Source organism: Fundulus heteroclitus, chromosome 20, assembly GCF_011125445.2.
Source record: "Fundulus heteroclitus isolate FHET01 chromosome 20, MU-UCD_Fhet_4.1, whole genome shotgun sequence".
Lineage (NCBI taxonomy): Eukaryota > Metazoa > Chordata > Actinopteri > Cyprinodontiformes > Fundulidae > Fundulus > Fundulus heteroclitus.
The window spans coordinates 20,686,763-20,825,802 of NC_046380.1; the positions used below are offsets into that span (position 1 = coordinate 20,686,763).

Here is a 139,040-nt window from a genome sequence, read left to right on the forward strand (position 1 = left end):
GTTTGCACTCCAAGGTGTGTTCTGGGACTGTGTCAGTCGTTAACAAGTACAATAGTACAATATGCCAAAGAAGGAGCTAAATACGCAACATTTAGCCTCCAAGAAAAACAAACAATTGCAGCAGAATTAAAAGGCAAACTGCAATTGCAGCTGAATGTGCGTACAAAAGCTGCGGCCAAAAATGACGCAGCAGTGGAAGCAAGCTTTGTTGTGGCTGAAGAAATTGGCCGAGCTCTGAAATCTTTTTTAGGGGGTTCATTTGTGAAGCAGTGCATGCTAAAGGGGCGGGAGCAGGTGTGTCCAGGCAAAGCACAGACTTTTCAGAATGTCAGCTTGTCAAGAAACACCATCACGGACCGAGTTAAGCAAACAGCTGGAAATTTAGCACCACAGCTGGCCGAAGATAAGTGCAGCTGTCTAGCTTTTTCATTAGCTGTGGATGAAAGCCCACACAACGTGGATACAGCGCACCTATCCGTTTTTATCTGAGGCGTGAAGCCAGACCTCTCTGTCACCGAGGAATTCTTGGATGTAGTCGGCACTCTTGGGACCGCAATAAGCCGTGACATTTTTGATGCAGTGGAGAAGTCTGTAAGTAAAAATAAATTGCCCTGGGAAAGGTTGGTGGGACTAACTACAGATGGTGCACCTGTGATGTGTGGAGGAAAAACAGGCTTGGCTGGGCTAACGAAGCAAAAATTGCACAAAAGTAACTGTCAGATGGCACTGAACACGTATCATTGCATTATCCATCAGGAAGCTCAGCGTGAAAATGATCTGGAGCTGGATGATGTAACATTTAGCCTGTATAGAGGCATAAAAACAGTGAACTGTATTTATGTGTGTGGCCTGAATCACCGCCAGTTGTTCAGACCATGAATTTATGCCGGACCATACAGAAGTAAGCTGGCTGAGTAGGAGCAAAGTCCTTAAACGATTTTTTTGTACAAAGTTTTGGAGCAGGGATGCATCTAGGTTGCAGGATGGTACCTCTCAAGGACTGGACTTGGGCACCCCAAATATTCCGTTAATCAGGCCCATCAAGGGCAGACAATGTGCTGAAGTGGCCCTCAGTGAAACTGAGTTTGACACCCCTGCTCTAACACATCTCTGTGGATTTCTATTATTAGAATGAATCATTACAGAAGCTGAAGGGATTTATTAGGCATTTTACAGTCTGTTTACAGTCTGTATGCATTCAGACAGGAAGTTTTGAAAACAACAAAAACGTTTAAACAAGTATTTATCCTTTCGTTAGAAATAACGACCTTCTTTTTCATTTTCAAATGCAAACAGCAGTCTGTACCTTGGATGCCGTACCTGAGCATGGCCTGCATCTTCACCTACATTCTTAGCTTTGGGATGGGACCAGGTGAGCGGAGCAAAATTCTTTCATCAAAGATAGAGGACTAGATAAAATCTAAAGAAATAAAAACTTTGGCAGCTCATCCCCAAATATCCACTAATGCATTTTTTCTCCAAGTCGTAAAGTTAACATTCTGTGTTGGCATCTTCATACTCATTCATGCAACTTCCCCATATAATTCTGCTGTGTTATGTCGGCCCTGTAATATACCCAGTTGATGAAACAAGGATTATTATAATTTTATTTTTAGTATTCTTTTGTAATTTTTGTAGCCGTTTGCTGTGAAGAATCAGGATGACTGTGATTATACTGAGCTGTGATCTATTTCTACTCAAAACTCCTCTCTTTAAACCAGCTTTTACATTGCTCATCACATTTCTGTTACGGTTGTGGTTTTTATTTTGAAAAGTACTACAGAAAGATGTTTAGTTTGTAAGTAAGTATACAGTACTTACTTACTAAACTGTATTTTTTCTCCTACTCAGCTGGAGTAACAGTCATTCTTCCCACTGAGATCTTCAATCAGACGGCTCGACCAGCCGCCTACATGATTGCTGGCTCCATGATGTGGCTCAACCTCTTCATCGTTGGGATGATCTTCCCATTCCTGGTGGTCAGTCTGCACCTGTAGTTTATTTAGCTTTAAAATGAACTGATTCATGAGCAGGAAACTATGTAAAATATGTTAGGATTGATGCACTGACCAGAGGTCATTACTGCATGCTGCAAAGGAGGAGGCTGCACTTATGGCTGGGGAGTTCCTGCTCCTTTGACCAACGATCTCTCAGGACAAAATCCAAGCTGTAAAAATAATTTCACTGCGGTTAAAAACCTTTTCATTGCTCCCACCGTCACTGAGGCAAAATCTCGCAAAGCTTTAAATTTTAGCTCCGTGAGGCAAACTTTGGAGCAACCCACGTCTCCCCTCTCCACTTCTGTCTCTGAAACAAACAGGAGCAAATTTGTAAAAGGAAAGTAAATTAGATCTTTTAAAGATTGATGACAATGAATGGGCTTTTTTTAATAATGGTTGAGCTCAAACAATAAGAAAAAAAATTAAAATTAAAAATATAAAAATAAAAAAATCATAGAATGCGTTAATATGTTAGCTGCCAGATTAGGTGTGTAATTTCTTTTGTGAAGTCTATTTTGAGATTAGACTTTGTTAAATGTGAGTTTTATTTACAAATTGACCAAACTTGAGTCTAAAATTATTGGCAAAATTTTTTATTCAACAAGTGCCTGTGATTAGCAAAATAATTTAACATATCCCAGGTCGCCATGTTTTCTAATTCAGCATGAGATAATAACTTCGCTCCCTGAGACGTGTCTCTAGGAGCTCGACAGCCTTGCTCTGGGAGTTGGCAGATTCACATAATTACATTATCTGCAAGAAGCTAGCAGCTGCTGGGCAACCAAGAAGCAATTTATTTATAAAAATAAAAGCGTAACAGTGGGCCAAATATTAAACCCTGGGATATTACTTTTCAGTAATGACTCAATATTCTTTAGTTTCTAATGTAAAGAACTTAACCCTATGGATATCAGGCCCCACTCTGTGCAGAATAAACAACATATTTCATTTCACGTGTATTTTTAATAATATATTCTTATTTTTGCAGAGTGGACTGAGTGAGTACTGCCTTGTCCCTTTCGCTGTCGTCTGCCTGGCGTCGGCTCTCTACATCGGCCTGTTTCTGCCGGAGACGAAGGGAAAGTCTCTGTCGGTCATCACGAGTGAATTCCACAAGATGAACTTCAAAAGCCAAAATGACAAAAGCTTGGCGTTCCAGACTCAATACAAGCTGGGCGAAGTGTGTCTTTCCACTGCCTTATAGTAGATAAGACTTTTCGACTGTGGACTTAATTTTTATTACAGGTGAAAAACAAAGCTGTTGTTTCACCAGGATTACTTCATCAGGAGGATGTTTCTGCCTCATTATCAAAACTCCAAATGACACCAGGAATCGCGTCTCTTTATGTTAACAGAAACAAACTGACCAACGAGTCACTTGCTGAGATACAAATCTGACATTTTGTTTCAGGTTTACTCTTTTCTGTTTATAAGTAAGACCGGTATGAAGGCATTTTTCTAAGCTATGTCAATATGATCCATGATGTTGAAGTTCTATTGTACTTTATTGTACTATATTGTATATTGTACTGTAAATATGTATCAATTGTGTAGCTGTTACTGGTCTGAGTTGTGGGCAGTTGTGTCTTAAACACATTAACGCTTAAAAATGTGTTAATGTGTCTACAAAAAATTAATTATATCAAGAAATATAGGCAATCGGTAACTATAAACTGGTAGTTAGACAAAAACAGGAGACAGGCTGGCAAGAGGTAAATACTGTGCCTTCCAAAAGTATGGACAGCTGCTTGAATTTTTTTTTAAATTTTCTCACCATAAAATTAAAATTTAGCTTCAATTTAAGTTGTTAAAAAATCAAAAGGATGCTGGATTTTCAAATGAAATGCAAACAAAAATAGAAAAAGCGTGGAGTGTATTTGTATGTTAGCCTCTTTGCTTGTAATGCAAGCGAAATCCAGAGCAAATATTTGCCTTTGGACGTCCTAGAAATTGAGTCCGTCTGTGTATCATTTGATGCCAATATAAATTAAACTGTTGTGTGATGCTCTTGAAAAATGCTGCCGTACAAATAGCTTGAAGAAGATAAAGAAACACTGCAGGGAAGTCAGAGATAACGTTGTGGAGAACTTTAAAGCAGGTTTAAACAAACGTCATCCAAACATGGAAAGAGTATATGGCACAACTAAAAACTTAGCTAGACATGGCCGTCTACCTAAACAAGCAGAGCATTAATCAGAGAAGCAGCCAAGAGGCCCATGGTAATATTATTATTCATCATAAAACCATTTCTCACGTGGAAGAGTGGCCTAAAGAAAGCTATAAGAAGTCCAGCTTGCCAAAAGCAAGGTAGTGTCATGAACCAGAAACAGAGGACCCTGAATTCAGCCAGACAAGCAAAAGGTTGTAATAAAAAGGTGATTTATTAACAAAGCCAAAAAACCAAAAGAGGGCACCAAGCCAAAAAGCAAAGAGGCAGTGTCCAAAAAACTTAAACAGTCCACAGCCAACAACCTAAAATAAACTGGTCAGAAGTCAGGCTGGTCTATTAACAAAAGAGCAGAACAGGTCAAATAATCCAGGTAAAAACTAACAGAATCAGGTTGGGTACAGGCAGACAGGATCAGACTTACCCCAGGCAGGAAACACAAACACAATGATCGGGCAGAGTGCAAGGAACAGAGGCAGGCATAAGTAGGGGAGTGAGCAGGTGAAAGGAATCAAACTAATTACCAGACTAAGTGGAGCTGATCAGGGAAGTGGCTGGAGGTGGAACTGAACTGACTGAATAACTACCATGTGAAAACAGGTTAAACTAAAACAGTTCAAGAACCAATCTGAAACACAAAATAAATTACAAGACCCAACCTAAGATGGAACTCAAACCAAGACTGAAACAGGACACAAGCTAAAATAGAAAACAATAACCTAAAAACAGAAATTAAAACTAAGGCAGGAACTCAAACTATGACAGGTAGAGAACACAACAAACGTGTAGAAGAAGGTGCGGTGAAGTACTAACACTGAACATCAACTTTAACACCCCAGAGGTTAGAGGTGCCAAAAGATTTAAGACTGCCGCAGAGGTTCCCCTTCCAGCAGGAAAAGGAGCCTGAATATACAGCCAGGGTGTCAGTCGAATGGTTCAGAGAGAGCATATTAAGTTAGAGAGGGTAATGAAAGCTAAAAATGACAAACATGGTGTGAAGGCTTGATAAACCCTGTAAGAAAAATGTGTGCATACACTGTTGCTGTCTAATTCTGCTGAAGTAGGCATCTGATTCCTTGTTTCCCAATTTTGTTCAAAAAGGAAAAGACAAAACGTGAGCGTTAATGTTTGACGCTGTGTACAGATTTGATAAAACTCTGTTTGTGAACTGTGAAACTTTTCATCTTTATGGATGACAAAAAACGTGTCATTTTAACCACTGTATTCATCACCGGGACTGCACCAGATGTCGTCCTGCTTGGACACTGCTGCACCTTCAGAAAAACCTGAACTTATTCCACACTGACTGCAGATCCGTTACAACAATGTTTGCGATGTCTTTTATCCTTCTGGGGAAACACTTCTGAATACTGATTCAAAAAAAACGTTTCTTCTCATGATCTGAATTTATTGTTGCTCCTCTAGCCAAGACAGAAATTTGTCAACTTTCATTATGAGTTGAAGGTGTGTTATTGCTTAAGACTGGCCGATTCTTTGTGTTTTACAGACCGATAAAGAGGTGTTTTGCCAAGAGGAAGAGACTTCTTCGTCACAAACAGGACTCAGTGGGACATATTCAGGAGGAATATTTGAAAGATGGCAAATTTAAGCGTTATTAAAACCTTTAGCCCTGACCCTCAGTAGACCCATAAAGGAGTTGTTGCTCTTTTTGATTTTTGTCATAAATAGAAAAGAAACCTTTAGTTTTATCGGGGTAGGAATTTACAGACTCTTCATCACAGTTGTTCCCAGCAGCTGTTATCTAAACTGAAATGATTAACTATGAGGAAACATGTTTTTTTTTTTCACTTTTCAGAACAAACTCAGCTTCCAGAGTAACAATGTTTCACCATTTCTTATGGCTATCTTATAGCTGCTTAGTCAGGGTTTTCTACCTGTGTAGCAACAATTTATGTTAAAATAGCAAAATCTAGGAAAAAAAAAATACAAAGTTTGGGCTACAGTGCAGAGACGGAGGTTTTTATTTTGTCAGGTTTTATATGAATGAAATCTTCCTGTGTTTCGTCTGTTTTGTTTAATCCTGGGCAAATCATCTCGGAAACATCCTTTCCTTCTCTGTTGGGGATGCGGAGTGACAGACAAGAATATCAGCAGCAGGAGGAAAAGAGGAGGTGCAGCAGCGGCTCCCGCCCCAAATGCCCAGCCTGTGATTTACTATTTATTTTATATTGAAGAAGAGCTACCAGAGGCCTCTTCTTCCTCGTGGAAGAGCCCTGCTGCTGTTGGTCGAGTAAGACAACAGCCTCTAAACTTTAACCATGTTTCCAAAGGAAGAATAACGTTTTTATTTGAGTTTTGCTTAATGAATTACAATTATTTTAGCGACTGACTTCTTGTTTTAATATTGTAAATACTACTTTACTTGTTTTTACGTATGTTTCTTTTAGATTACCGTATTTCCATCTGCACCAGAAGAAAAATGAAAATGTTTTACATTCGTAAAGAAACTTATTTTATTACATAGAAATGTAATTCAGAAAACATAACCAAGACCTACAAGGAAGCACCGTCTTTGGGTAGATTTCAGTCGTCTTGGTATTTATTTAATTCGACCAATATAATTGCAACATTGCACAAATATACAAATGAGAAAACAAAGCTCAAAATTGACTGAAACTGATACTTTTAAATTAACTTATCTCAGTCACGTACTGTACATTAAATGAAAGTGTTTCATAAAGCCACTACACGGACTGTTATGTTTAGTATGTCATAATGTTTTTTTTAAGGAGAAGGAGTGGGGAGGTCAAAAACAAGCCACTGATGCAGCAAACATGTGGAAGAAGACTAACTCAGAGACTAACATTAAACTTTGTTGCCAGAATGCAAGCCTTGGAAGAGAGATGTAACTGAAAGCCCCCATCCCCACTTTGAAACATGACGGTGGCAGGATCACGGGGAGGTGTTGGCCTAGTGGTTAGAGCTGTGTGCTTGCGCTCTGAGAAGGTTGCAAGTACCCGGTTTGAGCCCCACTGCCTGCAATCTGGGTCCCTGAGCAAGACCCTCAACCCCCAATTGCTCCCCAGGTGCCACACAGTGGCAGCCCACTGTTTCCCAAGGGGATGGGTTAAGATGCAGAAGTGAATTTCTCCAATGTGAGATTAATAAAGTTCAATTATTATTATCATGCTGAGTGGAAGCGTTTCTTCAGCCGAGACGGATGCACTGGTCAAATTACATGGGGAGATGGATTGGGCTAAATAAAGGAGAATCCTGGAAGAAACCCTGTCAGAGGCCGCAAAGGACAGCAGACTCAGAAATACAAAGGAAGGATATAGATGCATGCAGTTAGGATGACCCAATCAAGATCTAAGTCCTGTTTAGAATTTGGTAAACTTGAAAACTTTATGTTCACAGTTGTCCGTGATTTACTCTGACTGAATTTGTCTATAGAGATGGGGGGGGGGGGGTACATTTCTGCGCAAAGCTGGTAAGGACAGATAATAATAATCATCTTATCTGAAATGTATTCTCTGCATTTCAACCCATCCCCTTGGGGAGCAGTGGGCTGCCACTGTGCAACCCCCAGTAATCAGGGGTTAAGGGTCTTGCTCAAGGAGCCAGAGTGGAAGTCTGTGGGAGTTGAACCTAGAACCTCCGGGACACAAGCACAATGCTTTAACCATCAGGCCACCACTGCCCCCGTTAAGCAAATACCTGCAGCTGGAACTGCAGCACAGGTATTTCTACAAAGTAAAGATGCAAGACATGAATAACTAACTATGCATGCTGAAATGTTAGGGAACCCTGTAGCCACTTCCTTCCTGTTGCAGTTTGTGGAAACAGGATTTTATTGAAGGGTCAATGAGTAAAGGCAGCTGTATTTTTGGATTTCTATTTTTCTAAATAAGTAAATTAAAACCATGTTCTCTTTTCCTTCCACTCCTGAAATGTGCTAGTCCGTCACACGAGGTTCCCAGAAATAATAAGTTGCTGATATGCTGCAGATGTGAGCACTAACATTAACACTGCATCACTTATCGCAACAAAGCAAAAGTTCTTCAGGACCCAAACTATGCAGCAGATTACCCTCTGACACAGAGATTACATCTGCCAGATCTTTTTCTCCTTTTCCGGTGTAAGCATTTGCGCTAATGCCAGCGTTGGTACTTTCAGCCTCCTCCCTTGGAGATAAAAATAATTTCTAACCTGCTGATTGAGGTTGCTGGCTGCAGCTGCAACAACCGCAGGAATCAACTGGATAGACCAGGTTTCCTCTAGGGCAGCGTCTGGTCATACATGTTGCTCGCGTCATAAAGTGACGATGTCGCTGTAATAGCAGGAATGGTCAACTAAAGTCTGTCGATGTGTAACTTTGTGTGGCCATCCTTCATATATGCTGGACCTCTCCTCGTTCTGCAGCCTGCATCCAGGAAGCCAGCACCACAACATGGAGCCTCCATCGTCAAAGAAGGTGGGTGGACGTGGCACTCGCAGCACCTTTAGAAAATGATCTGTGTTTTATATTTCTCTAAATGTACTCGGCATAGTACGGTACACTGCATGCAGAGTTAAGTTAAAACGTTGATTTTTGTTTGTTTGTTTGAGTTTGTCATTTTTAGAGACATTGCCTGGTTGGCTGTCTGCACTTCCAGTTATAATATGCAATAGTTCTCGTATTTTCTTTTATTTATTTATTTTTGCATTTCAGATTTCACTTAACTCATCTTAAAATTGAAGACCTTTGTTAGAAATAGATAACTTTGTTTTGTTAAAAAAAAAAAAGTTATGCATCCATGAATTTGCCACTACTTGCATTTATAGATGTTGAAAACATTTTGTTACTGTAAGCGTCCGATACTGTAACACTTTAAAACTTTCCAGAAAAAGAAGTTTGACCTTTTGAACCGTAGATTGTTCTGCAAGCACGTGAAGAGCAACAATGTATAAATGAGATATGGGTAACTTTAATGTCCTTTACTGACTGACTCTGGATCAGACATATGTGAAAAACAGGCAGAAAAATCTTCTTTTTTTTTTTGTTAAATTTAAAATATGTTCATCTAGATTTCTCATTTAATAATCCTCATTTTAAAAAAATGATCAAATTATAATATATCTTAATACATTATAACACAGGGAGTAACAAAAACAATGTTGTTTAATCAAAATTATTTTTTAATACAACTTATCATCGCTGAAGTAAAACAAAACTTTAACAGAAATATCTGTTTTATTTTAAGCCTTTGAATTTATTTATTTATTGCCATGTTCTAAATCCGGTGGTGATGCATTATATTTCACATGCAATAACATATATATATTTATATATATATATATATATATATATATATATATATATATATATATATATATATATATATATATATATAGAGAGAGAGAGAGAGAGAGAGAGAGAGAGAGAGAGAGAGAGATAGAATAGAATAGATAGATAGATAGATAGATAGATAGATAGATAGATAGATAGATAGATAGATAGATAGATAGATAGATAGATAGATAGATAGATAGATAGATAGATAGATAGATAGATAGATAGATAGATAGATAGATAGATAGATAGATAGATAGATAGATAGATAGATAGATAGATAGATAGATATGTGGTGATTTGCTGTACTTTTTTATGTTGTTATAACATAATATATAGCATTACAACACTTTTTCATGCCCGCTGCAGCACTGGAGGCTCTACCTGATGTCTGTGGTGTTGGGAATAGGAGGATCGTTTCAGTACGGGATCCAGGTTTCCTTCATCGCTTCTCCTGCAGTGGTGAGATCTGTTACACTCCTGGATAAAACGAACATGAATTGTGACGCATTTCGTGACACGTGGTTGTATTAAACCCTTATTTTGCCTATTCAGCCTAAGCATGTATCAGAACTGCATTAAATAACTTCCATTGTATTACCCTTACAACAATACCTGGTGATTTATCAACCAGGAAGAAAGGTCTTGATATAAATGTGCAGCTGGTTGTTGTTAAGAAGCAACAAACTACATCTCTTCTCGCCATCCCACCTTCAAACTTGCTAAAAAGCCAAATTAGGCAACAATCTCTCGATCAAGCATTTTAAATCAAAATATTGTATGTCATTTATTTGCTATTTTACACAAACTGTGCTGCAAATCCCCATTTTTAATAGGTCCCTGTGATTGAGGGGAAAAAAGCATCAAAGTGCTGCATGGGGGCAGTTTACAGATGTCGCTCTGTCGATCAGGACTTTCAAAGACGCCGTGTGGGAAAAAACATTTCCACTGTCAAACTTTTGCGCAGCACGTTCGTAGCTTCGTGAACTACACCTGGATGCTGAGGTACGGCAGCCCGGTGGACGAGTCGGCCAACCAGCTGATCTGGTCCTTCATCGTGGCCGTGTTGAGTCTGGGGGCCTGGGCCGGGGCCGTTCACAGCGGCAGCCTTCCTGTCACCTACGGCCGGTGAGACACCACTACCGGTGCGCCATACTGGAAGAACTGGAAACAAACCAGCTGAACGTTTCTTGTTTTCTAGAAAAAAGGCTCTCCTGATCAACAACGTCGTGGCCATGGCTGCTGCCCTGCTTATGGTTTTCAGTCGCACGGCAAATTCTTTCGAGATGATCCTGCTGGGGAGATTTCTGTATGGATACAACGTTGGTATGTCACCAGGACTCGTTTTGGGAGCAGTTTTCCGCCTGCTCCGGGTTTTTTTTTCACCTCCTCTGCTCGTCTCCTTCACCTCCACAGGTCTCGGCCTCAGCGTTCACCTCATGTATCTCGGGGAGAGTTCCCCAAAGGAGCTCAGAGGTTTCATGACGCTCACCAGCTCCATCTTCATCGGTTTGGGGAAGGTCACAGGCCAGATAATCGGCATTAAGTGAGCTCCCTTTCTCTGTCTCTCTGATCGCGTTACTTTACATGATACCTTTGATGATACCTCTGAGACAAACAGTGCCTCACAAAAATACTCATATCTCTTGAGTCATATTTTGTCATGTTATAAATTCAACATATTTTGATGGATAGACCAACACAAGCCCCACAGGCTTTGCAGATTAAGATCCTGAAATGTGTGCCTATTCCTCTTTGGAAAAGAGTTTTACCAGACTTGCAAAAGAGTATTTTTATGAATGTTTTCAGTTCTTGCCGAGGTTTCTCAATTAAGCTAAGGTCTGGGCTTTAACTAGGCCATTCTGACTCATAAGCTGTGATCTAAACTGCTCCTTTGTAGCTCTGGCTGTATGTGGGTTGAACCATCATCCCCGACTCCAGTAGCCTCTGGTTTCTTTTCCTGCACTGCCCTGTGTTAATTTCCACCCATCTGTCTTTCCAACAAGATCGACAAGCTTCCTTGTCTGTCCTGAAGATGAGCATCCCTGCTGGATGATGCTGCCACCACCATGTTTCACCATCAGGGTGGTGTTTCCAGGGTTATAAGCAGTGTTAGGTTACCCACCAGACAAAAAAGAGACTTTTTCCCCTTTTTGTAAAAAGCCAGATTGGTGGACCACACACTTAATAACTATCCTGGCCAGATTCTTCCTCAATTTGGGCCCCTTGCCTGCCTCCCTGACTAAAGTTCTCCTTTCCTGGCCTCAGTCCAGGTGGGCGGACATATCTTAGTATTTGTGCCATGCTTTTTTCCCAGTTTCAGAAGATGGGATTGGGCAGAGCTCAGTCAGATGTTTGAAGCTTGGAATATTATTTCATAACTTAAGTCGGCTTTAAACTTTACAACAGCTTTATCCCAGACCTTTATATCTCTTTTTTTTTTTTGGACTTCATGACACTGTTTGTTCATTATTCTTCTCTAACAAACTTTCATAGAGCAGCTGGATTAATACACACAGGTGTTACACAGGGAATCAGACTTCTCAGGGTGAATCGTTGAACTTTTTGGGGGAATTTGAGTAAAACAAGTCATTTCACATTTATAAAAAACATTTTTATTTGTATTCTCCCTTTTCTTCAGTTTCACAATTACGCATGACGGTGCGTTCAAAATCATAAATTGAAGTTTTGTTGCTGGAACGTGACTAAATGTGGGGAAGGTTCAACAGGCATGAGCGGTTTTGCTGCTTACTGCAAAACGACTAGCATCCCATATAAAAAAAAAAATTTAAAAAAAAAAGATAATTTAGAGTTTATTTCTGGTTCCAGTATGTAAACAGTGTGATTTCACTTCCGATGGATTTCTTGTCTTTTCAACTTGGCTCTGCTGAACACTTTGTTCAGGGAGATAATGGGATCAGAGGAAATGTGGCCGTATCTCTTGGCTATCAGCGGCGTCCCGGCAGCGCTGCAGTTTGTGACGCTTCTTTTCTTCCCCGAGACGCCTCGATACCTTTACATCGACAAAGGAGACGCGGACGGCAGCAGAAAAGGTTAGATGACCCCGCAGACTCTGGCTCGGTCTGCTGGTTTAGGGCAGAACCCTCAATGATTGAAACTAAACCTTTGAATTAATTTTGTAGTTCACCTAACTGTAAGCAGACTAGAGCATCAGGAGTATTATTAAGGCTGTGCTGGAATGCTATTTAGTTAAAGCCACGTAGAAACATAGGGCAGATAAGCAAGAGTGTGACAGAGGTATCACAATCAACTGTACTTAGTAATATTTGATTCATCAGAAGCACATAAGACATGTTTTTATAGTGTTGTATCTGTTTTCTTTGACGCAAATGTTAAAATGTACTAACTGTGCCGAATCTCACCTTCTCTTCTTTCGTCTCATTCTACACTGTGAAAAGGGAACTAAAAGTAAGTACACTTTTCTTGAAATTAGTGCATTTTTCCTTGATTTGAGCAGATAAATAAGATTATCTGCCAATGGACAACCTTAATTTTTACCCCAAAAATAAGATAATTAAATATACTGTACTTGAAATGAGATGACAGAGATCATCTGTTCCTATTTTTAATGTAAATATCTTATTCCATTGGCAGATCATTTAAACTTACTGCTCAAAACAATGACAAATACACTCATTTACTTACTTTTAGTTCCCTTTTTGCAGTGTAAAGTTTGTTTGCTCTCTGGTTAAACCTTGAAAGGGGCTGCACACAACTCTAATGCTCGGTAGCCTTGCCTCAAAGAGTAATTTCTGTGATTCCTGCGCGTATTTGTCATGCATGTAACAGCCCTGCAGTGGCTGTGGCAGGAGGACAACCTGAAGCTGGAGCTGGACGACATGCAGAAAGAGCGAGAGAGGGCGCTGGGAGAGAAGGCCAAAACAGTGAAGGATGTCCTCACCTCTCGCTGTGTGAGGTGGCAGCTGCTCACTCTCACCATCCCCTGCGCTGGCGTTCAGTTCTGCGGCATCAATGCGGTGTGTTGGAAACTGATGTGGGGTATTTTTTTTTTCCCCCGTATAGCTATTATCTGGTCTGACCTCCTTTCTTTTTTGTCGATCAGCTGTACTTCTACGCTTTTGACATCTTCCGTGAGTCTGGGGTACCAGAGAATCAGATGCACTATTTGGCTATCGGTATCGGAGCAACAGAACTTATCGCCATAACGCTCTGTGTAAGTTTCTGTAAAAAGCACCACGAGCAGGACTGTAGCTAAGAAGATGGTGGTAGAGAATTGAACGGCAGAAATGCTTAACATTTTATCTGTAAAAAGAATTTAAAATATATTTGTTTATGTTTTTTTCCCCCAATGCATAATATGGGTAAAAAAAAACATGGTTTCTAAATTAAATTAAACAGAAATTCACTTGGGTCTGATACCAGAGTGGTATGCACAGCCTAAAGGTAAAATTCACTGACTAATGTAAAACATTTTCACAATTCCAATACCTGGAAAGTTCCAAATTAATTTAATTTTATTTATATAGCTCCAATGGAGTGAATTTCTCCATTGTGAGATCAATAAAGACTATCTTATCTTATCTTAATTCCCAACACGTCATCTCATGGCACTTTACAAAGTCAAAATCAAGCAAATCAGACAGATTGATCAAAACGTTTCCTATCTATGGAAACCCAGCAGATTGCATCGAGTCTTTGTAACCAGCATTCACTCCTCCTGAAAGAGCATAGAGCCACAGTAGAGAGTCATCTGCATTGTTGATTGCTTTGCAGCAATTCCTCATATTGAGCATGCATGAAGTGACAGTGGAGAGGAAAATTCTCCTTTAACAGCGAGGAAAACCTCCAGCAGAACCAGAACCAGGCTCAGTGTGAACGGTCATCTGCCTCGACCGACTGGGGTTAGAGAAGACAGAGCAGAGACACAAAAATCACAGAAGCACACATTGATCCAGGACTGTTTTCTACATTATATGGTAATAACAGATGTTCTGTCTCCCCTGGATAATGTCACAGCTAACAGAACGCCAGACCAGGTGTACCTACTATGAAGAGAAAAAAATGACAGAGAACAAAAAGTTAAAAGCTGAAATTACAAACAAACAAATGCAAATCTCTGACAAAGGCGTAGCCACCTCTTCTTTCCAATGTTGCGGTCAGTCATGATAAATGCAAATTGGAGAACAGTAGGAGAATTCAGCAGAGTGAGAAAAATAGACCCTGATGTCCCCCAGCAATCTAAGCCTGTAGCAGCATAACTACAGCGATAGCTCAGGGTAACCTAACCCACTCTAACTATAAGCTTTGTCAAGTTAAGTTTGGGGGAAATTAATCGATAAGTTCAGTTGAGGTTCCTCGAATGTATCTGGAATGTTAAAAAAAAAACACCTTTCACGTTTTCGTAATGCGACTAGTAGGATTTATAAAACAACAAAGTCTGTTGTGTCCCAGTCCTTCCTGATAGACCGTGCAGGCAGAAAAAAGCTGATGGGGTATGGTTATCTGTTGATGGGCGTCACCATGTGCCTTCTCACTGTCATGTTGTCCATCAAGGTAAAAAAAACACTCACTAACAAATCACTGTCCTACACTGCCACTGTGAATGCACTCTTACATTCTGTGTCCTTCCTCAGGATCTGAGCCCTCAGATACCGTATGTGAACATCGCTTTAATCTTTTGCGTTATTTGCATTTATGGACTCGGGCCTTGTGAGTCGCCTTTGTTGTTCTCCTACAATCTACATTATAAAAATTTTAAAGGGGATTATTTTTAATAATGTGTCCAAATCCACGCCCAGCTGGAGTGTCTATGGCTCTCCCCGCTGACCTCTTCCTACAAGCCTGGCGTCCTTCGGCGTATGTGATCAGTGGCACCGTCAACTGGCTCGGCATGTTCCTGGTGGGAATGCTGTTTGGCTACGTTGTGGTAGGACGTCCACCCTGCGTCGTTTAGAGGTTACATATGAGCGTAAATGAAGGGTTTGGATCTTTCTTTTTTTTTAACACTATGTTTTTGTTGTGTGTCCACACAGGAGGGACTCGGGCAGTTCTGCTTTCTGATTTTTGTGGCTTACTCCATTTCCAGCGCTGCCTTCATGCTATATTTTGTCCCCGAGACCAAAGGGAAGACCATGGTGGAGATAATGGATGATTTTAACAAACTGAATTACAAGAACAGAGAGAGTGACATTGAAAGCACAGGCATTTCGACTAAATTGTAGCGCTCTGGTCCAATTTTACCTTTTGAACTTTGACTCTTAGAGGGAAAAAAGGTACACCTATTCTATTGTTGGATTTTTTTTTCAACCATGACAGAGTTTGTACAGAAGTATAGAAAGTAAAAAGAACATTTTGTACAAAAGAAGAGTTTAAATTGTTTTGTTCTTGCATTTTTGTAATCACTTGCTTTTAAAAGCATGTAAAATGTATACAGCTTTTTCCTTTTGCACAAGCTGCACACCTGAACTATAACAGGTATCTTAATTTCCGTATCTGAAATTAATGTAATTGACACTGAAAAACTGTTAAGGGAGGCTAGTCCAAATTGATGAAATGACACTGCAGCAACTCAAAATGGTCTTCAGTAGTTAGTATGACCCAGACGTTCTCCTATGCATGCCTGATAACGTCGGGGAAAGCTCCTTATGAGATGATACCCTGGGGTGCCTTCTCCCAGATCCTGACCAGAGCATCAATGAGCTCCTGATACAGTCTTAGGTCGAACCTGGAGGCATTTGATCGACCTAAACATGATGTTCCAGAGGTGCTTTATGTCAGGGATACCCCAGTGGCCTGCTGGAGGTCACTTTGTAGGGCTCTGGCAGAACTCATCCTGTTCCTCCTTGCACAAAGGAGTAGATACCGGTCTTACCGATGGATTTAGGACCTGTCCGGCTCGCCTAGAGTAACATTCTTGTCTCCTAGAATCTCCTCTTGAGAGCGTGACACGGCAAACCTTCTGGCGATATCACGTTTTGATCTTGGACTGCCTGTGCGACTTCTGTAGAGTCCAGGTGTCGCCTCATGGTACCAGTAGACACCGACTCTGGGCAAATGCAAAACTACTGAAAAGCAGCCAAAAATAAATAAATAAGAACATCTGTGACGTCCATCTGCAAAACCGTTTCTGTTTTTGGGGGTAATTTCATTGTTGCCTCTTTAGTGCCTGTTTTTATTTATTTTTTTATTAATACTAAAACAGCTAACCTGACTCTCGCCCAATGGATGTAATTCCATGAAGCTCCACACGTCCATCTGGAATCGCTGCCATTGAAAGGGATTTCAACACCACATAAAATAGACGAGCCAATCAGGATCACCAGGCGGGATTTTCGTAGATATGGCGCATCAGGGAAGCGACTGTTTGGGTTCAGACAACAATGGCGGCTCGCAGCGAGGAAGCAAGCGGTAACATTGATGCTGCTATTTCATCAGTGTTGCCAAATCTACCGAACATTAACTATTTAAAAGAACACCAGAGAACGTCTTTGAAGGCTTTTGTTAGTGGAGACGATGGTTTCGCCTTTCTCCCGACCGGGTTTGTCAAAAGCTTGATCTTCCCTAATGTCAGCATCATGGGTTGGTTTCAATGCGAGTGGTTGAAGTAGTGCATCAGTAAGGATGACGGACTAGTGGTTTATCCAATGATATGCAAGGATTTTTGATAAGGCCCCGCCTTCTGATATACATCTCCAATGGAGCAATCCCAGGTAGTTGTGTGGAGCTCTGCAGAACGAGATCCATCTGGTGAGAATCAGGTTAGAAAACAGCCGACATTGATCAACGACCCCCTCTACTACTGAACCGACCAGATCGATATTAAGAGAAGTTCATCTGACTTGATATACCGATTAAAAACTATTCCTTTAATCTTTTGCTTTTAGCAGTGCATTATGTAAAACGTGATTGTAGTAGTAGTAGTAAGCGGAAACAGCTGAAAGTCCCAGTTTTCTAGTTGATGTTGTATAACCTATGGAACCATGGTTTCTGCTCTGATCAGACGTAAGGTTTTGACCTCAGAGCTCAAGTACTTGGGTTAAACAGCAAGACAATGGTCCATTATGAACCGGCAGGCCCACCTTTGAATAGCTAAAACAAAAACCCTAATGAAGGTTTTGAAATGGCCTAGTCAAAGTCCAGGCAAATATACGATTGAGGTTGCTCTGGCTTTGACCTTAAACGGGCCGTTCAGGCTCAAAAGAGGATAAATTAAAGCAGTTCTGCGAAGAATTGTGATGCAAAAGACTTATTGACAGCAATTGCAGACGGCTTTTTTTTTTTTTTTTTGGAAAACGTCACCATTTATTCCGGTCATCTTTGTCTGATAAGAAGTTTTAATTCGCTGACACACATAAGTGTGACGACAAAGCAAAAGCAAAAGGATCCTGTGAACCCCCCACCCCCACCACATAATTTTGTGGAAACGTCTGGCCATAACTTTATCAACTGCCTATTAACTACAGAACAAACGTTTGGAGATTTTCAGCTGCAATTTATTTGATTCTCGTCTCTAAACCAAGAATTCAAGACGAGACTCAATAACAAGAGTACAAAAACAAATACCTATAGAAAAGTAAGCTCATAATGAAATATGTCCAAAGACGGCATAACAAAAAAAAGAAAAAAAAAAAAGAACAAAGTTCAAGTGTTTTTAAGAGCAATCCCGTCGAATACAATGATAAAAGACCATGGCAACATATTGTACATCTTGCGCTTTTTATACAAAAGTGTCAATGCAAGTCACTCTGTACAATTTTTACCCTTTAAAAAACAGAAAAAGGGCCGTTTTATTAATTTTTTTTTATTAATCCACTGCTGAGCACAATCAGTATTTGGAAGGCACTTTGCAACAGACAAAAAAAAGGAAGCAAAAAGCTAAACATTTAAGCCAAAACAATATTGTAATTCAGTTTCGGAAAACAATAAAAATATATTTTCCTTACAAAGTCTAAAAACAAAAAAAAGTTGTATTACTTCTTTACAGCCTCTTCCAGGTGTTTTTAAACCAGGGGTCGCCAACCTTTTTGAAACTGAGTGCTACCCAATTGGTACTGCATCATACGAAGAGCTACCTGTACTAACTAAAGAGTAAAGAGTCAGAGCTCACCTTGACTTCATGTGATATAAACTTGTTTTCAATGCTTTTAAATCAGTGTAAATACAGGTATGATTAAAAAGGAAGAGCAACTGAATAAAACAGCATTTAAAACGCTACTCACTTGAGGGTTTTGCTATTTTTTTAAACAGGCTTGAGGGCACCACATATGGTCCTTGAAGGGGGCTACCTTGTTGGTGACCCCTGGTTTAAACAGTAAATGTAACAAAACATTTAAAATGACAAAAAAAAAAAAAACAGTGCAGAGTGGATTAAGAAAAAACGACAAAAAAAAAAACGACAAAAAAGGAGAAAGCTTGGTCAGAGTCGAGCAGCTGGCAGTGTGAGCGCTACCACAGCGAAGTGATAGTTCAGTGTAACTATTATATCCGACTACTGCCACCAACCAGTGATCGACATTCAGTCCCCAGCTCAGCTCAGACGCCTGAACGCGCATCTTACCCTCCAGATGGCCATAACTTAACATCCCTCGCAACAACACATGAAACTAAAATCTTAATATGTACAAAACTTACCACTTACAAACACAGATCAAACAGGTTGGTTCATATATATATATATATTTATATATATTTATAATATGTGGGTGTGTGTGTGTGTGCATGGAAGATATATACACTTGTTACAATCACAATATAACCATAAATAATATAGGAATGTACTAAAGTTCACACAAATAATTAAGCAGGTACGCTCAGATCCACTCACCAGACACACACACACACACACACACACAGTCAGCCCTTCACTGTTAGACTGAGCCTGATTTGCATCGCGATACACATGTGAAACAGAAACAAACAGAACTGCAACAATAACTCTGATGTGTGAAGTGTAGCAGGTGCTTTGGCAACCGCGAGGATACACCGGAGCGACTCTCTGTGCTCAACCGAGGTTCGTTGGAATTCAGATCCAAATATCTACAGGAGAGACAAACCCAAGGGAGTCATGACTGCGACCTGTGAAGGAGCGGCGATGAGACAAACCAAAGAAACACGGTGGATACCAGGTGGTCGGTGCGTCCCGAGAGGAGCCAAATAACTTAAGACTTTTGAAGGTTTGCTGGCTTTTATTCCTGCTGAGCTTTGAACGGCAAGAGAAGCAAAACTCACCGCCTCACCAGGGTGGGGGGTGGGGGCTCAAAACGAAGCGACTGGCCGCTAATCTGCGCCATGTTTTGAAGTGAATCAAAACACACCCGAAAATATAGATTTTTGCATAATTCCCTCGTGTCAATCAAGACAAATAGAGAAGCATAATGTCTTCACAAAGTGTTTAAAGATTTTAGAATTCCGCTCAATTAAAGACATCAAATTTAAACATCCCATTAAATAAAAGAAACTGCCTATGTTTGTCAGCGTCGCAGCAGACAAAATCAATGTTAAGACTCTCAAACATGGAACGTCCAACCTAAGAAAGCAGCTGCTGACGTGATGAGGCCCGCAGTCGGAGGACACGTCCCGAACCGCCGGATGAGAGGAGTCCGGTCGATGAAAGGTGGGAAACCCGCTGGACCGTTTGCTCCGGCGGCCGTGAATCCCTCCCTCCCTCCACGAAGCGACCAGACACCGCTTTGCACAACACACATGTTCACATCTCTATTTACCATAAATTAAAGTGGAAAAAAACAACAACAAAAAAAACAATAGTTTTTGTTTTGATAGTAAATTAAAATACAAACTCAGGGTATGAATAAGTTATTTAAACATAATCTACATCTTTTAAGAATATATACTGAAAATATACCTGATCGTGATTCCCATTTCATGCATTTAACCCATTTAGGAAACTAACGAATAAAGATGTGGAAACGATCCTGATTATTTTTGTAAAACTTCCTGTCTTGCACGTCTCCGGTTTCCCCTTTCAGTCTCCTCCGCTGTTTGGGAGCGTTTTAGTGAAATTAAGACAACCGCTTAATGTAAAGCTCAGTGATTTCTGAGTAATGGTATCAAAAAGAGAAGGTACAAATAAATGTGAAATCATTGTCCGTTTACTGACCTCTAACCACGTTTGTCTCCATTTAAATGAAATAGCCAATCACTGACTTTTCAGCATGATTTCTTCTCTTTTAAAAAAAAAAAAAAAACAAATAAAAGAAATTAAATAAAAAAGGAGGCACTTTCTTAAGTGCTTCTTAATTGAGGGTTTTTAATATCAAAGTGCCAGAGACCTGGCAAAACAGTTACTGGCACCCCTGGTACAGATGAGTGAAAATCCTTTCAGTAAATTCATCTTTATCACAGCAGCTTCACTTCGGTTTTAGAATAAATAAAAAGAAAAAAAAAAAAATCAACATTTAAATTAAGTACATTTATTCAGCGGAGGAAAGAAAAATACCTGCTGTAATATAAAAGCAACCAAACCATTTTTCATTGGAACTAATGGAAGGTCATCTGAGTAATACTTTGACTCGTTCTTTAGACCTTTTGTTTCCTGAGGTACAAATACGAACGGGACTCCTAACGGCTCTGCAAAATGGGAAAGAAATGAGTACATCCCATTAAAGTTAGGCTGACGTGTTCGTCTTCTGAAGTCTGGAAAAGGCTAGAAACCTATACGCTAGCCCTTATCTGCAATCTGTGATATCAAAAGTGTTTACAGCAGCTGGAACCGTGACCAAGAAGTCTGGACCAAGGTTTGCCCACATCAAGCTTTGCTGGTTACTTTAACCTGCACTGTGTGATTTGCTCAGACGACACAAAGGTTGAGCCTTTGACCAACAAACACTCCAGGGGAGTCTGGGTTCAAATAAAGGTCTCCTCACCACAGGTGCCGCTATAAATCAGAGACCCACTCAGAAACCGGCTGGTACTGGAATCAGTTTTATGCTCGACGGGCCCTGCGCCGCGATCGTCGGAGGGTGGAAACTAAAAAATTTCGATCTTCGGTCCAATCAGTGAAGGCACCAAAAAATGTGAAAGCAACCGACAACGTTGCTCGGAAAAGTTCGTGAAAGGCCCGACCCAAAGCTACAGGGAATACACACACTGCTGCTGTTTAGTTAGTACCACTAACCATCTTAGATGGGCTAAACACTGATGCCTGAAACTAAATATTAGTTTAAAATGGGAACTTTTAGCACATCTATGTTCTGAAAAAAATAAAAATAAATAGTGAAATCCTGTTTAACCGCAGAGTTGTGCAACAGAAACCGCTTCCTCTCAGACAAGATGCTGCCATTATAAGCTAATATTACAAATATAAGCTAATATCACAAAACGGCTTCATAAGGCTCATATGTGGCAACATTAGATGATTTACAGCTAGTTTCTTACAGATATGAAGTTTTACAGAGCTGTTATGTAGTCTAAGGGTAGCTTGTAGAGAAACAAATAAACATTGTGATAAAGTTTACATCACATTTTTTTTAAATATGGGTAAAATAAATTAGCTATAATCTGCCTTGTAAAAAAGTAAATGAGATTTGCTGTAATTTATTTAGAGACGCGTCTGATCCATCACCCGGATGACTTTACTGCGTTTGTAGATTTTCAGTGACACAGACACTGAAAACAATACAAAAACAAAAAACATTGTTTTATTTTAGTACTAACGTTTTATTGTGACGACGCTTCGGTTTCAAATTTAGCCAGAAAGCTAAAATAACTGTTTGGTTGTCATTTAGGGTTCTGAATTTGGTCAAATCAGCAAATTGGTAAATAAATAAAATAAAGTTTGGTGCATCTCTAGTGTGAAGTGTTGACAGCACAGATATCAATAAATGTGCCTCTAGGAACATTGTTAAAAGCTATTATCTCTCTCTGCAGGACATTTCTTTTGCAAATCTGCTCAACTTAACGTTCTAATTTTGCAGTTTTTTCCCAGTGCCACTTCAATACCAGATGAATTTATTTTCAGGTTAGTTCTTGCATCTTTACCAGGGGTGATAATGAGCGAGTCGGGCGCTGCATGTCTCACGTTCTCAAATAGCATCAGCCTTGTTAGGTATGCTTCATCTTCACCATGAAACAGATTTAAAAAAAAAAAAAAAAAGAAGAACTGAAGCCAAATTTAAATTCCTGCCCAGAAGAAAAAAAAAAAACACTTAAATCTAGATGTAAGCCCTGCTTGTGCTCTGAGGTAAAGACATCTGTAATCGCTGGGATGGCCAAGGATCCGTTTTTTTTAAGCTCGCTAGAGCAGTTAAAGTGAGCAAGTTAACAACTACTCCTGACAAAGTAGAGTCAATAATTCGTCTCATGAGGAGAACATTTGTGCAGCTGAGAGAGCTCAGGAAAAAAAAAAAACCATTAGAGAAAGAAATGTAACATAACTTTCACAGACCAACATCAGTGGGGGATAAAAAAACAAACAAACAAACAAAAACGGGTCATTTCTTTACACGCAAACTTCGAAAGGCGAAAAAAAAAGTCGGACTTCGATGGCGGTTTCTGACGAACACGATGGACGCACAACAAGCGAAGAGACAGAAAGAGTAGTCTTGAGGCAAAGTTATTCCCAAACACAGGAGCGTCTTCTGTGGGCGACCCGGCTGTGTCCTACGAAGGAAGAGGCCAAACGGCAAAACACGTTACTTCCCTCCAAAGTCCATCCCACTCTGACCCGCCTCGGCGTCCACAAGAGACGAGGCGAAAGCAGACTGGACTATCTGGAAGCCGAACGACTCCAGGAGAGACATGTTTTGCTGGGGGGAGAAGGGGGAAGTCAGGGAGGGGGCCACCTCGCTTAAACCGGACCCCGAGACCCCGTGGGTCCTCTGGGCTTTGTGAACCCGGTGCTGGTGCTTGTTGAGGTAGGACTTGGTGCGAAACGCCTGGCCGCAGATCCCGCAGGCGAACTTCTTCTCGGGGTCGGCGTTGGCTTTAGAAGCCTCCGGAGAGCCGAGGATCCCGCCGGGAGCCCCGTTGCAGTCCAAGGAGGGCACCTCCAGCTTCGGGCCGTCGGACTTGATCGGAGACTTGAGCTCGTCAACGTTGGACAACTCCCGCAGCGAAGTGTCCAACTCCTCCGACTCCAGGTGGGGACACTTGCCGGCGTTTTCCTGTCCGTCTGCGGTTGAAGGCAGCGCAGGTTGGCGGAGGGAGGAGGAAACAGCGGGAATGGGAGACAAAGAGCGACACGGATTAGGAGACATGGGTAAAAAAAAAAAAAAAAAGCAGATTGTGTCAAATCCAACTTCAAGAAACAGATACAACAGTCGTTCCCCAAACACTAATACAACAGAAAACAGCAAAGAGGTTGCAGTTCAGCCCAGTTGCCCCAGAATCCAACAGGATTTAAGCTGCTCCATCCAACCAGGAAGTCATGCTCATTCCATGCACCCCCCACCCCTTCCTGCAAGACGGTATCGCAGTCCTTCTAGTGAATATTGTTTACATTTAATACACCAATTGGCTGCCATTAATCATAAAGCCGAGCCGTTTTCATAGATTTATTCCCTCTGTTATGAACCTTTCTCCGATGTATAAGTCTTTATCGTAACAGAAACCTCTCCTGCTTCTAAAACAGCTGGTGCTGCAAAGGAAAACAAAACCTACCGCTTTAGTCAAAGTAATAATGACACCTAGTGGTTAAAGTGGGAACAACACACAGACAGATACCCCCCCATTTATCCAACAGCACGTTGTTGTTACTGACAGGTGAATGATGTATTTTGTTCTACTTCTAGTCCGCTTCTCTTGCTGGGTTTCGTGTTAGCAGGCTGCAGCTCTTTTGCCAAGATAAAATACCAAATGCAGCAGCGCTCTGTTTTGGGAACTCTCGTATGATTGGCTCAGGAACCAGGAAGTAAACACGGCACGCTGAACTAAAGTCGTTCCGGACCGTACCTCTAGGTTTGATAGGAGGAAAACGTGACTCAGACATTGTTGATGGAGAGGACCGATAGTTTATAGGGAAGGTTACGTCCACCCCAGGTGACAAACGAGAACGATTTAGGTTGATTTTACAGTACGTATCTTACTTATAGCTCCTTTAATAAAATCAACAACTGCAGGCTTTGCATTGAAAATCTGTAACAGGTCAACAGGTCTTTCCTCGTCCACATTTTGCTACCTTACAACAAACTTCAGGGTACGTTGTTGGGATTTTATGAGACAGACCAGCACAAAGTAGCGCACGATTGGCAAGTGTAGGGAACACGATGCCTGCATTTGATTTATTTAGTTTTACTAAAACGTAAAAACCTGTTGTACTCAGTCCACTTTACTCTGACTCCCCTAAATAAAATCCGGTCCAACCAACTGCGATCAGAACACAATCTATTCGTGAACAGAGTCCGACGGTGAGGGATTTAATCAGCGGTTTGTTAGAGATCCTCATCATGAAGCTCAGAGAACAACAGCTCAGGGAGAAAGTTCTGGAGAAGTTTAGATTAGGATAAGGATTTAAAGCAATATCCCAAACTTTGGACGTCTCTAAGAAAAGCAGCTTTCTCCGCCACATGAGCCCAAAACAAATGTTAATCATCCTAAAAACCCAATCTCCACAGTGAATTATGGCGGTGGCAGCGTCACGCTGTGAGGATACATTTCTTCAGCACACACACGGAAGCTGTTCACATCTGATGGGAAGATGGGAAACCTGTTAGAAGCTGCAAAAAGTACGATCAGAGTTTATGAGGAAACGGCTGAGACCAGCGGCTGCAGGCTTCCTGCGAGTTTTGGATCCATCCTGGTTCAACACTCCTGCAGCAAACAGCGGTTTATTACCAAGTCGCTGCACAGCTTATTGTCATGCTGAGGAGGTGGGTCAACCGCTGGAATCGACTACTGGATGGACGCAACGCCTGCAGGACACAGGACTCAAAGCATAGTCGTGTGTTAGAACGGCCTAAATCCGACTGAGAACCTGAGGCACACAGACGCTCTTCAACCAACCTGACTGAGCTAAAATAAAAATCACGCGTTTAAAGTGGACATTGTATGCAAAATTCCCTTTTTGGCACCTTTTCGTACTTCCATTTGGGTCTCTACTGCTTTGTGAAACAGTCCAAGAGCTAAAAAAACAAACAAACAAACCTTAAAGCCGTAAATCTGACAGAGACATACCTGAAAAACTCTGCAGCCCTGATGTTGTGACCGGAGGTTCGCTTAAGAAACATCAATAATTTTTATTCAGGATTAAGCACCGTGTTGTGCTGGTCTATCACATAAAGTTACAATACGATGCACTGAAGTTTGTGATTCTAATTTAAGGGGGTAGAAATACTTTTGCTAGGCATCGGGGAATACATTGACAGCAGAAAACACGACAAACCGCTCCCGCACTTCATTTTTTACAAACTAATACAATTGTTTCGGCACCGTTTGGCAATGTAATCCACACTTCAACACTTCACCGTCGTCATCTGTTTTGACTAAAAATCCAAACTAATGAACAGAAACCCTCCCTACGGTCTGTGTGCGCTGCGTCTACGCTGCGGTATCGCCTGCAGAAGGGGCGCCGGTGAATCCAGGGCGGCCATATGGAGAACTCCCCAGGACGATCATGCATCACCGTGCATAGGTGAAGAGGTGCTCATGAACCAGCCAAGCAGAAACAGACACGCAACTCTGCAGCCATAGCCATGCTGGACAGCAACACACAGACAGAGGCATAGGCGATGCACGGCCCTATCGTTTTAAATCACGGCTGGAGAAAACGCAGAATGAACTCATACGTTCTCAATCAGAAAATGGCTTAATCTGAGTTAGGAAATCCCTTCAAGAAACCAGCCTTCTATTTACGAGTGGATACAGTGTGTAGTAGCATGATTTCTGCTCTTTTTTCCAGCTCCTGCGATAATAACTGTGTAAACATGGCTCAATATTATGGGCGATAAAAAAATAAAAAAAAAGCAAATACATAAAAACCTGCCCAAGACAGAAACTACGGAAAACGTTCTTGCGCTCTTTTTTTTTGCAAATGAAAATGATGAATGTTTGGACAAAAAGGCACAAAAACGACAATCGATGTGTGAACCGGGTTAAAGTATATGGAGAGCTTGGCGGCTTGGTTTTCTCCGTAGAAAAATGACAGCCAGAAGACATGAAAGCAGGTTTTGGGAGGGAGGAGGCGAGTGGGCGACTGCTTGCTTGCCTTCCACTGAGCACTGGCGTCCCGTTTGGTAAGGGGTGCCGTTGTGCATCTGCAGCTGTCCCCTTGGATCAGGGAAGGTGTGCATTGTGGCAGAAGTGGGCAGTGATGAGCCATGGTGTGTCTTTATATGCACCTTAAGATAGGATGCTGTGGAGAAACCTGAGGCCGAACAAAAGGAAAAAAAAAAAGAAAAAAAAAAAAAAACAAGAACAAAGAACAAGGCAGTTGTGTGATCCAGTCAAAGCCTTGGCTAGGAGAGAATGTCGCAGAACAACAACAAGCTAACTGAACGAGAAACGCTTCCTGGACCGGCTGGTCTAGAATAACTATAGACCTCAAAAACGGTTCAAAGTAACAAGAAGCTGTGAAACGACAACTAAAAACAACTAACCCCCAGCCACTGAGCATAGATAGGAAATCCAACACTGATGTACGACACACTGGATGAAACTGCTCCACTTCTTCATCTTTGGCGGGGTTTGGTAGCTGCGCCTCTGACCGCAACAAACCATGCCCAAATAAACTGTTTACATTTCATCACATTACAACCACCAACTTTAAGATATGTATTAAGATTTTATGCAACAGACCAGCAGTACTGCATTATTGTCACGTGGGAGAAAAAAAAAAAAAAGAAGAATGCATGGTTAAAACATTTTTTTTTTACAAATAAAACTCTAAAAAGTGTGGCATACATTGGCATTCAACAACCCAACGTCTTCTGAGGTCCGCTTCTATCAACTTTGCACATCTAGAAATAGATGTGAGGTTTTTACAGCACTAGTGGCTCGTTTTTGTACATTTGGCTGACAGGAAAGGGAGGGGAGAGACATGCAGCACAGGACTACAGGTCAGAGTCCAACCTGGGTCGGCCGCGACGAGGACTGTGGCCTCCGTACATGAGTCGTACGCGCTAACCACTGCGGCACCGAAGCGCGCCCAAAAATAGAGGTTTTTACCTGTTCTTGGCAAAATAGTTCTAACTAAGCCAAACAGAATCGCTGTCAGGACTTCAAACAGCCCCTGGGCCGCTCCTTTGGAAACCCCGCAACCCAAACCCTTCCAATGAAGCTCTGACTATGTTGTTTTTCAGCGTAACGGTGGACGGCTGGCTGCGTCAGTGCATGCGGGCAAACGATGCGCATGTTGGTGTGGCCTGAATAGATTCCCACAGCGGAGCGTTGGGTAGTGCAGCTCGAAGGGGGCAGTTTGTCAAGCTAATAACAGCTAGCGTTAGCTCATGTTGTGCGGGAAGTTTACAGCTGATGTCCGTTCAAGAGCTTTACTGACCTTTCTATGTTGCTCTGAAATATCCGCGTCATACTGACCGAGCTTAACGGTCTAATTTTAAGCGTAGCTTCGACAATTGTCAGCGTAGCGGTCCGTTACGCTGGTGAGAACCCTGTGAACCTCCAGCTTTCCTGTTCCTTCCTCTTTTTGACCGACCCCAGCATGATGCTGCCACCACCGTGTTTCAAGGTGATGTGCAGCCTTGGATTTTCTGCCACACGTAGCATCTCACTGGACAAGAGAGCGGCTTCTGTCACGCGTTTGCTTTTGAACCTACGACGGCAATGGATTTTTATTTATGAGATACGAGAGTAAAGGGGCACAAAAATAAAAAGCAGGACACACTTTTCAGATTTTACCCAGTAAAAAAAAAAAAAAAAAAATCAATATTGTAAAGCCAGGTACTGCTTTTGCATGCGTCTCAAAATGACGCGCTACTTTGTGTCTGTCACATAAAATCCCAAAGGAATACACTAAAGTTTGTGGTTTTAACTTGGGGGAAAAATGTGGCAAAGTTCAAGGCACTGTAACCAACTACCCTCCAGGCAGTGAATAATATGGTAAATATTTTACATTTGACCCTTCTGAGTAAATAGACTGCAACTACAAACAAAATCATCCATAATACAACCCATTATCCTACTAAACAGTTAGGCTTGGAGTGAAAAAAAATAAGCACTCTGAGCTTACAGAAGGTGAGGAGGAGTGGGGAAATAAAAAAAAAGATATGCTAAAGCGAAAAATGAATGGGTTCCCTGATTCTCATGTCCACCAATCGCATACAAACACATCTTATGGAAGCAGTCGACCATCTCCCTGCACAGGCGTACGTTATTACCACAAAGTCCAGCACTAATCAGACACATTTGCACAACTTCTACTTAAGATTTGCAAATAAACGCATCAAGTTCAACTTGTTCTGAAACCCATCAAGTTGACAAGAGACTTCAAGGTGTATTTTTAAACCTCCGTTTGATTCGTTTTAGCGCCGAGATCCTGGAGACAAAAAGGCGAGACACTATTTCTGGAACACCACTAATAAAAACACCTCAGAGTGGTTCAAACGTTGCTTTTTTTTTCCAAATTTAGCTCAACGACCCGACTTCCATCTGACTTCACGTCAGCAGGCCAGCAGTTACTCGGATTTGCATATGTTTAGGTTGGCACGCCATTTTGGTAACAGTTACCTTTATTGCAAATGCCGCAGTAGTTGTGAGTCCCTTCGCTGTGTTTCTTTAGGTGGTCCGTCATGTAGGCGGCTCGCAGGAACTTGCCGCAAACTTTGCAGGGAATTTTGTCCTCGTGGCACGCGAGGTGCGACCGGAGGCGATCTCTTGTCGCGAAGGAGGCGTTGCATATCTGGAACACACACACACAGAGATGCACACCTTAACACGTCCATGTTCCTGCTGAAACTGTGAGGCTTTAAAACGAGCGCGGGATTCCTGAAGGTTACCTGGCACTTGTGGGGTCTCTCTGTCGTGTGAACTTGTTTAATGTGTCCATTCAGGTGGTCTGGTCTGTAAGCAAAGTGAACATAGAAAATTAAAAATTGTCCATTTCTAAACTGTAATAATTGCATCGATTTTTGTTGTTCACGATGAGTGTGATATTATTCCCAAACAAAAATCTACAACAGAGCTGGACGATATAGAAGAAAAAGCGTATTGATAAAATACAAAATCACATTGATCGATAATCATAAACAAATTCAAAACAAATATTTTAAGTACAGACCTGGCCATTTTATGCTGTTGCTTAGCGACTTATTTTTATATATAAAAACACACAAACGCCAAATTCAAACTCAACCCTTTATTCAACCAACTTTTTTTTTTACCAAAACTGCAAGTTTTTAAAAGAGAAAAAAAGAATGCATGCTCTCTGGACTCTTTAAAGGGGGCGGAGCTTGATGACTGTGTTCCAGGGTCTGCGTTTGTGATTGGTTGGGAGGATGTAACGACTTTAATATTACTCTACATGGCTAAAATGCAAATGAAGGAAAAATTAAGGTTATTTTATTGAACTTTTCATCGATATATGTCTATCGTTCAAAATATATATTGTTATTGAATTATTGTCCAGCCCTAATCTACAATAAATGTATTGTATCCATAGGAGTCGTTGAAAAACTGAACCTCAATCAAGTTTATTAAAAAGGTGTATTTTGTCACAGTACAATCCTTTGGCACTTTTTTATTTTTGCGAAATAAATGTTTAATAAACAACTCTTCACATTTTTTTCCACCAAAGGATCTTCTGCCATTGAGTTCTGTAGGGATTTCACCTGTGCCCCCCGTTTACACGATAACGCTCCGTTGAAAACGCTTTCCGTTTCTGCGACTGTAGAAACTTGAAAACTGCGTAATTCCCACGGCGCGCCACTAGTGGTGCTGTTTTTTTTCTCTCCAAACATCAACATGCGCGCGGGTACTTCCTAAAAGACGGCGCAACTAATAAAAAAATAAAAAAAGTTACCCATAATGACCTTCTGGCTCAAGAATGAACGTAAAAAAACAAAAAATGTAAAATAAAAAGACAATACCAACACACTGCACTGACGTTTTACTGATCCTTAGCAGGAAAAAGCAAGATCCTGTTTGTAAGCACCCTCAAGCCAATGCAGCTAAATCAAAGCACAGCAGGGGTTTGGGTACAAAAATCCTAGAAAAAATCCTATGTCCATGTCGGTTTCTTTTGACAACAGCAGAAAAAAAAAAAATATCAGGGCTGCACCTGACATTGCAACGATATTGTTTAGGATGTCAATGTCCCGACCCCCTTGCAAAAGCTATCTGACCTTGGTCACTAAAATCTATACAAGCTGGGGTTATACAGAACAGTAAAAGTCTAACCGAGTGGCCAAATTTATAATGGGAGAGCAGAGCTTTATAATGGATGGCACCGGCAATATTACAGACTCCTAAACAACTCGCTCAAGCAGGCCTTTGCTAAAGCGCTATTGAAACAACAATCCTGTTTATAGTGCAGCCCTAAACACCCAAAAAAAGGATTTCACTGTAAAGAAGGTAAACAAACATAACTAAAGCTGGACTGGATGCTGTATGAAAGGTTTTTCAATAGAAAACGTTGGACCCCCACACGTTGCTGTGCACTGCCGGCAAAGCGGCTGAAATCGGCCGTTCCAATCCGTCGATAAGATTAATTTTTTGCTTACATTTTTGCATCAAATTCAAATATTAATACATTTAATCATTCCTAACTCATATTGCTGTTGTTTTTTAAAACAGCAGCAGTAGGAACATGTGTTGCCTTATTTAAGATAAAAGCATCTGTTGTCTTTCTATTTCAGATAAAAGCAAAGAAGTCAGGATCTACATGTGTGTCTTTAAGCGTGAGCGTAAACACTGCGGCATCATAAAGCCGAGGTATTTTTTACTCAAAGTTGGACGATGAGAATCTTACCAGCTTAGGCCAAGCAGACGGGCTTCAGGAGAGCATCTCAACACTATTAGTAAACCATTTTAACGCACGGCTAATTCTGCAATTCAATTAAAAAAGCATTGACGTCTCTTAATTTCAACCATACTGGATTAAAGCTACTGAGATTATTAGTAATTATGTAACATCCAAACCAATAAAGGATTTTTCAATACAGAAATCTCAGCCTATTAAAAAGTGTGTCCTGGTACTGCAGAGGATCCACAAGCTTGTGCATGTTTTCCTTCCACTCAACTTTCTATCAAAGTAAGCACATCTGTGGTTATACTCCGTGTGGGGGCCGCAGAGGACTGCCTGGGGGCAACTTTTTAAGTTTAATTACCAAAACACAACTGTTCAATGACAGCCCACGTCACTGCCAGCCACCTGCAAAGTCCAGACTCACCTGGAGAAGCCTTTCCCGCAGCTTTGGCACACGTACGGCTTGCCCACGGAGCCGTCGTGGGAGCGAACGTGGTACGACATCCGGTCCTTGCGCTTGAACCGCAGCCCGCACACGGGACACGCGTACGGCTTCTCCCCCGAGTGGGACAGCTTGTGTCGGTTCAGGTGGTACACGTCCCGGAACACCTTGCCGCAAATGTCACAGCCCACGTGCCGCCGGGTGCGCTCCCGCTTGCGGCTGCCGTCCAGCGCCAGCCCGCCGGGCAGCTGCATGCCGTTCTCCAGCAGCCCGGACTGCGACAGCAGGGACAAGCCGCCCGCCGTGGACAGGCCGTCCGCGAGGCCGTGGACGCCCCCGGTGGAGGCTCCGTGTTGCGCTTCGTGGTTCTTTAAGCGCGACGCTTCCGTGAAGGCTTTGCCGCAGGCCCCGCAGGGAAACAGCTGTCCATTGTCCTTCAGGGCGATGTGGTTGAAGTGGGCAGCAGCCTCCTTCTTGGGTCTCCCCCGTCCGCGCTTGGAGCCGGGCGAGCCGGCGTCGTGGTGGAACATGCCCCCCGTGATGTCCGCCGGCGGGGACGCGGAGAGCCCGTCGACGGGCTCCAGCATGGGCACCGCCGACGACTCGCCGCCGTTCTCCAGCAGCACGGCCGGCGCGTCTCCGCCGTCGTCCGCACGCAGCGGCGCGCCGCTCACAAAGCCCTGGCCGTTCAGCAGCAAGCCCGCTCCGTTCGCCAGCTCCTGCGGAGCCGCGGGGAAGCCCAGCTCCGCGGCGCCCGCGGCCTGGAAGAGGCTGGCCTCTCCCCCGCGGGTGGTCGGGACGAGGATCTGCACGTTGGACTGCTTGATGACCTCCTGGCAGATCTCGATGACGGAGCGCATCAGCAGAAACTTGGCCGCCGTCATCAGCTCCGGGAAGCACTCCAGCCGAACCACGATCCGGGAGGTGTAGGCGAAGTCCAGGATGTCTTTGAAAACTTTCGGGCTGATCGTGTGCATCTCCAGCTCCCTGGCGTCGCCCTCGCCCTCCGCCTGGCGGCCGAACACCGCCTCGAAGTACTCGCTGCAGGCGGCCAGCACCGCTTTGTGAGCGGGGAAGCTCTCCTCGCCGACGCGCAGGATCACGTCGCAGAACCTGCCTCCATCTTTCCTCTGAGCGTCGAGGTTGTGTAGCATCTCCGCGCTGTGCTTGCTCACCTGGTAGGTGTACGAAGGGGTCCAAGACGGCTCCGCTACCTTCTCCATACCGAATTCATCAAACGGCGAGGCTCGCTGGCGTCGACCGTCGGAGGAATGACGGATTGCGCGTTAACGGTCCCGATCGAGCGAGGCCAGCTAGCTAGAAAAGCCCGAACCAGCCGCCCCTCCCGTCGCTTTAGCATCTACCGTTAAACGTTAGCAGCAGCAGCGGCAGGGGAAAAATGGCAGCCCCCCAGCTTCCTGTGAACCTTGGCCCTGCTCTCTTGAAGGGGGGGGGGGGGGGCGCTCTTGTTTTGTTTGTGAACGCGCATATAACTTGATACGAAATATAACAGTTTTCATGCTATGCTATCTTCTATCAAAGCCGGGTTACTTCGAGGGGGCTTTGCTTTTTTTTTTTTTTTTTTTTTTCTAGGCTTTTCGTACCAAACGTTAAAACGCAGGTCTGCCTCTTCTTCCTGCCTGTGTGGGTGTTTTTTAAAGCACCTCCCCCAACCAAGCTGATCCCCCCTCCCTCCTTCATTCTCTACAAGCCCCGCTTCAAAAATGAGCACGGCACACAAACATATGGTTGAACGAAAGGTTCCTGAACGCGAAATTGTGAAGGCGGCAGGATTTAAAATTGTTTGGCGGATTGCATAAAGTGTACAGATTCGCGGCCTTCACATCAGGAGGAAACAGTTGCAATAGAAAAATGAGTGGATCTCTGGCATAATAAATTCAGTGAGGCACAAAAACGCAACAATTTTTTTTTTGTGACAAGTATAATCTGACAAATTAAACATACAGCTTGTTAAATTAGCCATAAATTAGAATGAACCAACACACTAGAAAATCCATTTTATATAAGCTAAATGTAAGTTTTTATACAAAAAATTATAAATAAAGGCTCACTCATGTTGTTTGTTTATTAAACAAAAAATATTCACATTAATCCTTCAATAAGCCAACAAGGACAACCTACACTAGATTAATATTTGCTTTTAGTTTACATTTTCTTGTTTTATTTTGTTTATATTTTCCTACATTTTATTCTATTTTTTTTTTTTTTTTTGATTGACTTTATTCAGTTTTTATTTTCCAATGTTATAATCATGTAAAGCTCTTTGCATTGTTGTACTGAAATGTGCTATACAAATAAACTTGCCTTGCCTAAACCTGACGTGTGCATTTCCAGTATTTTGATTGGGCGATCTGAGCTCGGGGGCCATATGATTTGTGCCCCACAGCCGTCTACTGAGCGTGTTGGGCAAGTGCACTGCAATTTCAGATGTCCGTTATTTCAAATGTTTCTTGGATGAGTTTAAAGAGTAAATCCCTTACATTAATTGATTCTAAACAAAGCACCACATCCACGGATATTTTTGAAAGATTTTTCAAAGAATAATGTAAGTACACTCCTTTTCATTATTTTTTATTTTTTGTTCTATGTTAGAGCACCTGTCTGTTCTTCTGTGTAACTGTCTGTTTATATGTTTGTACAATATGTTCAATAAAGTTCTATAAAAAAGAAAAAAGATGTCCAATATTTAAACAAACGTTGGTGGACCGGCCCCAAAATCAAGGCACCAAGAGAGGATTTAGCCTACTGAGCCTGTCAGTTTTCTGGCAGACTTAGATATATAGACACAAATGTTTATAACAGAATTTTATTGGTAAGGAAGACGGTCTTGTGCCACTGATTATTGTGAACATAGAGCTCCACAGCAACATCTGGTGGGGCCTGGCCCCACTGGCCCCCAAATGAAGCCACAGGTATCAAGATCATCTGAAAAGAGCATACAGGAAATATGGACAATAGAAAACTGATGATTCGTGGAGTTCGAAAACAGCAAGAGCAAATCATCAAAATGAGATTAGCTGGGGAAAGGATAAAAGCATATATTCTAAGTTCATTCACAAGATTAAAAGGAGTCATTTCATGAGTGCCGTTGGATATGACAATGGAAGATGTCAAACGAAATAAATGGAGGGATTGTGTGTGAGGCAAAACGATTAAAGAGCAAAAGAGGATGAATTGTTAAAGATTCAATGTCAGTAATGTTACAGTTTGAAAATGAGATGCCAGAATCAGTTCAACTCGGTTTTGTGAACTATAAAGTAAGAGAATACATACCAAATCCAACTAGATGTCATGTGTCAAAGAGTGGGTCGCATCGCAAAAGAATGCGAGGGTAAAGATGTAACTGTGGAGGGGACCACATCAGGAACAACATTCAGCAGAGAAATATGGCGTGGTGATTTTAATGCAACCAACAGTCTTTGGGTGAGTAGTCAAACAAATAATAATAATGGCATAATTGTGGAAGGAATGATGGACAAAATGTCGTTAACATGTCTAAATGATGGTAGAGGTACAAGAATTAATATAAACAAAGGTTCGTTATCATGTATTGATCTTACTTTAGTGTCTGGTTGTATAGCAAAATCATGTTAATGGAGAATAAGGGGAGATTCAACATTAGGGAGTGATCATTTTCCATTAAATATTATTAATGACAATTTATCCAGACAAGGAGAGATTGAAGTTACAAGATGGTGTTTTAATAAAGCAAATAGGGGAATTTACACGGATGGCTCAAAGAACATAAAAGGGTGTGTAGGAACAGGGATACATATATACCGGAGTTTCAAATATACATTTCTAAACGGCTTTCAAATAATTTATCGGTTTTCACAGCAGAGATGGTCGCACTCATACGTTTGCAGTGGGTGGAGGAGGTCAGACCAGATAAGGTGTGCACAGATTCAAAGGCAATAATTGAAAGTATTGAGTCTAAAGGAAACAATAGGAAGGATCTTATACTAGAAATTCATCACAGTTTGTTCAGATTGAACAGGGGCGGTACAGTTTTGTTGGGTGCCACCACATGAGGGGGTAAAAGGAAATAAAATGGCAGATAAACTGGCTAAAAAGGCGTCAGGAAGGAAATAACATTACATATGCTTTTTGGGAAAGGTGAGGGTAAAGTAATAATCAAAGCTAAATAATTGGAAATATGGCAGAAAAGACGGAATGAAGACAAGAAAGGAAGAGACTTATGTAAAATACAAAAGTCAGTAGTATCAAAGAACTTAGGAGGAAAAAATAGAAAAGATGTGATAATGAGATTATGGGTAAGTCATACATTACTAAATGACATTCTATATAGAATAAGGAAAATAACAGTTTGCAGTTTGTGCAGAGAAAGAAAATGTCAAACATATTAATGCAGTGTGTAGTACATTTAGCTGAGAGAAATTAAAAGGGTACAAAAGGCAGGATGAGAATGGAATTTGAAAGGAATATTAGGTACAGAAGGGGACAAATAAGATATTTATGTTATTTATATACTTACATGATACTAAACTGAAAAATAGAATGTAGATTGTGGAGGTCGTGAAGATAGATACTGTTGTACAGTAGGTGGCGGTATGCACCTTGAAATTGTTTGTAATCTGCCAATAAAGGAAAAGAAGAACATCTGAAATTAAACATGTCACATTTGCTCTTAAATCAACCATATATGGATTAACATGTGACATGGTTTACATTTTAAATTGTTTTATATCAGTGTGGGTCTCCTGGTATCAATAAATGCAGCATGTTTTCCCCATAATTAAGATAAAAAAAATATTTAAAACATTTATAAAACTAGTATATAGCACTCAATGATTTAAAAAATAAAATATTAACCACCTGGTTCGGTGTTAACACAACTAGTGTTAATGTTCACAGCTCCAAAATTTTCCTCCAATTTGTGGATAATGTTCATCTGGATTCCCACAGCCTGACTGATGGATGTCAATGGCTTTATTTTTATAAATTGATTTCAATCTGAGCATGTGCCGTTTTTTGAAATCGTAGCCTACTTCATGTTGTAGGGCGGGTACTATACAGGCGGTTAATTGATTCTATGATCTGGTAGTAATCCTGAGAGACTAGTGAAACTAAGAAGTGTAAAGTGGATTCACAAGGAGGGTAAATCACTCATTCCACCTATAGGGCCGGGATGTTTTTGATAGCTTTTATCCTTAACTATTTGAAAACATCTTTGTAATTAAGTGTTTCAGATAATCAAAACTGCTAAAAGAAAAAAAAATTGTTTGCCAAATTCAATTTTCAACTGTGTAAATCTAATTATTCACAAAGCCATCGCTGCTGTGCACCATATTACCTTTATTCCCCCTCGGATAAATTATTTGCCAGCAGTGTTCGCTCTTGCTTTTCAATACGTTTGACTTTTTTTTTTTTTTTTTTTTAAATTCAGTGTCAGTGATTTAAATCTGAGGCCGGTGCATTTCTGTAACAAACATCCAACTTTAATGCATTTCTACATAAAGCTTTGCGCCACATACTAACCAGTTTTAGCCAACTATTGAAATCCTAATTTTACAAGCACATGTAAAAGAAATACACTCATTAAATATCTGATAGTGACTAAAGTTTCGATTTTGTTGGCCTAAGAATACAATGAGGCAGTCTCAGCAGTAATTATTTTATAGATATGCAGGGAAAAGCCTCCCTGCATCATGGGATTAGTAGTTTTGCCATAATATAGCATCCATTTCTCAGCTCCAAGGAAGAAAATTTCTCAAAAACACAATATAATTTTAAATACCAAGTTTGACACCTAATCATTTTGGACACATTAAATATAAAAATAACCAATTAAAAAAAAAAAAAATACTGCAGGATTCTACATTTATTCAGCTTTAGATTCACCATAAATCTAAAAGCATTTGCATGTTTGTTGTTGCCGAGTGTTTATTTTAATACCATTTGAGGTACGTTTAACCTCTGTAATAAGCAAAAAACATTTACAAGCAAGTTTTTTTTTTACTCAAGGTTTTATTTATTAATTCTATTTGTGCTTCTTATAACTTAATAGCACAAGAGCTGAATCCCAAACACCCTCAAATGACAGTGAGCAGTGCTGAATTCTTGTGACAGGATTGGAGAGAATATACAGTGGAAGAAATTAAGGGAAACCCGGGGAGTGGGTGGAGGGGGAGGAGACGACAAAAAATAAAGATAAAGGCACAACCAGCTTGTTGCATCCTCCTGCAGTGTTTAACCATAAATAACCTCTTCAGGGAAAAAGCCACTAGGGATGCCTCAATATATAGTGGAGGGTGCACCAATTAATTCAAAATACCCAACCATTGCTCTCCAGCAGCGGCCCTGATCATCGCAGAGAGGTTAAGATGGACACTACAAAGGAATGCTACCGGATTCATCTCCCGTTTCAAGTTCAACTGCAGGACTACTTCACCCTCCCAAGTTTAGAGGAGAACAAACAAGGAAAAAAAAAAAAAAAAAAGCTATATACACAGAATAAGATTCTCTCATGGTCTGTACAATTGAGCCTTTACATTATTTACTAATAGAAAAAAAAAAAAAAACAACAGAGCTGGCAAAATAAATCTCCACTCATCTGTTCAAATAAAGCATTGTTACAGTGTCCCATTGTGCACCATCTTTCAAATTAAAGTTCACATTGTCATGGTAAGCAGGAAGTGGAGATGGGCAGAGGGGGAAAAAAAAAAACAAACAAAAAAAAAAACATCACTTTCCAGCAAATGATTAATTATCTTAAGGGCGGAACTCCAATTCATCTACACTGATGACTTTAGCCGGCATGGAGGGCAGCGGCTGTTCCAGCACATCTGAGCCGAACCACTTGGCGAGGCCCGGAGGGGGGCTAGCCCCGTGTCGCTGGGAGCCGTTTGTCCGGTGGAGGCCCTGGCTTTGTGACTGAGCACCTGGTACGCCGGCATGCACTGAAACACAGAGAAATAAAGTGATTTAATAAAAAGGAGCTGTACATTTTGCAAAGTCACTTAAAAACAACAGAAGGTAGCTCCATCGAAGGAGAGCTTATACATCCTAAACGCGTTTACTCCATGACTTACTCGGTCTCTGCCCCTGAAGCTGCTGGTGCTGCATGACTGCTAACTGCATTGGAGTATTGGCCCTGGGAGGTAGAAGTCCTGATGCACTTAACGGATAAAGCGGCTGTCCCAACAGGGCCGGAGGTAAGCCTTGAAGTTGTGCGAGGTCAACATGCGGTGGAAAGATTCCTTGTGATTAGGAACACAAAGAGCTCATAAATGTCAGGACCAAAACGAGCTTTAAAAAAACAGCAATAGGACGAGCGTTTAGCCGGTGGAAACTACTAACCTGCTTGCATCAGGGCAGGTCCAAGCTGCTGGGGCGGGAGCCCCTGTGCGAGCATCCTCTGAACCACGTTGGGGTGGAGCTGAGGAGGAGGCCGCACCATGGGGACGTGGGACAGAAGCGGTACCGGGTAGATGGGACGGGGAAAGGATGAAGACGACCCCGGAGGCGCCATCGGAGGCATGTGGTGTCCGCTGGAGCCAGGCCTGAGACGTTCTTGGTCTTTATTTTGCAGGGTTTGGGAGTTGATCTTCACCCCCACTGAGTGGGCAACATTACCATCCATTGATTCCAGGAGGTGGTTAGGAGAGCTACCGCCTGAAATCACAAAACAACACCCCCCCCTCAGTGTTACATCAGGTTTTAGGCAGGAAAGAGCAAAAGCAAGCAGCTGCTGCGTACCATCTTGTGAGTTTAGATTTGCTTCCTCCTTAGTCTCTGAACGAGCCGACTGGTCATCCTTGCTTTTCTCTTTTGACGCGTACATTTTACGGATCACAGATGTGGGCGTAAACGACGGGGATAGCTGCAATGCAAGCGCGTCAAGAAGACGGTAAAGTTAAGAACACCTCCTTTTCCAGTGACTCAACAGAAATACAAGGACATGACGGCAGAGTTCCCGCTCACCATGCTAATGCCGGCGTTGCCTGGTGAGGTCCTTCCAGCAGGCGGAGGTCCAGGGGAACGGTTGACACGCTGCGGCCTATTGATCACACAGACACATTCCCACAGAACAACTCAGTCTCCACACGCAGGGATGCAGACATTCAGCAAGGTGACGTTTGCACAGGTGTGATTCATGCACTGCATTAACAATTAGGCAACTGAGGACCACTATTATCATTAAGAGCTACAGCACCCTTTAAGAAACCACAAACCTTAATCTTTAATAGAGTGAAATGGAGGTTTATACTTGCTTTTGAACTGTAGAACTAAAAGAAACATTGCCCTCTAATTGTTACAGCAGGAATAATAAAGAACCCGAAAGGCTTGTTGCTAATTGAAAAGAAATGTGGCCAAATTGGTCAGTCTCGGTTTCTTGATCTGTTAATTATCAATTAACAGGAACACACACTGTTCATAGGGCTGTACAGTTTTCCCCCTTTATAACTCTGCACTTTAAGGAGGAAAAAAAAAAAAAAAGAGGGAGGGGGGGGGACACCAACAATAAGACATGGGCCAGGTGAAGAAGGTCATGTCAATTGTTTCACTCTAAGGGCCTTTGGTGACTAGCCACCAGCAGAGTACTTTGATGCCATGGAGCAGTCCTGCATACAGTCATATTGAAAGTTTTTTTCCCTCCCCCTTAGCCCCACAACTTCAAGAAACATGTTTAAAACCTGGTACAAGATTTGGAGTCCATTTTCAATTGGGGGAGAAAAAAAATTAATAAATAAAAAATATGTAAAATGAGCTCATCTTTACTAATACCATCCATACATAAACTCTGCCTTGCTGGCATTTGAGTCTCTGTGCCCGTTACAGATCCGGTCATACGTCTATCTGGTCCTGCAGGAATTACTTTTCTCAGCCTTTTAAAAAAAAAAAAAAAAAAAAAAAAAACCCTTTCGGGGAAAAATAAAGAAAAATACACCCGTCTTGAGACATTTGTTGTCCCATTACTTGGGTTCTGTCCTCCCTACCAGCACCGAGTCCTGGTACTTCTGGGCTCGGTTCTGAAATATGACACCACTGGAGGAGAATGGGCTCCTTGCAGCTTCACGTTTGATTTTTCAAGAACTGTTGGCTGTTAATTTGTTTCTCCACATCTATTGTGATCCTGTTGACCATTTATAACTAACTAAACATCTGATGGTTCTGTGATTACGCCACGATAACTTTGAAAAGCAAAGTCTCTCAGAGATCCAACACACAGTCAGTTAAAACCTTTTGGCCCATTTTGCCTGAAGAACAAAAAGTTATGCACATGTTAATCCAGGATGTTATCGTCCCTCACTGCACATCACCAGATATACTCAAATCTGATTTTGCATCCACATTTATGCAGCTTTGAGTTGGGAAACAAGCATAACATTTTATAGTCAAAATGCCTACAGTGCATTTACCACAGAACAAAAATATTTTGGGGTGGGGGGGTCCATCACATTAGAGCCAAGGAGGTCATGTGTCAGACAAGAGGGAAAATGTAGATAAAATACTTGCCTATTTCTGAAAGACCTGTCCTGTAGGTGCTTGTAGCCCGACTGAAATGATTGGTGGGCATGAAGAGCAAGGTCCTGCTGGAGAGCCAGGACTTCCAGGTCAGCCTGATTCACAGGTAGAGACCGCGCCCTCATCTGGGGGAATAAATCACATGAAATCAAATCTGTAAACAAGGCCAATAATCCGAGTCAACAAAAAATACCATTAAGAGTTAGGCACCAATTAAACTTATAAACTCAGGCGAAAAACAACTACAACCAATGCAAGCAAAAAAAAAATAAGTACCATATGTGGATCAATTTCTGCTGGTATAAACGTTTCACTATCATTTACTTTAACAAGGATGTCTGAATCCTAATGTCTGCCACTGGATCCACCAAAGCAACCAACCTGCTGCTGAGAAGGACTCATGGACCTGTGGATGTCAGCAAACTGTTCTGGCAGCAAACCGTGAGGACCAATAGGAAATCCTCCAGGAAGAATTAGCAGAAAAACAAAGTTAGGTTCAGTTTAGTCCAGAGAACATTTTATAAAAACTATAAACGAGTAATCCTCGATCATTTAGGTAAAGCCTGCTCCCAGTTTTATGAGCTTACCTGCAGGAGGCTGCATCCTGTTATTGAAGTAATCAGGTGAGGGGGCCCTCTGTGGAAACAGAGGGGGTGACGGGCCCTTATGCAGTAGGCCATGATGGCCAGAAGTCACCGAGGCCTCAGAGTTGCCCATCAGACCGCCTAAAGGTGTCGGGGAGTTACTACGAACACCGAGGAGCTCCTGAAGAGATTGAAACGTTTCACTTTATCAAGTTTAAATTAAATCTAACAGACACATGGTCAACGGCTTCATAGTTCATATTTTTATTCTTTGGCATTTAATTATAGTGTTTGATACTTTGTTTTATTCATTTCTGTTGTTGTCACTCTTGTACAGCACTTTGGTGCAGTTCTATGCCTGTTTTAAAGTGCTATATAAATAAATTTGACATTGACATAGTTGTGCGATGAGAACAGATTAACAGGCATCAACCAATTAGACATCACAATGTTGGATTTGCCTCTAAAAGGTCGATCTAAAATTTAGTTAAAAACTTTAAATTAAATTCAGTTCTAAACACTACACAATACCCTCAATTTAGAGAGAAAAAAAAAAAAAAAAAAAAAAAAAAAAAAGTCTTACTTTATACTCATAACACTAACTGGGAGGGCAAAATGTTCTCCCCCTTTAACGGAAAACAAATCTAAAGCCTAATTTTATCTGACTATTCTGTGCGGGCGGGGATAAAAATAAAAAATCTGGAGGCCAAAGAAGTCCAGCTAGAAGGACTGATTCATTTGTGCAATTTTTACAACTGTCAAGCACAACTGTAGATCAACAAAGGGTTGATTTGTAGCTTTTGAAAGGAGGCTGTGGTGGAGCCAAAGAGCTGGTTGGTAGGATAAACTAACCTCGACTCCACATGTAAACACGGACGATGTTCAGCTGAGCTAACCAGACCCAAACCAAACCCATGTGAAAATGGTAGCGTTGCATCCCACCAGTTTGAATGTTTTCATTTTCAGTCACACTTGTCCTCACCATCAGCCGTGCACTTTTGGCATTGTGTCCATTATGTTGAAATGTTTTTGTGCAATGTCCTCCGCTTTTCTGTCATCGCATCGGTTTTGGTTGAGAAGTTGACTCTGCTCCGCCATGCAGCGTGGCCGAATGGTGCCATTTAGGTGACAACTTAAGGAGCTTGAGTGTTAATTTTTTATTTTATTTTTTTCAAACAAATAAGTGCATTTTGCATCCCTGTCGTCAAGCAGTAAAAAACAAATCCTACACCGGACTCTATTTGGACCATTTCATGTTCTGGCAGGCCTGCGCCATAATTATTTTTCCTATCATGGTCTAACTTTGCTTGATGATGAGCAGCATCGCCCTCATCTGGATGAAGGCAACATAACACTGAATGAAGGTCCGTCTAATCAGACGTTAATAACCACAACAAACAAATCTAAATCTAATAAACCTTTATTCGACAATTAATTGTAAGACTATTGTTTGCATCCCTATCCAGAAATGCCCCAAAAATATTGTATCCAATATGGTTAACACAGAAAATAGTTTAGAAAAATAACCTTTTAAATAACGTTAAGGCACACTTGATTTGTCATTTCAAGAGTTGTGTGTTTAAAACATTAAGAGGATTTTTAAAAAAGTTGACGTTTCACTCAGATGTTTTGTTTTTTTAAATAGAAGATAATTGGATCAACAGCTACAAAATAAGCATCTTGCTTTTGCTGAAGATCTTTGCTTTAGAATATTTTTCTCCTTCAGACAACGCGTTGGTGAGAACACCCCCTCTTTGCTTTGATGATTGGACATGGAAAATGTTTTCTTGCAGAGCTCATATGGAGACCATCATCTCTCCAACTCAGCAAATGTTCCAACCTTTCACAATCCCACACAGTCACGCCGCCACCCACAGCAAGTTCTGCCCAAAACTGTCCCAAATTTTGAGCAACAATAATCTGCATCTGTGACGATGCGAGACCTCACAGATGCAGAGGAAAGATGGCATACACACCTGAAATATATTTTTCTGTTGCTGAGGAGGTACATGACCAGACAGCGGCACCACGCTTGGATCTGAAGGTTGCTGCAATAAAAAGAGGGTTATAAGTTGCATTGCTTGCCATTCTCCCCACACACTTATCCAAAAAACAGCATTTGTGAGAAATCCACACCAAATCCGAACATCCCCGATAGAGATAGGTGAACAAACGTGAAGCTGAGTCAGTCCTTCATGCCAGCTGCCATTTCTTTTGAATTCTACTTAAAGCCATTTCCTCCAATCACCACTTATATGGTTTTGGTTTTAAAATTCAACTCCTTTTTGAAGCAACTTGCACAAAGAACTGCTGCAACCAAAATTTACACAGCACGTAACCCTTCAAAATGGTAAAAAATTTATGCCCACCATCTTTACAGTTTACTACAGAGTTGTTAGGTTTTAGATCAAAAGCAAGGGGCCGGGTCAGATCGTACCCACTGCAGCATGCAAAAGCGGTGTTAGACATCTATAGCAAGCAGCTGGCAGAAACGGCAGGAAAAAAAAATACTCACATTGTTTGTGTTGAGTTTGGGGTGAGTTGGCAGAGTTCCACTTGCCTTCATGCTGCTGACCAGTTTATTAAAGGCGGACATGTCTGTGTCGCGGCAGCGAGGCCGGCTCAGAGAGCCACCGGTCAGAGCCTCCTCCAGGTGCTCGGCCATGAAGGGCGTGCCGTTCCCCCCCTGTGGAGGGGACACCTTCCGCACGTGTGGTTCTGAGCAGAGCTTCATTCCCTTCATCTCGCCTTCAACCTCCTCCAGAGAGAGCACCACCCCCGAGTTGGCTGAGGACAGAGGGCAAAAGACAAACCTGGTTTAAAAAGACTGGAGAATATAGAATAATCAGTTTTACTTACATAGCAAGTATAAACGTCTGAAGTATTCATGACCGATTCCACATTTACCATTTTAACCTGTAAAGTTCTTTAATGAGATTCCAAGAAGGAGTCTTCCAGCTGATTGCAGTATATGAAAAATTTTGTATTTCTTTGCAAAATTGCTTCTTTTTTTTTTTTAAACAGAGTAAATTGAGCTCTATTGTTAACATTTTCCCTCTCATCCATTTCAGTCAAGCGTTTTCATTATTGATTCATTATATTTGGATATATAAAAGACAAATCTTAATACTTTATTGAATTAAACTAACCAAATTAGACCTTGAGGGAGGTTTATGCTTTAAAACTGTTCAATTGTTCAGTCTAGAAAACTAATGCCAGGAAACCATTCAAAAAACTTATTGCAGAGATCTATAAATTCAGCAAGATCCAAGTTTTTTTTATTTACGGGTGAAACAATTGCTTAAAACCCCCCTCCCCAAAAAAACAAAACAAAAAAAAAAACCCTGAGGTTGTGATCAAAAGTGTCTGCCCTTTCTAAAATGTGGTCTTGTGGGAGAAGTTACGAACGTATTAAGTAGACCTAAGCTACACCCGGCACATGGAGGAAAAATTAAAAAATACAACTTTGAGATGAGCACCAATGACAAACAGTGGAGCTGAGGAATGTGTACAGAGTCATTACTCACTGCTTTCTCGTAGCCGTGCTTTGTTGACGGACAGCGTGGACAGGAGGGGCTTCAGGTCTATTTTGGCCTTGTGCAGCAGCTCCACGATGTCCACTTTGTCTTTGCCCTCCGATGGCTGAATAGGTGTGAAGTACGGCGCAGACCCTTGGCTGGTAGGTGTGCAACGTGGGTCGAGCCCTTTAAAGAGATCCAGTCCAAGGACAATTTAAGCCTCTTTAGATGCATAAAAAGACAAAAACTGACCCACCATTGCTCTGATGGGTAAATTCAGTAAATAAAAAAAAAGGACCCAGAGTGAGTTGTGCGTTGCAGCAAAAAAAAAAAAAAAAAAAAAAAAAATCAGCGTTCATTAGATCAGGCTGTGAACATCACAGCTATCACAGTTAGAAACGGGACACACTGAGGAGATTCATAATCACTTGCCTGCAAGTTTTTCCAGCTCCTCATGAGGAGTGGACCTCAAACTGCTGGACTGGCTGCCTGAAGGGCTCATGGTATTGGAAAACCACTGACTGAAGCGGCTAACTGACACAGGACCCTCTCCCAAAACATCCTCTATCATCTGAAAGACAGAAACAGGAGCCTTTGATACAGACAGAACGAATAAAAAAAATAAATAAATGACACACCAAAGACTGCAAAATCAAAACGTGACACTTACGTTTAGTGCGTTTTCCATCAATCTAGCACCAAAAGTGCCAGGATATGGGGTAGGCAGCGTCACTGGACGAGCTGCTGTATCATACCGCACTGAGTTTATGGCCACAGACCAGCTTTAGTTTGGAGTTGTATTTGATTTGACTCTTCAGACGCTAACAATGTTCTAAACGAAGGTACGATGGGCATAAATTCGGATCGTGACACCTTTCCAACCCCTGTAACCCCATGCAAGAGCCCCAAAGACCAGAGTAATGATAAAAAGCACCGCTTAGGGAGGACGGTCAGTGAGATCAAGCCAGTGCAGCACAAGCAGTCTTGGGCCGACACATTTTAATGCTTTAAAATAAAACTATTATGATGAAGACAGACAAGATGATGCAATTGAAGCAAAACTGCCACAAGTGTAAAAATTAATAAGTATGCAATTCTGGCTTGAAAACCCTTGACTCTTATAAAAACTAGAAGATAGAAAACCAAATCAAGTGAGGTGGTTGGAGAAAGGCCCCTTATGTGACACGATTACCTTGACTAGCAGAACGGTGCACCCGGTACTTACAGAGGCCAGTCCTGGCATCGTTTTCTCTATGTTGAAGAACTCGTTGAAGTCAAAGTCCCCAGCTGACTGATCCGGAAGGAAATCTGGATGGGGGACTTCTTGATCAGCCGTAGACTGCCGAGGGACTTCTGGCTCCTCGGCTATTCCGCCGTTGCATTCCACCGCTGCGCAGAGAAACATTTAAGAAGTTAAAGCGGCGTTATCGTGACCTGGTGTTAAAATTCAAGAAACCGGGCTTCGACGTGCCTTCCTTCACAGAGTCCGTTCGCTTTCTTGATCGCTTGCTTCTGCGTTTGTCCTCTTCCAAGATTTTGTCGTCAAACCCGATGAGTTCGATCGTCTCCGACTGGCTTGTGGGGCCGGCGGAGAACCACTCCGGCTCCTCCTCTGCGTACGAGTCGTTCCTCCTCCTTTCACCAAACACGCGCTTGTCACCGTAATCTCTCTGCGGGACGCATAAAGCCCAGTAAGCATGCGTAACCGTGAGGTTCTCACCAACTGCTCACAGCCAGGCAAAAATAGGACTTGAGTCGGTGCTTTTTAGAGTAAAATAAGAGTCATGACCTGAACACTTAAACGCCAGAATGAGCACAAATACAAGTCAGAGGGACTGAGAGGGAAAGAACCATCACCCACCCTGAATCTTTTATCTTTGAAGTCTCTCTCCCGCTCCCTCTCCTTCTCTGCACGAGCTTCTCTCTCAAAGGCCCGAGCAGCGATGATGCGCCCGCTGCCAATTCTGCGAGCCCCTCCGAGACGGAGAGTCTCGTTTTCCTTATTTTCCAGCGGGCTCGCCGGGGGCCGGCTGTTGGCTGCGGATACAGCGTTGCCTTGACATCCACCACCGAAGCTACGTCGCTGTGGGCTGAGCACGACGTCCAGGTCGTCCTCCTTCAACCGCTCACGGGGATCTAATAATAAAAAACACACACACAGTTTTACAGCTTTAGAGGCACAGAAATATTCACACCCAGGTCGATAACCTTTTTAAAGCCTAAACAGATCTCTTGATTCCCCCCCCCATTATAATCCAGACAAAGCGGATCGTTTTGCACCAAAATTTTAATTGTCAACCGGACCAAAACAAAGAACTTATAGCTCATATTCAGGGTTTCTGTTCTGCAGGTGCGTTCGGACCGACTGCAGTGTGAACGATGGATTTATATCCTCACTGTGCAAAGCAGCCAGCGGTGACTTTTGCCTGAGTTAATAAAATCGTGTCTCAGCAACCAATCAGGGACTGGTTGTTGCGATGCACAGTGAAGGAGCGCAGCAGAGACAAAGCTTTTTTTTTCCCCAATCAAAATAGGAGTTCTAAAAATTATGAAGCATGAAGAATGCTCTTTACAAGTTTGTGTAGCTTTGAAAAAAGCTGTTTTAATTTAGCCCTCTAAAGGATTGTTAAATCATTCCTCCTCTTGTAGCTCCAGAACTGGACCGGCTGCCCGCTGCTTCTGTCTGAGCTTCATAGCAGGGAAGCCAGCGTTGTTGTGCCGTTTTCCCCCATTAAATGCAGCACTGGACTCTCTTGGTAAAATCCCCGTCCGCCATGTTGAGTTGAACAGACAAGAGGACAAAAACTTCTCCCATCTATGACGCGATGAACCCAATGTTACACGTTTGTGAAAGCGAGACACACGGTGCAGGCGGAAATTCCCCGGACACCACGTTCGGTCCGAACAATTACTTTTTTTTATATAAATACCAAATTTTACCCTCCTTAAGTACCGACTATCACAAAATTAACTTAATGGACTTGAATTCGATACTACTAGACCACAGCAGACTGTTAGTCAACTTGCATTGGTGGGTTTTAACTCAACTACTTCCAGATTTCTCCACTAGAGCTGCACGACTGAACAAATAAATGCAACCCGCTTCAAAAAACAAATGAGATGAATTTAACATTTAACTACATGGAACTAAAGATCAAGTTTTAAAATAAACATCTGGGCATTTTTAGGACCAGAGATTGCGATGATTAAATGCAGGACTTCAAAAACCCTGAAGATACTTGAACAGCCCGTCTACCTGGGATTCTGCGTTTCAGATGAACTCTTTCATCCATGTAGTCCTTTTTAAAGCCTTCAATTGGGGAGCTTCTCTCTGAGGTGGGGTACAGGGAGGCATGCCATTTCTCCGGGTCCCAGACGCCATCACTGGATCAATTAGAAACATGGAGGAAAAAAAAAAATAAATAATGGTTAGAGTAAAAGCTAATGTTACCGAATGCTGAATTACTAAATGTCTTTGCATTAAAAAGGTAAACTATTTATGTGCAGGTTGTCAAACTCCATTAAAAAAAAAAAAAAGGAGTTGATCAAGCCTGATCAAAAGATTTAGAAAAATTCAAAGACAGGAAATATCCAATTACAGAGAACATTGGTATTAACTTTAAACATTTCAGACCAACTTCCCGATAAAACTGTTGCCTTGTGCAAGTTTTAATCAAAGCAGGACTACTTCTGGCTTTTTGCTTGCAGCTCAATTTCAAACATTATAAAGAAGCTTAAACTAAGCAGGAGCAGTGAACTGTAAATTCATATAAACAGTTTTGTTTTAAATACCATCTTGAGAATTATTTGGGGGAGAAAGAAAAAAGATCAAATAGCATTAAAATGCACATCTCAGGACAAGAAAGGGACGACGGATTTTCTAATTTTTGCTCTGGACAAAGTTTAACAACCAGAAGAACTGAGGAATCTTTAAAAAATAAAAACCCTGGAATAAGTTTCTCACTTCTGTAAAAAAAACAGGATGCAGAAGTTTGACATAAGAGCCATTAAGCTAATTTGAAAGGAAACATTCACAGGTTGTATGCCTGGTTCACAGTAAGGCTCTCAAACTGTTGGTTGATGTTTAAAACCTGGGAGATCCCACACAGGACAATAAAAATATATAAAACAAAATGTAATTTACCTTTGTAGAACCAAAACTGTTTTCAGTTCAAAATTACTTATTAATGCCAGTGTGTGGAGTCTGTCCAAACAATACATGAACAAAAAAAATAGATGTCAAATGGAAAATAAACAAGGCAGACGAGAAGTAATGGTGATAGTTTGTAGACAAATTTTAACAAGAAAAAAAAAAAAAAAAAAAAGGGGGGTGTTGATGTAACTAACTCGCCGGCCACATATTGACAACTTGGACCTCCACCACTGGCGTACTTTCTGGTGCCCTACGGCAGTTTTGTTTTATGCATTTTGGATTCCCTTTCTCACGTTCTGATTGGCTACCCGTCACATTCAACAGGCAGCGTGCTCGTTTGTCCTCCGGGAACACTCCACACACTAGAACATGACAATCCAACTTGTTAATCATCTCTGCTGTGCAATATGCAACTTGTCATGTTTTTCCTCAAACCAATGACCATAAATACAAATGTCATTTTTAAGTCATCTTCAGTTACTTTGAAGTGATATCAGTAAAGAAACTGCAGAGCTAGCCAATATTTTACGATTCAGGTAGCAACTCAAAGTTTGTCATCTCAAACAGACATAATTTAAAGATAACAAAAGCAAACTTGTAGTTGTCAGTTGCACCAAGCCTTTAGGAACCAAGAAACTTTTTCATGTACTAAGTCAATATTACCTGCAATAGTAAAAACACCAGACACCACTTTTTTTTTTTTTTTTTTTTTTAAGAGCCATGTGGTCAGCAGACAGATTGCAAACATCACGATAAAAACTCTGGTTGTCCAAATGCAAGCGAACATTGACTGATTGTTTCTGCAAAGAGGAGATATAATGCCATCTTGCTTTCTGAAGGTAATCAGAAACTTGTTCTAGGCCAGGCAGGACAAGACTGCTCAATGCATGATATGCACCTAATCATCGTTTCCAAGCCTTGAGAAATATTTGGTTATGACTCAAAGCCAGTCATCAATGAGACAGTGAATTATAAAGCACTCTGAAAACAAATGTAGCAGGGATTCCTCTAGGGAATCTTTTTTTTGTTTGGGGGGGGGGGGGGGGGGGGGGGGGGGTATATCATCATCATCTAATTTGCATATTTGTTTATACATTTGGGGCCCAGGCTGTAGGAGAGCCTTTGCAAAGACCAAAAAAAAAAAAATTAAAATAGTGATTAAATGTGTTCTGAACTAAAAGTTACCTTTATAAAAAATAAAATTAAAAAAAATGACATGAATTTTAATACATTGCTTGAATCCATTCAATAGACCGACTACAGAACGGTTCTGTGTTTGGTAAAGTCGTCATTAAAGCAAAAATGCAACTAAATGGACAACACCAGATTGTTTTCTCTAGTCTGCTTTCCCTCCTGAGAGCAACCCTGCAGCAGCTGCTAGCAGCCAGACAGGAACAAGCAGGCGGCATTTGATTTTCAAAATAAAGCAGATTTTACTTTTCATGATATTTAAATTAATTTCAGACTTAGATTACAGTTAGTATAAGTGGGCAAATTTAAACTATAAATATTATATGAGCGAGAGATATACTTTACATTATTTTAATACATCTTAAAAAAAACCAACAACTTCATTCTGAAGGCGTGACGGCGTTTATTTTGCCGTGGTGGTGCGCCATGATCAATTGCATGTAGCAGAAACGCGGTGTAGTACGACAGTATTGAAGGAAAGTTCACAACCAACAGTTAAGATAAAAGCTACACCGAATGTCAAAATACTCGTTAAGTATCATGCTCAAGTGTGGCTTACAAAATAAAAACACAAGATAACTGGAATCAAGCTTTGTAGGCATTCAAGTGGAAAACCAATGCCAGGATCTGATTACGTTGATCTTTCACATCTACCTGGATTTCCTTCAGCACACAGATAAATGTTCTTACCTGTCATATTTCTCAGACAGACATTCAGGTCGTTCATTGGAAATCGGCAGCTCCTTTATATCCAGAAGCTCTTCCTGTAAACAAACATTAACAGTTGAGTTGTATTAAGTAGATCTCTGCATGGGGATCATCTTTGGGTCGCCAGCCAACCCGTGTCATCACCTTGGTGTATCTGAACGGAGCAGTGGCTCCAGGCTTTGACTTGGGCTGGTCTGCAGCCGCGTCACCGTTCCTCTGCTGTTCGCTGGCATCTTTCTCCATGGTGGAACCGTGGAACGCAGAACGAAGCAAACGGCTCCAAGCCCAAGCAGGTTCTGCTGGAAGAAAGGTAGCAACATTAAGACTGTCTTACGTACCAATAGTAGGATTTTTTGCCTCCAGTGAGTCTGCAGGACCAATTTTAGCTCAAATTCAGTGGACACTACCAGCTCCTCTGGTTTGTTGAGCAAAGCATTACTTTAACCTTAGTCCAATAAAAAAAAAACATTCAATTCATCAAGAGTCAAAATTTAAGTCAACCAAATAATTTTTCAATTACTTGTATACCAAGGGGCAGGCAGACTGGGAATTAATACACATCTAAACGTCTTTCTATGGAGCCTATGCAAAGACGCTTTCTCTATGTCAAAAATGCTAAAAATACTAAAAGTGAGGTTGGAAATAGTTTTCCACAGATTTTTCTTTATATTGAATGACATACCTCTACTGGTTACCAAGAATACAGAAAAATGTGCCAATAATATCAGTACATTCTAAATGTATATTTCCACATTTTCAATCTTGTAATTTCATGAGAAATGTTTCCACACCTTAGTTCAGCTTAAGTAATTTTCTTGTGTTGGCATTTTTTAAGCAGTGTTTTACACATTAAAAAGCAGTCCCTCCCATTTAAAGCAGACATGGACTCTTGATAGGAACATTGATTCTACATTTAAACCATGCAGAGAAGAAAAAACAAAGCCGTTTTTCCTTTTGGTCATACATAAAACCTGACGATTGACAGCACCTAGAAGATCTACATTTGAACCTGAAGACATTTATCAGACACCTCTCATAAAGCCTGCTATAAAAAAAGGCATATCTTAATATAAGAATTGACAATATTGAGGATTAAAGCAGAAAAAATTTAGACCCTGTCTGTGTTTTTCATTGTCATTTTACAATGTAAAAATATGGTTTTCTACACAAACCAGACCTTTTGGTCGAGTAAATGACTAAAGTGCGTAGAGTGGTTTATATTTAGTCGAGCACATGAAGTTTGAACATTCAAAAGAACATTAACAGAAGATTTCTGAGATAGACATTTGGTCACAACCTTTGGTGTAAATGGAGGGACAGGTTCTCCTGTATCCAAATGCAAAAGAAATGAATGTTCAATCTGCAGTGTGTTCAGTCTCATGCACTTTTTGGATCATCACAGATGGTGCATAATGTCACAACACAAGGAACTATAGAGTTATCTCCCAACTGTAGTACTTCCCATTAGTTTTTTGTATAAAAAAAAAAAAAAAAACACATTTGTTTTTTTACTAAGTGCTACAGAAAGGCCTAAACAGCCACCTGGGGGTCTGGTGCCACAGACAGCCGACCTGTGCACTAGTCATAGCTTTGCAGTCCCTAAACCAGGTACAAAAACAACTTTAGTCCAGCTGCCATCACTAAATCTGTATAAGTTAGGGAATTGGTGACATTTATGCTGCCTTTGTTTGATTCATTTTGTGTTTTATAATTTATTCCGAGCACCCTGTCCTTTTTCCCAGTGTAACTAAGAACTTGATCTTTTTCTCAATGCCTGGTACTAATATCTGTCGTTTTCGTCACCTGGTACCCACCAATGCGGATAACCAGACTAATGAATTAACCCATTATTTTTTTAAACGCTGCTACCCATTTTCCAACCTAAATACAATATGGGGGATCAGCTTGAAAGATGGTTTATTGCAGCTTCGAATTAGACCATTACGCCTCAGATACACAACTCCTCTAGAATATAACATTTTTAATATTAGGCACTCGCTGCAAACTAATAATAAAACGAATTTAAATAATAATAAAAAGCCATTTGAAACATTTGAATAAAAAAAAAGTTACTTATAAAAAAACTACTTCCAAATTAATTAATTAATCTGACGCCTGCGTAACATTGATGGAGACCATTTCTGTTGTTAGTGCCGCTTGCTAATTAGTGAGTAAATTGACGGCAGTCTGAGCCGAGTCAAGTGCCAGGCGCAATCATCAGAAACGACAGAAAGCTGGGGCTAATTAGCTACTGGGTGGATATTACGCGAAACCCTTTTCAGAAAGAAAAAAACACAGCTTTTAAAGAAAGAAAAAAAAAATCCCCCTGAGAAAGCCCTACAAATACCACAGGAAATCTCAGTTTACAGAAATTAGCATACCCAGACAGAAGGTTGGCTAAGTTTAAATAACATATACTCCTCCTTTGACGAAGATGAAGTCTAAGAAAATATACAAGCAGAAACATTGTTTTAAAACATTTCTAAGCGAAATAAAATAGAAAAGACAAACGAGGGACACTTACTAGGTTTAAATGATGTGAGGCTCGCCTGCTGCTCACGTTAGTTAGCTAGCTGGCTGGCTAACCAACTAGCCGGGGATAAAACCCACCCAGCGAAGACCAAATCAAGCCGGTCGGGCTATTCCGGTTGTTTTTAGTCAATAAACTACTGCGGGGGTTAACTTAACGAAATAACAACGGTTCAAATAACAAAATAATTGACACAGAACAATGTGTAGTCTCTAATTATTGTCTGTCTCTTTCTCTGTTTTCGAAGTCGTAGCAGCAATTTTCCTACAATCACCGCTTTAAGAAGGTCCTGTGAGAGATTACATGCTGTCCGTCGCGCCTGTGTAGAATTGCAAATAGTACGAGTTTTGCCTGTTTTAATTACACTGTGCTACGCATTTTCAACTGCGGCGTGGAAATAAATATTTTCTGGAAGTATGATGTAAAATAAATGTTTTCGATTACTATGTTATGTATACTAAATGTGACCCATTTAACAGGCAATATGTCGGACGTCTATACAGTGCTTAGGGTTCGCTTGATATGGTCACCATTACTTTTGATGTTCAGGTCGAAAACACGACGCTTTGATCAAATCGCTACTAAAATTTCCTTCAGAATTTACAGATAATCTTAGACATAAATTATAATTTCTATGTTGTATCTTAAAAAAAGCGTAATCTGAAATCGTTTGTTGGCTTCCAGGCCATGTTTAAATCATAATTTTGAACATGAATACAGTTCAACTCAGATTAATTCAGTTCAGATCAAATCCAATTACGAATGACTGCCAAGTACGAGGAGAACTAGAGGTGCAACAAAATTATTGTATTTACAGTTCCTTAAATCTGCACAGTAAAATATTAACATCTAACAAAAAACGAGTAGCCTGAATAAATGGATAAATATTTACAAAAGAGCAATTCCAATAAAAAAAGAAGAATTAGCATCAAATGTCTTTTGACTTAATGAATGGATAAATAAATGCATGCTAAATTATTATAAAATACATTGTCCTAAAGATTACACTTAAAAGAGTCTAAATAGCACTGATATGAAGGAATGGGTAGTAGTACAAGTGAACACTTAATAAATAAAGTTTAAAACATCAAAATCATCCATACTATCGATAGAAAACTAAATAAATAGATGTTGGGGGCAATGAAGGCATTGTTAATTGGTGTTAGGATCCAATGATATATATTAATATATACACCAACGCATAGGACCAACACCAAAATCAGCTTTGCAGACCCCGCCTTCTCGAACTGTCAAAGTGTAGAATTCTGTTTCTCCTTGATGCCGAGGACCACCCCTCAGTTCCTTCATGACTTTCCCCCTGACATAATAACATTACGGTTTGCTCTTATTTTAGGTCTACAATTCATCAGCACTCTGTTGTGACCAACACTCGCAGTTTGACGAACTCTGCAAAAAGGTCAGGCGCCTCCGTGGCTTTAAAGCACATCTCACGCGCGAAGCATTGGCGTTGCCGTTGACAACTGACTCGTGTGGGTCTGCATCATTTACACGCCGGGGCAGCGTATAGATCCAGTCCCGCCACATTCAAGAATGATAGAGAAACACGGATTACTGAAATATTCATTGCAAATAAATACTTGAATTAATTAAAATAAACAAGGGTATACATAAATAAATGTCACCTAAACTTTCCTGGGGCTTAGCTTTATTCATCTTAAGTCTGAAAGCTTTAAGTTTAAGCCACATATTTTTCACTGGAGATAATAAAATCAAATCCACACTGGTTTCTGACACTTCGCATTGATCGGAAGATTCTTCATCACGAAACATTATGGACTGTGTTACTAGTAGATTTGAGGGTAAATTATTAATATTTTATGAATGAAAAATAAAACACCCGAAACCCGCCCACTTGGGCCTTCTGCGCTTGCGGTGCATCAAAAAGGAGCGGACTCACGCATACTGCTCAGGTCATGTGACCAAGAAAAACAATCGCGCGGCAGTTAAGCACTTTTACAGCCAGGATGGAGGAAGTTTGCTTCAGGAGTCTGAGTTAAAAAAAATAAAATAATGCAAAGTGGGTCGGTCCGAAGCGCAGACCCAGCGAGGCTGCGACCCGTCAGATCTGAGGGTGAATCCAGACAGCTGCGCAGAGCTCAGCCCAGGAAGGTTCCCTACAGGGTGGGCTACAACTGGAACAAGGGAGGGAGACTCAAGGAGCTCAGGATAAGGTGCCTAGATGATGTACTTACCATGTTTTATGCAACTAATAAAACAATCTAACAACCTCGGACCCCTCAAACATCCGCAGACACTTGGCAAGAAAATTCCTGAAGATATGGATGCGCAACACCTTCGGTCGAGTCCCGCCCCAGCAAGCAAGGTGACGTTAAACAGGTGTCGCAGATGGAAAAATAACCACAAACAAACACGTGGTTGTGATTATTTTTCACTTTGCCCGTGGTCTGTTTGCCACGTTTAACGTCCTGCGGGAGTCTGAGGAGTTTTAGACGAGCAGGAATGTTGTGTTTTACAGGCGCCACTGCAGCAGAGGCATCCTGAGACGAGCCTTTGGCAGATGGAGGGACGACTGGTGGACATCCAGGAGGGAATGGAGTCTTCTGATGAGAGCAGAGTGCCACTACAGGTCGGCCCTGAGGCGTTAGGATGGACCTTTATGAGATCTTTTTTCTTTTTCTTTTTTCTTTTGCTGGACCAGCACTGCAAAAAGGGAAGTAAAAGTAAGTCAAGTTTTCTTGATATGAATGTATTTTTCCTTATTTTAAGCAGGTAAATAAAACTATTTGCCAATGGAATAAGATTTTTGCACTCAAAATAGGAACAGTTCATCTCTATCGTCTTATTTCAAGGGCAGGATGTCTAATTATCTTATTGTAGGGGTAAAAATACTCACTCCATTGGCAAATAGTCTTATTTACCTGCTTAAATCAAGGAAAAATGCATTCATTTCAAGAAAATTTGACTTACTTTTACTTCCCTTTTTCTAGTGAGCTCCCTGTTTAAACTGAAAATCCTGCCACACGCTCAAAACACATTGAAGAAATTGAGACATTTTCTCATGCCTACTTTGTTTAAAAAAAAAAAAAGATGAGACAAACCAAAGGATACAATAAATATTCAATACTGTTTAAAGAGTTGCTCCCTTACATATTTTAGATTTTTGTCTCTATACCATTGCTGCGTCTCCAATTTAATTATGTGAAATTTAGAGAGGAGGTACTGAGCAAGGGCTTTTATTACGTCTGTGGCAATCTCCTTTTTTTTCTCAAGACTGAGATGGTGGCTGCTCAAATATTTTCTCTAGTGGATGAGGTCAGTTTTTGCACACGGGCCTCGTTTCTGCAGCGTAACTGAGCAGAAGATCTGTGTTGTGTTTTCAGCTGGCAGTCGTTTGTCAGCAGGGTGACGAGCAGGGAGCTTAGTACGCATCCTTGAGGCGCCCCAGTGCTGACCTTTAGCGCCGGTGGCTGCTAATTGAGGAAGTTGTACCGTGTTGCCGCTTTTCCAGTACCACCTTCTTTGAGCTGCTCGCTAGGAGCCTTTCTGTCCTCGTCTGCTCCCAGCGGAGCAGGGAACCCTATTGTAGTTGTACTGTTTTTTTTTTTCATTATTAGTATTATTCTCTTGTAAAGAACCAGAAAATGCTGAAAAAATAAATGATATGGCAGCTTAGATGGAAAACAGCACCACTGCCCAGATGATAAATTTCAGATTTCCCCCAATAACTAGGTTGCGGCGGGATGAACTGAAATCTTTAGACAGAAAAGTCCCTTTTTGTCCAGACGGGTGAGGACTGAGTGGAAAGCAGATCATGTTGCACCGTCGATGGATTATCTGAGTGATTTAGGAGTGTATTAGGACTGGATACTCATAGCCCTTGGTAATGATATAAGTCTATGCCAGGAGCCTGCAACCTTTATTACAATCCAAAGAGCCATTTTGACCCTCAGTCCAGCTGAATAAAACGCATTTAGAGCCGCATATGTCACATGACCTTTGGAAAACAGAATTTATAATTGTTGATAAATGTCTACGATAGAAATTGTAATTTTTTTAAAGAACCATCATTTTATTTATATTCTGTTTTTAAAATAAAGAAAATGATTAATCTTTTACAAAAAAGAGGATGGATGCAATTTCTTCAATGGGTTGTGGGAAATAAAAATTTTTGAAGCTCATTCCAATCTTACTTAGACTTAGACAAACTTTATTGTCATTTTGTATGCACAGAGTCGTACAGAACAAAATTTCGTTTGCATACAGTTTAAGAATTTTAGTGAATTGCAGTGGATTTCAGAGTAAAGTAACTTTGCAGGATAATAAAGTAACTTTGCAGGATAAATGAAGTAACTTTGCAGGATAAATGAAGTAACTTTGCAGGATAATAAAGTAACTTTGCAGGATAATAAAGTAACTTTGCAGGATAAATAAAGTAACTTTGCAGGATAAATGAAGTAACTTTGAAGGATAATAAAGTAGCTTTGCAGGATAAATGAAGTAACTTTGCAGGATAAATGAAGTAACTTTGCAGGGTAATAAAGTAACTTTGCAGGATAAATAAAGTAACTTTGCAGGATAATAAAGTAACTTTGCAGGATAAATGAAGTAACTTTGCAGGATAATAAAGTAACTTTGCAAGATAAATGAAGTAACTTTGCAGGATAAATGAAGTAACTTTGCAGGATAAATGAAGTAACTTTGCAGGATTAATAAAGTAACTTTGCAGGATTAATAAAGTAACTTTGCAGGATAAATAAAGTAACTTTGCTTATCTAATGACAAAATAGATTAATAAAATATATTACTGGAACTTTTTGTCTTATTCTTTTGTGGAAATTAAATGAAATTATTCCACGATAAAAAACTGCTAAACATTTATTTGTTATATCTCTATGTCAAAACATTAGTTGGCTCCTCATCATTTTCAGTCTAAGTAATAAAGAGCCACGGTGGAAGGTTCATAGAGCCGGTGGTGTCTAAGTTGCAGACCCCTGGTCTATGCAGTGAAGCAGTGGACGGGGTTTTTCGTGCCCGGGTCCAACTCGTGTGGCTCAGGGGGACGTTGCAGTTGTCTGATTGGACGTGATTGAGCTGCTCTCCACTGTCTAGTTCATGCCTGCTGCTAATGATGATTTTTGGTGTCTAGGTATTACCTGTTTAACTGGACATTTTATGAGTGGAGGAATTTCACATCTTCACAGCGGCAGAGAAAGACTCAATTGCAGCATGCAGAATCGCTTGGTATGATTTCATGCACATAAACAGGGCAGGTATTAGCTTCAGATCTTAGACGTGGTTTAAAGCGCTCTGCTTCTGTGAGCAGCTGCCGGGCGACTGGGGCGTTTGGCTTTGGACGGGTGGAAGGATTTCATCGAGATCGGGAGAGCACAGCGGAGGACGGCCGACTCGTCCCTCGAGCGGAAGAGGCTTTCAGATTTGCGGTGAGTTGGTTTGTTGATCGTCGCATCAGACGACGGTGCCTCGCGTACCGTAGTGGCTTTAACACGGCGGAGTTCTGCAGCTCAGTGTGGCGTTTGTGGCAGACGAGGCTGCAGCAGCAACGGCACCTGAAGGCGCTGGCGGGTCGAGCACAGGAGCAAAGGGCGCTGAGCTTACAGAGGAAGGTAACGGCACGAGCTGCACAATCCTGATGAAGGCCGATGGTTTTTGTTTAGGGCTTTTTTGGATGAATTGGGATTTTTTTTCTTGTCATAAGGCTTGGAATCTCTGGAGAGAGACACACAGAGCTGCTTGTTACCAGAAAAAAGAAGAGTCTAAAGCGGCTCTTTACTTCACCCTTCGACTGAAAACCAGAGCATTTCATCAGTGGATGAGTTTTGATTCCCATCAGAAGGCCAAGAACGATAGAAAAGGTGCTTTGGTTTCCCTTTCTTTAACAGTCGTCTGTTCCTCTTGACGTTTATCTTGGTTGCACGCGGTTATCTTGTGTGGGCTTCTTGCAGCCGTGGCTCGGAGCGCCTGTCGCCGCCGCCTGGTCGCGACGTGTTGGAGAGAATGGAGGAAAGCTCTGAATCACAAGCGGGATGAAGAGACGCGATCGCTGGCTGCAGACCACCTGGCCGTTCGGAGCACTCGTCGCAGAGCGCTGGTGCGCTGGAGAGCCTGTATCCTGCACCGTAGTCACAACCTGGATACACAAACACGCATGCAGTCCATTACAGATACTCATACATCTTAAACCTTTTCACGTTTTAACATGCTGCAGCCACAAAAACGCTACAGGTGTTTCCACCACAGGAAATCGAGCAGTTTCCTGGAGTATTTTTTCTCCATCCTGCCTTTCCACTACAGGAACCAAGTCCAAATCAGCCAAAGGTGGGTAGAAATGTACCCAGAAAAGGGCCCCTTGTAGGGAGGGTGGACTTTTGCATGGACCCTGGACTAAAGGTGGAGCTTTACCGTGGAAGGATGCAAAACATTTCTCATTGGTTGAATATCACCAGTATTTTATTTCAGCCGTTCCCCAGTTTACACACTGCAAAAAGGGAACTAAAAGTAAGTAAAATTTTCTGGAATATAGTGTATTTTTCCTTGATTTGAGCAGCTACAAAAGAATATTTGCTAATGGAATAAGAGTTTTGCACTTAAAATGAAAACATTTTATCACCATCATCTTATTTCAAGTGCAGGATATCTAATTATCTTATTTTAGGGGTAAAAATACTCATTCCACTGGCAAATACTATTATTTAGCTGCTCAAATCAAGGGAAAATATTCAAATTTTCAGAAAATTTTACTTACTTTTAGTTCCCTTTTTGCAGTGTACCATCTATATAATAGTTTATATTGTCTTTTAAATAACAGGACACCGTGTTTTACAGATACACTGACAAAGTTTATTTTGTAGGTTGGTGGAAATCTTTAACTAAGGGAAAGCACAGACTTCCTCTTTCAGCGTCTCATCAAAGTTTTTCTAAGCGAGTTTAGCGGGTAAAGTTAGAATTTCTTTCACTAAAGTGAGCAGAATTGCCCAGGATCGTAGAAAATGCGGCAACTTTTAAGTTTGAATTGGGTCGTTACTACAACGAGGCTTTAATTATTCAGGATCTGTGGATTATTACAAAGCTCTTCTGAGTTAGAAGGGGTTAAAACTCTGTTTCAGAGATTAACTGCTGTGAAATTGCTAGAAACGATGACTTTAGATTGCTGACTGTAATCTCAGTTGAAGCGGCGTGTTTTTCTTTCTCCCGCAGTTGGGAGTCGTGACGGTTGCGATTCGTTTGAAATCCCTTCCACTTACACATTTTCACCGAGTTAGGAGTGAGAGTTTGTTGCTTTTACAACCTCTGTGTTTGAAACAGTCTGAGTTTAATGATATTTTTTGGTACGGTTTCAGCATTTTTCCTCCAATTCTGGACTCAGTGAAGTGGAAATGAAGGTGAAAAGGATTGGGGAAGTTAACTCTATACACTGCAAAAAATAACTAAAAATAAGTCACATTTTCTTGAAATTAGTGCATTTGTCCTTGATTTGAGCACATAAATAAGATTATCTGCCAATAGAATGAGTATTTTTGACCCCTAAAATAAGATACTTATATATAATACACTCTAAATAAGATGATGGAGATGAGTTGTTCCTATTTTAAGTGTAAAAAATCTCAATCCATTGGCAAATCATCTTATTTACCTGCTCAAATCAAGGACAAATACACTCATTTAAAGAAGATTTGACTTATTTTTAGTTTTGTTTTTGGAGTGTGGAGAAGAACGTTTAGGAACACTAAATTGCCTCAAGCGTGGCTGTGCCAACGCTGTGCATGCCCATACGGTGGTGCAGGTGTCACGCCGTGGGGATGCTTTGCTGCTGCAAAGATGGGCGGAGAGAAATATGAGGCAATGCAGACAGAAAATCTGTTAGAAAAGACTTAAGACTGAGGTGGAGCTTCACCTCTCTGCGGCAAAACCCTAAACATGCAGCTGGAGCTACCAAGCTAATGGCACGGTTTAAACAAAAGCACATTCACGCATTAGTTTGGCCTAGTCCAAGTCCAAAAGTCTTGTCTTTTGGTTTGTGCCTGTAACGTGGCAGAATGTGAGAAGGTTTAAGGTGCTGTTAGATCTGTGTGGCCCTCCTTTTACCTCTTTGGTTCCTGAGCTCCGATGTAGACGTGCAGCTGTGTAGAGCAGACGCTGACAGAAACCAGGCAGCATGTCAACATTTCCAGCGTCATTTACTGGTAAAAAAAACAAACAAACAAAACAAATGGATCCAGCAGCGATGGACAGAGCGTGTGGTCAGGTCTCGATCCCTTTTTTTGTCTGCAGCGTGCCGGACTGCAGGGGTTCTCTCTGAACGTCGCCCGGAGCAAAGCGCACCGACTGGACCACAACATGGCCGTCCAGCACCGTCGGCAAACGGTAACGGCTGCGCGGCCGTCGCATTACAGTCGCCTCAGTGAAAACATTAAAAAAAACGTTAAAAGCGAAAGTGTTCTTTGGCAGACGGTGACCAAGTACTGGAAACTGTGGATGGATCGGCTGGAGGAAGCGGAAGATCGGAGCTTTCAGCCCCTGATCAACAAGGCGATGACCAGTTCCAGGTTTTTGGTCGCCTTCTACATTTTCTAACAACCTCTCCAGAAATAAAGGAAGGGGAATTTTAAACATTTGGGAAACTGTTTTTTCTTGCTGCAGGGTTTCTGTGTTGAGGCGCTGCTTCCACCAGTGGAGAGAAAAGCTTGCTGAACAGAGGCGTACGCAGGTATTTTCACAAGATCGTTCTCCATAAAGTGGTTTGCAGGTCTGTCCCAAACAACCTCGAATGCTTGTGTGAAAGGGGAATAAATAAAGAATATTTCAAATATTTATGTTTTCACATCCATCTATTACCATCCGCCTGTCCGAGGTTGGGTTAGGCAACAGGGTCAGAGCAGGGCGGCTCTCAGGTTATTGTCCTTCCAGCGAGTTCTGGGTCTGTCCCCAGGGTCTCATCCTGGTGGGACATACCTGCAGACATCTTGAGCTCCTTTTGCCCGCGGCGGACCACAGGTCTGACTTTGAGACTCTCCTGGACGGCAGAGCTCGTCGTCCCGTCTCCAAGTTTTGAGTTCAGCTACCCTGTGATAGAAGCTGATGTCTTTCTGTACCTCAGTTTGGAGCGATACCAGCATTAATGCAGAGACCCCGGTCCTTCCATCCCACCATCACGCATAGACCAGTCGCTGAAATTACAGCTGCACCCATCACAGTTTTGTGGCTAGTTTCCAATTTTTTGTTCTTGCGAAGCTTCAGCTGCAGACGCTGATTTTAGCCGATTCCCAAATTCTCTTTCAGACCTATGAAGTGTAGAGGAGAGTTTACACCACTGTGCAAAGATTATTAATTCACCGGTGATATTTTGAAATGTTCCTTAAATTGCACTTTATGCTACTAGTTTGTTTCATGTTATCATATTTTCTACATCTCTGGTGCCGTCTTCCTCAACAGGACCCCTTTAAACAAGAGATCTTTAAATCTCAGTGGGAAAACCCGGGTACTTAAAAAAAAAAAAAAAGAAAAGAAAATTAGGGTTAGCAAAAAAAAACAGAAGTCAGCGTGTGTTTACTCTAGAAAATGTGGGTCCATGCCTTCGCTTGTAGATCTAACAAAAGGCCGACCAACGTTTCCAAACCCGCCATGTTCCATAACAGAGAGAAGTTGAAAGCTTAAAAAGATAATCAGAGCAACTCTGCAGCACGTATCAACTTGTATTGCCAATAGATTTTATAGATAAAATCAGTAGCTATGGCGATAGATTTTGCCGATTAATGACTCGGTATTATTATTATTTTTTTACCCTAGTTTGTCCACATTGTTTGATATAGGAAGGTGCATCCGCCCGTTGATCTTTTGGTAAGAGGTGAGCATGTGTGCAGGAAACGCTGGCTTCAATATCGAAACAGTTAACGAAATGTTCTTACTAGTTAACAGGTTGTAATCCCACTCATAATAAGTAGGTAAAATGTGTTTAAGAGCAGCTTATGATGCAGTTAAAGTTGAATTGTTTTTTTGATCATCTTAATACTATTATTTCTAAGATACAGTGTCTTTGGAGTTAGAGCTCAGTGCCGGCCAGGTTGGGATTGGCTGCTGGTTAGTGGTCAGGGCTGATCCAGCAGCAGATCGGCCAGTTCTTGTCACCATCTGTAATTCTGGCTGCATCTCTACCCAGGATGCATCTCTACCCAGGATGCATCTCTACCTGAGTCAGTGACTAACACTGTACAAACTGAACGGAAATGACTGGAGCTCATCTCACCTGGATCCTAAATGTTAGACAGTGTGACTCTGATGAGTGTTTTTAGTTAAAATGATGTCGACAACCTCACTCAACTGTCTGGACTACCAGATTATTTACTTTTTAAATTGTGACACGTTGACTTCTTGCCCAGGTCACCTTTGTAAAAGAGATCTTTAGCTTAGTGAGACTTTAGATGGTTAAATAGAAAGATGAGGTCATTTTTTTTTCCAATTGAGGAAACTAATAGAGGTTTAATTTATTGTTTTTGTCAAGATCATAAAACTTACCAAAGAAAATGGATTAATTATGATATGACAGAATAATATGTGGTTTGAAATAATGTTATGAGATTAGTTAATGCATTTACAGATACTAAAGCTGTGCACATGTTCAGTTTTCCTCTGAATGATTCATAACTGTAGCCGATTTTGTCACCACACAATCATCCCAATGGCATTCAGAAGGAATAACACTATTTTATTTACCATCTGAGCTTTAAAGAAAGCTCAATTTGACACTTTTAATAGAAAAGTTGACGTTTCTCTCCAGGAAGCTCAGCGCCGCGCCGACGCCTGGTTTGCTGAGCGGACCTTACCGCGATGTTTCAACTCTTGGGTGGAGTTCACTCTGCAGGGACGTCTGCGAGGACAGAGGAGACTGAAAGCCGAAGCCTTTAATCGGTGATCTGGCACCTTTCTGCTCAGACCTGTAACCCTCATAAATACAGCCCAATCTATATCCTCTCCTGCATGACTTATTTTTTTGTTTTTCTTTCTGGGCTTCCAGACAACGCCGGTTCTCCTGGGTGTTTTACACCTGGTGGGGACGATCCGAGGAGCACAAGGAGGAGCGGCTCTCTGAGCGGATGGTAGGGGCGCACCTGCTGATGCGTTTCAGCGTTGATCCAGACAGGCTGACGTGCTCAGGACCCGTCGCTTCGTGCTTGCAGGCCGTCCTTCACGAGGAGCGGCGCCGCTCGCGGAGAGCCTGGCTTCGGTGGAGACGACGCGCGCAGCAGCGGATCAGAGAGGCGGAGAAACGGGAGGCGTCACAGCGTCTGTACGCTCGTAGGCTCCTCCGCGGCGCCGTGATGCGGTGGAGGGACTACAGCTCTGAGATGCGAGACAGGTGGAGTCAACCCTGAGCCGTCTTGAGCCGGTCTTATGTTGTCGTTGATGGCTAATGGATTTATCTGTTTGATGCCAGGAGAACCAGAGAGCTGCAGGCCTGTGTCCAGGGGGATTTGCGCTGCATGCGATGGGCTGTGGAGAAATGGAAGCAGGTAGATTTCTCCAATCGCGAGCTTTACTAGAGCGTGGATAAAAAGTAGGGCTGAACGATTTTGGAAAATAATCTAATTGCGATTTTTTTTTCTTAATATTGCGATTTTTTTTTTTCCAGTTTAATTTATCATGTGTTTTTAAACATATACAAACAACAAATCATTTTGTTTCCTCGCTGTGCAGATTAGGTGCTAAAAGACCCGCAGCATCTAAACTCAGAGAAAGAAATGATTGCGTTCTGCCTACGATATATTTAAACCAAAATTGCAATTTTGACTTTTCTCTGCATTAACCACAAGCAACAAAAATGGCCTCTAAATAAAGACATTTTTAAACAAGGACTATTCAAAACAAGAACTTTTAATGTTTCTATTAATCAGAATATTGTTCAAGAGAACAGCTTTTAGTTGATTTGGACATCAATCCTTGTTGAACATAAAGTGCAACCAACAAGCAAGTCTATGTATCAAACTAATTGACCTGTACTTAATGCTATGTATGATTATATAAACTCTAAAACAAGTAATAAAATTAGATTATCTCACTGCTGCAACTGTCTTCCCTTCCATGTGGAGGCAAACCCACTTCAAACATTTTACCGACACCTAATGGACGTGTCTAATTCCCTAATTGTTACATAGCCAAAAATTGCAGACTCTGCGATTTGGAAATTGCATTTTTTTAAATCGCGATTATATTGAAAATGCGATTAATTGTTCAGCCCTAATAAAAAGGCCACGGCGGCTGCTCGTTTCTGCTTTTTAGTTAGTTAGTCGTGTGTGCTTTTTTTGTCATCAGTATGTTCAGAGGCGGCGAATGAAGAACAGCAGACTGGAGGAGATTCGACGCCACCGTGAAGATAAACTTCTAAAGCACTGCTTCGTGGCCTGGGAGGTGATTAATCATCAGCTTTTAGAAATGAAACCAAACGATTTGATTTGATTTGATTTGAGTGGAGATAAGCTGATGTTTAGCCACTGCTTTACTCACAGAGTCACAGCTTTGAGGTGTCTCTGATGTGGGAACGTGCGGAGGAGCTTCAACAGCGGCGAACAGAGGGTTTACTCAGGTAAAGCAATCCGCTACTGTTCAGCCACACGCCTTAATGTGTCATATTGGAGGTTTTGAACTTTTTACGTCTTGAAACAGAAGTGGCAGAACAGGTCATTTCTTTTATGGAAAAACGTGAGCTCTTTGACAATTTTCAGTCTGGGTTTCATAAGCTCCATTCAACAGAAACTGTCTTACTTAAAGTTTCTAGTGACATTTTGACTCTGGAGCATCCACTGTAATGGTTCTTCCAGATCTTACATCTGCCTTTGATTCGGTCGATCACAGTATTTTGATCAATAGGCTTTTCGATGTAGTCGTTCTATCAGACAAGGCTCTAGAGGGCTTTAAATCCCACCTCTCTCCTTCAGTGTTTTTGTTAAACCAGTTCATGTCAGACTCAGTGGGGTACCACAGGGCTCGGTCTTGGGACCTGTTCTCTTTCTTTTATATATTTCCCCCCTTGGCCTGATAATCAGGCAGTTCCCTGATGTATCTTATCATTTCTACGCTGATGATAGTCAGCTCTATTGTTCTTTTTAAGCCAGCTGAATATTTTATGTTGTCCTGCTTGATAAACCGTGTTAATGGTATTAAACAGTGGATCTGTGAAGACTCCTTGCAAGTAAACTCTGATATGACGGAAACACTAATGATTGCCCCTGAGAAGCAAATAACAGAAATTAAGGCATCTCTGGGTATATTAGCCTCCTCTGTCACACCAAGCCTCAGAAACCTTGGCATCATTTTTTATTCTACCACGTCACTATAGTGTCATTCTTGCAGATTAATCAACACTTCTTGTAGCTAAGAAATATGTCAAAAGCTGAATTGGAGATGAATATTCATGCTTTTATTTAATTTCTTCTTGACTGTTGTAACAGCCTTTTTATGTGTTTTGAAAAATAAAGATCTTGGCCGTCTGCAGTTAGTGCAGAACGCTGCTGCAAGACTTTTAACCAACACAAGTAAGAGACAGCATATTAGACCCAGTTTTAATCTCTTTACTTTGGCTACCGGTACGTTTTAGAGTTCATTGTAAAATTCTAGTTTTTGAACCCTGAGTGGCCAAGCTCCAGCTTATATTTTCAACCTTTTACAGCCATATTCCCCTTCTTGTAGTTTTAAATCCTCCAGACAAAGGCTGTTAATGGTTACACAAACTAATATCAGGTGATTTAAAGCTGTGGCACCCAGATTGTGGAATGCGTTGCCTTCATCTTTGCGCTGTCTTGACTCTGTTCAATCTTTTAAGAAGCAGTTGAAGGCCCACTTTTTCCAGCTGGCTTTTAACTAGTTTTTAAGTATTTTTATGGTATGATGTTGCATTTATGCTGTTTGAACTTTTTTTTTATCAAATCTTTTTATTATGTTTTATAATTTCAGTAAAAAGTCTGAATTGAGCATCAAGTTCTGCAGTGTGAATGTAGCCGTAGCCTTATTTACCTTTATCCATCTTCCCATCAAGTCCAAACAGCCTCCCTGTCACTGCCTGCCCCAAGGATGATGCTGCCTTCACAATATATATATATATATATATATATATATATATATATATATATATATATATATATATATATATATATATATATATATATATATATATATAGTGAATCATGAAGTTAAAAAATTATTTAGGCGTCTCAGAGTAAAGTGTGTTGGATACAACATGCTTCTTAATTTTTTTTTAAATCAACATTTTTTTAAACCATTTTTTTCTTCCACTTTATAATAATGCACTACTTTGTGTTGGTCTGTCAGATGAACTCCCAGTAAAATAGTTTGTTGCTGCAGGCGCTGGAAACACAGTTTTATTGTCTTCTTTCTGGATTCGCTGCTTTGAAATCAAGAGCACATTTCAGCCTCATAACAAGAGTCTTATGTCATCAGGAAGGCCCTAAAAACATGGAGGGAGAAAGCAGAGCTCCGGGCGGAGTTACGACTCGCAGAGCAACAAGCCCAGAAGCACTTTCAGCTGAAGGTTTGGTCTTTGGCCTTAAAACTAAAATGCATTTTCCTCTGTTTTTTTCCTCCATGTGGTCTTTTCTTATTGCTCTCTTTGTGCTTAATTTGCTCAGGTTTTTCACGCTTGGAGAGAAGTAACAACACGTGCGCTGTCAAAGCACAACCAGCAGAGGGAGTCGCTCCGCCACGCTCAGATAACATTAGATCGAGGTGAATGGACATGAAGGGAGTTTTAGCTTAGTTTTTAGTATTTAAGTTATTCAGGCTAACTTAAATATGCTCATATAAACCCAATTTCTATTCATTATTTAAAACATTTTAACTGAAGTTAGTTTTTAAAAGAACTTTGTGGTAAAATAAAACTCCAACTTCCCAAAGGTTTTGCTGTAAACTAAGAATGCTTTAGAAAATATAAATAATGATTCTTCATTTTATTTTTTATCAGTTCACAAAATGCAAAGAGAGGGAACAAAAGGAAAATCTAAATCAGGTTAAACACTTTTTATTATGCCCCAGGGGCAATTGATTGCACAGCCAGTTGTAAAACACAAAGACAGACATGTAACAAAACGACATACTCACCAACATCACACTATATTATTTCAAAATCCAAATTCAATTCACTGTAGCAATAAATTAATGTTTTAGTCTGTCATTCCTGAATCTTGGCAGCAGATATCTGCGTCTGGATGGAGGCAGCTTGAATTCATCATGCAGTGGATCTGCCAGGATCAGTTTGGCCCTGACAGTTCCCTACAAGTTTTTCCTTTTTTTTTTTTTGCAAAAACACCAAAATCAACAGATGAATGTAAAGTTAAAGGAGCTATAAGTAAGATATTAACTGTAAAATCAACCTAAATCATTCTCATTTCTCACCCAGGATGGAAGTAACATTCCCTATAAACAATCGGTCCTCTCCATCAACAATGTATTTGTCATGTTTTTTCCCCCCCCGTGTTTACTTCCTGGTTCCTGAGCCAATCATATGTGAGTTCTCAGGGTTCCCAAACTGGAGCGTCGCAGTTTGTATTTTATTTTGGGAAAAGAGCAGCAGCCTGCAAACATGTAAGTCAGTAAGAGAAGCGGACCAGAAACAGAACTGAAAACGACATCATACAGCTATCCTGTGCAAGTAAAAATTCAGTGGCGCTTCACAGCAACAACACACCGTTCCTTTAATAAAGACGCAATAAGACAAGAATGAAACATCCTCATAAAAGTAGAATTCACATAAAAACCACAAAATGTACTTAAAAATACATTTCCTGATGAGTGAGTCCGCATGGGTTTCAAACCGTCACCAGTTCCCAGATGGTTACATTGGTTCCCAATTTCAACATTCATCCTACAGTTAGGACAACTGAGCTGATTTTCCCCAAAATCAATATTTGGTGCTACTACCCCTTGCCTTCAAACCAGCATCAGTTCTTACAGGTTTACATGCAGAAAGTCAGGGAGCCAGATGAGCCGGTTATACCAAACGGGTACGAATGCATCGGTCGCATACAGGTTGAAACGCAGCCATGAGGTAAAACAGAAACAACTGTGGAGGCTTTAAACCGGGCGAGGAACAGCAAAACTCTGCTACCAAGGTGAGTGTTATGGAAGGCAGTATTGTGTCTCAGGTTGTTTGATAAGGCAAGACTGAGCACAGCAACAAGACATCAAGGTCTATCCTAGAAAATGATTTCACGGCAGACTGGAGTTTTGAGATAAGCTCTTTTGAAGAAGGACAGAGAAACGGGCAACACCAAGGATCGTAGATGCAGTGGCGGGCCGAGGAAACTTACAGCAGATCAAGCTCATTTCCCTTTAAATCAGAAAATGTCCAGCTGTGCCATCAGCTCCAGTCAGTTGGACCCAGGTACACCCACTCAGTGTCTGGAGCGGTCCGGCCAGAAGGGATCTTCATAGAAGAGTTGCAGCCAGAAACAAGACCGGGCAACTCAACTATGTACAAAAAAACATAGAAACTGGGATGCAGAAAATGGCAACAGGTGCTCTGGACCGATGGGTTGAACATTTAAATCATCAGTTGTAGCAAAAGGCAGTTTGTATGCCCAAAGACTGGAGAGTGGTACAATAATGGTTTCTGTAGGTAACAGTGAAGCATGTTGGAGCATGTTTCTAGAAGTTTGGGGCTGTATTTCTGCAAATAGAGTTGGAGATTTGGTCCAGATTAATGGTGTTCTCAATGCTGAGAAATACAGGCAGATACTCATTCATCGTTTAATATCATCAGGGAGGCAAATAATTGGCCCCAGATTGATCCTGCGTCAGGACATCAACTCCAACCGTACAGCCAAGGTCATTAGGAACTAGCTTCAGCGTCGAGAAGAGCAAGTCTTTACACACAATCACCATTTTTTTTACCTACGAGGTTTTAGTTTTGTACCCAACTTTTTGCTGAAAGAACCTTTTGCTTTGGGGTATTTCATATCAGTCATCAGTTTGTACCTCACGGTGCCATGTCTCATACCCTCTTAGACAAAGATTTAAGGTCATTTTCTATAAACGATTGGTAGACTACAGTGAGGAAACTTGGTTAATGTGAATCTAGCTAATAATATTTACCAGCAGGGGCAAAGAAAGTAAAGAAACCTGGAGCCCATACTCGAGACTTCTTTATTTTAGGTGGATTTGTGATGGTTACAGGAACTTTATTTTCAGTTCAGAGTGAATAAAACTCTGGAAGATCTTAACAAGGATTAAAAAAAAAAAGACCAGCAGCAAATATCTTTTTTTCTGCATTTTTTTTATTGTCTTCATCGCAGGTCTTTGAATCATTGTGGTAAACATCTGCCTAGATCAGGGGTGCCCAAAGTGTAGGCCTGGGGGTCTCTGGACTGATTTTGTGTGACCCCCTGATGGAAGTTCAATAATTATACAAATTTATCCCCCGAGCACAGGTGGTTAGTGCGGATGGAGACTTTTTCTTTTAAAGTAGAGCAAAAAAAATCTTACTAGCAAACTAAAATCTTCCTAAAGTGTAAAATGGTTTTCTTCAGCATTTGTCTGTTTATAAACATGCTTTTTTTGCATTATCTCTCATTTTATAGTAGATAGGACCACGTCTCTCCAGTCCCTTTTAGTCTTAGAAACTAAATTTAAAAAAAGTTTTTTTATTTTTCAATCAAGGCTAAAAGAATTGGAGAAGTTGACGCCTTTTATTTTAATGAAGCAAACGTGCGGCAGACTTTGGATCTACAACCCTTTGCTACAGAAAATCCACCTATTGCTTGACTTAATCATTTTTGGCCCGTGTGAGAAAAGTTTAGACACCGCTGACCTGGATTTAATGTGGAAAAATAAGTCAAGAAATACCAAAGTGTGCCGAACTTTTCTCTGTGATCTTTTCCCCCGTTTAGCGCGGCTGCAGCTGGTTTTTAGACAGTGGAGGAAACAAACCGCGGCGGCCCGGAGGCAGAGGATGAGCATGGAAAAGGCTAGAAGGCATCACGGCTGCAGACTCCTCTCTACAGCCCTGCATGCATGGAGCAAGTATCGCTGCCAGCACCGCAGAAAGAAGGTTGCAGTTTTATCTTAAGACACACCTGTCGGATGAAGCTACCGCTGCATTAAAACTGTTGTTAAAACTCCCCAGGTGATGAAAAGACAAGGGCTCCTGTTGCTGAAGTTAAAGATGTACCAGAGGTTCTTTGAGCTGTGGAAAACGAAGGTTTGTCTGCGCTTTCCTTTACATTTTCAATCACGTGTCACTTTCTCTTGAGTAACGTCTGAAACAAGCTGCAAAAGATTGAAGATTCATCCTGGAGAAAGGTGCAGAAACTGCTTGAATTTGACATTTTTGTGCGTGTGAGAGCCCTGTAGATAAAAAGCTGACGTTCTCGGGGCGTTGCCGCACTAATGATTTAACGCACCCTCGCCGGCCGTGACTTTTTTTCGCTTCTTCTCTCCTTCCTGTGAACAGCTGCAGCACAGACGGAGGGAGGCTGACCAGACGGAGCGAGCGCTCTGGCACTGGTCCCTCACCCTTCAGGCCAAGGTAACACCTGCCTCCACATTCTCATCTTACATCCAAAAAATAAATAATTTCCCTGTGCTTTGCAAAAGGTATACACACCCTCTGAGCTTTGGGGGTACTGTTTTACAAGCCAGCCCTGCTTTACACTCCCCCACAGCCGAATCCCTGACCTGTTTGGTCTTCATAATGTTTGCTACTAATGCAAACCTCTGGAGCCCTCGGACAACAGCTGGAATTATACTGAAATTAAATTAAGCACAAGAGTAACTAATTAGGCGGTTGCACTATTTTTCTTACAGGTATCAGGGTAAAGGGGGACCGGATCCACATGCACGCCACACTATGCCATAGTCATGATGATGATGATGATGATAATAATAAAGACTAGGCCGTCTTCTGAGTTGTTTAAGCAGATCCAGATGCACATACCTGGAAATAAAAGATGAGATCTTTATCCTTGCTCTCATACGTTTGACATCAGACCCAAATGTTTGCTGTGTACAGCAAAAATAAAGAAATTAACTTCCCTGTTTCAATACGTTTGGAAGGGGAGTGCATCTTTTCTGCTCTGCTCTAGGGCTGGATGATATAGCAAAAATAAGCATATTTATAAAATAGAAATCATATTGATCGATAATTATCAACAAATTCAAAACATATATTTTAAGTGCAGCCCTGGCCATTTAATGCTGTAGCTTAATGTTGTATTTTTAGATACAGAACACACAAATACTGAATTCAAACTCAACCTTTTGTTTGACCAACTTTTTACCAAAACTGCACATTTTAAAAGTAAAAAAAAATAACACGTGCTCTCTGAACCCTTTGTAGCTCTGTGAAGGAGCGTTGCTGGGTCTGCGCTGTGATTGGTTGGGAGGATGTAATGACTGTAATATTAACCTACATGGCTAGAACGCAAAAGGAAGGAAAACTGTTATCCTAAGGCTAAGGCTAGCTTTTTATTGACCCTTTTTTTTCTATCATCGACATACGTCTTATCAATCGATATGTATCGATATATTGACCACCCCACTGCCCACCCCACTCATCAGTGTAAATTGTAGTAGCATCAGTTTAGCATTTCATCCCATTATGCACAGCCAGCAAGGCAGCTGCTCTCCTTGACCTTCTATCGCACTTATATTTCTATCTGCCAGTATCTACTTTCCCCTAGTAATTGTTTTGTTTTTCAATAAATGAATAATTGTATACCTTATTCCTAATATAATTACACAATGAAAAGGTATTGCTGTTCAACTCAAAATGTTAACTGTACTGTTATTGATCTATGCACATTAGATCATTAGTAACATTAAAAACCAAACAATAAACCAAAAGATATTAGCAGGCGTTTACTTAAGTCTTTATGGTAGTTTTCTACAGGCAGCTTTACTACAACAGTAGAATAAAATCCTGAAATTATGGCTTTTAGTTTCAGTGTGCCACCCCAAGTGTCCCCATCTGGCCACACCACTATGAAACATTTAAAGTCTGTGGTTTTAATGTGCGATTACATCTGGGGGCGTGAACACTTTTGCAGTAGAGAGGTGGACTGATATTTCTGCTTTGCGAACCCCGCTGCAGGTTCTGCAGGGGTGGAGGCTGTGGGTCGCGGAGCAGCGTGGCGAGCGGGAGCACGCCGCCCGGGCCGCGCAGGCGTACAGGGACCAGCTGCTGAGGGAGGGCGTGACGCGCATCCTCGCCTACGCCGCGCACATGAGCGACCTCACGGCGAGCCTGACGCAGCTCAGCCAGGAGCAGGTGGGCGTTTCTGTGGCCGTGTTTAGACATCAGGACGTGTGAGCGGGATTTTTGACCGTCTGCCCCCCCCCCCTGCGTCCCGCAGAGGTCGCAGCGCCTGTGGAGAGTCGTGAGACGCTGCGCCGCTAGGTGGAAGCGGCGGGCGCTGGGCAAACCGCCAACGGAGGAAGAGGTCCGAGCGCCGGCGAAGAAGAAGAGCGTGACCTTCTGTTTGCCGGGCCTTAGCAGCGTTTCCACGCCTGACGCACAGGAGCTGGACGATGAAGCGCTCGGCCGCCTGTGAGTGTAGATCTCAGTCTGTCTGACTGTAAAACTGTGCTCTCCAGTTGTCTTTATCATTCCTTTACCTTTTATTTCACATTTCTACATAAACATCCTAAGATCTGAGAATTTTGGTCCAAACATAGGATTTAAGACGCCTGAAAAAAAGGCTGAAAAATGAGTTCCATTTTTAGGTAGCAATGTTTAGACTAGGCCTAGTCGATAATTCAATAACAATATGTATCGATCGATAGTGAAATTTCAATCAATAGAAAAAAGGGTCAATAAAAAGTTCAATAGAACAGTTTTCCTTCCTTTTGCATTCTAGCCCATCATGTAGGTTAATATTACAGTCATTACATCCTCACAACCAATCACAACGCAGAACCAGGAACCAAGCTCCGCCCCCTTTAAAGAGTTCAGAGAGCACATATTCATTTTTTTCTTTTAAATACTTGCAGTTTTGGTAAAAAAGTTGGTTGAATAAAAGGTTCAGTTTGAATTCAGTGTTCTGTATCCCAAATTATGTCGTAAGCAACACCATAACATGGCCAGGGCTGCACTTAAAATTATATGTTCTAAATTTTTTTGCTAATTATTGATATCGATCAATATGATTTCTATTTTATCGATGTGCTTTTTTTTGCTATATCGTCCAGCCCTCGTTTAGAATACAATTCTGGGGAATTTAGAGGTCAATATAAAACGCAGGCTTCAAATTCTCATCTTTTTAGCAGATAGTTTTGATGAATGATTCCTCTTCTTTATTTTTAAATCATCAAAAGGAAATGCAGCACTGACGCAGCACTGGAGCCCCCACACCCACCGTACCATCCATCATACCAGAAAAGCTTCATATCTGCAGCTGAGTTAGCTCTGGAAAGCAGAACTCCAGATCTCCTTCTGCCGCCGTCGGCCTTCATGACCTCAAAGACACAGAAATCTGTATTTACCTTTTTATTTTAACACATAGAAACTGTAATCTCCTCCTGAAATAACTTGACTTTCCTACATTTTCTCCTTTTCTTCTTTTAAGATGGAAAGCTCAGGTATCAGAGAAGCTCCTTTTGTCCTCCTTCCTGACTCCATCTCTCCCTCTAAACACCTCTCAGATTTCCAAGGTGCTGTGGTTGACCTTCTTTTTTTAATAAATTTTTTATTTTACAAAACTATGAACTCTGAAATATTGGAATAAAAAAAAAATTACCTGTTGTGATGCCTTTACAGATCCCAGTTTAACAAATCCTCCTGAAAAAGATGCGCCGGCTCTGACGAGGGAGCTTCTCAGCATTCAGACCGACATGAAGAACTTCCAAAAGAGCCGAAAGCAGCTCCGGTGGGTGGGTGGGGGGAAATAAATAAATAATTGTTTGTCTTGTTGCACGCGTTGTGCATGCATGGACTGATGCATGGCTGCGTGTGTGCGTCACTCAGAGCGTGGCGGAAGCTGAGGGACGTGTTGCGGAGTTGGCTGCAGACGAGTGCCGAGGATGAACAAGCGGAGCGAAGTGCGGTTTGCGAGGAGCTGGAGGAGGTACGGAGAGAGGGAACGACGGCGTCGCTGTGACCACAGCTCCCACTCCTGAACCAGATCTGCTCCTTGTGTTAGCATCAAACTCCACACATCTGCGTCCAAGATGCTAAAGAGTTGAGACCGAAGAGAAAAAGTTCCACATTGATTTAAAAAAGAATCTGATTCATCAGATCTGTTAAGATACTGGACGAGAAAACTCTTGAAGGAGCGTCATATATACATAATAGCCATTTAAAAAAAATAGACTCATTAAACCACTAATTTACAGGTGCGGTGGAGGTAGAGCATGCGACCCGTGTACGGAGACCTCGGTCCTTGACGTAAACGTCCTGGGTTCGAGTCCCGGCCCTTGGACCTTTGCCGCATGTCTTCTCTAAGAGATGGGTTAAACACAGAGGACAAAATTCATTCAAATATACAAAGTTGTGATAATGAATAAATAAAGATCATTACTGTAATGTCAGCAACTTTTTGGTCTGATACCAGCAATGAAAGCCGTTTGTTTTGGTATGTAACTTAATGAGCGGGGCTATTTAAGTAAGCTAAGCTGCTTCTTTTCAGTCTGTCGCAATGATCACACACCTGCAGGCACGCTCTTTCCAAACTCCAAGCTCGATGCGGTTTACAGCCGCGCTGCTGATCAGACGGGGCATCGAGACGAATGTGGCTGAGGACTCTTAAGATTTAAAGGCGGCCGTTGAATGCCCCGCAAGCGTGCTGAACGTATTAGACTAAAGCCCAAGTGGTAAATCCTCACTTTACATCGACGGACCGCCAGACCAGAAACGTTGAGTCCTCGAAAGGATTAGTAGCTCCGCTGAGAGCAAACCAGGTGTGATTTTTTTTTTTTTTTTAGGTCTTTGAAGTCATCTAGCTACATCCTTTTCTGGTTGGTGATAATGAATCAGTGCACAACATCGTGGTCTCTCCACCCCGGACCACCGTCTCAAATTACGGCAGAAAGCAACCACTTAGAAAATGTGCTCTCTGTCATTAAGGATAGAAAAACATCAGATAAATTTATGCCGGATTAAATTAACTGTATCTGTTCTAGTCTGTAGCAGTGGAGTGGACAGGGCAGATTAATAGGCTGTGTGTGTATTATTATATAAACTCTACACTGCAAAAACTGAACTAAAAATAAGTAATATGTTCTTCAAATGAGTGTATCTGTCCTTGATTTGAGCGGGTAAATAAGATGATTTGCCAATGGAATAAGATTTTTGCACTTAAAATAGGAAAAACTCATCTCCATCATCTTATTTCAAGCGCAGGATGTCTAATTATCTTATTTTAGGGGTCAAAATTTTCATTCCATTGGCAGATGATATTATTTACCAAATCTAGGACATAAACACAGATTTTAAGAACATTTTACTTATTTTTAGATCGGTTTTTGCAGTGTATGTAATCAGAGGCCATTTCTTCATCCCCTCGATCTCAACGTTATGCAGTTCACCCGTTAGCTCTGCAAGAGACGTTAAATATGCCGTTTAGGAAGATGCCAGCAGAATTAATAAATGGTCAAGGTCAAATCCCTAGCCGGTTCTTCCTGTAGTGTGTTTAGACCAGAGACCATTAAGCACCTTTTTTTTATAGAGCGATGAAAACATGTTGAAAGCTGTTTTAACAAACAGGGAGCCAGTCTAGTGACTCGAGGGCTGCTGGGATATAATAAATTTCCCTCCTGTTGCTCAGATCTCTGGCAGCAGCATTTTGAACGAGCTCCAGCTGCCTGAGGGATTTATTTGAACATGGCAGTAGCCAGATTTTGTGTTATACAGGGTAGTGGTGAAAATGCACATCTTGCAAGCTCTTTAAATACATATTCACCTTTATTGATTCTAGCTTTACCGTATGTTATATTCATTAATGCTGAAATGATTAGCTGCCCATCTGATTGTTTCTTTGCATTCGCAGCTGGAGAAGCGCATTCAGGAACTTTCCGCTGAGCTGGAAACACACAAACCAACAATCCTGCTTCACGTGGAGAGGATCCAACATTTGCAGTCTGTCCTCGACAACTCAGGAGTTTAACCTCTCCGTTAAAAAGCGCAGAAGACCTGGACATCCCTACGTGACAGAGACAAAGCACAATATTCCCATCTGCTGACTGTTTGCGCAGATGTTCCTGAGATTCCCTGAAAGCAACAGATACCGATCCAAACATGTTCAGCCGAACCTCTTTTTTTTTTTTTTTTTTTTTTAATAAACTTTAAATCATAACTGTTCACAGCTGTCTTCTTCCTTAACACCATCACACCTCTGGCAATTTCCGGCAAATATGGTCAGTAGATCTTGACCAGCGCCCACTGAACAATAATAGTCAAAGCAGCATTTTTACACTTTAATTTGTGAACGGTTGAGATGAGACAGATGGGGCTAAAATATTTTCCATATGTGTGCAAAAGGTGACTGTTTTCACAGGAACAGCCCTTACGCAATAGACTTTCTCTTCTTTTTGTACGAACCAGCGACTGATTCTTTGGAAGATCAGTGCAGGAAAAATTCAAGCCTTTAAATAAATCTCAGACGGCTGCTTTCTTGCAGACCACGCTGCGAAACGTCCCTCTGAACCCTCCATCCGCTGCAGCTTAAAATGAGAGGATCTTATCAGATTTTACTCTTTGTCTTCTTTGCCGGTTGCATCAGGGGTAAGTACGTTTTACTGAATCATTTTGCTGCCTTGTGTAGTGTTGATGTTTAACTTTGCTGGAATGGCGGTGACCTGATTAAACAGTTTGTAAGTACAAATCACGGACCGTCTCCTTTAATCTCTGGCAATTAAAAACTGGGCTTATATCTGGGGCAACTTTAATGTATTGCTTCACTTATAAATTACTAATAAATGGTTACATAAACAGCCATTGAGCAAGCTTTAAATGTGTTGTGAGCGCTTTCTTTTCTCACTGCTTTTTTTTTTTTTTTTGGTCATAATTTCAGATAAACTGGTTTCTATATCAGACAAAGACAACCTGAGTAAATCCAAAAGTTTTCAGCTGATACTGAATGAACTTAAGAGGGGAAAGTGCTGTGACAATATATTTCATCGCCTCTTAGTTAAATAAACATGTTTTAACTACAGTATTCGGACAGCTGAGTCCAACCCGCAGGCCTGTTTTCTGTACACTGCAAAAAGGAACTAAAGGTAAGTAAACTTTTCTTGAAATTATTGTATTTGTCCTTGATTTGAGCAGGCAAGTTTAAATGATCTGCCAATGGAATAAGATTTTTGCACTTAAAATAGGAACAACTTATCTCCATCAACTTGTGTCAAGTGCAGTATATCTAATCATCTTATTTTAGGGGTCAATATACTCATTCCACTGGCAGATAATCTTATTTACCTGCTCAAATTAAGGACAAATTAACTCATTTCAAGAAATTATTACCTACTTTTAGTTAATTTTTGCAGTGTAAGACCAGCAGAATTGGTCACTTAGTGCTTGTTTGATAATATGAAGTAGGCAAAAACATTGTTAGAAACATGAAAAACCAATTCATTGACACGTATCAGTCTGGAAAAGGGTTATAAAGCCATTTCTAAGGCTTTGGGACTATGCAGTAGTGAAACGTCCCAGGAGTAGCCGGTCTACTCAGCATTATTCCAGGAGGGCGTCAGCCACTCGTTCAGGAGGTCGCAAAAATAACCCGGAAAAAGCATCTAAACCACTGCTTGTCCCGCTTGCTTCAGTTAAGATGGCTGTTCATGGTTCAGCAAAAAGAAAGAAGCAAAGATGGCGTCACTGAGAGAGTTTTAAGGCCCCATCATGGGGCCATTAATAAAGACCTCTACTACCAAACAAACATTAAAAAATTGAAGTGGGGTGACCTTAAACATCCTATTGACGCTCCACAACTCTCCAGTGGGCCACAGTGATGTCAAAGACTCATTGCCAGTTTTGGCAAAAACTTGGTGGTAGTTGTTGGTGTTTAATGGTCGCACAGCCAGTTTTTAGATTTAGAGAGAAATTAATTTGGTCACGTTGGACCAAGTTGATTTAAATAGTGATTCAATTAAAAAAAATAAACCATCATTTATATATATAATTGAACTTTATTGATCTCACAATGGAGAAATTCATTCTGCATCTTAACCCATCCCCTTGGGGAGCAGTGGGCTGCCACTGTGCGGCACCTGGGGAGCAATTGGGGGTTAAGGGTCTTGCTCAGGGACCCAGAATCCCTCCATTTGTGGGAGTTGAACTCAGAACCTCTGGGACCGAAGCTCTGTGCTCTAAACACTAGGCCACCACTCCCTATATATCCATCCATTTTCCAAACCGCTTAATCCCTCATGGGGTCGCAGGGGTTGGTGGTGCCTATCTCCAGCGTTCACTGGGCAAGAGGCGGGGTACACCCTGGACAGGTCGCCAGTCTGTCGCAGGGCAACACAGAGAGACAAACAGGACAAACAACCATTCACACACACACTCACACCTAAGGACAATTTGGAGAAGCCAATTAACCTAACAGTCATGTTTTTGGACTGTGGGAGGAAGCCAGAGTACCCGGAGAGAACCCACACATGCACAGGGAGAACATGCAAACTCCAAGCAGAAAGACCCAGGGGTGTACTCAAACCCAGGACCTTCTTGCTGCAAGGCAACAGCGCTACCCACTGCACCACTGTGCAGCCATTGTACAATATATATATATATATATATATATATATATATATATATATATATATATATATATATATATTTATATATATATATATACAGGACTGTCTCAGAAAATTAGAATATCGTGAAAAAGTATACTAGTAGGCTATTCAACTTATCACTTGAATCGTCTAATTAACTCAAAACACCTCCAAGGGTTTCCTGAGCCTTGAAAAACACTCAGCTTGGTTCAGTAAACTAAATCACAAGTATAGGGAAGACTGCTGATCTGACTGCTGTCCAGAAGACCATCATTGACACCCTCCATCAGGAGGGTAAGACACAAAAAGAAATTTCTCAAAGAGCAGGGTGTTCACAGAGTGCAGTTTCAAAGCACATTCACAAAAAGTGTGTTGGAAGGGGGGAATGTGGCAGGAAACGCTGCACAACCAAGATCTGGCACCTGCCCACAGTGCCAAAACCACCAGTAACTTGTGTACTGACCATGGCATTACTGTCCTTGATTGGCCTGCCAATTCCCCTGACCTGAACCCCATCGAGAATTTGTGGGGTATTGTGAAGAAGAAGCTGAAAGACACCAGAGCCAACAATGCAAATGAGCTAAAGGCCGCTATTGAAGCATCCTGGGCATCCATAACACCTCAGCAATGCCACAGGCTGATTGCCTCCATGCCACGACCCATTGATGCAGTAATCTGTGCAAAAGGATTCCCAACCAAGTACTGAGTGCACTAATGGACATTTTCAAATGTTTGATTTTGTTTTGCTGTTATATATTTTTTTTTACTTGGTCTGAGGAAATATTCTAATATTTTGAGATAGGATTTTTGAGTTTTCTTCAGCTGTACGCCATAATCAGCGATATTAAAACAATAAAAGGCTTGCGATATTTCAGTTGATTTGTAATGAATCCAGAATGTATGACATTTCATGTTTTTTTAATTGCATTACAGAAAATAAAGAACTTTATCACAATATTCTAATTTTCTGAGACAGTCCTGTATATATATATCTATATCTATCTATCTATCTATCTATCTATCTATCTATCTATCTATCTATCTATATATATATATATATATATATATATATATATATATATATATATATATATATATATATATATATATAAAGGTAGTTTTGTCCTAAAATGCTACCTTTGAGTCCACCTAAGCTGAGATGTGCTTAAAGTTGACCAGTGGTCACAGGGGAAGCATGTTACGTCACAGGCCTGCTTGTATGACAGGTAAGAAGATGCGCTGGTGCACCGTCTCAGATCCTGAACAGAGGAAGTGTGCAGAGCTGGCCAAAGCCCTGGTGGCAGTGCTGCCGCCGGCTGCTGTTGCATCTTTTGCCAGGCTGTCGTGTGTGCGAGCGTCCAGCACGGCCGACTGCATCAATAAAGTCAAGGTGAGCCATCCTTCAGATCATCGTTTTCAGGGAGCAACACCAGCCGCTGTGACACAGATGAGATAGAGACTGGTTCATGAAGTGCTTTCATAAACCATTTTCATAATCCATTGTCCTTTCAGGCCAACCGTGCAGATGTAGTGTCTTTAGATGCAGGAGAGGTTTATTCTGCCGTGAAGCAGTTTGACCTCGTTGCCATCGCTAAAGAGGTTTACGCCGACGGTAAGGTTTGTTCTACCCTCCTCCTGACGTGCTTCATGCCGTTTCCTCCGCCTAACTTGAGGCCCGAAAAGATCGTTTGTCTGCCGGTTCGTCCGCAGGAGGCTGCATCCTGTCCGTTGCCGTTGTGACGAACAGGAGCTTGGACGTACGGTCCCTGCGAGGCCTCAGGAGCTGTCACAGCGGGGCCCGGTGGACCTCGGGGTGGAGCCTCCCGCTCGGGTTCCTGCTGTCCAAGAACTACCTGAGCTGGAGCAAGGAGAACCCTCTCGGTCAGGGTGAGAACGTTGTTCCTATCCAGTCCAGAAAAGGTCCATCCATCCATCCTTTTATCCATTGGTCCATTTGTTCATCTGGTTGTCCTTCTTTCCACCCGCCTGTCCATCCGTCCTCTTGTTTCCTGATATGTTTTCTATTAACGCGTCAAAAAATGAACAAAAAAGGACAAAGACCTTTAGGAATATGAGTCATAAAAGTAGGACATTTTACCATAAACGCTGGAGGAGCCTGTGATTCAATTTTCAGTCTCTTTCCTTCCCTCTTGCAGATGTTGGCTCCTTTTTCGGGGCTAGCTGTGTTCCCGGCGCTGCCACCATGGCGCCTCCACTGTGCGCTCTGTGCCAAGGCCAGAAGTCTTACATTCGCCAGAAGAACTACTTCTGTGAGACGTCACACAGTGAGCCCTTCTACAACAACCAGGGCGCCCTCAGGTCAGCCCGAGCAACAGGCAGCCCTCACGACCTGCTGCGTTACAATTTATAATGGAAAGTGACCATCAAAGAATTCAGTAAAAAGTTTTTATAGTTTTTTTTTTTTTTCCCCCCTGGTTTCTATAGATGTCTCCGGAGCGGTGCAGGTGATGTTGCATTTGTGGATCATTTAGCACTTGAAAGTATTGATGGTAAGCTATAACTGCCTTTTATTTTTTACATATTTATTCTTCTGTAGTGAATTTAGTCGGATTTTCTGATGGCCGGGGTGTTGGATACTAAACAGACAAAAACAAACAATTTGAATAACATTTCTGATCAAAATGACAATGACTGTTTGGAAGACATCTTTCATTCACATTATGGAAAGAATAGAGCAACGTATTCATGAAAATTTCTGTATCCCTTTGAAAAGGTAGATGTTCATATTAAGACCCTACATATTTTTTTTTTTCAAAAGAAATGTTCACATGTTCATGTCTAATCAGTTTGTTTTATTTTTGGAAAATGTAATAATTTCCTTAAACAGATTACAGATCAACTGTGTTTTACTTATGAACAAAGATAGTAACTGTTACGTCCACCAGGCCCCTTTGGTGGGGTAACATTAATGGAGACCACACGAGGATTTTATGATTCAATGAAATTGGAATTTATTAAATTATATTAAAGAAATAAAACTTGGAAGAATGAATAACTGAAATGAGAAACCAAAATAGATTAATACAAAACCTTTAACCAACTAGAAATAAGCAAATGTCAAAACAAACCTAACAAAACCCAATCACAAGATACAAACCAAACGGATTCTGAGGAGGGAGAGGGTAAGAAGCTACCTTCTCTGCTGCAGCACGGCCACTTTTCAAGCCGCAGAGAACTAATTAAGGAAAAACACAACACCTGCAGAAGGCCTGTCTCCAGGAAAAAGGCAGCGACCCACTGCAGCCGTAACAGGCTGTCGTGTGTGCGAGCGTCCAGCACGGCCGACTGCATCAATAAAGTCAAGATCAACTGCTTAGAATAAAGTTAAGACACCCTAACTTGGAAACAGAGTCTTCTTGAAGTTTTTCCCACTCCTAATGTTCAGCTGAGCGATGTTTGAGTGGTTTCTTGTAATCCGACTGTTTCACCCCACAGCATCTCTCTGGGCTTTGACTCAGACCAGAGCTTTCCTTTAGTCATGGTAAAGTGTCCAATTCTGCATCAGTTTTAATATTTTTTCATATTTTCCTCTCCTCTGAATGAAAAACTGAATGGACCTCAAGACCTCTGGAACAATGTCCTTTAGACTAAAGTAGATGTTTTACATAAATGCACAGCATTGTTTAGAGAAAACCAATCACAGCACATCAATGCATAGCCAGTGGTTTGTAAGGTGGTGGTGGGGTAATGATGAGGGCTTACCGTGTAACTTTTACCCGGTTCACCTTGCAGTCATTGAGCCGACAACAAACTTTTTTTTACGTAACAAAGCATTCTGGAGACAAATGTTGAACAATCTTTCTGAAAACTTGATCAAAATGTTACAGTTAACGGACACCAGTTGCTGCTCCAAGCAAGAATGCATTAATGACCCGACAGGATGAACAAAGATGTTTATAAATCTGTTATGTTTTCACATTTCAGGGTTTCAATGCAATTTATGGGGGGTTTTACCAAGATAAAAAAAAAAAATGTTAGATAATTTATCTTGTTTCAAGAGTTCATCTTTAATTTTATGTGTTCAACTTAAATCCGGACATTGTGTCAAGTGAAACCATCTTGTTGCATGGACAGATGATTTCCGTTGTTTTCTACCTTTTCCCTCTGATTTAGCATTTTAATCTTGATCTTTTTTTTGTCGTGTTTGGATGAAGTGGCTGTAGACAAAGTGATATATTCTCTTTTATTTCATTCTAAATGTAACAATGGGTGTCGAAACTAAAACAAAAGCAGCCTTAGGGGTTGAATAAATAACACGTTTTGGACCAGCAAAGGTTTTTGTCTGTCTTGAGTTTTTATTCAGCGTCTGTTTTTGTTTTTTGTCAGAGAGCGAGCGCCACACTTTCCGGTTACTGTGTCCTGACGGCACCCAGGCCCCTCTGAGCCGCTACAGAAGCTGCAATCTGGGCCGTGGTCCAGGAGGAGGAATGGTCACCAGACACAATTTCCGCAAAGTCGTGCGCAAGTTTGTGTTAACTGTGCAGGTACGTGGATGTCTGTTCCTGCTTTTGCTCTGAGACACCTGGCTTTTGCTCGACTTGGGCGACGGTTTCTAATCATATTTGAATTAAATTCTGCAGACGCAGTTTGGTCGACTGGGAAAAGAGAGGCAGCGCTTCCAACTCTTCAACTCGTCTCTTTCCGGGGAGGCGGACCTTCTCTTCAGAGATGCGACCGACAAACTGGTCGTTCTGCCGGACGACGTGGACGTCAGCCAGGTGATGGGGCTGGACTACGTCGCGCTCCTCAAAGGACTCGGCCATGAAGGTGATTCCCATCAGTGTAGATTTTCCCGAGGCGAACGGGATCAAGCGGCCTCGGCCCTCTCTATGTGAGCTGGTAGTTTGTGTTTGCAGGAAGCTCCCTGCAGGACAGCGTTGTGCGGTGGTGCTGCATCAGCCACGCCGAGCAGAAGAAATGCGAGCGGTGGGCCCTAAGCATCAAGTCCGACCCGCTGGTGTGCGTCAGGGCTGCGTCGATGCGGGACTGCATCGAGAAAATCAAGGTAGGTAATCGAAACCACACTCTGCGTCGAGACTTTCATTGCCTTTCCGGGACGCAAAGTTAAAAGATCCGATGCGTTTCCCTCAGAGGGACGAAGTGGACGCCGTCTCGCTGGATGCAACGCACACATTCATCGCAGGGAAATGCGGCCTTGTTCCAGTAGTCACAGAATATTATGGTAAGGCTGTAATGATTCGTAAACTTTGATGTGTCCGTTAATGTTTGAACTACGTGACAGTTTGCTCTCGCTGTCAGAAATTGTGCCCAAACTTGTCCTTTTGACTTCCTTCTTCACCCCCTGACATAGAGACACCCTGGGTGGGGAGCCATACCTCCCACATTGAAAACGGGACAGTGGTACTGGAGGAAAATATTTCCATACTTACCCAGGTCTTAACAAGGTGTGGAAAAAGCAAATAGAGAATATAACTGTATCTTTAAAATCTTATTCTTAAGCGGCACAGACACTGAAAAAAGGTTACTTTTCTGGTAATGGTGAGTGAGTAACCCCTGTGCTTTGCCTTTGCCTTTGCAAGGACTGCATGGCTTGAGTCGACTGATTCACATCTTCTGTTTTGGTTCCGAAGTGAAGGACAGTTTCACCATTTAAGGACTCCGAACAGCATTTGATTATTTTTAGTTTAAGATTTCAAAGATGAACTCAATCTTTCAACCTTAAAACACAGTCTGAGATTCACAAAGCCTTTGTTCCACATGTAAAAACTCAAAAAAAGATTTTCTATTCTTTTGTTTAGCATTAGGACAACCTCAGATTGAGAGAACCATTAAAAAAAGCAAGATATAAACCCGCTCAGACCTGAAGTGAATTATTATACATTATTTACTGAGTCCGTAAAAAGCTTCACATCATACAAGAACCACCACAAGATCAATCCACTAATCTGTTATGCATCAAGCCATACATCCATCCATACAGAGGAGAAAAAATATCTTTTTCCGCTCATGGTCAATATGTTGGTCACCAACCTTTTTGAAACTGAGAGCTACTTTATTGGTGTCGTCATACGAAAAGCTAACAGTGCTGACGTTTGAACTAAAGACTAAGTCTCAGAGTTCACCTTAAGGTTATGTAAAATAAAAATATTTTTCATACTTTGTTATTTAGTAGTGTCATTTTTAAATCCATATAAATGCAAGTGTGGACAAACAGGAAGAGTAATGGAATAAAATAACGTTTTAGGTGCAGCTCACTGGTGGATGGTGCTTTTTATTTAGAACAGGCACCTGTGCACCACATGTGGTCCTCAGGGGGGCTACTTGGTGCCCACAGGCACCATGTTGGTGGCCCCTATCGTAAAATATCAACATAGAGTTCATATGCAGGAATCTAACATTGTTTTAAAACACGTCATCAAACATGAACAACTTTGTATGTTCTGTGAAACGGGACTCCCAACCCTGTTTTGTTTATGTCTACAATTTCATGGATATCTTTAGCTTTGCTGGTGCTCTAAATGTTCTGTGCTCCACAATGCACTGCAAAAAGGGAACTGAAAGTAACATTTTCTTGAAATTAGTTTATTTTTCCTTGATTTGAGCAGGTAAAAATAAGAATATTTTTGCACTTAAAATAATAACAATTAATCTCCATCATCTTATTTCAAGTGCAGGACGGCTAATAATCTTATTTTAGGGGTAAAAAAATACTCGTTCCATTGGCAAATAGTCTTATTTAGCTGCTCAAATCAAGGAAACACACTAATTTCAAGAAAATTTTACTTACTTTTAGTTCCCTTTTTGCAGTGTGGCTATAGGTGTCGGCCGTGGCAGTGCTCGGATCATCACGTTTTAGCTTAGGTGTTTATAAATGGATCGTTTGTTGCATCTTCTCAGGCGCTGAATGCGTTCCCGCCGAAGGATCGGCTCACTTGGAGACGACTGGTAGGATGGAGACAAACGGCGTCTGGTTTGAACTGCCTGTTTTTTGTGCTGATTTGAACACCGTCTCCACGCTGAAACCACCAATGTTCGTCCCCCCCCCCCCCTTCAGTGTTGCCCCCGGCTGTGGCTGTAGCTGTAGCAAAGCGCTCCAGCAGGAACGTCTTCATGGGGAACCTGGGGGGGCGCCGCTCCTGTCACGGCCACATGTACAGCCCTGCAGGCTGGCTGCTGCCATACAGACACAACCTAAGCCAGGAGCACAACGTCAGCGCCCCCTGTGATCCAACCCAAGGTACAGTTTTTACAAACCTCTCATCTCAACCTTATGACCTTTAGCCCGCATGTGCACTGCAGTCTGCCGCTTTATGTGTGTGCAGTGTACAACGCGGTGTTTTGGAAAGGCTGCCTCCCCGGAGCTCAGGGGAATCTGTGCAAAGTGTGCATGGGAGGCACCGGCGAGGCGGCGACCAAACGCTGCACGGACAACCACAACGAGCGTTATTATGGAAACATGGGTGCCTTAAGGTGCAGGGGGGGGGCCCTGGTTTAGTACATTTCTAGCTTTAATCGAGTTGTATTTGCCCTATTTAGACTGAACAAATTAATCATTTTAGGTTATTTTTTTCCTCTAGCCACGGTAAAGATCTGAAAAACACCTGGAAATAAATTTGTCCTCCAGAAATCCAGCCTTAGATCTAAGTACCTTTGGTTTGTAGGGGGAAAAAATCCCATCTCTCAGGTTTATTTTACAAAATGATTACTTGATGAACTTATTATCACTGCAATAATTACTTTAAAATACATCTAACTGAAGCTTTTTATGATAACTTTACCTGTTTTAGCACAGGTTAATAAAATCCATAATTTTCTGTTTCCACAGAGTACAAATATCACATTAATCTTTTGTCCTAACCATGCTTCAAAACAGGAATGATTAGAGAACATGCTATTAAGTAAGTAGCTGTGTGCTGCAGTCAAAACAATAACTGAGAAGAGATTATGGAGGAGGACTCTTGGCAGCATGCACAGTGAACAAAACAGTAAAAGGAGTCGATGAAAACATCTCCTCAACTCTCTGATAGAGAGCTGCAGTACAGAGGGACATCTTGGGAGTCTGCATAGCAACCATTAGAGATTTTATGCCATTTGTTTGGAAAATATGTCAGGAAAAAGACTTTTCTGTCCTAACATAACAAATGTAACCATGTGGCGATCGCTAAACTCTGCTGTGTGCTTCGGTCACATAGGATTGGATTTAGACCTTGTGAGACGATGTGATCTGGTCTAAATGTATATTCAGATAGATACCCAAATGCTTGACCCGAGAATCCAAAATCAAGATGGACATCTCAGTCTCCTGACCTAAATTCTGTAGAAAAGGACCCTGGACTAATAATCCATCTCTCTATAATCTAGAGAGATTACACAAAGAGCCTTCTCTCTGTCTGTTCCATTCTTTTAAATAGACTAAACATAGCAGCACTTTTCTAATCATACCAGCCACTCAAATGCTTTTACACTTTTTTTCTACCATTTAAAGCTTTTTTAATCTTTGATGTAAGAGTATTCTGCTGCAATAGAAATATTTAGCGTAGTTTAGCAGCAGTTAGATGTGGAGGACGCCGTAGTTTTCTCTCTCGTTTCAGTATTTCCCCCTCAGACAGATCGGGTCCATTCTGAGGTTATTTTTCAGGTGTTTGGTCGGAGACCAGAGCGGGAAAAGCTACGGTGACGTGGCCTTCCTCGAGCAACACAACCTTCTCGCCAACATCCTCGGTGAGACGCCAGAGACGCCACACACGTTGCATACTGTAGCGTTACCGACGACCTGATCTCGTGTTTCTACGTTCTGTTTTATCATCCACCAGGTTTGAATTCCAGCGGCTGGGCACAGGGGTGGACGCCGTCTGATTTTGAGCTGCTGTGCGTCGACGGACAGCGAGCGACCCTGTCAGAGTGGCAAAGCTGTAACCTGGGAGTCGTCCCGCCTAATAGCATCATGACGCGGCCTGTGCTGACCTCAAGGGTGTACGACCTCCTCATGAAGTCGCAGGTCAGTCTTTTATCCTGCTAGGATAACTAATTCATCAGATGCGGTTTAAAAGACTGGAGACAAATATATATTTTGAACGGGGTTATTTGTCTCTAACGGCAGGAAACGTTGGCTTCCACCCGAAGCACAGAGTTCAAACTCTTTGACTCTCATCAGTACGGGGAAAGTGATCTGCTGTTCAAAGATGCAACGCAGTGTTTTGTCCACACGAGCCACATGGATTACCGCTCCATCCTGGGAGAGGAGTTTCACGCTCACATGGAGGCCGTCTTCAAATGCACGCACTCCGGTAGGAGCACCTGGAGACACCAGCCGATTGTTGATTTCTTTTCCCCCCCACAATTACAACTGAATCTGTTTTTCTCACAACAGATATCTTGGAGTTTTGCAACCAGGATGTGTGCAGCATATTCTAATAGAAGAAACACATAAAAGAAAAAAAAAGGCACCATGTTTTCCTGAGCTTCTCAGATATTTAGTCCTTCGTCCTCATAACTTATGGTTTAATAAAGACTGGAGACCATCACAGCACGGCCGCAAAAAGACTGAAGGGAAAGAGGCCGTCGCTTCTGCTTTCATAATGGGATGCTTTCTAACTAAAAAAAAAATATTGATCTGTTCTTCAAAAAAAAAAAAAAAAAATGGAAGAGAAATATTGAATAAACATTTAAAGCCGAAAAGCATATGTGGCCGCTTGAAATTATTGTGCGAGTTTCCGTGTGTAACCAGTGGCGGTCTTGGGCTGCATGTTTTTGCGAGCTGATAAAGCTCACAGCAGCAGCTGGGTACTGAACTGTCACGGGTTGTTTCTGAACACATTTACAATCCAAGCCAACTCCCAGACTACAGAATAGCTGAAAATACAGAGCGTGACCTGAAGAACACCGTCCACACACTCGACAAAGGAGGTGAAGGCATTCTACTTTGGACCTGTCTTCTGACTACAGGTCGGTGGGGGTCGTTCGTTCAGCATGATAACGACCACCATGCAGTTGTTAAAGAAGAAGGATGTTATAGAGCAGGTACGTGCAGAGACCGTTGGAGGGGCAGGTGCTCAAAGTTAAAAGAGGGCACATGGGGCACGGATTTAAAACACAACACAGAAACATACCTTGTTATACAACCGGCTGAAATGTACCAACCCATACTATAAAGAATGTAACATGGAATCAAGGGTGTAGGTTTCATTTGAACTTTGGAAGGGACACTATTGGTTGAAAGTATCATTGGTCCTACGCAATGTGCATGATCCTATTTTTGAGCATTAGGATGCGTTTTGTCTGTCTAAAAAGTAAAGGCAGCATTATTTGCTACATTTATACAAATTTTATAAGCACGACACACACTAGATGCTGTTACCAGCAACAGAGACAGATGGCAAATACGTGCCTATTAAACCAAATATATTCAATATATGTCTGTTGTCTAGATTTATCCTGTATTTTCTTTTGAAGATATAGAAATGTGCAGAGATATCAACCTGATGGAAAATCTGGCAAAAAAACAAACAAACAAACAAACAAACAAACAAACAGTAAAAAAACAAAGGAGAAAGTGGTCTAAGTGGTTCCTGTGATGTTTGGAACCCGGTTGATCAACCAAAAAAAACACTTTAATGCTGTGTGTGCGTTAAAATTACCTTTTTCCCTCCTCCCTAAACTATCCCTATCGATCTTTGCACAAATTAAACCCCAAACTACAACTCCCAGACTCCTGCGCAGCCGTCTGGTGTTGCAGTAAAATGGGTCCTTCCTGTGTCAGCAGTCTGATATAACCGGCTCTGATTTGACGCTAACTCTGTGTGCGGCATCATTTCACTCCTTCATAAGGTAAAGTGAGTTGTTAATGAAATACTTGTAATGTTAGTTGGTTAAACTTTGCTGTTTCAGCGCCGGTAAAACTCTCTGTTTAGATGCGGCTGCCGCGGCGCTTCGTCCCTCCGGTGCGCAGCGCGTCCTCCGTTCCAGCGGGGAAGCTGCTGGACTTCGTCCCCGCCTGCAGCACCGCGGACGCCCGCTCTCTGCAGCAGCTGCAGGACTTCGTCTCCCGGTTCAGCCGCTTGTTTGTCGTCACCGGAGCGGGTCTGTCTACGGAGTCGGGCATCCCGGATTACCGCTCGGAGGGCGTGGGCTTGTACGCCCGCACCGACAGGAGACCCATGCAGTACGCGGAGTTCACCCGCAGCGCCCGGTCCCGCCAGAGATACTGGGCCAGGAACTTCGTGGGCTGGCCGCAGTTCTCCTCCCATCAGCCCAACTCTGCCCACCAGGCCCTGCGCCGCTGGGAGGAGAGGGGCAAGCTGCACTGGCTGGTCACGCAGAACGTGGACGCGCTCCACTCCAAGGCGGGGCAGAGGCGGCTGACGGAGCTCCACGGCTGCGCCCACAGGTGAGGAGACGCGCAGAGAGACCGGAGATGCGGGATCCAGCAGGGAACGGTGGCTGGAGCGATTCTGCGTCACGGCTCCCGTGTTTAGTCAGTTCTTTCGTGGATTACAGGGTCCTGTGAAAGTTATTAACCACTGTTTAACTTTTCCACATTTTCCAGTAGCGTCTGAGACTTTGTTTTATTAACCCCCCTCTGGGATTAATAAGGTATTATTTGATTAAGACGGTTCTTTAAAAAAGAAGAAGAAATTTTTACCTATTATGTGCAAAACATCTAAACCCAGATTAGATTAGTTGGACAGCCTATGAGTCTTGGCAACAATTTGCAGCTGGATTTAGGAGTTCCCAAACTTTTCAGCCTAGGGCTGGACGACAATTCACCATTGACACATATCGATCGATAGAAAAAAGGGTTGATAAAAAGTTCAATAGAACAACAATTTTCCTTTTGGGACCTCAAAGAGGTTTTTCTGCAGGATCGTTCGGTATTCAACTCCATCCACCATCTTCCCATCAACTTTGACCGGGGTCCCTGTTGGAAGAAAAGCATTTGCGCGCCATGATGCTGCCACCGCCGTGCTTTCAAATGGAAGTGGTGTTGGTTTTTATTCCACATCATTTTGCGTGTAGTGTGAGCAGAGCGTCCACTTTTGACACGTGACCCCCTTAATGCCTTGTGGCGAACTGCAAACAGGACTTCTTTTGGCTTTCTTTGAACAACGTCTAAGTTGTTGTGACTCTTCAATGAAGGCCAGGCTTGTGAAGTTGACAAATTGTTACACGCGAGCCGCAGGACTCTCCGAGGCTCGCCGTCAACCAGAGGAGCAGGGCTGCTCTCAACAGCTTTACAAGATGTTGTTTCAGAACCCAGCCATTAGGGCTGGGCGATATGGATTAAAAAATAAATCTCCGATTTTATCATACCAAATCCGATTAATCGATTTTTTTTCCTCCTTTTTGTTAGGGTTAGGGTTGCTTTTTATGTCAAGTATTTCATCAGGGAGTTGACCTGAATTCAAAGAGCAACTAAAAACAAGCTGTGAAACATGCTTGTAAAACAAGATGGCAGCCGTGCCATTATAAACAATGAAAATATGACAAAACATTTGCTGCTAGTGGTATTACACATTGCGCTAAGAACAGGCTTCACTGCACTTGTGAACTTCAAACGAAGTTTAAAAAAAAAAGTTAATAAAGTACCTCGTATTATGGTAAAAAAAAAAAAGTTTCCACTTAACAATATTTTGACAATACATTTGCCTAAACATATATTCAGCATCACATGCTGTTCTCTTCCTGGAAACCCAATGAGTGTATTGGCAAAATAAAATCCAGATTTTCCAAAAATGAAATCTTAAAGAATTGTAAATTCAAATTAATCGATTAAATCGATTTATCGCCCAGCCCTACCAGCCATAACTTTGGACTTTGATACCATGTGGCTTCTGAGGTTGGTTGTTTGCTCCGGGTTTTATTCAGGGGAACCGGATCAAAGGGAGCCAAAAAAAATCAAGCTGTACTGTTTAGATGTTTATTAGTAAGATATGCTGAACATTCCGACATAATGTTAATCTATCACATAAATGTAATGTTCTGTTGTGGTTTTGGTTATTTTCAGTTAGTCGACTTTTCTGTTTTAGGATTTATTTCTGTGTTATGTTGTTTTGTATTAGTTTTATCCTTAGCCGGTATTGGTCTTTATTTCAGCTAGTGTTTGTTCAGTCTTTGTCTTGCTTTTTACCTTAGGTTTATTAGTCTGTGTGCTCCGTTTATTATTTCCACCTGTGTTGGTTAATTAGTCCCGCCCTGCTCTTTTGTTCCGTTCATCTATTTAAGCCCGCTTTAGTTTTTGGTTTGTTGTCAGGACGTCTTGTGTTATCCCCATGTCCAAGTTCCCCGGTAAGAGTTCTTTCCCTTCTGTTTTTTGTTTAGCCTGCCTGTCCGTTTGCCCGTTTAACTTTCGGCTCGTCTGCTTTTTGAGTTTGGCTTGTTGTGTTGCCTGGAGCCAAGTCTTTTGTTCCCTGGACCTTTTTGTCAATAAACCCCTTTTTTAAAGCTTCAGCTCTGTGTCCGGCTAACATTTGGGTTCTCCTTATTCAATTCATGACATTACGTCCTGACCCGAACATGAACCCAAAGCCGACACGTTATCTCCTTTCTGGAGGAGCTAAGCTCACTCAGCCCGACGCACCACTATCCTCCCACTCTCAAAGCTGTTGTTCACTGGACTTACCCTGTCAGTCCGCCTCATCGCCGTTCATCCCGGATCCGGACCTTTTTCTGGAGGTCGACGCCGAGATGATCTGGGAGCTCCGTCCCGACTTATTCCCTGAGTCGGTCCCGTTTCCCCCTCCTGACGCGGAGGCGAATGAATCTTCGCTGGCAGTTCCGTCCCGTCGGGAGGAACCGGCCTCCCCGCTAGCCCCGCCGTCTCGCCGCCGAAGGAGGAAGCGCTCGTCTGCCGGCCCCCCATCCAGCAATGGCGGGCAGCCGCCCGATGAGCCAGTCCGGCCTCACCCGACTGCCGAGTCTCTGGCTCGACCCACTTCTGGTCCAGCAGACAGGAGTTCCTCGCTTCCCAGAGTAGAGAGGCCTACAGCTCCCCCTGCTGGCGTCCGTGACTCGGAGTACTTGACACTGGAGAGTAAAATAAGAACTTTTGCCCCCATCATCAAACGTCTCAGGGAGGCTCTACTGATCCAATATTCTGAGGAGCTGGAGAAGAAGTTAAAGGAAGTTGAGGGTCATTATAGGACTGCACTACAGGCTTTCTACAGCCGACCCGAGTCTCTCTCCGAGGGTCTGGCCAACCCCTCGACTCCCATCAAGCCCAAGTTCCGAGAATTGGTCCAGGAGGACTTGGCGTCACCCAAGTCACAGGAGGGGGTCCAGCAGAACCTGCTGCCGCAGACGTCCGACGTAGGAACCCAGAGGGGTCCGTCGCAGATGTCCGACGTGGGAACCCAGAGGGGTCCGTCGCAGACGTCCGACGTGGGAACCCAGAGGGGTCCGTCGCAGACATCCGACGTGGGAACCCAGAGGGGTCCGTCGTTGACGTCCGACGTGGGAACCCAGAGGGGTCCGTCGCAGGCGTCCGACGTGGGAACCCAGGGGGGTCCGTCGCTGACGTCCGACGTGGGAACCCAGAGTGGTCCGTCGCAGACCTGCGACGTTGGAACCCAGGGGGATCCTTCGCTCTTCGGTCATCCAGGACCTCAGAAGGGGATGCAACAACCGGGACCCCCTGGAGACCTAGAGCCTCATGGTGTTCTTTACAAGTCCAGACCCCAGATAGCCCTCATGGACAGCCAGCTCTGGGAGAAACTTTATTGGACGTCTCTTTCTGAGACCCTCCAGGAGTTGATTCTGAGACTCCTGGTGGCTAAGGGTCTGACTTTGGTGCCTGAAGCCCGTAGCCCGGGGTCTCCTGAAACCTGCAGCCCGGGGTCTCCTGAAACCTGCAGCCCGGGGTCTCCTGAAACCTGCAGCCCGGGGTCTTCTGAAGCCTGTAGCCCTGTGGCCTCTGTAGTCTGTAGCCCTGTAGTTTGTAGACCTGTGGCCTCTGTAGTCTGTAGACCTGTGGCCTCTGTAGTCTGTAGCCCTGTGGCCTCTGTAGTCTGTAGCCCGGTGGCCTCTGTAGTCTGTAGTCCTGTGGCCACCTCAGCAGCCTGTAGCCAGGCTCCCACCTTAGCAGCCTGTAGCCAGGCTCCCACCTTAGCAGCCTGTAGCCAGGCTCCCACCTTAGCAGCCTGTAGCCAGGCTCCCACCTCAGCAGCCTGTAGCCAGGCTCCCACCTCAGCAGCCTGTAGCCAGGCTCCCACCTCAGCAGCCTGTAGCCAGGCTCTCACCTCAGCAGCCTGTAGCCAGGCTCCCACCTCAGCAGCCTGTAGCCAGGCTCCCACCTCAGCAGCCTGTAGCCAGGCTCCCACCTCAGCAGCCTGTAGCCAGGCTCCCACCTCAGCAGCCTGTAGCCAGGCCCCCACCTCAGCAGCCTGTAGCCAGGCCCCCACGTTAGCTGCCTGTAGCCAGGCTCCCCCTTCAGTCGCCTGTAGTCAGGCTCCCCCTTCAGTCGCCTGTAGTCAGGCTCCCCCTTCAGTCGCCTGTAGCCAGGCTTCCCCTTCAGTCGCCTGTAGCCAGGCTTCCCCTTCAGTCGCCTGTAGCCAGGCTTCCCCTTCAGTCGCCTGTAGTCAGGCTCCCCCTTCAGTCGCCTGTAGTCAGGCTTCCCCTTCAGTCGCCTGTAGCCAGGCTTCCCCTTCAGTCGCCTGTAGCCAGGCTTCCCCTTCAGTCGCCTGTAGCCAGGCTTCCCCTTCAGTCGCCTGTAGCCAGGCTTCCCCTTCAGTCGCCTGTAGCCAGGCTTCCCCTTCAGTCGCCTGTAGCCAGGCTTCCCCTTCAGTCGCCTGTAGCCAGGCTTCCCCTTCAGTCGCCTGTAGCCAGGCTTCCCCTTCAGTCGCCTGTAGCCAGGCTCCTTCGTCGGTCGCCTGTAGCCAGGCTCTTTCCTCCGTCGCCTGTAGTCAGGCTCCTTCGTCTGTCGCCTGTAGTCAGGCTCCCCCTTCGGTCGCCCGTAGTCAGGCTCCCCCTTCGGTCGCCCGTAGTCAGGCTCCGGAGAGCCTGTCACGCCGGGGCCGTCCGCCGGAGAGCCTGTCACGCCGGGGCCGTCCGCCGGAGAGCCTGTCACGCCGGGGCCGTCCGCCGGAGAGCCTGTCACGCCGGGGCCGTCCGCCGGAGAGCCTGTCACGCAGGGGCCGCCCGCCGGAGAGCCTGTCACGCAGGGGCCGCCCGCCGGAGAGCCGCTCACGCAGGGGCCGCCCGCCGGAGAGCCGCTCACGCAGGGGCCCCCCGCCGGGAAGACCGCCAGACTTCCTGATTCGCTGGGGTCGTCCGCCGGGACGACCACCGGACTCTCTGTTCGGGGAACTGTTTTGAAGATTTTCTGTTAGTTTGGATTCGCCCGATGTGGGTTGTTTTCTGTTTTGGACTCTTGTTTTGGTTGTTTTGTCTTTTTTCTGACCCTCCTGCCTGTAGCCCCCTCCACCCGCCCGGTCAGACTTTTATTTAGTTTTCTTTGTAGAGACGTAAGGGCGTCTAGAATCCGCCCTTGAGGGGGGGGCTCTGTAATGTTCTGTTGTGGTTTTGGTTATTTTCAGTTAGTCGACTTTTCTGTTTTAGGATTTATTTCTGTGTTATGTTGTTTTGTATTAGTTTTATCCTTAGCCGGTATTGGTCTTTATTTCAGCTAGTGTTTGTTCAGTCTTTGTCTTGCTTTTTACCTTAGGTTTATTAGTCTGTGTGCTCCGTTTATTATTTCCACCTGTGTTGGTTAATTAGTCCCGCCCTGCTCTTTTGTTCCGTTCATCTATTTAAGCCCGCTTTAGTTTTTGGTTTGTTGTCAGGACGTCTTGTGTTATCCCCATGTCCAAGTTCCCCGGTAAGAGTTCTTTCCCTTCTGTTTTTTGTTTAGCCTGCCTGTCCGTTTGCCCGTTTAACTTTCGGCTCGTCTGCTTTTTGAGTTTGCCTTGTTGTGTTGCCTGGAGCCAAGTCTTTTGTTCCCTGGACCTTTTTGTCAATAAACCCCTTTTTTAAAGCTTCAGCTCTGTGTCCGGCTAACATTTGGGTTCTCCTTATTCAATTCATGACAATAAATGCTTTGAAGCTTGTGGTCATAATGTGTGAAAAGGTTCCTAAGGTTAGAACCTTTGCAAAACATGGTGGTTGCAGGCTGATGTAAATGTTAAAGAGTATTTTTGAATGGTTTTAGCGTTTAGCGAGGATTTCCACAGCACCTATGAGGATTTTAAGAACTTGTTGCATTTTTTTTTTTAATGTGTCCTCAGGGTAACGTGTCTGGGCTGTGGCTCCATCACGCCGAGGGAGGATCTGCAGCGGCGCTTTGCGTCACTAAACCCGGACTGGAGCGTTCAGGCAGGAGCTGTGGCTCCGGACGGCGACGTCTTCCTAGAGGACGAGCAGGTCCTGAACTTCAGGGTCCCCTCCTGTGAGCGGTGCGGGGGGATACTGAAGCCCGAGGTCACGTTTTTCGGAGACACGGTGAACAAAGCAGTGGTGCAGTTTGTGCACGAGCGACTGGCCGAGGCGGACGCGGTGCTGGTTGTGGGGTCCTCGCTGCAGGTGAAGTAAAGAGCCGCTACCTCCTGACTACATTTGGTGTTTGCCCTCCGCTCCGCCTTTCAGACGCCTTCCTCTGTTGCCCTGCAGGTGTATTCAGGATACAGGTTTCTGCTGGCGGCCAGCGACAGGAAGTTGCCCATCGCCATCCTGAACATCGGGCCCACCAGAGCAGATCACCTGGCGGAGCTGAAAGTGAGGGGCCGCTGTGGGGAAGTCCTGTCCGTCATCCAGCCCCTCTGATGCGGAGGGCAGCATTATAGACATCTGTGATCTGCCGACTACCTCAGATGTTGGTGAACACCTTTCAGGAGGAGGTGAAATGAAAGGACCGCCTGCAGGGCAAAAAGCTGCTTTACTGTCTTCACTTTACACCCTGCTGCATTAAAAAAAAAAAAAAAAAAACAGTTTCAGGAATTCAACTTCTGAGCAGCAGGGAGGCTCAGACTGGACGGTTTGGTTTGTTTCTGCTTGACTTGGTGCTGAATGCAGCAAGGATTATACGCGTTGCGGCCTCTCTGACTCTGTTCGCCGTTCTTTATGGGTGCTGCTCTGAAACGACGTGTTTTTAAACCCTCTAAAGCACATGTGTCAAACTCAAGGCCCGCGGGCCAAATCCGGCCCGTTAAGGTAAATTATCTGGCCCTCGAGAGCCAGAAAAAAAGGCATATATATATTTTTAAAGTGTATAAAGTGGCTAAAACTGTGCCTCCTGTAAGTGTAACTCACCCCAATACCAACTTTAATTTGGATAGATAAACTGTATAAACTGGGCCTAAGGGTGCTACTTTTATGTTACTGTGCATTTTGTATACTACTATGTGAACTGGAATGAAATTATGAAATGAAAAGTATCGTCTATACACGTGCAACCGGCCCTTTTAATGACTTCATGATGCCAAAGTGGCCCCATATAGAAATTAGTTTGACACCCCTGCTCTAAAGTGTCTTATACTGCAAGGTGTTTGTAAAAGAGCAAACTGTTACAGAAATATAAAGAGTAAAATGACATTAATATAAAAACAAAAGTTGTTTTTTAGTGCGGTTAGAGATGTTTTATTTTAGGTTTTTGATAAGTTATTAAAAACATTAAATCTACTGTAACCAGGTGTTTTCATTGAGTCATTGCTGTCCCATTTGTGTATCAAGTAGAAGCTTTTAAGATTTGGAAAGTTTAAGACTCTTCTGGATTAAAATTAGCTGATGAAGCGTAGTGCTTTTTTGTTTTCAAAACTTTCCATTGTTCGAATTTGACTCACCTGTTGATGGGCCCTGACCTGGTAACAATTTTCTTATGTGACAGAGGGACCCCAAGATGGGAGATTTTTTTTTTAACCTCTGACCACTCAATGTCTGTGGTTGACTCGATACACTAAAATTTTGTTTATATATCACCACTTCCCAACACACCATCTCAAGGCACTTCAAATTATACAGACAGGTCAAGAAGTTTCCTATCCTCATGCAATGTAGAAAGTAATAAAATAAGGAAAGGCCATTGAAATTGAAAGGTGTGCCAAAATAGCTTCAATGTTTCCAATATTTTTTTGCTTTCTTACTGAATCTGCTCCATTATTCAGTAAATTGGTTAACGCACAAATTGACAGATTTTTCCATTAATTATGTCTTTATGTAGCTTAAACCCCGTTTTAACTGTCCACAATACTCGGTAGCATCAGGGGTCCTTAGCCATCAAGCCTTTGTTCTGAGAAGAACCATCTTGTGCTTGAAATACATTTGTGTGAAATTAATCTATGGGAATTAAGTTTTTGAATTGAACTACTGGAAGAAATGAACATTGCAACTATTAAGATCCACCATTTCTTGAGGGCAGGTATTGGTTGTGTTAACTACAAAGATCTGAGATTACCTTGAGTGTCCAAAAAAAAAAAAAAAAAGTTCATTTGGTGGACTATTTCTGAGATTCATTAACTGATTATTAGAGCTTGAATGAAACTTTTAAAACAGGCTTCTGTTTACTATCTTTTATGGTCTAGATACAGACAATACTGCACATTTTGAGCCCAAACTATCCTGAAATGGTGTAAAAAAAGACAAATCAACATTACTTTCCAGAGCATTTTATTTTAAATAGGTTATTGAATCACAAACAGATGGAGGGAAGAGTGACAGTGGACCGACTGATACGAAGATCCTCCATGACGCCCTGCAGCTCAAATCTCTCCTGCAGCCTGACCCTCCAGTCCTCCAGCTCGCGCCGAGTCTCCTCCTGCAGAGCGGCCGGGACGCTGAACGAATAAAGACAGAAGCTGTGCGCGAAGCCGTCCGCCCGCCACGATGCCGACGCTGCCACCACCACCAGGGGCGTCATGGAGAGGCAGTTCTCAAAGCTCTGGGCCTGATCGAACCAGTAAGAGACGGGGTAACCCAGCAACAGACCAAACACGGTGCACAGGTTCCAGTCCTCCGCTCTCTCCCCGACGCAGAGAGGTCCATCCGCCTCGCCGAGTCGCTGAAACTCCTCCAGGAGGAGCGACAGGTCTGCCGCCAGGCCCTTCAGCCGTCCTCTCTGCGCACCGGAGACGACGGGCTTCTCCAGGGACGCGGACACGTCTACGACGGCCGGGACGCCGTGGCGAGTCGGTCTGAGGGCGCCCGCGTTGACGATGAGGCCGTTCCCGTTCAGATCCAGGGCGAGGAGGGAGTCTGACACGAGCCGGAGAGACCGCAGGGAGCCCAGATACCGCTGGAGCTGCTCGGCGGAGGCGCCGTTGCTGTCGTACAGGAGGGCGGGCTTCAGGCCCAGATCCACGGCCGAGACCTGGGCGGCGAGGTCCAGACTCTGGGAGAGGGAGAGACGCTTTCTGCCGGAACGCAGGGAGTCCCGCGCCGCCGAGACAAAGAGGTCCCGCGCCGACATGGCCGCATGACAGGAAGTTCAAATAATTTTAAATAAAATCCTCTGATGTGTGTGTGTGGGGTTGTGGCAAATGTAATGTGTGACTCAAAGAAAATAAGAATAGAGATGACGCTTGTTTACAGGTCACATGCAAAGGTGGAAAAAAAATGTGAAAAAAGACAGTTTGTTCTCCAGGTATTTCATCGTGTCCCTCGTTTCTTCTAAGTTGGTCTAAGACTCCTAAAAAAGGACAAACACAACTTTAGTCGCAAAGAGAACTTTTAAAGCGAATGAATGACTTCTAAATGTGTCGGCTTGCAGACTTTTTTTTGCCAAACGTTCAGCTAAAAAAACAGAAAGCCCTCTCACCATCCTCCTGTCTCCCTGCTGGCGGGGTCTGCGGCTGCAGCTAAGTCACCGGCTGAGGAGACATCAGGTCGAAATCTGAGAGGTTTCTGGCGACCCAGACTCCGGTGGCAAACAAACCCAAGTTAACCACAAGGTTCCTGCAAGGAAGAAAACGGAGAATGAAGCAAACAGGGCAGTGATGTTGTGTTTCAGAATCCTCTCCATACAATTACTGACCATTTACACCCATTTTTAATAAATCAGTCACTATACGCAAAGGTTCAACTGCAGACTGAAACCGGCCAACGTGTGCATCCTTCCTACACAGCTGCTGGAGATCAAGGTCTCCTTTTCTGCTCCCGACACAGACAGGACCCAGACGCTCGACGGGATTGAGATCCGGGGAACCTGGAGCCAAGTCAGCATCTCACGCTCCTTTTCTCCAGCTCCTAACAAACTCTGGATGTTATGCCTGATTTCTAAGTGTGTTTGCAGAGATTTTCCCCCATTCTTCATGCATAAACACACGTGCATGCTTTGAACATTTTGTACTCAAGTTGCACATTTATTTGATCCGAGTGTGCCGTTTTAAACAACCGTACGGTATTTTTCCTATGTTGTAAATTAATCTTCTATTAATACTTTCTGTTTTTAATTAATTTATTTTTTTACCATTGTGTGTGGCTATAACCAGATAGGTGTAGAAAATCAGCTCATCTGTCTTGGGAGAGTTTGATCAGTATTCCGTGCAAACGGGTTTTTGGAGCATGCTTTGGTATGCAACACGCCGTACGTTTGGCACGTTAACTAGTAACACTTAATAAAACTTTGTAACTGCTGTCGTCAAACCCTGATGAGCTGCCTGTCTGCAGAAATGTAGCAGTACTTGATAATACAAGCATGTCCATCCATCCATCCATGCAGGATGTAGGAGGGTCTGGTGCTCAACGCCAGCACCATGCACTAGGGCTGGACGATAATTCAATAACAATTTATATCGGTCAACAGACATATATTGATGAAATAAGGGTCAATAAAAAGTTCAACAGACTAACAGTCTTCCTTCCTTTTGCATTCTAGCCATGTAGGTTAATATTACAGTCATTACATCCTCCCAACCAATCACAAACACAGACCCAGGAACCAAGCTCCGCCCCCTCCAAGGAGTTATTTTGTAAAAACTTGCAGTTTTGGTAAAAAGTTGGTTAAATAAAGGGCTGCGTTTTAATTCAGTGCTTGTGTGTTCTGTATCTACAAATAGGTCGCTAAACAAGAGCATAAAACGGCCAGAGCTGCACTTAAAATATGCTTTTAATTTGTTGATAATTGTCGATATTGATCCATATGATTTCAGTTTTATGGATCTCTTATATATATATATATATATATATATATATATATATATATATATATATCGTCCCGCCCCACCATGCACTCACACTTCACCTAGAGCCCCTTTGGAGAGACCAGATACTTTTTTTGGTCAGTGGGAGGAAGCCGGAGTACCCGGAGAGAACTCGCCCAACCGGGATTCGAACCCATGACCTTCTTGCTGCAGGGAAGCAGGGCTACCGAGTACTGTTTTATCTAATCTTAAAAACAACAGCGTTCAGGACACTGTTTATTACAGAGTAACATGTGAAAGCAACGTCTTTTTTTAACAGAGTAATATTTAAGTGGACAATAACGATGCTGAGAAATTGGACCCCAGACCGCATTATGCCACAAATTACACACGCTGTGCTGAAATATATGCCGAACCCTACGACTGTAAGGTTGCGCGCTGCAAAGACTGCGGCTAGCATTAGCATCTCTTAGCAGCACAAGGGCAAACCCAGCAGCGTGCGCTAACGCTAGCCGCACCGCTAACCTCAGCGCACAAACACGCCCCGACACTTTCACTCGTTCTCACCTCCTAAAGTCGTTCCTGTCTGTCGCAAAGCGATATATCGAGCTGATCCACTCGGTCGCCCGGGACAGAGAGCCCTTCTTCACGTTTGAATCGCTCATCGTGCTGACGGGAGCAAGGGGAGCCGAGTGGGAACCACGGTGAGTGTACGCGTAAGAAGGGGGGACGGGTTTAGGTGCGACACAAATACGGGTGCCCGAAAGGACCAAAAATCTCGACAATCCCCGCTCGCGTTTATATATTACATGACCAAAAGATGTCCGCCACCAGGTACCGTCGGTTCTTGAAGCTATGTGAGGAATGGCCCCGGGACGAGACCAAGAAGGGACGCGACCTGGGGACGTTTCTGCGGCAGAGGGTGGCGTCTGCGTTCCGCGAGGGAGAAAACACGCAGGTGGGTCACGATCCACGGCGGCTCCGGGACCTGAGCTAAGAAGATCAGCGCTAACAACACGACCTTGTTTTGAGCATGAGTTATGGATGGCTGGGAAGCTTCACTCTTATTATTATTATTATTAATATTATCCTACTGCGCTGGTAATTACTACAGAAATAGATTTTATAGAGACTTCTAACGCCATAACCTGAATATATGTAGAAGTAGTTAAAAATAACAAATAAAAAAAATACAAAATTAGGTTTTTTTTTATATCCACTGCCAACTTTTTCAGTTTGGGAATTTTAAAATAGTTGCTTTTATCCAAGAGATGTGGCAATTACGAAACACTTTCCCATGCTTTGGCCCTTCCTGTTTATCAGCAAGTCAAGATACTGGGGGAAAAAAAATTAAATGAAATACAATGAAGAACTCCCACCATTTTTAGCATAACGAACAGCAACTATTTTGACTAAAATAAATAAATAAATAAAAGTGCCTGACTTTTTTTTATTGGACTGAAAAAAATCTATTATTTGGTGCATTCAATAAATAGGGGGACATTTATTATTTTTTTTTTTTTATCTGAGCTGATCTCTGTTGTGCATAAAATGTTACACAGGGTTGAAGATAAATTCACTAAAGCAAATTGATTTTAAAAAACACATTGTTTTTTTTAGAGCAATGTAGCCAAAACCACACTGTTTAAATGACAAAAATGCATTTAAATTCCAAGTATTTTTAAAGTCTGCTCACTTTCTTGTAAACCCAGAGCAGAAAGACATTATTGTTGCATTCGACGTGTCTGTTTCATTGTTACAGGTGATATTGCCATTGCAGCAGTCAATAATAATTTTTCAGTATCCTAATCTGTTTTCTGATAGCCAACTTTATAATAGAGCAGGGAATATCTTTAGTCCTGGGTAAAAAAAAAAAAAAAAAAAGATTAATTTACAAGTGCAAAATGCAGAAAGGTGTTGACAATTTAACAGCCTTTATCTGCAATTTGTTAACTTATGAGCTGTTACAGATGGAAATAATCAGGACAGGCAATGAGAATCCAGCCTGGTTACATTGAGGTTTAACAGATTGTAATTTTAAGGTGAAAACTCCCTAAAAGTTTTCAACTAAAGCATAAGTTATTTAAAGGGGGCTATATGAATATATCAAGATTAAAAACTATATTGATTTATATAAAGTTAAAAAAGGTGTCCATTAACAAAACAAATTAATCAATTAAACAATACAATTCATCTAAAACTATTTGACACTGCACTTTTATATCACCAGTCATCCATGAATTTGGTTAAAAAAAGACATTCAATTTGGGTCATTTAACACATTTAATTCTTTAACCATCTAATATTAGAACTGGAAATCAGTCGATACCAACTTTCTAATGGCACTAATGCTGTTGTGTCTGCTCCCTAACATATAAATAACATTTTCATTCACTTTTGTGATATTTCTCCAGATTGCAGATCCAGAGAAATGTGACCAGATGTATGAAAGTTTGGCTCGCATTAATGGAAACGTGTACAGACAGCGGGTGAGTACGCATCCACATTAATGACTCAGGATGGTACGAATGCCGGTCACGCCTGGTCTGATCTTGTGTAACTTTACAGTTGTGCGCTGCTTTGATATCGGTTTACCTGTCACATAAAAGCCCAATAAAATAAAACGAGTGAAGTATGTGGTTGGAACGTGACAACGTCAACGCTTGTGCGTAGGACTGTGAATAAATCAGAGGAAAGGCACATCCTGTGACTAAAATGTGGAAAATACGCAGAAAATGAAATAAGGTGGAAGTGGCAGACTTTAATGTGTATATTGAAAATAAGTCTGTGTGTGTTGGTTTTAGTTTCCTCGTGCGAGAGACACCAGTTTTACAGGAGTCACGGTGGAGGAGTGTCGCTTGCTTTTATCAGGTATGCTGTTGCTCCAATAGAATGACTCCACAGGGCCGCTGGTGTCATTTTTTTACACCTCCATTTTTATTGTCCTTTTACAGGCAGTATGCAGCAGAGCATGGACGACGAAAAGAAGGGTTTATGGAAGTCCTTGATGGAGAAATTTTCCTCCAAAACACCAGAAGACGTCCCGGAAAAAACTTCTGAAAAATAAACTTTTTTCTTTTTTTTTGCGTTCTGCTTGTATAGAAATAAATCTTGTCATCTTTGTGGATTGTGTGTAATCTTTATGAATTCTTTACCACAGGGGGTCGATCGTGAACATTAGCTTTGCAAAAACTAAACCAGGACACAAGAAGCAAGATCTGCCACACACACAACCGTACACAGCAGTTCACCAGATCTGGTTGATGTGAATTAGTTTTATCTGCAATAATTTCTTTTTTTTTTAATCTAGACTTTAGCCGGTCCTGTCAGTTCACAAAACATTAACGCCTAACTTCTCAAAATAGCGGTTTTCCTTCCCATATTTTCCTCTTTTATTTGTCAGACAACACATTTTGAAAATTTGGGGATAAAGGGTCTTGAGTGCATGTCCCAGCTGGGGCCTTTTTTGCATGTAGTGCGCATGCTCTCCCCACAAAGCTAGCCAGCTTCCTCCCACAGGTTAAAAATAGGCACATTAGCTTAATTGGTCCCTAAATTTTCCTTAGAAACGTGCATGTGGGAACGTCTGTGTTGACCTATGTGCAGCAGCTCCCCTCTCCTCAAACCTACAAGGCTAAGCAGGTTTAGATGATGAATGGAAGTTAAATAGAAATCAAACATAGTTTTTATTATATGCAAAAGTTTTCCCAATGGCACGTGTGTTCATTAAGGCAACCGATCCTGCCAGTTGTCACTATTGTCTTGAAGTAATAGCTCTAGTTTCCTGAGGGTTTGCTTAAAAACTTTTATTTACAGAAAAAAAGCAATTTAGAACACCAAATGTATTTTCTATGTAGTAAATCACACACACAAATGTTAAGAGAAGCAAGGCAATTTGTTTTGCAATAGTCAAAAGGAAGCACAGAAATACACCTTAATTCAGTTCCAATGTGGCTCCTACATGCAGCTGGATGTTCTCTGGTCAGCATTTTGCTGCATAAACATCCATACATAATGTTTACGCAGTTTGGTAACACACTAGAACCCTGTATTCATTAGAAAACAGTTTCACTTGGTTAATCAGCTTGGCAGGAAAAATGCACATTTTTAAGAGTGTGTGGTCCTTCAGGCCAAATAAAAACATGACACATGAATAATAGTCTGCAGGACAACCATGTAAGATTCCTTAACGTGTGCTTCAGCCACCATATAAACATTACATAGACCAGGGGTCCGTTCTTCGTACGTCGCTAACTCAGTTAGCAGGATTTGATTGTTGACGATTCGGCATGATCTTGGATCGTTTGGTTCTTCGAAAGACTTCCTGCACTTGTCATAGCAACATGTGCGCCAGCTTAAACCTGCTCCAGAGCAGGCTTATTTCATGTAAACAAGATTAGATCACGGCTGTATAAGCGGAGGAGATGGGAAGTCTGTCGTAGCCATGTCCATTTTTACGACTGCAACCTGTTGCAGAAGGTGCAAGAATAAAGAGTTTTTCGAATTAATGGCGTATTGCGCAATAGACAGGATCCTTCAGCGCAGCACGACAGTGTAATTGTAGAGAGATTTTTCGTGGTGGCTGTTATAAACGGACAAACACATCATTTAACAGTGGCTTTTAAAGAGGAAAAAGTGGTGTTAGAGCCATAAATAGAAAATATTTAAGTTATTTGTATGATGGTTTGCTTTTTATTTTTATCCTATTCAGTAAGAAGATTTGTTCAGGCTATTTTATTGTGAAGTTTAGTTTACTTTGAAAGGCTTGCTTCCTGTCGAGCCATATATTGTATTAGACAAAACTATGGATGGATTATCTAGACACGGAGCAATACAGTTTTACCGTGTAAACTGTGGATGACTTGGAAAAGGAAAATTTTCATTTTTTATGGATAAAGATTTTTTTTTGTTAAAATTCCCAGTTTGCACGCATCCTTTACTTCCCGTCTCTAAGGAATGACACCGAAATTTGGATCTCTTGACATAACAAGTGCCTTTTTAAAATACAAGTATAATAATTAAAGGCTACCATTTTGTAGAATATTCTTGTATTTCACTTTTACTTGTTCCCATGTTCTAGTGGGTCCCGTGGAGGCTCTGATATAAAAGAACAAAGTAAATATCAAATTATTAAAATGCAAAAATTCATACTGTAGAAAGTGATAGAAACAACTACCATGGACAGTATTTACGCATTAATTTGTCTGCTGCTTTTTGCCAGCCCTCTCTCCTGGCTTTAACTGATTTTGAGGTGTTCCCTGTTATTTTAATTAATGACTCAAATTCGGCATAACCTTCCATTAAAAGCTCGTGTTCTGCTTGGGAGAAAAACTGTACGCGTTCTTTGGCCATGCTGAACAGCCAATAGCAGCGTTGCTGATCATTGTTTCTAGTATCGAGTTGTCTCAGATAACTCAATCCAGCCATACTAATCATAAACAACAGGTGTGTTCGAAGAACCCAATTAGCCGGATCATGATTAGCCGGATGAAATCATCTTGGATGTGTCATTTGATCTAGGATGTTTTAAGCGACGTACGAAGAACGGACCACAGGTAAGATTCCTTAACGTGTGCTTCAGCCACCATATAAACATTACATAGACCAGGTGCTTGTCACACCGATCTAATCAACCTTTTGACAAAAGCTGAATCAGAAACTGGAAAAGCTTAGCTGTGAAACCGATCGGTTATTGCTGCAAAGGAATTGAATGTGGCTGAATCGGGTTTAGTAACGGAGACAAACACCCGGCAAGGTGTTCTACTCGTCCTTTTTCTCTGGGTTGTCTCTCCATATGCGGTAGTTGAGGGCTGTGGCCAGGCACAGCCAGGACAGGTAGGGAGCGAGGAGCAGGGAGGCGGCGCGGCTGACGGGATACCACGACGCCATGGTGGCTCCGACCGTCCCGGTGAGGAACACGATCTCCACCAAGGCCTGAGTTACACAGACGGGAAGGCATTTGATTGGATGGGCAGGATTTCAAACACCGATCAGCTCTTGCATTTATTAGGTGAACCACTGGAGAGGGAAACAAAAAACTTGCCCATTTCAGCTTGTGTGCGCCGAAGAAAATTGGAGTCCAGGCCCAGTTCAGAGCTAGCTGCAGCCCATAGAGTCCCAGTGGGACCAGGGCATCCTCAGTGAAGCCCCCAAGCTCTTTCCAGATCATGTAGGAGCCATACCTGCATACATATATATATATATATATATATATTAAAAAAAAGACATCTAAAATAAACTCACTGCTGAGGAGGGTGGCTCACAGAGAGGGGAAGGACTCGGCCAGTGTAACACTCACCCCATTCCTGTGTACAGGCACGTCCACACCACCGGGAACGCTGCGTTTGGTGGGCGCCACGAAGGTTTGTTCAGCGTCGGGTACCAGGTCTTCACCTCTTTGCGCGTGATGAAGCCACCGTAGAGCCCTCCGACGTGCGGCAGCGCCGTCAACCCAATCATAGGCAGCCACGAGGTCTGAGATAGGAGCAGGTAATGTTACAACAGCTGGCAGACGATAGCTGTCAGGTCACACTAGATTTACGGTACACATCACATACATTTCCAGAAACTTTTGAATTTTTTCAGCTTAATGGCAGCGTCGAGTATGAAAGGACTACAGAGGCGATCATCACTGATAACAGGAAGATGTTACGGTGACGACACATTCATTAAGGAATGAAACAACAAAAGTGGAAGCACCGCCATAGTTTTATCTGTCTGGGAATCAGGATAAAACAATACAAAGCGTCAAATCTAATGGTTGCTGGAAGTACAAAAAAGCATCGTTGGGTAGGATTCACTTGATCCATACAAAGAACACAGCATCAGCGTCCAAGTTTACACGCCTCTGAATGAATGAAAATAGCTGAGTAATAAATTAGTAACAAACTTACAGTTGCATGACTACGGTCCCATAAACAATAAAAAGGCAAGCGCGGATAATTTGCTGTTCCTTTTTGTGCCAAATGCAATAATTTCACAACAACTTCATCTCAAAATTGGTTGATTTCTCCAAAAGTGTCTTTGATGGAGCTGGATCTATTCTGGCAATGTTTGCATAGATTTTATTCATTAAATAAACGCATAAACTATATGTAGCCGACTTATGCGCAAATATGAAACATCCTATATAAGTACACATGGCCTCAAAGCACTCGGATATTGTATTGCATGTTTCCCTTTTTTTTATTATTTATAAAAAGTGTTTTTGGTACTATGTAGTTAATATTTTTCTAATTAAGTTACAAGCTGTTCGGTACTTTTTGCAGCACTAAGCAAAGTGTGCCTTAGAAATACACTTTGAGTTGACTTGCATAGTTTATTACTTTGTTTGTTTTTCTCAAATGTATAGATTTCATGTTTTAGTCTTTTGGCATAACTGTTTTTAAAGTGTGTTTCTATAAGCCGATCACTTTGAGGTAACAAAGGGGAATTTTATTTTATCTGGGTTTGCTTTGCTTGTCAGAAAGCTGATGTTGCTGATTAAGCAGCCACAGCACTACAGCTCCTGTTTAAAACCCTACGAGGGGCAAATCATTTACCCAATGCCCAGTCAATAGGACCGGATTCAGGATCAGCTTTTAAGTCTACTACTAGATTTGGACAGTAAACTTATTTTTTTCAAGGCTTGACTCATTTGAGGCGTGTCCATAATGAAAGTTTTCCCGTTTCCTTGACACAACCTGGAAGATTATTGTAAAAATGACGGACATATCCTGCTGGTACTACAGGAACATCTGCTGTTAAGCAGGTTGTACGAGGCACAGTTTTAGCTAAACACAAAGCTAACGTTAAGCTAATACGGATATTTTTTCGCGAAAAACTCTGCAGTAAAACTAATTTCCTCTGGTAGCTTCGGAGAGGACAGAGGTCAAGGTACCAGGAAAACCAAACCAAGCCGAGGTAGGTTTAATTATCTCCGTCGTGTGACTGCCCTGGTCACGGGTTTCTTAAACACTCACCATCTCTCAGCCGGCGATAGTTTCTAAAGTGTGTGTAGAAGGCGATGAAGAGGAGAAGTCAAGCACGCAAGCTCTGGCATGCTGATAGTCCAGCGATATGGCTGTTTTAAAGGGGCAGGGCTGCCTTATCGCAGCGGTCACTCCCCTGTCCCTCCCAGCATCAGCCAATCAAACGGCGTGACGTAGCGGCGTCCAACGGCTGGTCGCGAGCAGCAGCCGCGCTGTAGTTCTCTGGTCGCCAGGATACAGCTCAAGGCAACCGACGGTCGGGAGGTCCAAAACGTTCAACTACTCGACAGAATGTAAAGGTCAAACATTACAAAAGCAAATGTGTCAAATGTTGCTGGCTCGGCCAGTTACTACAAGACAAGTTTCCCGTGACTACAGCAGAGATTAGAAAAGGCTCAAGATAGTTACCTCCCTTCTTAGTCGCCTCCCTTCTTTATGTGAAGCGTTTTAACTCTATGAACCACAACAGCTCTGATATAACCATAGCTCAGCTATGATGTTAAACACATCATCATCATCATGTACTGATGTGAAACTTTAAACAGTCACTAATGCTCTTAATATACAGAAAGACCAAAAGTTAAATAAATACATAATAATATTAAAAGATCAAATGAATGGATAAAAAAAGAAGTTTAGGAGTTCATCAGTTTGCGCAAGCACTATTTAGAAAAATGTTGGCATGGTGGTTAGAGCCGGTGCTCTGATGGTTCACCGTACCCATCGGAAGACACCCAATGGACTGGCGCTGCATTTTTCAAATGACATTAACCTGGAGATGGTCCGGATTTTTCGGCTGCTCAGACAAGAAGAGTGCAAACTGTAAAGGCAACGACCGCAATACTAATCATTTTGGAAGATGACAGCAGGTGCTTCATTTCAATCTGCTTCAATGGAGAAACCCAGCGTTGGTTGACATGTTGAGGCAGAAAGAAAGCAGTATTAGTAGTAAGGTACAGAGGGTGTCCTCTCCTCTCGCACAACAGATCAAACTCGAGAAGGAAACCTGCTGAATCCACGTAGAAAAAATATATGTATTATTACAGTCCTATGTATTAAGTTATTATAGCTTATTGCAGAGCAGACTTGAGAACAGCTTCTTTTCTAAAGTTGCAAAGTCAATCATCCAAGTAAATCGTAATCGCTATAATCAGACACTCAGATCCCGTCTCATCTTCACACACACAGACACAGAGCGACTGATGGGTTAATGGGTTTGAGTAGTCTTCTGGCAATCAGAATGTTGTGGGTTCGATTCCAGCTTCCCCTTGCCACATGTCGATGTGCCCCTGGGCAAGGCACTTAACCCCAAATTGCCTACCGAGCTGCGTCTCGGTGTATGGGGAGTGTTGGCCTAGAGGTTAGAGCAGCGCGCTTGCACTCGGAGAAGGATGCAAGTACCTGGTTCGTTCCCCAGCGCCTGCACTCTGGGTCCCTGAGCAAGACCCTTAACCCCCAGATTGCTCCCCGGGCGCCGCACATGGCAGCCCACTGCTCCCCAAGGGTGATGGGTTAAAAGCAGGGAACAAATTTCGTTGTAATGTATGTTTCAATGACAATAAAGATGACATTACTATTGCTATTACACACACCGCTCTCTTGCTCTGCAGCAAGATAACCAGAAAAAGAAGTTCTGTCAGAAAAAAGCCCAAAAAAGTGACTTCACCTTCAAAAACAAACCCAAGAAACCGCAACGGCGACTGTAGTGACTGTAGAGAAAAACATGCCCAAAGTCGCTTATAATAAACTGACTGTGCAATACTGAAGTTCACATAAACACCCTTCATGGATTGAATGATCTTCTCATTCCGCTGAGCCAAATAAATGTCGCCTACCTGCACAGATGGAGCAGCCACTGGTTTCAGGTCTGGACGTTCAGGTGTTGACTCCTCACCACTGAGGAAGTGCAGAGACCACATTTAGGTGTCTTTGGTCAGATTCCACAGTAAAGTCCTCTCGGTTACAAGCTCATATCCAACACTGACATTTCTCCACAATCCTTCCGGGTTTTGGAAACTCAATGAAAAAAAACAACTCCCTTCATATGGTCACGATCCACATATCACGAGTCACCCCAGCAGATACCAACGCAGCCGCGGTGTTTTGTTGCTGCCATAAGATGTCTGTTGAGGCGATATTCAGGGATGATCTGTTCACTATTTGACTCAAACAAGTAAACTATCAGTGTAGTTTTCGTCCTGGCCGTGGAACACTGGACCAGCTCTATACCCTCAGCAGGTTTCTGGAGGGGGCATGGGAGTTTGCCCAACCAGTCTACATGTGTTTTGTGGATCTGGAGAAAGCATTCGACCGTGTCCCCCGAGGGATCCTGTGGGGGGTACTCCGGGAGTATGGAGTACCGGACCCTTTAATAAGGGCTGTCAGGTCTCTGTACGACCGGTGTCAGAGTCTGGTCCGCATTGCCGGCAGTAAGTCGGACTCGTTTCCGGTGAGAGTTGGACTCCGCCAAGGTTGCCCTTTGTCACCGATTCTGTTCATAACTTTTATGGACAGAATTTCTAGGCGCAGCCAAGGTGTTGAGGGGATCCGTTTTGGTGGCCTTAGGATTGCGTCTCTCTCCCACCGGGAGGAGACCCAGGGGAAGACCCAGGACACGCTGGAGGGACTATGTCTCCCGGCTGGCCTGGGAACGCCTTGGGATTCCTCCTGAGGAGCTGGCCCAAGTGGCCGGGGAGAGAGACGTCTGGGCCTCCCTACTGAAGCTGCTACCCCCGCGACCCGACCCCGGATAAGCGGAAGAAGACGGACGGACAAAGTAAACTATTACCGCTCTGCTTGTACGACCACAAGATGTCAGAGACGTATGCGTCTAAATTTAGTGATTTGCCGTCATTTGAGAAACGCCTCAATGCAGCCGCCATCTTGGATGGGTCTCTCAGTGTATTCATTTGTACTAAGGAAACTGTATGCCCAAAACTTTTACCTTATTTCCCACCGTTTGGTTTCTTACAAACAGCAGAGATGTGTTTATGATATAGGATGTTGTCACACATAAAAACATGTTTTCATGCTGAAATATGAACATATCATATGGCATATTATTAAATATGGATGGGATAACATGTTTTCATGTTGAAATATTTGTTTTATGCTCTTAAAGAGATTTTCTGTATTAAATATTAATAAATATATAAATGAATACATTTTATATTTATCAATATGTACAATCCTGAGCTTTCTCTAAACACCAACGGTAATTTCTTCATATTTTTTTGTGCCGTGCATTCACACATGCACACACAGTTTTTTTTTAAAGGCGTGGAAAAGTGTTGTTTACAATTTCCAGGTCATTCTAGTGTCTTACACAACCCTGCCGTAAAATTGTTTAATGTTCTGTTAAATTGTTCACCCTGGTGTTGGATCCCCCAAACTGAAGGACATTTAACATGTTAAAATCTTTCAAAACAGCATCGGCAGGTGGTGCACATTTGCAGATTCCCTCTTTCAAATCCCACAGACTGCCATTCTGAGTGCTGCCCCACAGCAGCCCACTGCTCCGTAGAACATTTCATGGGAATGTATGTTTCATGGGAAAGACGGTTATTATTATAATAAACCATTCAATTGTCACTCGTATTCATTGGACAGCTATTTACACATAAGCTGCTAATTATTAACATGGGGAATTAGGCATCATGTGTTGCCTCTGGAGCTATTTTAGCCAACTTTGAGTTGTCAGACATGTTTTGTTCAAGGTTTTCTCCATTTGTTGAAAATAGTTCTAACAGTGATTGGTTGGAGCCTCAAAGGCCTTGTAACCCTTTCCAGCTTGATAGATTCTAATGAGGTTGTTCTGCTGTTGTTTAATCTGTTTCAATCAGAAACCGATGTGTGTTTTGTTAAGAGGCTTTAGCCTACTTAATGCTATCAGACAGATTCTAACTTATTTCCTGACTCCACAGGCTTAGCTGTAACCAGGCGTGGGAGTGGCTAGTGAATGACACTTTATTGTGATGAAATACCACATTTTGTATTTCTAAGATTTCTTACATGGTCTCAGATATTTAGTGACAAAGATCAATAAATGAAATAAATCTCTATACCTTTCACAGCTCTTTATCAGACAATTACTTTTGAGTGGAAACACATTGTGTGTTCCTGTGTTTCACACTGGTATATCATATGTAGCATACTGCCTCCTACCTCTGTTTCCTGTGTGCTGTAAATAATCTCTCACCTCTCTGTACATAACTGTCCAACGTTCATGTAACAATGGTTTAAAGCGTCATAAAATAGTGTTTGCATGAACTGCCATGATGTTTTTGAAATCTCAAACTGTCCATTAGCTTCACCCTCCAGAACAAACTAATTTGCATTTATACGAAAGCGGCATCTACTGAAGGAGCTGAAAGAAAATGCATACCACAATTGTTAGATTTCCATTTGAAAAAAAATAAAATAAAATAATCTAAACCATGCAATCCTTTTCTTAACAATGTGCACTACTTTGTGTTTGGTGTATTACATAATACTTTTGCAAGGCAATGTATAGCTTTAAGTCATGTTTTCTGTAAGTGTGCTGATGATTGCTTCAAGCCAAAACACTTTCTCTGTTTTCACCTACCTTAACCCAAAAGAATAACCTTCACTGAAAACATGTTTTAGTTTACCACAGTTCATTTTTTATTATCTTGAGAAGATTTGTACAAAAATAAACATGCACAATGACTGGTGGAGTCTTACATTCATGTGTTTTACTGGGAGACACAATCTGAGAACTTGGAGAAATAAACACACATGCTAATTGCACAGAAAGACCTGCATTTCAAACCAGTTACCATTGAGCTCGTTCAATACAACTTTTCTCATGGCTCCGTATTCTTGGATGTTCTTGTTTTCTTTTCTAATTAACTTAAAAATGACTCAAAATAAGGAAAAGTTGGTCTAATTGTGTCTTGGTTTTCACCGGGTCCTCCCACCGCTCAGAAATATGCATGTTAGATTTTTGAAGTGACTAAAATTGCTAACCTTGCCAGCAAGATGAATTTGTGCATTCACAAACACACGAGAATCCGTCTTGTCCCGCTCCCGCCTCAACCGTTCGAGACCAACCCAAAACGGGTCGGGTCAATCACGTTGCAGTGTGATGGTTTAAGGTGGGACATACAGCTGTGATGAAAGTAAGAGTTGCAGAGCCCACAACTGAACCAAAATAAACATGGGATAAACATAATAAATCATCTGTTTTGTCAGAATCCACCATTGCCATGACGTTCACTTTTCAAATAAGCACACCTTTACCAGCATAACTTGTTGTGGTTTCTCATGGAGCTTGCTGCTTACAACATTTTTACTTAATACCATGATTGGCTAAAACCAACCTTTGGTGGGCGGACACTAGGTGTCACTTTGCCCAATCTGCTTGGAAAGTTCTTCTGAATGTCCCTCCTTTCCCCCGAACGGATTCGATAGGAGCCGCCCCAGATTGATAATGTGCAGAATGGAGAGTGCTACACATAAACAATCTGGCTTGCCAGGTTATAAAATGGCCCTTTTGCGTGTGAAAGTGAGTTTGTCATCTGATGGGACTGTGAATGGACTTGCAAAAACTGGCATGTTGTCTGTTTTCTTTGTTTTGATGCAGATTGGTCCTATGGAAGTAACCCCTACTCTTTTTTTTCGTCAGGGTTGTCTCTCCATATGCAGTAACGGATGGCGGTGGTGTAACACATCCAAGCCAGATATGGCGCTAGGAGCAGAGAGGCAGTGCGGTTAATGGGATACCAAGACAACATGGTGGCTCCAATTGCCCCATCAAGAAGCACAATCTCAATCAGACCCTAAAATATGAAAGCAAAAAGAAATGTATTAGACAATTTGGAATGATAAACCTCTTATTTGAAATTGAAAAGTAACACAAGAAGACATCGATGTTTTAAACCTACCCATTTTTGACTGTGTGCACCGAAGAAAAGAGGAACCGATGCCCAGTTTAGAGCCAACTGTAGCCCGTAAAGTCCCATGGGAACCACTGCATCCTCAGTAAAACCCCCAAGGTCTTTCCAGATCAGGTAGGAGCCATACCTGCATGAAAAAGAATTTATAAAAAATAATCGGAATCCCACTTTTACCTTTTGTCCCTCATTCTTAGCCCTTAATCCTTCAGTAGGATTAAGGGCTAAAAATAATCCCAATTACTGTGTTTATTCCTTCAAAAGGGAGGGGTTTCAAGAGAAGAAGTTGTGGCTGCAAATAGGCTTGCAATGGGAAATATTTTCTTGGATATTGTTACTTTAATAACACTGTAATCAAGGAAATCTGTAGATTAAAGTGTTCTAATACTATATTATGTTCTGTATCACTGTTAACTATGGTCAAACGGCAAATATTTTGCTATTAACAGCCATTATAAAGAGTGGTATGATCCAGTTTTTTTGATTGATGTTTTTTAATAATTCTAAAAAAGGCAAATAATACTGTAGTATTTGTCTGTGAAATAAATTGTCTCAAAAGCAAAAACAAAAAGAAACCTGCAAAATGTTGTTTTTACATATTCAGAAGAGATACACCTCTGAAAAAAAAATGCAGTAAGTGTGTTATATTTTTACACACCTAAGCTTTCATGCATTCAGACTAAACATGAGCATAGTGTGCTTTTGAAGATCCACAGGCTAAATATTTGGAGCAACAACATTACATATTCAAAACACAACACATGATCAAGAATTTAAATACATTTGAAATATACGAAATCTTTCATAAGGGCACTTTTGGCTGCATATTTGTGTTCCTCCTTAACAAGCACAAAGATAATCTGTGCTGCAGAATTGATAATGGGTCGTAAAGTCATACATGTTCAATGAGCGGTGATAATGTATTGGCTTCTTCAAGAAGTGCCCTAGCTTTTCCACCTAAGTGTGAAAAGATAGGTCATGATGTGTAAAACTTACCCCATCCCTGTGTACAGACTAGTCCACACCACGGGGAACGCTGCATTTGGTGGGCACCATGAGGGCTTCTTCAGGCTTGCGTACCAGGTATAGACTTCCTTGCGTCTGATTAAGCCACCAAGGATCCCTCCCACGTGGGGAAGGGCTGTGAACCCAATCAATGGCAGAGAAATGGTCTGAAATAAGACCAGGTTGTGTTCTTATTATTTTTTTTAGGGTCAAATTTAAATGTTTCAGATTATCAAACACATTTCAATATCACACAACTAATCAGACTAAACATTTTTAAGGGAACAGAACAATCCAAACTGGTCCGGCACTGTGTGAAAAAGTACTTGCACAAGCAGTTTGTTTAATTCAGCTACACAGCACGACTTGAACATGAATGAACTGACACAACATCTCAATCACATTGAAGTTGACCCCCTATCACTCAGGGACAGCTGGATGGGATAACCTGGTACGGACAATAGATGGATATTACAGTTTTATAAAAAATCTACCTTGACAAAAACTGCTTTTAGTATTTACTCAGGTAACGTTGGGCAGATATTAAAATGTTTTCAATGATCTCAAACATATACGTGACCACAAAGTGAAAGTGGAGCAAATCTGGAGGGGATTTAAATAATTAGAGACGCGTGCAAACGAATACAACCACCAAAACATTAACTATGGTAATTATTGCATTGCCAATTTTTATGTTTAACTTATTATATACACTGTCCTTTCAGCAGTCAGCAGGTCGTGAGACACAACAGGTGAGAAAACTAAAGAACTCAATTGATGGAAAGGAGAATAGTGACTCCTGTGACTTTAATTGACTGGATAAAAAAAAGATCTCAATAATCACAACAAAAATCTGATTGCTTGTGTTTTTTGTCTTTTGTTCTTTTAAATTATGAAAGCAGCCAACGCAACTTACAGTGGAAACTAATTTACATTTTGCTGACGAAAATGACATCAAAGCAAAGTATGTACCCTATACACATAAAACATGTGATTATTAACACGTTTAAGTTTTCGTTTAACTAAAGGAGATGATCAATAGACGAGAGAGAGAGCGAGACGAATCCCATTAAAAAGTGTCTTACCGTCATAGTCTCTTAGATTTTAACAATCCCGTAGACAATAATTTAACAGGGTAAGAGGAGCTTTTCCCCTTAAACTGAACTGTGGTTACTGAGCTGGTAGGGTTTATTTGTTTGACGCTCCCAGCCTGAATAGCCAGTACTTATACAAAAATAATGCAAACAGCGCGACGTCATCACGTTCTGACCAATGATTGGCTGCGGTAACAAAAGCCAACCAACGGTATAAAAAGATTGTATAATGCCGAAACTGTGCATGGGTCAAACGATACATTTTTTTTTGTTTGTTTCCTGTTCGGGCAGTTATTTAACATGACCTCATCGTGTCTTTTTTTGTTTATTTTCCTTTTTTTTTTTTAAAGATTACAAAACGTTCAAGATAGTTCCCACCTCTCTGCTGCTGAGACAGGTTTTTTTGTTGTTGTCGTGGAGCGTTCAATTTACCGCGGAAATTGGAGTTTAAATCTGCGGAAGTCATCGCTCTCTGTTTAAAGGGATAGTTCACGATTTTTAAGTAAGGCTTTGTTGGAAAGTTGTAAGCATTTAATGTCTTGCTTGCAATTAGATAACTATTAGCATCTTCAGTTTCCACTTTAATCTATAGATGTTTTGATTTGTTGGTCCATGACATAGAAATAAAATTTCTGAAAACCCGAAGCTCACTTTCCATTAGTGAAAATTTGTTTTGCAAGATTTTACAACACAAGTAACAAGTAGACAGAAGACACGACTTACACACAAGATTAATATGAAAAGAAAAATGCTAGACCAGAGTGTATTTGGGAGTCTGTCATGTGATCCCCGTGAGAAGCAGATGAACAGATAGGATGGTCTTGTGCATGCAGTTATTCAAAAAGGAATATTTTATTTGGGCCTTTTCTTGCCTGCATTTCCGGAAAAAACAGTTCCTTTAGTGAGCAGAATTTACTACATACTATAGATTCTCTACATTTCTTGGTGACACATTATTTAGAGCATAATAAACTTTAGAATTTCTAATAACTTAGCATTTGTGTGAAAACTATAAATGACCCATACCATGCAGAAAGAAAATACTATATCCTTATGGAAAACATTTAAATAAGTTCATTACAAATAAGCTAGGCACAACTGTTTACATATTTTTTCATATAGGATATGTCATTTATGTAAATAATCTATATAAATTACACCTCCGAGTTGTGTACCAAATCAAACTGCTTAAAGATCTGTTAGAAGAGGTTCCACTGTATGAAGATGGTGGCCACACTGATGCATCATTCAAATGAACAGCACTGTCCATGGCCACATGTATGTGTTTATATTAATCTATATTCTAGACGCTTAAGCTAATGGATAGCCCAAGAGAGGTAAAACCTAAAGAGACTTATTTCGTCTTTTGCTATGCTAAAACAACTACAGTCCAAGCTAAAAAGCAGCAAAAACATTTATATAAACAGTTTTATGAGCTCTTAACACACTCTAAGGTTTTTCATCAATGTAATCATAATCATACAGAAGCCAATGATAGAGAAAAGGGAGTTGCGAGGCAGTGCAGTGCAGGACAATTTTCCATTGCAAAAATGTACTGAGCAGAAAACATGTCAAAGGTATGAAGAAACTAAGGTACTCTAAATTGTCTTGTTACTGAAATGTGTTAAACAAATAAACTTGCCTTGCCACTTAGGGTGTGTTCCTGTGGATTTTTCCAACCATAGGATAAAAATGGACTATACCATGTGATCAGGCTAAGCCAATAACGTACAGCCATTGTAAAAACAAGGACCCACATCTAGCTCCTGATTACAAATGGGGCCCATAAGGCTGAATAATATACCCCAGATTGGAGTGGCCTCTGGATAAACTGGCTCTATGTTAACAGCCTTAAACATTATACAGGACAACTCTTGGGAGGTATCTAGTTTTATAAAGCCAAGGTTAGATGTAAAACATTTATAACCTGCTAACCCCGACCATTAATGCTGTTATATGATCTGATATAGGGGGTACTTGCTTTTTACCATGACTGTATGCAATTTATACATCCAGACACATCCAGGAATAGATTTTGCACAGTACTGCGTTTGACTGATTTATTAAGATATAAACCATCAAGTATGCAAATAAACACCTTATTTCCACTATTTTTTTCTCAATTTGTAGGTGTGACAGGCTGACAGCCAATGTTGAATTTTGAGATTGGAGTTGCTCGTGGATTGCTAACGTTTCAAGTTGGAAATTTGGACCATAGGGGGAGGAACTCTGAAAATGCAACTATAAGTGATTCACACCAACAAACGTTCTAAAATGTTCTGCGCAAAATGCTGCGTTTAGGTTACCTCAGAAATCAAAACTCAGCTGGAACACTTTGACAGTGTTCCAGCTGCATATCGGAAAGCGGTGCGGTGATCCAAGAAATGTAGTGCCCTTTGTCTCTCTGAGGTTTGCTCAAACCTGTCTTGCTTTGCTGATGTTTTTTTTTCTGTTTTTTTTTTCTGTCTTATAGTTGCACTATAGTTGTCTTACAATCAGCAGAAAATCTAACGAAACAGGGTTTTTAGACACAATGATATAGGAGGCACTCTTTGAAAGAAGTCATTTTTAAACATGTTTGAAGCCTTTGAACCTATACCTACACAGAAATGAAAGCATTAATATTAACTATTAACTCTAAAATAAAGTTAGTAATAATTTTTTGTATATTTAAAATGTCATGTTCTGATATAGAGTTTCTTTTTTTTATATATAGTGTCCTGTCTGGCAATGTGGCAACAAGAATTGTTGTCTTAATGCCAAAAAGAGCCCAACAGATTTTACTTTCACAAGTGGAGCAGTACTGCTTTCGCCATAGTGCTCCGCTTGATTTACACATGTAAATAGTTTTATTATGTGTTTCCTATTATATGGACACTACAATGAGAAAGTAGAAGAGGAAAAGCAAAACAAGAAAAGAAAAAAAAGGAGAAAAGGTGAAAGAAAGAGGAGATAAAAGGGAGAGAATGATAAAACGTCTTCAGTGATATGGAGTTCCTACTTAGCTTTTACATTTTAAATTTACATATTTTCCTAATTTATTTCTCTAGAGTTTCCCGCCAGTTTGTGGTGAATTTGGACCAGCATAGACCAGCTTTCAAAATCTCAGATTTTATAGATCTGGATGAGATTAAAGCACAGCTTGTGATTTATTAGGGTGTGCGTGTATGTTCTTGTACTTTCGTCTGAACGGGAAAACGTTTTGCTCATTAAGTAAAGTGAGGATTTTGATCCAAAGTGAGGACCGAAGAAATGTCCTCACTTTTGTCTGGGCCAGGGGTTAGGTTTACAACTAAGGTTTACAACTAAGGTGTCAAACCGGAGTGGTTTAACACCTTAGCGGTACAAGAATCCAACTTGTACCGCTCCGCTTGTGACCGAACCAAAAAACGGTTTGGGCCAATCACTTTGCAATATCAAGGTTTAAGGCGGGACATGCTGAGCCCACAACTGAACCAACATAAATATGGCAGCGTAGGAGGACACACGCAGAACTGCCACTATTACATCTCTTTTATAAGAATCCACAATTTTATCTTGGAAAGAAGAACAGCGGGAAATGCCTTAACTAGCTTTCCTTGTCGTAGTTTCTCATGACACCTGTCGTTTACTTTTTCATTTGCTACCATGATAGGCTAAAACCAACCTTTGGTAGGCGGGCACTAGGTGTCACTTCATCCAATCAGCTCGGAGAGTTCTGCTGAATGTCCCGACGCATAGCGCTGACAGATTGTTTGGTCTTCAATTTGATCCAAATCAGTTTGTTTTTAGAGCACCAACTCAGAACACATGTCATTTCAAGGCAATTTACAAAGTCAATTATATTGAATCATACAGACAGATTTATGGAAAACTCAGCAGATTGCATCAAGTCACTGACTTGGAGGATTGACTCCTCCTGTATGACCATGTAGTGACGGAGGACAGGAGCTTCCATTGTGTCACTGACTTTGCAGCAATCCCTCCTACCAAGCATGCATAATTGCTCAGTATGATTCAGTAATGTGCATTAATGTTGTTTCGGATGGAGAGGAAGGACCTAGCACGGGTGGTGAGAACAGCGCAGGGGATTGTGGGATGCTGTCTGCAGGATCTGGACTCAATTCAAGCAGAAGGAGTCCAAAGAAGGGCCAGACACATCTCCGCTGATCCCACCCTCCCAGGCAATACGCTCTTTGTCCCTCTCCCATCAGGTAAACGCTTCAGAAGCCTCAGAGCCAAAACAAATAAACTTAGAAACAGCTTCTTCCCAAGAGCTGCGAGGAAAGTCGCCCCAGCCCACCATATGTTACAATCACCTTAATGTTTATTTGCACACTACCATCTCAGAATATCTAAATGCACATTTCTGTAAATGAAGCCTCAAATCATCGTTGTTCAGGAAGCTCCTTATTACCTCATTATTTGTTATCTGTGACTCACCACGGACAACTAGTTCATACAAACTTTTCAATCTCCATCTTTTTATTTTTTAATCTCTCTTGAATGCTATAATGGGAAAACACTGTAACCCTTGTTCATTGCCTGTTTGTTTGTTTTCTTGTCTTTCTTATTTGTACTCTTAGCCGGAGCGGCCAAAAAGAAATTTCCCCCACGGTAACACGCGGTGACAATAAAGAATCTTTGAATCTTAATTAATCTCTGAGGCCTTCACAGAACAACTGGATTCACACTGAGATTGAAATACACAAAAATAGACATTATTTACAAGTTAGGGGACTTCTAAAGTCAACCGATTGTTCCGGATGTCATTCAGAGCTAACAGAGTAAAAGGCACATAACTCTTTTTAATTTTTTTCTTTTTAACACACAAGTAGATTCTAGTTAATAATTAAGTGACCCACAAAGTCAACTGCAAATTTGCGAGCACTTTTAACATTGTTGTATTAACCTCTTTGTTTTGTGTCTCTTGTCTGGTTGTGAAGTTTGGCCTGGTCTGGTTTTATCGCTTTTATTTTAAGCAGGTAATGGTATCGTAAGAATGTATTCCTGGTCTAATATGAAACGATCAACCAGGCAGCTGCAGCTCATCTGAATCGCTGCTCACAGAGTCCTGACGAACACAAGGAAGATGGACGGCATTCCACCGGTTCTTAAATCACTGCACGTCATCTGTGTGTGACAAATTCAACTTTTTGGTCATAAAGCACTGAATGATCTCAGGTCAAAATACTTTTCTGATTTAATTCTGAGATATGAACCACATGGCTCCCTCTGGGTTTCAGAGTTTGGCTTTCTCAGTGGTCTAGGGATCAGAACTGGACAAGGGGAAGCAGCATTTAGTTTAAATGTGCATTTTAACATGCATTTATTTTGAAGTGGTTCTCATTGTTTTTAATGTTGTTCCTGTGATTTCACTGTAAAGTAGTTAGGATTTCCCTGTGATTGACTTGCGCTATATGAATAAAATTGTCCCAATTTGGCTTTTTAATGCTTATCTTCCCATTTGATACGGGCTCAGCATAATAACCACAGGTAAAGTTCAACCTGAATTTTAAGTGATGTAGAATCAAAATAAAGTAGAAAATTCAGAAAATGTTTTTATTTTTCTATTTTGTTAATACCAGCTAATTTCAGGCTGTTGCTGTATAATGTTTGTTTCATGTTTTTTTTTAATGTCCTATTATTCTGCCTCAAACTAATGATACAAAATTTGCCCATAGAGTAAATCCTGCACTTGTACTGGTTTTAATAAGGTTGGACTGTCACATGTTGAATGAATCAAATCAGGTTGATTGCACAGAACTTTATTTAGAGGTAGCAAAGAGGTGTGGAAAAAAAACAAATGCATGACACAAAAAGTTTATCTGTAAAAAAAAAAAAAACAATTCCCTTTTCCGTTCCACTTGACAAGTGTGCAGGTCATTTGTGTTTGTGCAATGTTAGAAGACGTAGAAAAGTTCCCCGAGTAGACTGAATTTCTTATCCTATAACCTGCATGTTTATTTTCTCTCCTTGCTTGCTCGTCGTTTTCCTTGCTGGAAAACATGACATCTCATCAATCTTTATAATTATTCGCCCATAAAGTTCCTCAGACATCCACCAACGCGTTTTTATTCCCCCCACTCTTTCTTTCTTCTGCAAAACATGACTTCTTTCTCCCCTCCACCAGCAACACCTCGTCAGTCCAGAGGAGTCAGGGATGCTCCGGCGTTCCCAGTCCGGCTCCGGGTGAGCGCGGAGCCCCTCCTCCAAGACACACCTTTTCCTCCGTGGTCCTCCGGCGTTCCTTACCTTCCTTCCGCTCCTCGCAGCCTCGTTGTCTGGCTGTGAACTCTCACCCCCAGCTGCCTGGGAAATGTCACACAGGCAGGGAGGCCCGTGCTGCAGTAGTGGGGGGGCGTAATAGGAAGGAAATAACAACATTTTTCCTCCGCACTCGGCGCATCATTCAGCAGAGACCCTCTGCCTCATCCCGCTACCAGCACCAGCAGCAGCCGCAGCAGCAGGACCAGCCGCAGAAACGCACCGCGGTGTCGGTGCTCGTTTCTGATTAAAGCTGATATATATTAATAAGAGAGAGAGAGAGAGGAAAAAAGACCCTGGCATGGCAGACATGTGAGTAGCAACCGGATCGCTGTCGTTCTCCACTTCTTGCCCGCTGCCTGCCGTGTTGTCGCCGCTCAGCGCAGCGCGGCGCGGCGCGGCGCAGCGCAGCGGCGGCAGCTGGCGGTCAGTGAGCCGTGTGGTGGCTCACTCTGCTGGGCTGAGATCTCTGCTCATCCAGAGGGGGGGCGGCGGCGGCGGCAGGAGGGGGGGAATCACATCCATCCCCCCCTTCCTCCTCCTCCCCGCTTCCGCGATCTCTCAATTGTTATCCAGAAATAAAGATGCCAAATCGCGGCTGGCTAATTGATCAGAGAGGTTGCGATGTGTTTTATGGTTATTGTATTTTTTTTCTCTCCTCTCCTCCACCACCTCCTTCCCTCCCTCCTGTGTGGCTGTGCGCTGGACGTGTGCTGTAGCTTTAGCTGATTAGCCTGCTCGCAGTGTTTGAATGCAGCTGTGTGTCTCCAGTCAGATGTGGAGGCCCAGGTTAGAGCAGGAGCGCATACTGCGGTGCTGTCGGTGTGGCCAGCAGCCTCTGATCACAACACGGGGCATCAGAGATGATCCAGCGTGACTTACTGGCGACCCAGCTGCTGGTCATGATAATGATGATAATAATAATAATTATTATTGTTATTATGCCTGACCTGAGGAGGCACAGGTGGACTGGGAACTCCACTGCACGACCTCAGTCAGACGGTTTCCTCTTGTATTTTGTAACTTCAAGCCTGTATTAGATTATTCTCTTCCTAAAGTGGCTACACTGGTTAAAAACTTGCTGGATGATGTATATGAGCTGCAGATAGGGCTCGGCAATGTAATTAAGATTTTTGAAAAATAGACTTTATTGTTTATATAGAGATGGTCTATGTTGCGTTAGAGGTATACTTTTACACGTTCCAGTATTTATTTATTTATTTTAGCTGCTTCTCATATTTATCTACCGCTGTTTGTAAAAATGTGCCTGTGAGACATTTTGGGATGAAGCCTTATAATTACTTTATGAAAAGAAATAAATTAGGTGTATCGGCTGTCAGGCTAAAAAATATGTTAGATGTTATTTTGTGTCCATATCGGCCAGCCCCTAGCAGCAGGCACACTCTTAAGGAACAGTAGCTGATATTAAGTGAAATAAGTTAACCGAAAATAAGAAAAAATTGGATTAAGAATTAAAATGTGCTGGGTTGTAATGCTGCTGGTACTTTTTTGCATCATGCGGTCCAGCTCAGGTGCTGACAGTGTTCCCGCTCATTTTAATCTTGAGAACATTCTGGACATTTTAAACACTGGGATATCTGGCTGTAGCTGCTTGAATATTAATGAGGTCTTTTCTGTCGATGCCATAAATCCTGAAACAACACAATGCTAGAAACAGCTATAACACTTTCATTTTTTTTTTTTTAAAAAGGTGCATTTTTAATGCTTTGTTTGGAAATTTAAGGTGTAGGAACCATGAGTTTGAGTTAAGCCTGAGTTAAAAGTTGTTTAGAGTCCAAAAAATAGTGAAATTGCCTTTTTTTTTTAAATTGCATTCAGTTTGTAGGGCAAAGGTTATTGATTGATTTGTTTGTTCTACAAAGTTTCTCTGATACAAGGCAGTTAGCCTAAAAAGTTTTTTTTGATAACCTCAGAGTAATGGTTTTATTGTTTATGCATTTATTTAAATCTTTTTTAAGTAATCTATGTGGGTTGTTATGCCTCTTAACCATGATGTAGCCACTGTTGCTGAAATGGAATTCAATTTAAATAACTATTCTGGCAAATCAAGAAACACAATGCTGGCATTGGTTCCTGATTGTCTTGTGTGGTATAAGACCATTTAACTTTTTTTTTGCTTCTGTTTTTTGGCATTTGGACTAACTCCGATCAGCTTTTCAAGATCTACAAATACTTAAATGCTGAATATATAGGAACTAATTGTGATTGTAGTAACGTTTTTTAAAATTAGTTTAGTAAAGATTGTCCAGAGTAGCAGTCTTAGTGCTTTGTTTACAGTTTTCACCAGACTGAGCTTAAAAACCACAGGTCCTGTACCACGTGAATTTAAAGTTTAAAGATTATAAAAAAGTAGTTAAATGGCTCCTCAATTTTTTTAGGTCTTTGTCCTGTAGGAAATCGGAAGTTGGAAAATATGAATTCAATACCCCCCCCCCCCCCCCCCCCCGATCCAAACCTGGAAAACGATGACAGAAAATTCTGTACCTTTTAAAAAAAACCTTGCAGGAATTCTGTACTTATGGATTCCTCGTCGCCTAAAATTTTGTAATAATCTAAATATTTGGGATCAGAATTTGAGCTAATCCATAGGCCAGTATGAAATTCTCACAACATTACAAGTTAAAGTTCAAATGCTGTGGTTGTCATACTAAAATTAAAGTAGACGTAACGTTGTGCTGCAAAAATATATGTATTGTTCCATTTATAATAATGCCTATTGCCTAAGTTGTGTTATCTAGATTTGGGGCACATCTGTTTTAGCAAAATTCGAGGACTAAACTTAGTAATGTTTTTCAAGTGCCCATTATACTGAATATTACACATTTTTGTCCTCCTACCCGTTTTTGCAAAGATTTGCAAAGTGATATAAGCTGGCTAAATGCATAGCCTGCCTGCATTTAGCTTCTTAATGGTGCTACCTTTACAAAGGGGTCACTGCTCCATTATTAAATGCTCCATTAATGATCAAATTATGCTCTATGGGGTTTTGAATTTATTGTGATTTTCTTTTATATAGGTAAACATATAGGCACACATCCATTCTGCTGGAAGAAAAAAAATGGTATCTTTCCACTAACTCGGCAGGTTTTTACCCCCTTGTATGTCCGTATGTACAGACATATAGGCATACAGATATGCGTGTAAGCAGAAAAAAAACAAACAATAAAAAAAAACTCTTGTAGATACTGCCCCTTTTTTTTCACCTTTCCCCCCTGAAATTGTTTTTCCGTTAGAGATTGTACTTTGCTGTTTCTGCTTGTCTGCCTGTTTTTACACGATGCCAGCTTGGGGATCCGATGTGAAATTCCTTGTTTGTACCCACAAACTTGGCAAATAAAGCTGATTCTGGTAAACTCCTACGATTATTTGCTCAAATGTCCCTTAGAAAGTTGCAACTTGTTCACACATCGTCTTTAGCCATGGATTTCAGAACACTTATCATAAACGGTAGAGCACTCCTGAGGTTGTTGGTTTCCTGCTCAGACACGGCGTATTATAGGCTTAGTCCAAAAATCTTCAGTAAGTTTGAGGTTTAGGACACCCCAGAAAAGTGGATTGTTGGCTTGCTTTCTTCAATCCAACTGCAGTTTTGATTTGTGTTTTGGATTTTTGTCATGTTGATACATCTGATTGTGTCCAACTTTCAATCATCCGACCCAAACTGCCACTCTCAGATGAAGGCAGGCAGGTTAGGATATTCAAGAACAAACCCCGAACAATGAAGACAGAAGTGGTTTAAAACGGACACCTAAGAGCTGCAGACATGGAAAAGCAAAATATCCTCTAGAAAATAAGCCTTTTTTTTATTTATTAAAGGACATAAAGATCGAGCTATTTGGCCAAAGTGACAAAACATATCTGGCTGAGTGAAAGTGAGGCTTTCAAATCAAAGAACACTGATTGTCAAGCAGGGTGGTGGTAGCATTATGCTGTGGGACTGTTTTGCTGGCAGTATGGATGCTGTAACTCTCCCTGAAATGGTTTAGTGATAAAAATATGTTTTGTTCTGGCAGATGAAACATTTTGGTTGTAAATTGTTGCGGTTCCCGTTGTGGAAATATGTTTTATCGTATGCTTAAGATGCGATCAGTTTTTGTTGCACTGCAGTTATTGTGAGTTTTGCGTGTGAGCTTATGAAGCTGAGATTTGAATTTTGCTAAAATACAAAGAAGACTTTTACTGAGTTATATACAGCAGCCTGGTCAAGCTTTTTTTTATATATATATATATACAGGTATAATTGTGTTGTGATAATCTTGCAAATTTGTAATCTATCGTGTTCTAATTATTATATGTTAGTCTAGAATGCAAATGACAGTAGGATTTTTTGTTTAGGACCTCCAAAGTGGCAGGCGGCCTCTGGGAAATTATTATTATTTTTTTCTTTGCTAAAGTACATGCGTTACTTGTAACTCAATGAAGTGCCTAAATCCTGTATTTTATGTCCATAGTTTCCACTGCGTTTAATAAATGAAAGGGAATCGCCGGTCTTAAAGGAGCCGTGCCTGTGTTGTCATCTCGGAGCTAAAGAGCTACAAAGCACTTTGCGTTGCCTTTGTACTGAAATGTGCTATATGAAGCTATATGTTCTTATAATTAACAGATAAACTGTTCAAGCTTAGACAATACGAGTGCGTCAGTTGAAAAAAATGCTCCCAAATAGTACCAAAATCTTTGCGTTTGTTTGATTATTTTTTCCACCGTGAGAAAAGGGCTTCTCAGATATATCCTTTGGAATCATTCTGACTGTATGTAAACTTATGACCCTGAATCTGAATGTCCCTCGTGGTTTCAGGGGACAGAGCAGTCATCCTCCCTCGAAGATGTCCGCGCAGGAGGCTAACAGGCTCGTGAAGCAGCTGCCCAGTAGAAGATCCTGGGATTGAGACGTGAATCCCTTTACGCCGATGGCCTGGACTGAGTAAGACGCTCCAGACCGAACGCGTGAAAGCGCTCGTCGTTTTGTCTCTGTTGTCCGTGTGTTTGTGGCCGTGCGGCCTCAAGCTGACGGTTTTGAGAAGACCCGCTTGTGAACTTTTTTTTTCCTCGACAGGTTTCAGCTGGCCTGCTGAAGCTATGGGGAGCTGCTGGAGCTGTCTTTACAGAGACCCCATCCGAGACAACCATCTCACCAAATTTAAGGTCAATGATATTCAATTTTAATGTAAAAAAAAAAAAAAAACCCTCTTTCCATTTTTTTTTTACATCCTTTCACAGAGACGCAGAGTCTCAAGCGGCTGGGCACACCCTGGACAGTTTGCCAATCCATCACAGGGACATAAAGGACAGACACTTATACCCAGGGACAATGTAGAGAGACTAAGTAGCCTCGGTCATGTTTCTGGACTGTGAGAAATACCAGAAGAGAATCCAAACACGGAGGGAACATGCAAAGTCAAAAAACCAGGGACCCTTATTGCCGATCCAACCTGCTGGCATAGTGTTTTACTAAAAAAAGGAAATTTCATTTTAGTTGCAAAAATGGGAGGTTCTCTGATGTCTGTCTTGCGAATGTCTAAATCAGCCTCCTGTTAACTCGCTGCCTGTATAAAACGAAGCAGCTCCCACATTGTCAAGCCAAGTCCCAGTTGAGAGAGGTGTCTTTAAAATTGAACTCTTAAGGAAGCTTTGGTCCATCGGAGAATCTGAACCCAACCGAGCCACCAGGAATGATCGCTTTGATGGGCTGAGGTTGCGATGTTTGTTTGATTATGGATCCTGCACTAGGCTATGTTGTTTATTTCTGAGTAATGCCATTTTTGTATATTTTCTCTCGTTAGACATTGGGACTAAGCCTTCAGTCATTTTTTAAATTCTTTTTACATTACATTAATAAATCAGTGAGGAGCGTCTGTATATCCCAGTTGCCGGTACCAGGAGACGTCATCCCCGCTCGCCTTAGGGGTGACCCGGGAGCGGACTGATCTCCTCTTGGTGCCACGTCGACCTTTAACTCCCGCCTGAGAGAGGTGGAGGTGTCTGGACCACAGAAAAGGAATATGCGCTCCAACCAAACAGGGACCACCTTTGCTGTTCTATCATTAAAGTTCTGGCCCAGTTTGTTGAAAGTTCAAGGCAGTACGTGTCCTAACGTCTCCCTTCAAAGTTGCAGTTAGGCCCTGAAACCCCTAATTAGTGGCTGATAGGTGACTCCATATGATTTTCATTTTATTTTTACATTCATTCTTTTAATAAAAGAAGGGATCGTAAGCATAGTAAAATTAGCTTGCCTTTTCAAATAAATATTTTGCAGCACGCGTCTATTTTTTATTTTTTTTGGAAACATGCATTTGAAGAATCATTTTTACTTACACCCCAGAAACAGACAGATGTAACACTGAAAGTACGCTGAAGTGAACCACAGATTAATCTGCGGGTGATCCACTTCCCCCTCTGAACCACTTGGACCTGTGCAAGGCAAGGCCACCCACCAAAACGTTGTTCCAGTTTAAAAAAAAAAGCTCTGTTGCTGGTTTTGTAAACACATAAACTTACAGCTTGTTCTTTTGGAGGACTTTGTTCTGAGTTTGGTAACGAGCAGATTATTTAAGGAAAAAAAAATTGGTCAATGTCAGTCATTGGCTGATGGATTGGTGCGTCACTATTTATGATACAAAAATATATATAAAAAAAAACAGCCACAAAACTCTGCGTCAATCAGGAAGTGACTCAATTTTTCTTAAGACACAAAAAGGAAAGAAAAACCTTTCAATGTGCTCGCGTCAGCGCAGTGTAAAAGAAAAGATACGCCTATTCTACGTGTAACGTGTGTCTTCGTATTTGGTGCCGTGTCCGCCTAAATGTCCCTCTCTCGATGTCTCACCAACTCGCAGGTCATCAATGTGGACGATGAGGGCAACGAGCTGGGGTCTGGGATCATGGAGCTCACCCAGACCGAGCTCATCCTTCACACGCGCAAAAGAGACGCCATCCGGTGGCCGTACCTCTGCCTGCGACGCTACGGCTACGACTCCAACCTGTTCTCCTTCGAGAGCGGCCGCCGCTGTCAGACGGGGCAGGGTGGGTAGCCTTTTCTCAGTCTGTGTGTGAAGTACGGCACGAATGTACGACGGCCCTGGGTTTTGTGTTACACTGTGTGTGAGGCCGTCAGTTTCTGCACAATGACTGACACCCCTGGTTAGGATGTGTTTAGAAACCTTCAAGCAAGCTTTAGTTATGGACTTTTACACTACAAAAACGGATCTAAAAATAAGTAAAATGTTCTCAAAGTTAGTGTTTTAATCCTTGATTTGAGCAGGTAAATAAGATTATCTGCCGACGAAATGAGTATTTTGACCCCCAAAATAAGATAATTAGACATCCTGCACTTAAAATAAGCAGATGGAGATGAATTGTTCCTATTTTAAGTGCAAAAAATCTTATTCCATTGGCAAATCATCTTATTTACCTGCTCAAATCAAGGACAAATACAGTAATTTTAAAGAATATTTTACTTATTTCTAGTTCGGTTTTTGCAGTGTAGCTACTACAACATGGTTCTCTGTGCTGCTGTCCACTTTGGAGATTTGATTTGCGCACCTTACCTTTTATCTTCTTCGTTGTGACTGGTGGCACAATAATCTTGCGTCCTCATTCAGGCTTTTTTTTTTCTTGTCACAGATCCAGTTGTTTTAATTTGCTAAATATCTGCTCTAGCTGTAGATATGAGCTGGTTTAGACAAGCATTCAAACTGTTTGTTGCAATTTCCTGAGTTATCTAGATGTAAACACACGTTTACTTTACACGAAGGTCCACATAGCCTCTTGTCTTTCCCGTTTTGAAGAGTGGTCAAGAGAAATGGCTCCTAGTAAACAGAAATAATAATAATAAATCTCCAATTTATAGGTGTGAATGTGCTACTACTACATAAAAATAAATGCATTTCAAGGCATTTTACTTAATGGTGCTTATCAATGATTGTAGAGGACAATATATGGACTTTTTTCTTCTCAGATTTGTGCCATAACTTGGGTTCTGGTTATTAATGATGGCACAGTGCAAATTATGCAATACCATGACCTAAAAATGTAGGTATATTATTTTAAAACAAGATCTTATTTGCCTGGCCAGGACTACTTTTTGTCACTCAGCTTTTAGAAGTCTGAGCAGACAAAGATCATATGTGGGGTTCCTCAAGACTCCACTATCAGATAACCTTCATTTTGTGTCCATATACTCGCTCTAGCTCAGAATACTGAGTACTACAACATCTTTTACTGTATGCATGCTGAGGATACACAACATTATACTTTTGTACCATGATCATAGTTTATTGCAGTCCCTGAGATGGTTTGTCCATAATAACAGTGAGTGGTTGGATCAGATTTTCCTCCAGCTTTATACATAAATTACAGAAGTTGTTACTTTTGGTTCTGAAAATGCAAGGTTAGACATTGGGGCTCATCTAGACTCATGAGGCTATGAGAACACAGAAACTGTGGACCATTTGCTTTAAATCGGCAGTGAAAACCTAACCATTTAATGTGTATTTCCTGTAAATGTCAAAGTCGCTGTACATTGCATGTTTTTTTTTCTTTTTATGTGAATCTTAAATGTTTTTATTCTTTGAATTTATTCCATGTTTTTAATGTAATTATCTTCCTTTATTGCTCTGTGTATATTTGTGTAAACCCCTTTTACATATTTCGGTTAAATAAGCGGGCCACGTTTTGGCAGGATTGTGCTTTCCCGCTGATTCTCCTCTTACACGGCATGCTTCGTTGGTGTCTCCACCAGGAATCTTTGCGTTCAAGTGTTCCCGGGCTGAAGAGATCTTCAACCTGCTCCAGGAGCTGATGCAATGCAACAGCATCAACGTGGTGGAGGAGTCAATGATGATGAGTCGCAGTGGCCACACACCAGAGATGGACATGTCTCGCACACCGCAGACTCCCAACGGTGAGTCACACCTGCACATGCGGCGCTGCCAAAACTTGCATCGCAGCTTTGCCTTGGCAGGGTTTCTGCCAGCTTCAGTCTGTTAAATGTAAGACATTTGTGATGAACAAAAACATGCCAACAGCTTATATTTAACTGGCTTAAGCATTTAAACGTGTTAACAATCCCTTAATTCACTTAGGTTTGTATTGTTGACAGGTTTTAGACAATTACTGAAATCCCTGATTTCAAGCCAAATCAATCTTATTAAATCTACATTTCTGACAAAGAAGTATGTTACTAACTAACAAGAAGCGTTTTAAGTTTTAATTGTAAACAAAAATTACAATAAGCAGCAGTTTTGTGACTAAAGGTTTTTCAGGCCTTGCATTGAGGCTCAAGGTCTGACTTAAAAATCTGTTCTACAGACATCCTGAAAATTTACTCTCCTGAATCATGGGCTTTGTAGTTTTGTCGAAGCCTAATGATTCCTAAATACCTCACCCAGAACTACAACACATGGAAAAACAAAATGAACCATGTCATAGTATTTCTCAGATACTGAGAATAATACAGGTACATAAACAAAATTGTGACAAGGTTCCACTTTTTGACACTCATTTCAGAAAGTAAAATTGATATATATTATATAGATTCATCACACATGGAGCCTTCATTTCCTTTCTTTTTGATGATCTCGGCTTTACAGATAAGGACAAACCCAAAGTGCAGCATCTCAGAAAATTAGAATAATACATAAGATCAATAAAAAAAGTTATTCTAAAGTATGTTAATATGCGCTCCATACCTTTTGCACGAATTATTGCATCATTGCCGCGTGGCATGGAGGCAGTCAGCCTGTGGCTGTGCTGAGCTTTAATGAAAGCTCAGGTTGCTTTGATGGCGGCCTTCAGATCATCTGCGTTGTTGGGTCTGGTGTCTCGTCTTCCTCCATAGATACTCCAAAGGTTCCCCATGGGTTTTGTGTCAGGTCATTAACAGTGTTGCCACTGACCCAGCTTTTGGTACCTTTGGCAGTGTGGGTTGGCGTTGAGTCCTGCTGGAAAATGAGATCGGCATCTCCATACAGCTTGTTTACAGAGGAAAGCAGTAATTACACTAAAGTGTCCTGGTAGATGGACCAACAGACTCTGAGACCTTGATTTCCCAAAGAATTCAAACTTTCATCTGAAAAGAGGACTTTGGACCACTGGGTCCGCTCCTTTTCCTCTTTAACCCAGATAAGACGTTTCTAACGCCGTCTCTGGTTCAGGAAGGCTTCCTCTGTACGCAGTGGCTTTTGACGTACTGACCCCAGCCTCAGTTGACTCAAATTGATTCTGGATTTTGCTTGACAATCCCCTCTAAGGCTCCAGATATTCCTTTTACTTAAAACTCTGGTTTACCTCATTCCCGGCTCCTATTTTGGATTCCTGAGGCAAATGGAATGCAACATCAGTCTCTTTTGTATATTTGCTCCCTAAACCAAATAACTGGACAGTTTTAGCAATGTGTCTTATAACTTCTATGCTGACGATATTCAGCTGTACTGTCCCTTTTAACCCTACTGAATATCTAAAGTTGTCTTTCTTGATAAACTCAGTAGCATCAAACAGTGGCTCTGTTACAACTACTTGCAGGTGAATGCAAATTAGACTGAACCCCTAATTAAGCAATATCTTGGCCTATGGCTGTTTTCTGTCTAACCAAACATCCGCTTAGAAAGAAAGAAAGAAAGAAAGAAAGAAAGAAAGAAAGTTGAGATAAAAACATGAAAATCATCTATAATTTGGCTTTCAACAGTACAGTTTGAAGCTTTGAAAAATGTTTCTTTCTTTCTTTCTTTCTTTCTTTCTTTCTTTCTTTCTTTCTTTCTTTCTTTCTTCCTTTCTTTCTTTCTTTCTTTCTCATGTCTATCCACAGCATAACTGTTATATTTATTGAAATTTAACTTGAATAACGAAGAGGTGAAGAGAGTTCAGTCCGAAATTCTCTGTTTACGTTGGTCTTTGCTGCCCTCTAGTGGTAAAAGAAACGAGGGACAGGTTTATGCTCTCAAAATCAGGCATCTTGTGCAGCTCTGATTCATCATTTCCTTAAAGCTTTGAAATTAAAATCAGACTGGGGAAAAAAACACCATCTCTGTTTCATGAAAATTTACACTGAAGATCCCCCTGAAAGTTGTGTAAATCTAAACCGTTTTTGTTTGCCATGTAAGTCGTATTTAATAACTTACTCAAAATAAAGCTAGACGCCCCTTGGGGCTGAAAGTCTGTGTAAGATGGTTTAGATTTCTATCGAATTGTTAATTGGACAGCTCTTGTTTTTTTCCTGCGTCTTTGCTTTTAAATGTGCTTTTTCTGGTGATTTCCTTCTCACCTCCTGTAGCCAGGTCATGAAATAATATTAAACCGCTACTGTAGTGATTTAAGGATCTGTAACTTGTTTTATTTTAATATATATTTAAAAAGACATCAGAGGTGCACATTTACAGAGACGTACATTTATGACAGACATCTAAGTTCAAGCTTGTTCTGGTTGACAATAACAATTTCAAACTTTAAAGATAAATATTCTTTATCATCAAACACATTGCTGAAATCAAAAGGATTTCCAGCCGGCACTCCAGATTGCATCAAAAATAACGTAATAACCTCACAGGTTCGTATACATCTTCTAAAAATGTTTGTCCAACTAAGCAACCTAGTGCAGTGCTGTGTGAAAGCATTCATACTCCTTGAACCTTTTTTGCATTTTTTCCTGTTAAAACCACAAATCTAGTATTTTATGGTGATTTTATGTGACAGGTCAGCACACAGTAGCTGATAATTGTGAACTGGAAGGTCAGTCAGATTGTATGGAAGGAACTCTGAGTTGGGTTGCTCTGGACTTTGACTGGGCCATTCGCACAAAGAAGTATGGATCGGGTCAAATAAATGGCTCATTGCGAGGCCTTTTTGAGACCTTGGTGACACACTGACTGGTAATTTAGCCGTTAATTCAGCTGTGGTGGAGCAGAGATGCGTCTACAGCATGTAGGTCATCGGCTATTGACCTGTGGAGTCAGACACCCTTGATCTAAACCATTACAGTGCAGCTCTGGCTGGATGTTTATGGTTCATGTCCTTCTTGGTGATGAACCTCTGCCACTACATATTAACTTAGTTTGGTCCCTCAGGCCTGATTTACCGTCTGTAACAAAATATGAAGGTGTGCTTTTGGCACTGTATATCACCTCACTCTGGCAAGGGCAAACAATATTACTTCTCTGTGTTTTCCACTCAGTTTGCAAAATAAGGTTCAGATGTTCTTAGAGTTAATTTACGTATTTTTTGCTGCATATTTTATCCTTCTCAGAATTATTCCTTGTGGTGAAATAAAAAAAAACAAAACAACAAAAAGTTCTTTGCAGGTTTTTTTTTGGTACATTTAGAACGCTTCAATCAAATGCCTTGAAAGTACTTGTAGAAAATGACCAGCGCTTTTCAGTACTTTATGGAAAACAGTAAATCCACTCAAATATTTTGACTCAAGACAAATTTCAAGTGAACGAGAAAGAGAGAAAATCGAATGACGTGTTTATCTTGGTCTGTGTCTGCAGCTCCAGCTTTTCCTGTCCAGTCCTTTCCAAACGGATATCCAGGTTATCCCATGAGAGGGGACTCCTCCCAACCATCTCTGGAGGATCATGGACACAGCCTCATGGGGTTGGAAGACCAGGTGAGACCTCTTTGCTCCTCATAGTTTGTTGCACCTGTGCGAATCTCAAGCTTGAACCTGTGTCCGTTTTTTTTCCGAGCAGACTCACACGTATGTGAATACCGTGAGTATGGACGGGGATCTTTCCATGCGTCACTGTGTGCACTCCCTGCCTGAGGTGCGGCCCAACGCTTTGCCCGAAACGACGCGCGGCAGCATGCCCGTTGTGGGCCAAGGGAACCCACAGTCCAACCTGAGATGCTGTCCGCTGGAAGAGCGCAAAGACCCCCAGGTGTTCCTGCAGCCGTCCTCGCAGGAGGTCAAGTTCATGCTGGGGCCCACTCCGGCTCAGCGCCATCTGATGGAGAGGGAGCGGCTCGGCCACAATCCTCACAGCCTTCAGCCAGCGGAGGGCGCCACAGGCTCAGAGACGGAGGGGGACGAGCCCGCCATGCACCTGTGCAACTCTCACTCCTATCACCATTTCCATCACCACATGCACCGGCACCCGAGCCACGATCACGCGGACAGCTCCCAGAGCGGCGAGCTCACCTACGAGAACATCAACGGCCTGCGGAGCGGCCGCAAGCAGCGCCTGAGCCCCAGCAGCGTGTCGCAGTCGGTGGGCTCCAGCAGCAGCAGCAGCACCGGGGACAGCCACTCGCACTCGCTGTTGCACTCCCACGGCCACGGCCCCTCGTCCCTGCCGCCTCAGGGCTACGCCTGTGAGAGGGGCATGGGCGGGGGCCACCGTCGGACAGCTCTTCTCAACTACGAGAACCTGCCCTCGCTGCCGCCAGTGTGGGAGTACAGCGCCCTGCATCGGGACGACGAGCAGGAGGAGGACGACGAAGATCAGGACGAGGACGAGTACGAGGAAGAGGAGGACGACTTTGACGAGTACGAGTTCTCGGAGGGCCCCGGGACGCCCAACGGGTACCACCAGGACAGTCGGGGTATCCACAGAGACGCCCTTCAGAACTACGTCAACACGGAGCAGGTGCAGCCGCCCCGGCTCCGGCACCCCTGCCCCCCGCATCCCCGGGCGTGTCGGCCGGACAGCGGGGGGCGGATATTTAGCTTTGATTTTCGAAGGCGGTCGCGTTCGGGGGTGGGAGGTTGCGAGCACAGCCACATGCCCGCGTCGCGGCAGCTGAATTACATCCAGGTGGACCTGGAGGACGACCCTCCCCGCCAGGGCCTCAGCAGCGGGGGTCCCCAGCCACAGCACCAGCGTCTACCACCCAAAAAATGTGGCCCGCCGGTACCCAGGCGCAGCGAGTGCTACGCCGTCATCGACCTGAAGAAGACCGCCGCCATGTCCAACCTGCAGAAAGCGCTGCCCAGGGATGATGGGACTTCCAGAAAGACTCGCCACAACAGCACAGACCTGCCTCTGTAAATGAAGTTGAGACTGAAGACAGATGAAGGCTCATCCTCATGTTAGCACACTGGACCCTTCACTGTCACCCATCCATTCGAGCGTCGGGCCGACTAAAACGGTACAG

General features: G+C 42.0%; 13 protein-coding genes across 18 annotated transcripts in view; 7 read left to right on the top strand and 6 right to left on the bottom strand.

Annotated features, from left to right (window-relative positions):
• Window positions 1-4,286, top strand: part of slc2a11a (solute carrier family 2 member 11a) — an 11,496-nt gene extending 7,210 nt beyond the window's left edge. Inside the window, exons 10-12 of one of the 2 annotated variants that reach the window (XM_012872694.3) lie at window positions 1,297-1,372; window positions 1,852-1,979; window positions 2,989-4,286. In XM_012872694.3, coding sequence (XP_012728148.2) covers window positions 1,297-1,372; window positions 1,852-1,979; window positions 2,989-3,204 — 420 coding nt within the window. In that variant the 3' untranslated portion in view covers window positions 3,205-4,286. The remainder of the gene's footprint in view (window positions 1-1,296; window positions 1,373-1,851; window positions 1,980-2,988) is intronic. The other variant, XM_012872695.3, reaches the window with a different exon arrangement.
• Window positions 4,287-8,337: 4,051 nt separating this feature from the next.
• LOC105933257 (solute carrier family 2, facilitated glucose transporter member 11) lies at window positions 8,338-15,699 on the top strand. The gene is made up of 12 exons (XM_021321582.2): window positions 8,338-8,602; window positions 9,830-9,922; window positions 10,428-10,588; window positions 10,662-10,786; window positions 10,877-11,006; window positions 12,365-12,513; window positions 13,271-13,458; window positions 13,545-13,655; window positions 14,894-14,995; window positions 15,076-15,151; window positions 15,241-15,368; window positions 15,475-15,699. Exons 1-12 carry the CDS (start codon window positions 8,525-8,527, stop codon window positions 15,661-15,663), a joined length of 1,530 nt encoding a protein of 509 aa, XP_021177257.2. The 5' UTR covers window positions 8,338-8,524; the 3' UTR covers window positions 15,664-15,699.
• Window positions 15,700-22,430: 6,731 nt separating this feature from the next.
• patz1 (POZ/BTB and AT hook containing zinc finger 1) lies at window positions 22,431-33,226 on the bottom strand. 2 transcript variants are annotated; one of them, XM_012872686.3, is made up of 5 exons: window positions 31,738-33,226; window positions 29,347-29,410; window positions 29,078-29,249; window positions 26,601-26,759; window positions 22,431-23,570 (listed from the first exon to the last, which is right to left on the bottom strand). In XM_012872686.3, the coding sequence occupies exons 1-5, from the start codon at window positions 32,976-32,978 to the stop codon at window positions 23,092-23,094; spliced, it is 2,115 nt and encodes a 704-aa protein (XP_012728140.2). In that variant the 5' UTR covers window positions 32,979-33,226; the 3' UTR covers window positions 22,431-23,091. The 2 variants fall into 2 exon arrangements, with proteins under 2 accessions (XP_012728140.2, XP_012728142.2); XM_012872688.3 differs by lacking the exon at window positions 26,601-26,759 and having other exon boundaries at window positions 31,738-33,225.
• Window positions 33,227-37,744: 4,518 nt separating this feature from the next.
• eif4enif1 (eukaryotic translation initiation factor 4E nuclear import factor 1) lies at window positions 37,745-54,236 on the bottom strand. Of its 3 annotated transcripts, none has more exons than XM_012872682.3 (19): window positions 53,944-54,236; window positions 51,564-51,715; window positions 51,402-51,475; window positions 48,624-48,751; window positions 47,229-47,503; window positions 46,839-47,037; window positions 46,593-46,756; window positions 45,800-45,938; window positions 45,377-45,553; window positions 44,365-44,636; window positions 43,826-43,897; window positions 41,853-42,030; window positions 41,647-41,726; window positions 41,257-41,390; window positions 39,721-39,796; window positions 39,496-39,619; window positions 39,097-39,411; window positions 38,829-38,996; window positions 37,745-38,696 (listed from the first exon to the last, which is right to left on the bottom strand). In XM_012872682.3, the coding sequence occupies exons 2-19, from the start codon at window positions 51,660-51,662 to the stop codon at window positions 38,509-38,511; spliced, it is 2,862 nt and encodes a 953-aa protein (XP_012728136.2). In that variant the 5' UTR covers window positions 51,663-51,715; window positions 53,944-54,236; the 3' UTR covers window positions 37,745-38,508. The 3 variants fall into 3 exon arrangements, with proteins under 3 accessions (XP_012728136.2, XP_012728137.2, XP_012728135.2); XM_012872683.3 differs by having other exon boundaries at window positions 44,410-44,636; window positions 51,564-51,718; XM_012872681.3 differs by having other exon boundaries at window positions 51,564-51,718.
• A 1,604-nt stretch (window positions 54,237-55,840) lies between these two features.
• sfi1 (SFI1 centrin binding protein) lies at window positions 55,841-78,062 on the top strand. Its single transcript, XM_021321542.2, is given in 30 exon segments — window positions 55,841-56,141; window positions 56,222-56,293; window positions 56,447-56,557; window positions 59,078-59,172; window positions 59,255-59,372; window positions 59,453-59,555; window positions 59,648-59,804; window positions 59,895-60,056; window positions 62,062-62,132; window positions 62,221-62,313; window positions 62,398-62,495; window positions 62,590-62,656; window positions 64,724-64,854; window positions 64,961-65,042; window positions 65,124-65,302; window positions 65,381-65,456; window positions 66,256-66,351; window positions 66,450-66,526; window positions 68,398-68,488; window positions 68,586-68,682; window positions 71,841-72,001; window positions 72,077-72,151; window positions 72,404-72,478; window positions 74,042-74,218; window positions 74,304-74,497; window positions 75,265-75,424; window positions 75,516-75,600; window positions 75,707-75,815; window positions 75,914-76,013; window positions 77,934-78,062. Coding segments are annotated over 30 exon segments (3,402 nt in total). The 5' UTR covers window positions 55,841-55,980.
• zgc:172271 (PBP2_transferrin domain-containing protein) lies at window positions 78,050-90,273 on the top strand. Its single transcript, XM_012872685.3, has 17 exons — window positions 78,050-78,667; window positions 81,888-82,051; window positions 82,174-82,273; window positions 82,372-82,548; window positions 82,818-82,980; window positions 83,107-83,171; window positions 85,009-85,166; window positions 85,263-85,449; window positions 85,539-85,687; window positions 85,774-85,864; window positions 87,541-87,588; window positions 87,698-87,880; window positions 87,966-88,113; window positions 89,282-89,364; window positions 89,457-89,641; window positions 89,744-89,930; window positions 90,014-90,273. The coding sequence occupies exons 1-17, from the start codon at window positions 78,613-78,615 to the stop codon at window positions 90,055-90,057; spliced, it is 2,187 nt and encodes a 728-aa protein (XP_012728139.2). The 5' UTR covers window positions 78,050-78,612; the 3' UTR covers window positions 90,058-90,273.
• Window positions 90,274-91,341: 1,068 nt separating this feature from the next.
• Window positions 91,342-98,556, top strand: sirt4 (sirtuin 4). Its single transcript, XM_012872698.3, has 4 exons — window positions 91,342-91,470; window positions 91,554-92,029; window positions 97,860-98,154; window positions 98,242-98,556. The coding sequence occupies exons 2-4, from the start codon at window positions 91,554-91,556 to the stop codon at window positions 98,392-98,394; spliced, it is 924 nt and encodes a 307-aa protein (XP_012728152.2). The 5' UTR covers window positions 91,342-91,470; the 3' UTR covers window positions 98,395-98,556.
• Window positions 98,557-100,216: 1,660 nt separating this feature from the next.
• On the bottom strand, window positions 100,217-101,059 carry c20h1orf74 (chromosome 20 C1orf74 homolog). The gene has a single exon (XM_036151650.1). The coding sequence runs from the start codon at window positions 101,030-101,032 to the stop codon at window positions 100,256-100,258; it is 777 nt and encodes a 258-aa protein (XP_036007543.1). The 5' UTR covers window positions 101,033-101,059; the 3' UTR covers window positions 100,217-100,255.
• A 27-nt stretch (window positions 101,060-101,086) lies between these two features.
• Window positions 101,087-103,442, bottom strand: tomm6 (translocase of outer mitochondrial membrane 6 homolog (yeast)). 2 transcript variants are annotated; one of them, XM_036151652.1, is made up of 3 exons: window positions 103,272-103,442; window positions 101,396-101,517; window positions 101,087-101,251 (listed from the first exon to the last, which is right to left on the bottom strand). In XM_036151652.1, exons 1-2 carry the CDS (start codon window positions 103,367-103,369, stop codon window positions 101,421-101,423), a joined length of 195 nt encoding a protein of 64 aa, XP_036007545.1. In that variant the 5' UTR covers window positions 103,370-103,442; the 3' UTR covers window positions 101,087-101,251; window positions 101,396-101,420. The 2 variants fall into 2 exon arrangements, with proteins under 2 accessions (XP_036007545.1, XP_012728164.3); XM_012872710.3 differs by having other exon boundaries at window positions 101,381-101,517; window positions 103,272-103,439.
• A 21-nt stretch (window positions 103,443-103,463) lies between these two features.
• LOC105933255 (ubiquinol-cytochrome-c reductase complex assembly factor 2) lies at window positions 103,464-105,831 on the top strand. The gene is made up of 4 exons (XM_012872709.3): window positions 103,464-103,662; window positions 105,119-105,193; window positions 105,509-105,575; window positions 105,659-105,831. Exons 1-4 carry the CDS (start codon window positions 103,525-103,527, stop codon window positions 105,769-105,771), a joined length of 393 nt encoding a protein of 130 aa, XP_012728163.2. The 5' UTR covers window positions 103,464-103,524; the 3' UTR covers window positions 105,772-105,831.
• Window positions 105,832-108,168: 2,337 nt separating this feature from the next.
• Window positions 108,169-110,834, bottom strand: LOC105933253 (translocator protein). Its single transcript, XM_012872707.3, has 4 exons — window positions 110,666-110,834; window positions 109,003-109,178; window positions 108,748-108,886; window positions 108,169-108,638 (listed from the first exon to the last, which is right to left on the bottom strand). The coding sequence occupies exons 1-4, from the start codon at window positions 110,666-110,668 to the stop codon at window positions 108,465-108,467; spliced, it is 492 nt and encodes a 163-aa protein (XP_012728161.2). The 5' UTR covers window positions 110,669-110,834; the 3' UTR covers window positions 108,169-108,464.
• A 4,436-nt stretch (window positions 110,835-115,270) lies between these two features.
• Window positions 115,271-119,004, bottom strand: tspo (translocator protein). The gene is made up of 4 exons (XM_012872706.3): window positions 118,680-119,004; window positions 117,586-117,761; window positions 116,581-116,719; window positions 115,271-116,475 (listed from the first exon to the last, which is right to left on the bottom strand). The coding sequence occupies exons 1-4, from the start codon at window positions 118,683-118,685 to the stop codon at window positions 116,302-116,304; spliced, it is 495 nt and encodes a 164-aa protein (XP_012728160.2). The 5' UTR covers window positions 118,686-119,004; the 3' UTR covers window positions 115,271-116,301.
• A 5,851-nt stretch (window positions 119,005-124,855) lies between these two features.
• The window catches only part of frs3 (fibroblast growth factor receptor substrate 3), a 14,597-nt gene continuing 412 nt past the window's right edge, over window positions 124,856-139,040 (top strand). The window contains exons 1-7 of the mRNA XM_012872691.3: window positions 124,856-125,246; window positions 129,751-129,876; window positions 130,009-130,097; window positions 131,789-131,975; window positions 133,693-133,854; window positions 137,435-137,553; window positions 137,636-139,040. The exon at window positions 137,636-139,040 is cut by the window's right edge and continues 412 nt beyond it. Coding sequence (XP_012728145.2) covers window positions 130,032-130,097; window positions 131,789-131,975; window positions 133,693-133,854; window positions 137,435-137,553; window positions 137,636-138,934 — 1,833 coding nt within the window. The 5' untranslated portion in view covers window positions 124,856-125,246; window positions 129,751-129,876; window positions 130,009-130,031 and the 3' untranslated portion in view covers window positions 138,935-139,040. The remainder of the gene's footprint in view (window positions 125,247-129,750; window positions 129,877-130,008; window positions 130,098-131,788; window positions 131,976-133,692; window positions 133,855-137,434; window positions 137,554-137,635) is intronic.

Bases quoted from the DNA above. Each gene is read 5' to 3' on its own strand.
- LOC105933257 (XM_021321582.2), top strand. From the start codon at position 8,525: ATGCTGGACCTCTCCTCGTTCTGCAGCCTGCATCCAGGAAGCCAGCAC. The intron at 10,589-10,661 runs GTGAGACACCAC...CTTGTTTTCTAG, and splicing joins CTTCCTGTCACCTACGGCCG to AAAAAAGGCTCTCCTGATCA. The intron at 15,369-15,474 runs GTAGGACGTCCA...GTGTCCACACAG, and splicing joins TGCTGTTTGGCTACGTTGTG to GAGGGACTCGGGCAGTTCTG.
- patz1 (XM_012872686.3), bottom strand. From the start codon at position 32,978: ATGGAGAAGGTAGCGGAGCCGTCTTGGACCCCTTCGTACACCTACCAG. The intron at 29,411-31,737 runs GTGAGTCTGGAC...CTTTGCTTACAG, and splicing joins TGCGGGAAAGGCTTCTCCAG to ACCAGACCACCTGAATGGAC. The intron at 26,760-29,077 runs GTAACTGTTACC...GTTCGGCCTCAG, and splicing joins CTGCGGCATTTGCAATAAAG to GTTTCTCCACAGCATCCTAT.
- eif4enif1 (XM_012872682.3), bottom strand. From the start codon at position 51,662: ATGGAGAAAGATGCCAGCGAACAGCAGAGGAACGGTGACGCGGCTGCA. The intron at 47,504-48,623 runs GTAGACGGGCTG...TTTTATTATTAG, and splicing joins TCTGAAACGCAGAATCCCAG to ATCCCCGTGAGCGGTTGAAG. The intron at 41,727-41,852 runs GTAAGCTCATAA...TTCTTCCTGGAG, and splicing joins CAGGATGCAGCCTCCTGCAG to GATTTCCTATTGGTCCTCAC.
- zgc:172271 (XM_012872685.3), top strand. From the start codon at position 78,613: ATGAGAGGATCTTATCAGATTTTACTCTTTGTCTTCTTTGCCGGTTGC. The intron at 85,450-85,538 runs GTGATTCCCATC...TTGTGTTTGCAG, and splicing joins CAAAGGACTCGGCCATGAAG to GAAGCTCCCTGCAGGACAGC. The intron at 89,365-89,456 runs GTGAGACGCCAG...ATCATCCACCAG, and splicing joins CCTTCTCGCCAACATCCTCG to GTTTGAATTCCAGCGGCTGG.
- sirt4 (XM_012872698.3), top strand. From the start codon at position 91,554: ATGCGGCTGCCGCGGCGCTTCGTCCCTCCGGTGCGCAGCGCGTCCTCC. The intron at 92,030-97,859 runs GTGAGGAGACGC...ATGTGTCCTCAG, and splicing joins CTCCACGGCTGCGCCCACAG to GGTAACGTGTCTGGGCTGTG. The intron at 98,155-98,241 runs GTGAAGTAAAGA...GTTGCCCTGCAG, and splicing joins TTGTGGGGTCCTCGCTGCAG to GTGTATTCAGGATACAGGTT.
- c20h1orf74 (XM_036151650.1), bottom strand. From the start codon at position 101,032: ATGTCGGCGCGGGACCTCTTTGTCTCGGCGGCGCGGGACTCCCTGCGT.
- tomm6 (XM_036151652.1), bottom strand. From the start codon at position 103,369: ATGAGCGATTCAAACGTGAAGAAGGGCTCTCTGTCCCGGGCGACCGAG. The intron at 101,518-103,271 runs GTGAGAACGAGT...TCTTCCTTGCAG, and splicing joins GACAGGAACGACTTTAGGAG to GAACCTTGTGGTTAACTTGG.
- LOC105933255 (XM_012872709.3), top strand. From the start codon at position 103,525: ATGTCCGCCACCAGGTACCGTCGGTTCTTGAAGCTATGTGAGGAATGG. The intron at 105,194-105,508 runs GTGAGTACGCAT...TGTTGGTTTTAG, and splicing joins GAAACGTGTACAGACAGCGG to TTTCCTCGTGCGAGAGACAC. The intron at 105,576-105,658 runs GTATGCTGTTGC...GTCCTTTTACAG, and splicing joins GTGTCGCTTGCTTTTATCAG to GCAGTATGCAGCAGAGCATG.
- LOC105933253 (XM_012872707.3), bottom strand. The intron at 108,887-109,002 runs GTGAGTGTTACA...ATATGTATGCAG, and splicing joins TGCCTGTACACAGGAATGGG to GTATGGCTCCTACATGATCT. The intron at 108,639-108,747 runs GCAAGTTTTTTG...TGTGTAACTCAG, and splicing joins GCGCACACAAGCTGAAATGG to GCCTTGGTGGAGATCGTGTT.
- tspo (XM_012872706.3), bottom strand. The intron at 116,720-117,585 runs GTAAGTTTTACA...TTTTTCATGCAG, and splicing joins AGTCTGTACACAGGGATGGG to GTATGGCTCCTACCTGATCT. The intron at 116,476-116,580 runs GTAGGTTTAAAA...TTCATATTTTAG, and splicing joins GTGCACACAGTCAAAAATGG to GGTCTGATTGAGATTGTGCT.